At 37.7% G+C, this 132,135-nt stretch overlaps 3 protein-coding genes, 1 pseudogene and 4 gene segments (V, D, J or C); all 8 read left to right on the top strand.

The window, feature by feature from the left end:
* The first annotated feature begins 911 nt into the window (after window positions 1-911).
* On the top strand, window positions 912-1,363 carry LOC146309995 (Ig heavy chain V region XIG14-like). The segment is given in 2 exon segments: window positions 912-954; window positions 1,056-1,363. Coding segments are annotated over 2 exon segments (351 nt in total).
* Window positions 1,364-24,830: 23,467 nt separating this feature from the next.
* On the top strand, window positions 24,831-27,276 carry LOC146309996 (uncharacterized). Its single transcript, XM_084744059.1, has 5 exons — window positions 24,831-25,157; window positions 25,586-25,599; window positions 25,808-25,881; window positions 26,017-26,170; window positions 27,102-27,276. The coding sequence occupies exons 1-5, from the start codon at window positions 24,831-24,833 to the stop codon at window positions 27,274-27,276; spliced, it is 744 nt and encodes a 247-aa protein (XP_084600185.1).
* A 10,277-nt stretch (window positions 27,277-37,553) lies between these two features.
* On the top strand, window positions 37,554-70,947 carry LOC146309997 (uncharacterized). Its single transcript, XM_084745286.1, has 12 exons — window positions 37,554-37,593; window positions 37,681-37,982; window positions 57,323-57,374; window positions 58,548-58,844; window positions 66,528-66,845; window positions 66,992-67,297; window positions 67,394-67,705; window positions 67,820-68,104; window positions 68,279-68,605; window positions 69,221-69,535; window positions 70,163-70,450; window positions 70,625-70,947. Exons 1-12 carry the CDS (start codon window positions 37,554-37,556, stop codon window positions 70,828-70,830), a joined length of 3,048 nt encoding a protein of 1,015 aa, XP_084601412.1. The 3' UTR covers window positions 70,831-70,947.
* Window positions 60,369-62,584, top strand: LOC146309998 (Ig heavy chain C region, secreted form-like). The segment is given in 3 exon segments: window positions 60,369-60,738; window positions 60,834-61,166; window positions 62,148-62,584. Coding segments are annotated over 3 exon segments (1,083 nt in total).
* An 8,137-nt stretch (window positions 70,948-79,084) lies between the features above and the next one.
* On the top strand, window positions 79,085-79,533 carry LOC146309999 (immunoglobulin heavy variable 3-30-3-like). The segment is given in 2 exon segments: window positions 79,085-79,127; window positions 79,229-79,533. Coding segments are annotated over 2 exon segments (348 nt in total).
* A 3,125-nt stretch (window positions 79,534-82,658) lies between these two features.
* Window positions 82,659-83,110, top strand: LOC146310000 (Ig heavy chain V region XIG14 pseudogene; annotated as a pseudogene).
* Window positions 83,111-95,757: 12,647 nt separating this feature from the next.
* On the top strand, window positions 95,758-96,890 carry LOC146310001 (uncharacterized). Its single transcript, XM_084744219.1, has 2 exons — window positions 95,758-96,011; window positions 96,228-96,890. The coding sequence occupies exons 1-2, from the start codon at window positions 95,802-95,804 to the stop codon at window positions 96,888-96,890; spliced, it is 873 nt and encodes a 290-aa protein (XP_084600345.1). The 5' UTR covers window positions 95,758-95,801.
* A 3,024-nt stretch (window positions 96,891-99,914) lies between these two features.
* LOC146310002 (Ig heavy chain V region 914-like) lies at window positions 99,915-100,366 on the top strand. The segment is given in 2 exon segments: window positions 99,915-99,957; window positions 100,059-100,366. Coding segments are annotated over 2 exon segments (351 nt in total).
* The last annotated feature ends 31,769 nt before the right edge of the window (window positions 100,367-132,135 follow it).

A 132,135-nucleotide genomic window follows, 5' to 3' on the forward strand; every position in this document is an offset into this window, starting at 1 on the left:
AACACACAGTCATCTAAGTACATAAAGAAGCTTTACAAAAACCTCAAACAACTCATTTCTACAATAAACAGCAGAGGGCAGCAGGAGATCTTGAATCTAAAATATTATGAAATAAAAACAGTATGACAACAGAGATGTAAATAACATAGATGCAGAAAAACACAACGTGAAAGCACCAGCTGTGGTTGTGGTTTTTAATATTAACATCTGTTAATTTACAAGGCAGGAGAGAAACATTTCCTGTAATATTTTAAACAATGAAAACCATTTTAAACACAAATTAAACACATAATTAAAGACGTGATCACAAGGCATAAAATATAGTCCTCATCCAGGAGGGAGGAATTGGTTGATTCAATGTGCTTTTAGTGTGGCCAAGACAATTTCAGTCCTCATGTATTTAATCTTAAAAGGTTTGGGAAATAGTTTCAGGATATGTGTGGAGGTGCATTTACACATCTGCTGGTTTTCTCTCCACATGTGTGAAATATAAAAAGCTGAATTGAGTATCTCTGACAGTCCATCAAGTAAAACTCCAACCATCACCTACCAGGACATATTTTCTTAGACACTTTAAAAAACACATGACAACAGAACCTGTAATCAAAACTACAGAGGACATTAACACATAAGATGGAGTTATTAAGTACACCAATTGCAAATGGTAAATCCAAAAGTATTGTGCGGCTATTTGCAGCAGCAATTCATTCATGTATCACTGGATTATAAGAGTAATTCAGTGATACAATAACATTATGGTGCAATGACTACTGATCCCTCTTTTATAGTCTGTCAGTGTCCTTCTCTATGCAAAGTGAACTTCCTCACAGTCTGATATAAAGACTTGATATCATGCTGTCAGTTGCAGCAGAAGAAGAGAAGCTCCCATCAGATCACCTTCAATACCAACCATGTTCTCTGTAGCTCTGCTGCTGCTGCTGGCTGCTGGATCCTGTGAGTCTCACTGAGGCAGAGACATTGACAGTCTGATCACAGCACACTGACTGATCACTGTTATTACACTGATTCAATATTCAACATGTTTTCCTCCACAGGTGTTAAGTGTGAACAGTTGACACAGCCAGCCTCTGTGACTGTGCAGCCAGGTCAACGTCTGACCATCACCTGTCAGGTCTCTTATTCTGTTAGCACCTATCGCACACATTGGATCAGACAGCCTGCAGGAAAAGGACTGGAGTGGATTGGAAGTGCAGCTGCTGGATACACCACATACATCAAAGATTCACTGAAGAACAAGTTCAGTATCGACTTAGACTCTTCCAGCAACACAGTGACTCTAAATGGACAGAATGTGCAGCCTGAAGACACTGCTGTGTATTACTGTGCCAGAGACACACAATAAGACAAACCATCAGTAGACCTGAACAAAAACCCCTCAGTGTCTGAACACTTGTAACATGAAGCCACCAGAGGAGGAGCCCTCAGACCACTAATGATTTCAACACCAGCTCACTGTTACAGTAAAGACAGAAACACCCATTTAACAATGAAAAAGTAAAAGGAATATGACACTTTTTATTACAATATACAATTCATAATGTTGAAATCAGGAGGTATTTTTCTCCTGACTCACAAACCTATCGTAAATTAATGACAGAATTGTTTCAAATCAGTTTCTTTTTAAAGAATTTAATTTAACAAGAAATTAAAAACAAAAATGCTCTACTCAATGAAAAATACTTACATTCATGGCATTCGTGTGGTTACTTAATGATGTGACAATGGTTTGACTTATGAACACTTTGTAAAAAAATTCAAATGTGAAATACAATGAACAAATTTTAGGGGATTTTAAAATGTAATGTAACGCTTACTTTGGACCGTCAAAGTCTTCACATGTGGAAATTTGGTAATGCTGTTAATAACCATAGACAGGCAGCATGGCGTGACAATTTGCCCCTTTGCACCCCTTGTGCTGTGGGGCATTTTTGGACATCAGAGGACAACAAACGTTACTAAATTTAAAAAAACACTCATAATTATAATAATAATTAAATTACTTCAAATTTATTTTAGTTGTGAAGATCATAGTATTAAACAACCCCCATTATTTTCAGACCATTTGATGAAAAAACAAGCATATTATGACAGAAAAAGTTTTCGTTTGGGGTCCTTGTGAGGAGGAGTCAATGCAAAACTCAGATGTCTTCCACCTCTACTTATCTGACTGCAGAGAGGTGGACAGAGAACAGTGGACACACAGTTTAACATGATGGACTATAGGACAGGACTGCTGCTTTTAACTATCTGCTGGACAGGTGAAAATATTCTTCTTCATTTGATATATTGCCATTTTTGCTTGCAACATATCACACAGCATGCATTCTTTCTTTGATTTCACAGGTGTTGATGGTCAGACTCTGACAGAATCTGAACCAGTGGTTAAAAGACCTGGAGAATCTCACAGATTGACCTGTACAGCCTCTGGATTCACATTCAGCAGCCACTGGATGGCCTGGATCAGACAGGCTCCTGGAAAAGGACTGCAGTGGATTGCAAGAATTACTCCTAATAGTGTTAGCATCTTCTACTCTCAGTCAGTTCAGGGTCGGTTTACCATCTCCAGAGACAACAGCAGAAAGCAGGTGTATCTGCAGATGAACAGTCTGAAGACTGAAGATTCTGCTGTTTATTATTGTGCTCGAGACTCACAGTGACTGGAGTTGGTTGAACAGCTGTACAAAATCCTACAGGACTCATCTTTACCGTGCTGGTAGTATTATGAAATATTTGTTATCGTATTTAAAATATATACTGTTCCTATATTTAATCTTTTATTTCTACATCTCATTTGTTTTTGAAAAAAATACACAATATGAATTCCTGAAAACTTCTACTTACTTACCTGCTAAACTTACTAAACTTTCAACACATTAAAAAACACAATAAAGATCACTTGTTGTCTGGCTGCTGGTGCAAATACTGAACATGTCTGCAAAACAAGACACGATAATGACTGTAAATGCTGTGGAATCTGTGAGTAAAGAAAAACATGACAACCCAATCCTGCAGCACAAAACACTTTGAGCTCTGCTGCCCACTACCTATCCAAGAGGGATACAACAGAAAATCCTCCTAATGCACTCCTGTCAGAACTTTTACACCTGGTTCTGAGTCGGAACTATATGCAGTATGACTCCAAATGGTTGCTCTAACAGTCTGGAACTGCAGTGGGGGCAGCAACAGCACCCTCTGTGGCTGGATTAGTAGTGGGAAATGGGAAGAAGCGGTTATACATGATCCCTATAGCAACCCATACCATTCAAAGATAGAACTGTATAAACGTTACATCAGTGACATGGACTTTGTATCATATCAAGTTTCTTCAAATTCACCTGTGAATACAGCTCTGATAAAAATCAATTTTTTGGATCTAATCATGAAACTGGAGCCATTCATTCCTCTATTTACCAAAAAGATATGGAACACAACTCAATACTGCATGCTTCTAGCAACCATCCCAGACACCTAAAGGACAATCTTCCAGTTGGTCAGTTTTTGAGGCATACATTCATACAGTAGATGCACCTTCTGACAGTTGGCTTCTTGTTTGCTACCTGCACATATTCAGGGTTTAGTGGCAATTACTGGAATGCTTGGATCAGACAGGCTGCTGGAAAAGGACTGGAGTGGGTTGCTACTATCAGCAGTGGCAGTAGTGAGATCTACTACTCTCAGTCAGTTCAGGGTCGCTTTACCATCTCCAGAGACAACAGCAGACACAGAAAAGAAAACAGTGACTCTAAATGGACAGAATGTGCAGCCTGAAGACACTGCTGTGTATTACTGTGCCAGAGAGACACAATAAGACAAACCATCAGTAGACCTGAACAAAAACCCCTCAGTGTCTGAACACTTGTAACATGAAGCCACCAGAGGAGGAGCCCTCAGACCACTAATGATTTCAACACCAGCTCACTGTTACAGTAAAGACAGAAACAGACACATTGAACAATGAAAAAGTAAAAGGAATATAACACATTTTATTATTATAATATATAACGGTATTAATAATATTAAATTGCAGGAAGCATTTTTCAAAAAGTGTCTTGTCTGTCTGACTCACAATGTTATTGTGAATTAACATTATTTCAGTTCACAGTGTGTTTTAAAAAGCATTGAATCTAACAAGAAATAAAACATTTTATTTGCCCTGACTGGAAAATATGGACATCCATGACATCAGTAGGGTGATATGTTTTCTGAATTTGTTTTTAAGACTTAATTAATATTGTCAACAGTTTTCTTCACTTTTATTCATACTGGTGTTTTATTTCTCTTGATGTCCTGAAAATGGTTTGACTTACAACCACTTTCAGTTCAGGTGTATTGTCAGAGTCTTCTCATGATGCAGACTGCACTTAATAATGAAGCTCAACCAACTTAAATCATGTGTTTGTCAATCTGCTGCACAAATTATACTGAAACATGCAAAAAAGGGAATCTTGGAGGGATTACAGTAGTATTCATTCTCCAGTTTTACCAAACACTCAAATCCACTTCTCTCCTCCCTGTGAGGAGGAGTCAATGCAAAACTCAGATGTCTTCCACCTCTACTTATCTGACTGCAGAGAGGAGGACAGAGAACAGTGGACACACAGTTTAACATGATGGACTATAGGACAGGACTGCTGCTTTTAACAATCTGCTGGACAGGTGAAAATATTCACAGGTCTTTTATTTTTTATTCATGTAACCCGATTATTTTACATGATAATGATGTTTTACCATCTTCACAGGTGTTGATGGTCAGACTCTGACAGGATCTGAACCAGTGGTTAAAAGACCTGGAGAATCTCACAGATTGACCTGTACAGCCTCTGGATTCACATTAAGCAGCTACTGGATGGCCTGGATCAGACAGGCTCCTGGAAAAGGACTGGAGTGGATTGCTTTTATTAGTGGTGATGGCAGTAGCGAGATCTACTACTCTCAGTCAGTTCAGGGTCGGTTTACCATCTCCAGAGACAACAGCAGACAGCAGGTGTATCTGCAGATGAACAGTCTGAAGACTGAAGATTCTGCTGTTTATTATTGTGCTCGAGACTCACAGTGACTGGAGTTGGTTGAGCAGCTGTACAAAATCCTACAGGACTCATCTCTCAGGCTGGTAGAGTCCAAGCATGACATAGTTTTTATAAATTTAAAATAGTATTCATATTTTATATTTTTATTGAAGGTTTTATTTTTTTATATTTTTCATATGTCCTTCCTATTCAATTCTACGTTCATTTTTAAATAACTAATTGATACTTGTGTAATACAGGGGTTTTACACAAAGTCCTACACAAAAAAACTGTTCCTGAGAAATATTATTACTAAACAGTGTGCACATAAAAAAAAACACACAAAGACAAAGACAGCACAACAATCTGACTGCTGAAATGAAACAACTACTAATTAAGATGCAATAATGTTTGTAAATGATGTTGATGATTATTAAAGATGGTTAAGATGAATGAATGATTAATACAGCTGGAAGAAATATTTTCTCATCCTCATGGACCCTGCACTGTCTCACATGATTAATGTCCTCAAGTCAAGTCATTTAATATGATACAACACAGAGACATTTGAGTACCACTGATGTATGACTGGCTTTAAAGTTACATTTCATGAGAAATGTAACTTTATCAACATGTGGTGAGAACAGTGACTGTTTGATTCAATAAAACAGACACGTTTCATTTATTTAGTTTCAGTTATTTGTATCTGAATATAAAGAGAAGTTAACTACATCTCTCTTTGAGCAGAAATAAACATATTTTCATTTATTTGTTACGTTGTTTTAGTTTTTGTCTCATTTTTTATTTTATTGTTGTTGAGTTAGTGTAACACACACTTCTGGGCTTTTTGTAGTTTAAGTTGAGAGAGATCATTTAAAATCAGTAGAGATGGGGACAGGGGGACAGGAATGTCTCTTATAGCAGACAGGATTTCTTTCATTATTTTCCATAAATTAGCTCCACCAGAGCTCAGAGACACTTTTATTGATTGTGATTAACTGTCAGTCCTGAAAATTCTTAGTAGTGACTGAAGATGGAAAGATCCATCTAATTTTACTCAGTTTTATCAGTTTCAACCTGCCAAAATATAAAGAATTAAAATTTAAATAAGTTTGAAGTTCTTTTTAATCTAAAATATATGTTTACATTTTACTGGACTGACAGAATCTGAGAAAGAATTATACTTTTAATTCATCTTTTGTTGTTTTCAATAAAATCATGAAAATAGACCCTGAAAAAGCTCATCATTAACCAACAATAAACATTAAACACATAATCAACAAAAAGTCATCCTGTAATGATCACTTCCTCCCCAAACAGCCAAGTAAAAGAAAAACTCCTTGTTCACATTTCAGATACATTTATGTTTATATTATTTGGCATCTAAACTTTGTCACAATATGAGAGTGAAACATAATGTTGTAGTTGCTTTTATAAAAACACTAGATGGCAGTCAGTGTCCAGTTTGTTTCAATGAAATGAAACATAAAAATGTATGTGCCAGTGTGTTGGGACAGTTTATTATGGCTGTTCTGAATCATACAAGATTCATTCTTTTATACTAACTTCATGAGTTTTAAGACATATTTGCAGTAAATCAAATCACAGCAGCACAGCAGGTTTGCTTAAAGCTGGTTTAAATAAAATGCAAAAGATAATTCAACAATATGCAAATCAAGGTCACTTATAAGGAAGTGAAGTGTGTGTTTGTGAGTGTGTGTGTGTGTCAGTGAGAGGAGAGAAGAGCTCCCATCAGATCACCTTCAATACCAACCATGTTCTCTGTAGCTCTGCTGCTGCTGCTGGCTGCTGGATCCTGTGAGGAGCTTTCAGTGGATTCACACTAAGAAACACATTAGAAACACTGAATATTCACTTGAATGATGGAGATAATGTTGATTTCTGTTTCCACAGGTGTGAACAGTATTGATCTCATCCAGCCAGACTCAATGGTTGTGCAGCCTGGACAGTCTTTGACCATCACCTGTCGGGTCTCTGGTTATTCTGTGACTGATAACAGCTATGCAACAGGTTGGATCAGACAGTGTGAAGGAAAACCGATGGAATGGATTTTTAATATGTGGGGTGGTTGCAGCTTTTATCAAAATGATGCTCTGAAGAACAAGTTCAGTTACAGCAGAGACACTTCAGCTGGAACAGTGACAATAAGAGGACAGAATGTGCAGCCTGAAGACACAGCTGTTTATTACTGTGTACGTCGAGCCACAGTGATACAAACCACCAACAGACCTGCACAAATACTCAACAACCATGTGACTCAACCCCCGACACATGTTACAGTGAGAGATATAAATAAAGAAAGTCAGAGGCTGTTACCTCCCTGATAGTATTTTACTTTAAAAATGAATTTATCTTCAACTTCAGTCTTTGGTTCAGTCTGAGGATGTATTTAAAAACATTTATAATTTTTTCACCTATGTTCTTGTTTGCGGATCACCAGAAAAAATATATATTCCTTTAGTGCAAAGTGACAGATAATAACAAAGTTAACTTAAAATCAGTCCAAACTTTTCAATGTGTTATTGATTATAGATCAACTGTCTTGGGAAAGGTAAAAACATGACATGATGTACATGATGAGCAGCGTGACAAGAAATCTAAAAGTAAACAAGATTGCTGCTCATATTAATCCTCTAAACAGTTTTACAGTCCAACATTTGCATTGACAGTCTTATACACTCTACATTCAGTTTTATATGAAGCAACTGAAAATAACAAACTGTGTATATTGGTAATCATGAAGTGATGTGCTGCTCGATTAGCAAATGGACTTTTTCTACTAGAGAATATAACACAGTAACCTTTAATAACAACAACAAACATTTTATCTGTACAGTTTATAGAGATTTAAGTTTTAGTACCTCGCTCAGTTTACCAAGAGTGAAATACTTGAATACTTTGGGAAACTTTACAGACTTGTCTGCTCTCATGTGTTGTGCTGCTAACGTTAGCTTGATGGACTTTTTATCTGAACTAAAAACAGCACAAACACACACCAAACATAAGATGAAGGAAGTTCACATTTATACATGTTGATAAATAACCACCATACTTTATTTCAATCAGGAGAGACTAAGAGTAAAAGGAAATAGTTTATTGACACGTGTGTGAGATATGAAATATGGACTGGTGAGGTGAAGTGGCTCCAGACTCCTGCTGCCTGGACCTGAAGTCTGGAGGAGAGAGAGGTGGAGGAGGGTTGCATGACTGACTGAATGACAAGTGATGGAGCAGAGACAGAGGCTATTTAAAGTTTGGCAGCAGCAAATTGACTGGCTATCACGACCGTGGCAAAATCTGATTGGATAGTAAAGAGGAAGGTGAACACCCACAATCAGCTGATTAGAGGGAATAGGAGGAGAGAGACGGAGTAAAGGAAAGTTGTGAATGAAGGCAGCGTAACAGAAGGTCTTTCTGATTGAACTTATGCTGAGCTTCATTATTATTATTATTATTCATTGTAAATGACACTGAAACTCTACGTCATATTATGTTGATGACATGTTTCATTTGTGAGGTGAGTGAAAATCTGCCAGTCAGGTGCCAGGATGTAACTACTGCTTCTGTCTGCTGTGTGACTGTGTGATGTTATTCTACTGCTGTGTTCATGTTGATGAACAAGTTACTCAATTTGAAATGTGTCAGAAAACTTTTACATTTGACCAACTGGATGGACATATCATAAAACATTCATTCTAGTTTCACCAGACAAGAAAGACAAGCGACACCCAAGTACAATCCAGTTCTCTCCTCCCTGTGAGGAGGAGTCAATGCAAAACTCAGATGTCTTCCACCTCTACTTATCTGACTGCAGAGAGGAGGACAGAGAGCAGTGGACACACAGTTTAACATGATGGACTATAGGGCAGGACTGCTGCTTTTGACTATCTGCTGGACAGGTGAAAATATTCACTAATCTTCATTTGATATATTTTCATTTTTCTCACCAACATAACAAATAACACTCATATCTTTTGTCTTGACAGGTGTTGATGGTCAGACTCTGACAGAATCTGAACCAGCGGTTAAAAGACCTGGAGAATCTCACAGATTGACCTGTACAGCCTCTGGATTCACATTCAGTGACTACTACATGCACTGGATCAGACAAGCTCCTGGAAAAGGACTGGAGTGGGTGGCCAGGATTGAAAGCAGCAGTGGCAGCAGCAAACTCTACTCTCAGTCAGTTCAGGGTCGGTTTACCATCTCCAGAGACAACAGCAGACAGCAGGTGTATCTGCAGATGAACAGTCTGAAGACTGAAGATTCTGCTGTTTATTATTGACTGTGACTGTGACAGTGACTGGAGTTGGTTGAGCAGCTGTACAAAATCCTACAGGACTCATCTGTAATGGACTGGTAGTATCATGGAATGCTTGTTATAGTATTTATAGTATGTACTTTTTCCGATATTTTATATTCTATTTAATTTTACTATTCATTGTTTTTTATTCTATCTCACGCACCATGTTAAATTTTGAAATAAAAACATACATACACAATATGAATTCCTGAAAACTGATTCTGCATTATTATCACTAAACTTTCAACACATTAAAAAATACAATAAAGATCACTTGTTCATATCTGGTTGCTGTCAGTAAACATCTACAAATACTGAACATGTCTGCAAATTAAGAAATACAGGCAGGCCTAACACAGAATTCTGGACCATGTACATACTCTCAGTGGGACCCTCCCTCATCCATGGCTATTCATTCTAGTATTTTTGTGGACCCTCTCATGTGAGGGTTTTGTATATTTACTCCCGTTTTCACTCCAGTCTGTTACATCTGCCAACAGGCCCCTGCTCACAACAAAACACCTGGCATCAGAACACACAGACTGAATTTTCTTCATGTTTTCTCTGAAACAGATCGTAACTAGAAGAGTGCACTCAGTGGAGTAAAACTCTCCACCAGGCAACAGATGGTGAGGCACCTACTGCAATGCCATCACATCTGTGAGATGCATAATTTTGAATAATTTGCCTTTGTATATTATCTCAGTTTTCTTTAAGATATATACAACAATGTAATGCCATTTTTACAAAGCATGCTAGCTTCACTTAACTTACAAAGAAAAACAATAAACAGGACAATAAATCCAAACTTCTCAATTATACACGGCACATTCAATTATATATTAAAAAATTCAAAAATAACAGCACACATATATATTGGTAATTATGAATAATAATACAGGATACAAGAGAATACAAAATATTAACCTTTAATAACATCACAATAAAGATTTGACATTCTTTGAATGTCTTCACAGCTTAAACATGAAGCCAATTATTAATATGTCACTCAGCTCACAAAGGGTGCTTGATGAACATGACTTGATGAAATGTTATAGATTTGGTTCTTTCATATGTTGTGCTGCTAACGTTAGGTTGATGGACTTTTTATCTGAACTAAAAACAGCACGAAGACATGCTGAATGGTGAGTGAAAATCTTCCAGTCAGTTATACAGGTGCCAGGATGCAAGTACTGCTTCTGTCTGCTGTGACTGTGTGATGTTATTTGGCTGCTCTATTAATGGTGACGAACAAGTTACTCAATTTGAAATGTGTCAGAAAACTTTTACATTTGACCAACTGGATGGACGCATCAAAAAACATTCATTCTAGTTTCACCAGACAAGAAAAACAAGAGACACACAAGTACAATCCAGCTGTTTCCTCCCTGTGAGGAGGAGTCAATGCAAAACTCAGATGTCTTCCACCTCTACTTATCTGACTGCAGAGAGGAGGACAGAGAACAGTGGACACAGTTTAACATGATGGACTATAGGACAGGACTGCTGCTTTTAACTATCTGCTGGACAGGTGAAGGATCTTTAGGGATTTTTATTATATGTTTTCTTAAACTTGTAAATTTTCTTCATGTGATGCTTTTCTTTGTTGTATTAGCAGGTGTTGATGGTCAGACTCTGACAGAATCTGAACCAGTGGTTAAAAGACCTGGAGAATCTCACAGATTGACCTGTACAGCCTCTGGATTCACATTCAGCAGCTATGAGATGAACTGGATCAGACAGGCTCCTGGAAAAGGACTGGAGTGGATTGCCTGGATAGATGATGGTAGTGGCAGTAGCAAATCCTACTCTCAGTCAGTTCAGGGTCGGTTTACCATCTCCAGAGACAACAGCAGACAGCAGTTGCATCTGCAGATGGACAGTCTGAAGACTGAAGATTCTGCTGTTTATTATTGTGCTCGAGACTCACAGTGACTGGAGTTGGTTGAGCAGCTGGACAAAATCCTACAGTGTTTATCTTCACTGGACTGATGGAGCAGAACCTAAATGAACTACCTGTGGACAGTTTCCTGTTTTATTCAGGATAAGCAGAGCCATGAAAAGAAGTTGTATTTGTTTGTCTCTCAGCAAAAGGTGACAGAATCTGACACCCACAGGTTGAATGAGTTCAGACTGTTGAACCAACTCTGAAAACAAGAAAACTACAGCATGTCTTGATGTTTTTGAAAATGTGGTGTCACAGGTGATGCAGTAACTGGAAAATAAGTTTGTCTTTCAAAACTCTAGAGGACAGTCCAGGACTGACTAAGGTTCATATTTTAACTGATTGTGATGAATAACAAGAGGTGACACCCATCCATTTTCTGTAACTGCTTATTCCCGAAGGGTTGTGGGCTGCTGGAGCCTATCCCAGCTGACATTGGGCGAGAGGCAGGGTTCACCCTGGACAAGTCCCCAGTTCATCGCAGGGCTGACACATAGAGACAGATAACCACTCACACTCACATTCACACCGACGGGCAATTTAGAATCACCAATTAACCTAGCATGCATCTCTTTGGACTGTGGGAGGAAGCCAGAGACTAGAGGTGACATCAAGAAGGAAATGAGATGATTTGATTGCTCTTATCTGACATCTACACAACTATTGATGATGCTGTAAATAAATAAACCCCAGTTCCTATTTTCACCTGGTTTAATGATGTAAACTATTGATCTGTGTAAAGACTGATATACATATATTAATTATCTTTATTTGAGACATTTACCAATAGATAGAAACATGTATTTATTCGCAAATTCTAATAAATGGTTAAAGTCTGATCAAGCTGTTTCCTCCCTGTTATGATGGGTCTATGCAAAACTATTAGCTTACTGTAAAATGTAATTAACATGCTCACTTTTGAGGTGACCAGTGTCAACCAACTTAAGTAATGTGTCTTCCAATCTGTGTCACAAATTATACTCAGGCAGGTGAGAAGGACTCTTGGAGGAATGACTCAGCTCAATTCAGTTTTAGTTTATATAAAATGCTCATCACCCAAACAGTCTCTGTACACTTCTATAAGTCAGTAAAAACACTTTTATTTGTGTCACCTACTTATGTCACTTATTTCAGTGTTTTTTATCCAACCCAGTGGTTAAAAGGCAGGTGTGATCACTATGAGAGGTTTCCAGACAACACATTTATGCATTAATAGTGTACAATAATGCAAAGTTTCATGTCACTTTCAACATAAACCATGTTTTCTGTAGCTCTGCTGCTGCTGTTGGCAGCTGGATGTGAGTCTCTCTGGATTTGTCAAAGTCACCAGTTCTTCTTTTGCAGCAGAACTTGATCATTTGTTACAAAACATTTTCTTTTTTTAACAGGTGTGAAGTGTGAACAGTTGACACAGCCAGCCTCTGTGACTGTGCAGCCAGGTCAACGTCTGACCATCACCTGTCAGGTCTCTTATTCTGTTAGTGACTACTTCACAGCTTGGATCAGACAGCCTGCAGGGAAAAGACTGGAGTGGATTGGAAGTGCACATGCTGGATATCCTACATATTAGATTCACTGAAGAACAAGTTCAGTATCGACTCAGACTCTTCCAGCAACACAGTGACTCTAAATGGACAGAATGTGCAGCCTGAAGACACTGCTGTGTATTACTGTGCCAGAGACACACAATAACACAAACCATCAGTAGACCTGAACAAAAACCCCTCAGTGTCTGAACACTTGTAACATGAAGCCACCGGGGGTGGGGGGGGCTGTCCTATTTTTCTTGAATAACTCCCTGTGTGAAGGAGACAGACCGCTTTCCACTCACATGTTTTGGGTCATTCCGCATCCGATTTCAGCACCAGCTCACTGTTACAGTAAACAGTATTTAGATTTTATAAAAGGGTTCCTATTTTAAATTTACAGGTGGCTGTTTTCATCAGTTTGAAACACAGAAACATTACTGAATATTTTCCCACACCCATATAGAAAACTCTATTATATTCTCTTCCCTCTCTCTCACAATCTCAGTTTCACAGATTAACCTGTGCAGTCTCTGGATTTACACTCAGCAGCATTGAGACGATCTGGACCAGATTCCAGGTTCCTGGAAATGGACCAGAGTGGATCTCTTATATCAGTAGTAGACAACAGCAGGCAGCAGGTGAATCTGCAGATGAACAGTCTGAAGACTGTAATACAATGGAATCAACACCAAAACTGCTGCAACAACTTATGAGTATCATGGAGGGTCAGAATTGAGGACTTTTGATTTGATAATTTAATTATTTTAGCAATTCAGAATTAATTGGACAAAGTGTTGTAGCAGTGCTGCAGGAAAACACATGAAATTCACTTTGATGTATTTTTATCAGAGAGATATATTTGAAATATATCAAATGTATGATACAAATATATTAGCTCCTCCCTCACAAACTCCTGATGCAAATCCAGATTTTTCAGAGGTTATACTTGTGTCATCCCACTGACTTGCTGTCATCTTGTTTGTAGTGTGAAGAGTTCACATCTTCAGTTTCAAGATGATGAACAAACTGTCTGTACTGCTGACAGCACTCTGTCTGCCCTGTAAGTAGCTTCATGCTGCCAAACCAATCAAAGGAATCATACATTTAATGTTCTGGCATTTATTTCTCTCTTGTTGTCACTTGTCTCTTTTTCCCTCTGGTTCTTTGGCAGGTTTGAATGGCCAGGCTCTGGAGTCAATTCCCTCCACTTCAGTATTGAAAAAACCTCAAGAAACCGTCAGTCTTTCCTGCAGAGGAACAGGATTTGATTTCAGTCGGTATGGAATGCACTGGATCAGACAGCCAGCAGGAAAAGCACTGGAATGGATAGGGACTATTTGGAGTGATGCAAGTAAAACAAGTTACATAAGCAGTGTGCAAGGACGAATAGAAATAACCAAAGATAACAGCAACAGCATGGTGTATCTGAGGCTGTCCAACTTAAAGCCAGAGGACTCTGCCATTTATTACTGTGCAGGAAACACACAGTCATCTAAGTACATAAAGACACTTTACAAAAACCTCAAACAACTAATTTTTACAATAACCAGCAGAGGGCAGCAGGAGACCTCAAATATATTATGAAAAAAAACAAAAAACAGTATGACATCATACCTGCACACAGAGATGTAAATCATACAGATGCAGAAAAACACACACACAAAAAAGCACCAGCTGTGGTTGTGGTTTTTAATATTAACATCTGTAATTTTACAAGGCAGGAGAGAAACACTTCCTGTAATATGTTAAACAATGAAAACCATTTTAAACACAAATTAAACACATAATTAAAGACGTGATCGCAAGGCTGGATTATCAGAGTAATTCAGTGACACAACAACGTATGGTGCTATGAGAGCTGATCCTTCTTTTATAGCCTGTCAGTGTCCTTCTCTATGCAAAGTGAACTTCCTCACAGTCTGATATAAAGACTTGATATCATGCTGTCAGTTGCAGCAGAAGAAGAGAAGCTCCCATCAGATCACCTTCAATACCAACCATGTTCTCTGTTGCTCTGCTGCTGCTGCTGGCTGCTGGATCCTGTGAGTCTCACTGAGGCAGAGACACTGACAGTCTGATCACAGCACACTGACTGATCACTGTTATTACACTGATTCAATATTCAACATGTTTTCCTCCACAGGTGTCAAGTGTGAACAGTTGACACAGCCAGCCTCTGTGACTGTGCAGCCAGGTCAACGTCTGACCATCACCTGTCAGGTCTCTTATTCTGTCAGCACCTATCGCACACACTGGATCAGACAGCCTGCAGGGAAAAGACTGGAGTGGATTGGAAGTGCAGCTGCTGGATACACCACATACATCAAAGATTAACTGAAGAACAAGTTCAGTATCGACTTAGACTCTTCCAGCAACACAGTGACTCTAAATGGACAGAATGTGCAGCCCGAAGACACTGCTGTGTATTGCTGTGCCACAGAGACACAATATCAGTAGACCTGAACAAAAACCCCTCAGTGTCTGAACACTTGTAACATGAAGCCACCAGAGGAGGAGCCCTCAGACCACTAATGATTTCAACACCAGCTCACTGTTACAGTAAAGATAGAAACAGACACATTTCACAGTGAATAAGTAAAAGGAATATAACAACTTGTATTATTATAATATATAACAGTATTAATAGTATTAAATTCAGGAGGCATTTTTCAAAAAGTGTCTTGTCTGTCTGACTCACAATGTTATTGTGAACTAACGTTATTTCAGTTCACAGTGTGTTTTAAAAAGCATTGAATCTAACAAGAAATAAAACATTTTATTTGCCTTGACTGAAAAATATGGACATTCATGACATCAGTGGGGTGACATGTTTTCTGAATTTGTTTTTAAGACTCAATTAATATTCTGAAAAGTTTTCTTCTCTTTTATTCATACTGGTGTTTTATTCCTCTTGATGTCCTGAAAATGGTTTGACTTACAACCACTTTCAGTTCAGGTGTATTGTCAGAGTCTTCTCATGATGCAGACTGCACTTAATAATGAAGCTCAACCACCTTAAATCATGTGTTTGTCAATCTGCTGCACAAATTATACTGAAACATGCAAAAAGGGAATCTTGGAGGGATTACAGTAGTATTCATTCTCCAGTTTTACCAAACACTCAAATCCAGATATTTCCTCCCTGTGAGGAGGAGTCAATGCAAAACTCAGATGTCTTCCACCTCTACTTATCTGACTGCAGAGAGGAGGACAGAGAACAGTGGACACGCAGTTTAACATGATGGACTATAGGACAGGACTGCTGCTTTTAACTATCTGCTGGACAGGTGAAAATATTCACAGGTCTTTTATTTTTTATTCATGTAACCTGATTATTTTACATGATAATGATGTTTTACCATCTTCACAGGTGTTGATGGTCAGACTCTGACAGAATCTGAACCAGTGGTTAAAAGACCTGGAGAATCTCACAGATTGACCTGTACAGCCTCTGGATTCACATTCAGTAATTATGGGATGCACTGGATCAGACAGGCTCCTGGAAAAGGACTGGAGTGGATTGCTGCTATTAGCAATGGAGGTGGTAGTGACAAATACTACTCTCAGTCAGTTCAGGGTCGGTTTACCATCTCCAGAGACAACAGCAGACAGCAGGTGTATCTGCAGATGAACAGTCTGAAGACTGAAGATTCTGCTGTTTATTATTGTGCTTGAGACTCACAGTGACTGGAGTTGGTTGAGCAGCTGTACAAAATCCTACAGGACTCATCTGTACCAGACTGGTAGTATCATGGAATACTTGCTTTTTTGTTTTATATTCTATCTTATACACCACATTTAGTTTAAAAAAAACATACATACACAATATAAATTCCTGAAAACTGATTCTGCATTATTATCACTAAACTTTCAACACGTTAAAAAATACAATAACGATCACTTGTTCATATCTGGTTGCTGTCAGTAAACATCTACAAATACTGAACATGTCTGCAAATTAAGACACAATAATGTCTGTAAATGATGTGGAATCTTTCAAGAAAAACATGAAAAATTAATCCTGCAGTAAGAAACATTTTCTGGGATACTCAGGCAAAAGTTCTGTCTTTTCTCTTTTCAGATCGAATGTCTCAAATGATACATGATGTGTTATGATGGTGGACTGAAAAGAGGCCCCAAGTTTCTCTGTATGACTTCAAACATCTGAAAACACTGAAACCTTTAAAAGCCTTTTATACAAACCAGCAGCATCAGACTGAAGTTTTCATACTTTTTACATGATCCTGACTGCTGTCACTGTGTTTCTGTTTGCAACAAATACAGAAAGTAAATATAGTGAGTCAGGAAGTTAATCATGAATGTGATGTAGGAGCTGCTGACAGAACATAAATTCTGTGAGGAAAACAGCTCACATCATATTTAAAGTGTGTTTTAATAAACTGAAAACATGTAAAACACAGTAAACATGGTTTATACAGCTACATTCTTAGTTGCCTCTTTTGTTTCCATGTGTGCACATCATCATTGTTACTGTAATGATGATTCTAATGAACATGTTTTCCATTACCAAGGATTCATTGTTATCAGTACTGAATACTGATTACATTACATTAATAGTTTACAGTCAAAGCAAAGTTAACAGTTCAGTGTAATTTCTGTAAATGCAGGGAAGTTTTCAAAATGTTAAAGACTGAGTGTGTAATGAAATTCAAATATCACATGTAAAGCAGAGGTGATTTGCAGGCATGTTTTCACTCTGCAGATATAATAACAGTCAACAGACTCTTCTATTGGCTCCAGTTAGACCAACATTGATGCTTCATATGTTTGATTCTATGCAAACTCACTGACCTTCCTTGTTACTCAGCTATAAAAACTTGCCATCAGGCTGTCAGTGGAGTTCACAGCACGTCACTTTCAACATAAACCATGTTTTCTGTAGCTCTGCTGCTGCTGTTGGCAGCTGGATGTGAGTCTCTCTGGATTTGTCAAAGTCAGCAGTTCTTCTTTTGCAGCAGAACTTGATCATTTGTTACAAAACATTTTCTTTTTTTTAACAGGTGTGAAGTGTGAACAGTTGACACAGCCAGCCTCTGTGACTGTGCAGCCAGGTCAACGTCTGACCATCACCTGTCAGGTCTCTTATTCTGTTAGCAGCTACTACACAGCTTGGATCAGACAGCCTGCAGGGGAAAGACTGGAGTGGATTGGAATGAGAGCTGGATCCACAACATACTACAAAGATTCACTGAAGAACAAGTTCAGTATCGACTTAGACTCTTCCAGCAAGACAGTGACTCTAAATGGACAGAATGTGCAGCCTGAAGACACTGCTGTGTATTACTGTGCCAGAGAGACACAATAAGACAAAAACTACTTCCTCTATTTATCACCACTGAGAACATTCAGTTGTCTCAGTATCATTTTTTACTGTTCATGATTAACTTCAATTCTTGTTAAGTAGGGGAATGTATTTTTTCTTGGAAACAACATGATGTATAAAGATTATTTCCAGTTTCATACAGTGGTGCTGTTTGAATTCTGTGTCAGTTTTCTTTTGTATATTAATGTGATTCTGTTTCTTGTAGTTATAGATTTCATAGATTGAGTGAGACTTTAACTAACCATTGAATGGGACATTTTTTCTGTTACTTTTCTTGTGAGGTTTTTTGCTGTGTTAAAGGTGAGTAGAGTGGTAGAGACACTGCATGTGTTTTAGTGTGTGGTTTAAGTCTCCTCAGCCTGCTGTGAATAAGTAAATTTGAGTGTTGCAGAACAGTTCTGATTTGGTTTTAACTGATAAGTGTGTAGTGGTTCATTAAAAATTTGCCCTCATAATTTATGGCTGTTTCACCCACACACAACACTAGTCACCCTAATAGAGAAGTTTGGCCTCATATAATTGCTTATTTTCTTGGTTTGTTATTTTTATTTTTTTATTTATTTATTTATTCAAGTAGCATTCAAAATACAACCTCAACAAAAAACACAGAAGATTTGCCCCAACAACAAACATGGAGGGATAAAGCTAATCGAAAAGGTGTAGGCTGAAGCTCATGCTTATTATGCCTGTCCTAACAAGGCAACTTGTTGTGTGTGGATTAATAGCACATGTTTTGATATGCAGGGGCGGTTTTTGATATGGACGAAATGGGCCGTTGCCCAGGGCGGCATTGTGGGGGGGCGGCATCATGCCCGGGCATTTTGGGATTGCATGGGTACCAATTGGTTTTCTATTGCCCATTTGCAGGGAGTAAGGGCGCCCTCCATTTGGTGCTGGTGCGCCTGCTGCTTGCCGCACAAAAAAGTTAGTGGTTTTTAACCAGAAACGTGTATCTGTTCTCAGGTCCATGTGTGTATAAAAAAAATAACAACAGACTGAAAGCATGCAGTTTCCCCAGAAGGGATTTATAAAGTACAGATTTTCTTTTCTTTCTGAGCCCCATCCCTCTATCAGTATTACTATACTGCTTGAAAACAGTGGGTGTTCGCCCAGGGCACCAAATAGGCTAGGACCGCCCCTGTTGATATGTACGGCAAGACTTGAGTATTGGTTAATTACTGTCTTGTGTAAAGCATTATCGTTATCATCATAACCTGCCATGTGTATGTAGTTGTTAAAGTTATGTCTGTGATTCAGTCTGTAGACATTGTCTATGGGAGCCTGTTGCGCTGGTTTAATTGTGTGCAGACATTGTGGTGCCGAGCGCTTGCAGCTTGACTGAAAGTAGGTCAAACTGATATTCACCTCCTTCGCCGATAGAGGGCAGTATCATCATAGAAATGCTTTCTCTCCTCCCAGAGGAGAGTTTGTGAATATGCCTTATCTGGTTCTAGGTTAGTTGTTAGCCATGTGTCAATTAGCATTAAAGTCGCTATGGATATGCTGTTGCTTTCATTTATTAGTCACTTGTTTATGGGTTTATTGTAATAAGTATATGCAGCATGTATTTTATTTGTGATTATTTATATTTTCAGAAACACACCTACCTGTACATCCACGATCCGTTTGTAGTTGAGCGTGTGTTGATTGTGTGGCACAAATAAAGGACATTAAGAAAGAAGTGACATTGGATTGTTCTTGTCAGACACCCTTCAGTGGACCTGGAAACCCTTAGTAACCAGACAATGTTAGTACTAGGGTAGCTTCAACAGTGAACCCAGTTTTTACAATTACTCTTCTTCATACCTGATTTATATATTTTTTTATTAGTTTAGTTTTATACATATTTTTAAATGAGGAAAGTGGACTACACATCTTAATTCATCCTCACAACTATTCCACAAGTTAACACCTCTAACAGAAACACATTTCTGCTTAATATTTGTTCTTGTCTTAGTTTTTTTGAAAAAACCTGTTCCCCTCAGATCGTACCGACTCTCTCTGATTTCAAACAGCCTCTGACTGAAACTGCGGCAAAGTAAATTATTGTGTGCTTTGTACATTATCTGTACCATTTGAAATTCAACTAAATCATAACATTTAAGGGTATTTAAATTGACAAACAATAAGTTAGTTGATTGAAAGAAGTTTGATCGATTTATAAGTCTTATAGCTCTTTTTTGTAATTTAAAAGTAGGCTGAGTGTTAGTTTTATATGTGTTACCCCATATCTCTACACAATAGGTCATATATGGAAGTAACAGAGAACAAATGTGTATAATGACTTCTTATTAAGAACATCCTTTGTTTTATAAAGTATAGCAATGGTTTTTGACATTTTAGTTGTCACATTATTGTGGTGTTCTAACAAAGTTTATCATCAATTATCACACCAAGAAATTTGCTCTCATTCACTCTTTCTATTTCAATGCAATTAACCCTGATTTTAACCTGGTTTTAATTTGTCTGGTACCAAAAATTATAAACTTTGTTTTGTTCAGATTCAGAGATAACTTATTAACGTCAAACCAGGTTTTCAGTATATTTCATTCATTTTCAGCTGTAGTCAGAAGCTGTTCTAGGTTTTTACCAGAGCAGTAGAGAGTGGTGTCATCAGCAAATAAAACATATTTTAAGTTTGGAAACATTGCAAATATCATTGATATATAATATAAATAATTTAGGGCCTAACACAGACCCTTGAGGAATCCCACAACTGACCTTCAGTTGATTTGATTTCACATTGTTTAGTTGCACATACTGATATCTGTTATCCAGGTAACTTTTCATCCACCTGTATTCTAACCCTCTTATACCATATATCTCTAGTTTATTCATTAATATACTATGATCAATAGTGTCAAATGCCTTTTTTAAGTCTATAAAAACACCAACAGTGTATTCCTTGTTATCTATCGCAGTAGATATCCCTTCCACAAGTTCCATCACTGCCATTGAGGTAGACCTTTTTGCTCTAAAGCCATATTGGCTATCACTTAAAAGATTGTATTTTTCAATAAATTTATCAAGTCTACGAGCAAATAATTTTTCTAGAATTTTTGAGAACTGCGGAAGTAGTGATATTGGTCGGTAATTGGCAAATTGATGTCTTTCTCCACTTTTATAGATAGGAATAACTTGTCCTGTTTTCATTTTTTGAAGGAAAAATACCAGTTTGAAAGGACAAGTTACAGATGTAAATGGCTGCACTATATATTCTATAATACTTTTTACTAATAACATGTCAATATCAAAACAATCAGTGGACTTTTTATTCTTAAGTGTTTTCACAATATCAAGTATTTCTCTATAATCTACAGCACTAATAAACATGGAGGAGGAGTTTTTAGTAATATGTTGATCTATTTCATTGTTAGTTCTTGGCTCAGGAATTTCTTTTGCTAAGTTATAACCAACATGTACAAAAAAATCATTTAATTTCATTAGCTATTTCTTGAATTTTATTGATGAAAATATCTTTATCTTTTATAACGAATTTTGGATAATCATTTTTTAGAACCCTTTTTGATTCAGCTATTTAATACTCTCCACATTTCTTGTGTGTTGCTCCTGTTCTGTTCCAGTAATGTATGATAACTTTACTAATTTATTTTTATATGTCTTATACTTTATTTCAGCATCTTTTGTCCTGTTTTATAAATCTCTTATATAAAATATTTTTTCTTTTTACGTGCATCCCCTACTCTCTTTGTGATCCATGGCTTATTTAAGCACTGGTGCTTCCTGGTAACTTTCATTAAAGGACAATGCTTCTCATATAACAGGATTAAAGTTGACAGAAATGCATCATATGTATTATTAGGGTCTTCATTAACATAAACCTCACTCCAGTTTTCTTCCCCTAGATCCACCTTAAGGACAACAATGGCTCTTGGTGTCCTATGTCTTATCATTTCAACTGTATAAGTCTTTTGTTTAATTTTTATCCCAAAATAATTTAGAAACATTTATAAGAAGTCCACCTACTATTTCATAGTCAATTTTCTTTGTGAATATATTATCTATCAGTGTAGCTGTGTCAGGGTACCATGGTGGTGCAGTGATTAGCACTGCCGCCTCACAGCAAGAAGGTCCTGAGTTCGATCCCCTGGCTTGCTGGGGCAGGGCCTTTCTGTGCAGAGTTTGCATGTTCCCCCGTGTCTGCGTGGGTTCTCTGGCTTCCTCCCACAGTCCAAAGACATGCATGTTAGATTAATTGATGACCGTAGGTGTGAATGTGAGTGTGAGTGGTTGTCTGTCTCTATGTGTCAGCCCTGCGATGAACTGGCGACTTGTCCAGGGTGAACCCCGCCTCTCACCCAATGTCAGCTGGGATAGGCTCCAGCAGCCCGCAACCCTTACTGAATAAGCGGTTACAGAAATGAATGAATGAATGTAGCTGTGTCAATTGTTATTCTACTTGGTTTTATAATTACAGGGAAAAGCCAGTTGCTATACATTGTGTGGATAAAGTCTGATGTTTTTTGGTGTCCCTTTGGATTTAACAAATCTATATTGAAATCACCACAAATTATTTGCACTTTTTTGTCATTAGAATTGCTAAATAAGGCAGCTAGTTTTTCATTGAATGTGTCAAGGCTTGATCCTATAAATACAACTTATGATTATATTATCAGCTTTTTTAATATGAATTTCAATGGTTAAACATTCCAATAAATTATCTATAGTATTTGACATACATTCAATCTGGCTGCATCTCAAAGCTCTGTCCACATATAAAGCAACCCCCCCTTTTTTATTCACTCCGTTCATTGTAAATAATTCATATCCTTCCAATTCCATGTCACTGACTTTCTCCTTATCAAGCCACATTTCTGATATTGCAATTATATTGAACCTATTAAGTTTATCAAGTCAATTTATCAAGTTAAGTTTATCAAGTGTTCTTTAATTTTAGAGAGATTTTTATAAAGGCTTCTACTATTGAAATGTATAATTGATAATGCATTTTCCATTTTAATATTTATATTGAATTGGTCATCTGTGTAGTACTCACAGGTATTGTTGTTAGTGCTGTTATTATAGAAGTAATTATCTGGGTCAAACTTATTTTCAGGTTCATACATCTTGTGCTCTGCATATTCAAAGGTTTTAAAGTTCATTTTTTCAATGTGTGTGCTGGATAACTGCCCACCTTGACAGTCATTTCCACAGAAATCTTCTTCTTCAAGTCTCTGAATGGAAACATATGATCCTCATCCAAACTTATCATTTGTTCATTTGTTTTTATTATCCATGGAAGTGCTTCCCCACAGACATCGAAGCATTATCCACAATCCATCATCCATAATAACCAGTCTTCACACATTTCTACAGGAAAGAGCAGACTTCTCATTGACAGCCGCAATCATTTCACTTTTTATTTTCTATTGCTCTAAATCTTTGAGTTCTCTTATCATCAAAACTGTTGCTTCCTCGGGTGTACCATTCAGTCATATCATTACTTTGCAGTTTCCTGTCCACATGGCTTGTATCTTGTTTTGTTTTCTCAGGCTACGTGCCTGTCTGGCAATGTCAGCGTTCTTTTTTGTTAGATGTTCATTTAAATACACACCAGTTCCCTTTAGTTTCTTTGCCTGTTTCAGCAGTTCAGTCTTGGTCTTATGGCTCACAAACCGAACAATGATTGGCGGCTTTGTTTTAATATCTTTTCTGGGGAGCGTATGGCAGGCTGCGATATGGTGACTTTGAATACTCACATTCTTGGTTGCGAGGAATTTTATAACTTGTTGCTCAAGTGTTTGTAGCTCCTCTGCTGGGGGATCCTCGCCATCTTTCTCTCCACCTGCCGTAGCTCTAGAAAAGGTTTGGTGTGATGTTTCCAGTCCGTTTATGATTACATCGTCCATTCTTGTGTATTGTTCAAGATCCTCGATCACCGTTCCAAGCTGTCTATTTTCTTGTCTTTCTCCTTTATCAGGTTTTTCAGTTGTCGTATCTCATCCATTAGGTCATGTAGCATACCTTATTGTTTAGCCACTTTGCTAAGTTCATCCGACGTGAAGTTAAGCGATTTCCTGATCTCCTGCAACTCCTCCTCAACTCTAGAGTTTGCTTTCTTTGGTGGCATTTTAATGTCGGTTTAACATAGATTAGTGTAGCACAAAAAAAGCACCAGTCCTATTATGTTTGTCTTTCCATGCAGCGGAACCGTCTGTGTTCCGTGTGTTCATGCCGTGCAGGAATTAGGATTAAGTTTTGATTAGATTTTTTACTAAGAATTGATTTAATCCATGCACTCTAATAAAATCTGTACTTTGGTACAGTAGTCTCTAGTTCCAGGTTATTCTGGGTACCGTGCATTGAGTATCATCAGGTCACACATAAATGACAGTCTTTAATTGTTTGATTGTGATTTTTGATTGTGACTTTTGGTTACATATTACAATTAATATTTATTCATAAATTTTAGTGACAAGTCTCATGCAGCTGTTTCTTCCCTGTGAGGAGGAGTCAATGCAAAAGTCAGATGTCTTCCACCTCTACTTATCTGACTGCAGAGAGGAGGACAGAGAACAGTGGACACACAGTTTAACATGATGGACTACAGGACAGGACTACTGTTTTTAACTATCTGCTGGACAGGTGAAGATATTCACTGATCCTTATTTGACACTTTAATTTTTGCACATGATATGACATGCACTTCTTGTTTGATTTCACAGGTGTTGATGGTCAGACTCTGACAGAATCTGAACCAGTGGTTAAAAGACCTGGAGAATCTCACAGATTGACCTGTACAGCCTCTGGATTCACATTCAGCAACCACTGGATGAACTGGATCAGACAGGCTCCTGGAAAAGGACTGGAGTGGGTTGCCACTGCTGATACTGGAAGTGGCAAATACTACTCTCAGTCAGTTCAGGGTCGGTTTACCATCTCCAGAGACAACAGCAGACAGCAGGTGTATCTGCAGATGAACAGTCTGAAGACTGAAGATTCTGCTGTTTATTATTGTGCTCGATACTCACAGTGACTGGAGTTGGTTGAGCAGCTGTACAAAATCATACAGGACTCATCTTCACCACAATTATCTCACATGATTAATGTCCTCACTTCAAGCAGTGCAAGAAAATTATTTAAAACTGTTACACTGAAAACTTTGAGAGAATCATTAATGTTTGATTGAAATATGGAAATATTTCTAAACAGAGACATGATGATTTTACCAAATATGCATAGCCTGTTTCTTATAACATAGCTTCATTAAAATGACTCCTCAGAGAAAACAGGAGCTGAACAATAAACAGCATTTTGTGTCATTAAATGGTTTTGAATGATGAATCTAAGATTTAATTGTGATATAAAGATCCCTTTCATTTACATTATTTGACAGATAAACATGCAAATATTTTCCTAAACACAAAAATTTGTGTTTTACATTTCATCACACAGGTTTCAGTTGAAAAGTATAAAAACAATCCTGTTGCTTCAAACTGAAATCCTCAAGAACATAAACATATACATCAATGAATCAAGTAATCAATGAATCTTACAATAATAACCAGATCAGATATGGCCATATCGGCCACTCCCTCCTCATGATATCCTGATGCAAATCTTCAGTGTGTGCAGTGTACTTGTGTCCTGCTGACTGCTCTTGTACTTTGTGTGGAGCATCAGAGGTCACATCTCCAGCCTCAGGATGATGAACACACTCACTCTTCTGCTGCTTGCTCTCTCTCTGCCCTGTGAGTTCTCCTGCTTCTTGCTCTTTTATCTTTTATCACACAACATGGACTGATGGTCAGTCAGTGAGAGCAGAAAACTTCACACATGACTGTCTCACTTTCTTCTGTGGTTCCTCTCTCCTTTCATCTCATCAGCTTGTACAGGTCAGAGTATGGAGTCCATTCCTTCCAGTTCAGTGGTGAAAAAGCCTGGAGAGACTCTCAGTCTCTCCTGCAGGGGATCTGACTTCACATTTAGCTGCTGTGTTATGAGCTGGATCAGACAACCTGCAGGAAAAACACTGGAACAGTTTATCTGAGAAGTATGCAAGGACATGTAAAAAATAACCCGAGATGACAGAAACAACATGATGTACCTGAGACTGTCCAACTTAAAGCCAGAGGACTCTGTTGTGTATTACTGTGTCAGATACACACACTGGTTAAAGTGGTTTGTTTACAAAGACCTGCAGGTGGCAGCAGAACACATGAAGTCAGATGACACTAACTAAGGAGAGAATGACAGAGCCTCTAAACACACACACATGCATGAACACTATGAAAGAAACAGTTGATGTTGTGGTTTGTGACTTCTTGTTTCTCAGCAGGTGTTGAGAATATATTTTGACATTCATGCATGAAATAACCAGTATACAAATGAACCAAATGCTGCTGAGCACAATAAATACATGCATCTAATTTGGGTAAAAAATAAACATTATCGTTGAACACCCTGAAATCGCTAACTATGAAATGATAAATCTAATCATGATGTAAAATAATAATCTAAATATATATTTTTTTCAGAGATGTGAGATGTGTTGTGTTTCTGTGTGAGGAGGAGGAGTCAATGCAAAACTCTGATCTCTTCCATCTCTACATATGTGTTGCAGAGTGAAGGAGACTAAATCACTGACATACACACTGTAGACTGGACAGAGACAACTGGCTTTTACAATGATCACACCTGATTATTTGCTTGTTTTTCTCATCCTGTCTATTAACTGGGCAGGTAAGAACAATGAGTGTTTTTCTGACAAACCTCCTGCTACAAAGACAATATGGCTGCATTACAGTAACTAATGAGCTGTTTAACTGTCTGTAGGTACTGAGGGTCAAACACTGACTGAGTCTGAACCAGCAGTTAAAAGACCTGGAGAATCTCACATACTGACCTGAACATATTCAGGGTTTGTTGGTAATATTGCTGGTGTATGGATCAGACAGGCTGCTGGAAAAAGACCGGAGTGGGTTGCCTGGCTTGAATATGATAATAGCAGGAAATCCTACTCTCAGTCAGTTCAGGGTCGGTTTACCATCTCCAGAGACAACAGCAGACAGCAGGTGTATCTGCAGATGAACAGTCTGAAGACTGAAGATTCTGCTGTTTATTATTGTGCTCGAGACTCACAGTGACTGGAGTTGGTTGAGCAGCTGTACAAAATCCTACAGGACTCATCTTCACCACAATTATCTCACATGATTAATGTCCTCATTTCAATCAGTCCAAGAAAATGATTCAAAACCGTTACACTGAATACTGAGAGAATCAATAATGTTGGATTAAGAAAATATTTCTAAACAGAGATATAATGATTTTTACCAAATATGCATATCCTGTTTATTCAGAGTTTCATTAAAATGACTCCTCAGAGAAAACAGGAGCTGAACAATAAACAGCATGTGTATCATTGTATGGTTTTCAAAATTGAATATGAGATTTGATTGTGATATAAACATCTCTTTCATTTACATTATTTGGCAGATAAACCTGCAGGTGTTTTCCTGAGAACTACAGCAATTTGTTTTGCATTTCATCACACAGGTTTCAGTTCCTAAATAATTAATTTCCTCTTGAGTTTCTCTGTATGTCTGTGACTTCAAGCAGGCACAATCTGAATACTGAAACATTTAAAAGTATAAAAACAATCCTTCTGCTTCAAACTAAAGTCCTCAAGAACATAAATATATCAATCAAGAAATCAATGAATCTTACAATAATCACCAGATCAGATATGGCCATATCATTTCATTGCTTTTATTTCACATTGTTTCATTTTTATGATTATTAAAAAGATGTTTGAAAATGTCATGTTGTCTGATGTGATATTGTTTCTGTAACAGGTTGGCATGGCCTACAGGTGTCTCATTTCTGGCTGGATGCACACCCCTTCAATATGATCTGCTGTGTTCACTGGCTGTGCTGTCTGAAGGAGGGACCTGGACAACAACGTCTACTAGTTGCTCCTTTATTGGCATTATATGGTGGTGGTGTCTGTACAAGTAAAATAAAAAAAAAAGAAACTCTGTGTAACATGCAGTCTCTGATTGATTTTACATCAATTTGTTTCACCATCTGATTTCACTTGGTGTTTGTTATTCTCCTGACAGGTGTTGGTGGTCACACTCTGACAGAATTTACATCACTTGTAAAAGTTTCTCTTAAAAAAGAGTTTTGTTTTGCAAAATATCCAAACAATTCTGAAATCAAGAAATTTTACAGCTTTAAATAAATAAAACCTTGCTTAAAATGTAAACTGGCAAAACTTGAAAATATTTGTGTAATAATTACACAAATACAGACAGACATTCTGCTATATGTCTAACCTTTGAGTTAACAGAGATGATCTCTCTTGGTTGTTTGGTTTTTATCATTTCAATATTTTACAATACAAAACTGTAACCCAAATACTGTACAATCCAGTTCTCTCCTCCCCGTGAGGAGGAGTCAATGCAAAACTCAGATGTCTTCCACCTCTACTTATCTGACTGCAGAGAGGAGGACAGAGAACAGTGGACACACAGTTTAACATGATGGACTATAGGACAGGACTGCTGCTTTTAACTATCTGCTGGACAGGTGAAAATATTCACTGATCTTTATTTGCCTTTTTTTTGTTGCTCTCAATGTAATGAATGACATGCATTTCTTCTTTTGGTTTGACAGGTGTTGATACATCTTGGTATGATTGTCCTGATCAACAACTTGCACCAGTGACATCAGGTAAGAACAGAGGTGGTTTGGCTTTTTTCTTTTTTCTTTTGCTGTCATTGTAACAGATGAGATGCATTTCTTCTTTTTGGTTTGTCAGATCTTCAGCTTGATTCAGTTTGGAATCCTTGTGGCAGCTATGGTGCACCGGAGACGACATCAGGTAAGAACAGAAGTGGCTTGATTGTGACATTAACACAACTACTGATGATGGTAAATATTTTCACCTGGTCTAATGTAAACACTGATCTACACATACTGAGTGTCCCTTTCTGGCTGTTTATGGCTCTTATCAACACTTTTTAATGAATATGTATTCACACATTTAAGGAACAGATGTGAGTCTGATCCAGCTGTTTCCTCCCTGTGAGAAAGAGTCAATGCAAAACTCAGATGTCTTCCACCTCTACTTATCTGACTGCAGAGAGGAGGACAGAGAACAGTGGACACACAGTTTAACATGATGGACTATAGGACAGGACTGCTACTTTTAACTATCTGCTGGACAGGTGAAAGTATTCACTGATCCTTATTTGACACTTTAATTTTTGCACATGACATGACATGCACTTCTTGTTTGATTTCACAGGTGTTGATGGTCAGACTCTGACAGAATCTGAACCAGTGGTTAAAAGACCTGGAGAATCTCACAGATTGACCTGTACAGCCTCTGGATTCACATTCAGCAACCACTGGATGCACTGGGCCAGACAGGCTCCTGGAAAAGGACTGGAGTGGTTTGCCACTGCTGATACTGGAAGTGGCAAATACTACTCTCAGTCAGTTCAGGGTCGGTTTACCATCTCCAGAGACAACAGCAGACAGCAGGTGTATCTGCAGATGAACAGTCTGAAGACTGCTGCTTTTAACTATCTGCTGGACAGGTGAAGATATTCATTTGTCTCAATCTGATATAGCTTTTATTTGTGTTGCCTGTTTATTTCAATTTATGTTTTTTACTTTATTGGACAGGAGTTGATGGTCAGACTCTGACAGAATCTGAACCAGTGGCTAAAAGACCTGGAGAATCTCACAGATTGACCTGTACAGCCACTGGATTTTCTATTAGTGGCTACTGGATGGCCTGGATCAGACAGTCTCCTGGAAAAGGACTGGAGTGGATCGCTTATATTTATGATAGTGGCAACATCTACTACTCTCAGTCAGTTCAGGGTCGGTTTACCGTCTCCAGAGACAACAGCAGACAGCAGGTGTATCTGGAGATGAACAGTCTGAAGACTGAAGATTCTGCTGTTTATTATTGTGCTCGAGACTCACAGTGCCTGGAGTTGGCTGACAGGACTGCTGCTTTTAACTATCTGCTGGACAGGTGAAGATATTTAGTGATCTTCATTTGACATAATTAACTGTGTACCAACTATGTACTGTTTTTTGATATCTTAACAGATTGACCTGTACAGCCTCTGGGTTCACATTCAGCAGCTACTGGATGGGCTGGATCAGACAGGCTCCAGGAAAAGGACTGGAGTGGGTTGCCGCTATTTATGATAGTAGCAACATTGCCTCTGATCTCTTCCATCTCTACATATGTGTTGCAGAGTGAAGGACAGAGACTAAATCACTGACATACACACTGTAGACTGGACAGAGACAACTGGCTTTTACAATGATCACACCTGATTATTTGCTTGTTTTTCGCATCCTGTCTATTAACTGGGCAGGTAAGAACAATGAGTGTTTTTCTGACAAACCTCCTGCTACAAAGACAATATGGCTGCATTACAGTAACTAATGAGCTGTTTAACTGTCTGTAGGTACTGAGGGTCAAACACTGACTGAGTCTGAAGCAGCAGTTAAAAGACCTGGAGAATCTCACAGACTGACCTGCACATATTCAGGGTTTGGTGGTAATATTAATGCTGCATGGATCAGACAGACTGCTGGAAAAGGACTGGAGTGGATTGCCTGGATTGAATATGATGATAGCAGGAAATTCTACCCTCAGTCAGTTCAGGGTCGGTTTACCATCTCCAGAGACAACAGCAGACAGCAGGTGTATCTGCAGATGAACAGTCTGAAGACTGAAGATTCTGCTGTTTATTACATTATTATAACATAATAAATCAATGAATTAAGAAATCAATGAATCTTTCAAATCCATATCAGACACTGTGTATCATATTAGCATCTGATACATATTCATTTTTATGATTATTTAAAAACAAAATGTTTGAAAATGTTTTCTGATGTGATATTGTTTCCAACATGGAGGGATCATCTCTTCTGCGGGGCATCTGGCTTCCCATGTAGCTGCTGTGTTATGAACTGGATCAGACAACCTGCAGGGAAATGGCTGGAACAATTTATGCCAGCAGTGTGCAAGGACGTGCAAAAACAGTAGAGATGACAGCAACAGCATGGTGTATCTGAGACTGTCCAACTTAAAGCCAGAGGACTCTGCTGTGTATTACTGTGCCAGATACACACACTGGTTAAAAGAAGCAGAGAGGCTTTACAAAAACTCCACACAACATTTGTTTACAAAGACCTGCAGGTGGCAGCAGAACACATGAAGTCAGATGACACTAACTAAGGAGAGAATGACAGAGCCTCTAAACACACACACATGCATGAACACTATGAAAGAAACAGTTGATGTTGTGGTTTGTGACTTCTTGTTTCTCAGCAGGTGTTGAGAATATATTTGGACATTCATGCATGAAACAACCAGTATACAAATGAACCAAATGCTGCTGAGCAGAATAAATAAATACGTCTAATATTGGAAAAAATAAACATTAGCGTTGAACACCCTGGAGTCACTAACTATGAAATGATAAATATAATCATGATGTAAAATAATGATCTAAAACATATTTTTTCCAGAGATGTGAGATGTGTTGTGTTTCTGTGTGAGGAGGAGGAGTCAATGCAAAACTCTGATCTCTCCCATCTCTACATATGTGTTGCAGAGTGAAGGACAGACTAAATCACTGACACAGCATGGTGTATCTGAGACTGTCCAACTTAAAGCCAGAGGACTCTGCTGTGTATTACTGTGCCAAAGAGACACACACTGGTTAAAAGAAGCAGAGAGGCTTTACAAACATGTTTTCCAAAGACCTGCAGGTGGCAGCAGAAGATCAACATTTGATAACACCAACCAATGAGAACATGATAATGTTACTTAACACACACACATGCATGCACACTGTGACAGCAACAGCTGACTTTGTGGTTTGTGTTTTCCTGTTTTGTACATTTCAGTCAACATAGTGGTTCATAATAATGTCTTTATTGATTTTAAACAGCAGAAGTTGAGAATATATTTGAACATTTATACATGATATATCCAGTATATGGACGATCCACTAAATGTTGCTGAGCAGAATTGATAAATACATCTAATTTGGGTGTAAATAAATATTATGAAATAAAATCATTAAAATTCATAATCATAATTTAATCATAGTAAATCCTCCCAGTTTACAGTGGTTGGTACTGATGGTGAACCAGGACAGTATGTACGGATACATACATGAAGGTACAGGGGAACAAGATGTGAAGTTGTGGAATAAGGAGGGAACAACATGGAAGTTAAATTTTGTTCTTGAATTTAGTCTTGGATTTGTTCTGTAGGTATTTTATAACTACAGCTAACAACAAAACAACAGGTTGGATCAGACAGTGTGAAGGAAAATAAATGGACTGGACTTTTGTCAAAATGATGCTGTGAAGAACAAGTTCAGCTCCAGCAGAGACACTTCTGCTGGGACAGTTAATATTAAAGGACAGAATGTGCAGCCTGAGGACACAGCTGTGTAATAATGTTACTGATATAAACCAGCAACAAACCTGCACAAATATCCAGAAACACATTTAACATCACACTGTGACATGTGACAAAATGTTTTATTTGCTGTAAATTGTTGTCTCATTTGTTGACCTGGAGAAGTCATCCAGTCTTTTATCTCCTCCAGTTGTAACTAAAGTATTTTTGTGTTTTATGTGTGTGTTTTGGAATCAGCAGGTAAAATATCCACTGACTACAGCTCATAAAAATGCTTCTGTAAGGCTTTGAATACACTCAGAAAAGTGAACATTTTACACTGATCCTGCTGCTTGTTCATGTTAGAAATGACTTTAAGATTTGACTGTTTGTTTTTAAAGTGTTACATGATCAGGATCCTGCTTCTTTCTGTGATCTGATGAATCCTGATAGAAACCTGATCACTGCTTGAGAACTTCCTGCAGAACCTTGAATACAATTAAGAGATGAAGCCAAATTAATTAGATTCATGCATCTGAACATGAACTTTGTTTTGAATTTCAATAGTTGTCAGAGGTGCTCTGAGTTTTATTGTTAAAAACAATTTTTGGTCTATTCTACATGAAATTTATTAATAAGAAAAAATGCAGTCAAAAATCTTCAGAGCTCCCCTCAGAGAAAATGCATGAAATTCTGTTCATATTATGTTGATACAAAATTTTGAACTTTGACAAAAAATAACTTATGTAGACAAGATAAGTGTTTGCCCATCTCAAACAAAGGAAAATGTTTTTCATATTTCATTAACTGAAACTAACTTATATAATATACTGATATCAATAAGTTTTATTCATAAATATTAGCAATATTGAATTATAAATTTTGAGGATAGAGTGAACAGAGGACACTCTTCAGTCTGTCCTCTGAGTTTAAATAAAGTCACCAGTCCAACCTGGTTCACTGCGAGGAGGAGTCAATGCAAAACTCAGATGTCTTCCACCTCTACTTATCTGACTGCAGAGAGGAGGACAGAGAACAGTGGACACACAGTTTAACATGATGGACTATAGGACAGGACTGCTGCTTTTAACTATCTGCTGGACAGGTGAAAATAGTTATTGGTCTCAATCTAATATAGCTTTTATTTGTGTTACCTGTTTATTTCAATTTATTTTTTTTACTTTATTGGACAGGTGTTGATGGTCAGACTCTGACAGAATCTGAACCAGTGGTTAAAAGACCTGGAGAATCTCACAGATTGACCTGTACGGCCACTGGATTTTCTATTAGTAGCTACTGGATGAACTGGATCAGACAGGCTCCTGGAAAAAGACTGGAGTGGATTGCTATTATTTATGATAGTGGCAACATCTACTACTCTCAGTCATTTCAGGGTCGGTTTACCATCTCCAGAGACGACAGCAGACAGCAGGTGTATCTGGAGATGAACAGTCTGAAGACTGAAGATTCTGCCGTTTATTACTGTGCTGTAGACTCACAGTGACTGGAGTTGGTTGAGCAGCTGTACAAAATCCTACAGGACTCATCTTCACCACAATTATCTCACATGATTAATGTCCTCACTTCAAGCAGTGCAAGAAAATTATTTAAAAATGTTACACTGAAAACTTTGAGAGAATCATTAATGTTTGATTTAAAAAATATTTCAAAACAGAGATATAAGTATTTTACCAAATAGGCATATCCTGTTTTTTCCATAACAGAGCTTCATTAAAAAGACTCCTTGCAAAAAACAGGAGCTGAACAATAAACAGCATTTGTGTTGTTAAATGGTTTTGAATGATCAATGTGACAGATAGACATGCAGATATTTTCCTGTATGTCTGTGGCTTCAAACAGCCACAATCTGAATACTGAAACCTGTAAAATTATAAAAACAATCCTGCTGCTTCAAACTAAAGTCCTCAAGAACACAAATGTATAAATCAATATATCAACAAATCAGTGAATCTTTCAATTACAACCAGATTAGATACTCTGTGTATCATATTACTATCTGCCATATTATTTCATTTTTATGATTATTTTTTTTTAAAAAGTGAAAATATCATGTTTTCTGGTGTGAACATGTTGGGACAATCAGCTACATTAAAACATGAAGACAAAATAAATGATAGAATAAAAGTAAAGTGTAACAGAGTGAACACATACACAAAGCACATTCGCTTAACCATGCAAACAGGCCATCTGTCAAATTGAAAAAGCACCACAGCAGATGCTGACAGACAGCCTGCAACAGGCCAAACATCACCACGGCGGGTGCTCTCTCTCTCTCTCTCTCTCTCTCTCTCTCTCTCTCTCTCTCTCTCTCTCTCTCTCACCCCAATTTCTCCAACTTTAAGGCTAGGCTGCTTCACTAAGACCACAACCAACCACAAGGCCTACATAACCATGCAGTATGCTGAAGCTGGAAAGGACAAACGCACAGTGGCACACAAAACAATCAGTTCTATCATCACAATTCAGTCACTGCAAAGACTGAAAAAATAGACTCTTACCTTAAGTTAGAATAGACCAAACATGCCTTGGCTCAACTCCTTGTGGTTGCCGTCCTGGTTTCCAGGAAGAAGAGAGGCGATGTCCTGCTTTAATCCAGATTCTGACGAATTATACGTATTATAGAATATTATAATTAAATATTAAACTCATAAAAACACAATAAAGATAAAAAAACAGCCCAGTGATCTTGCTGAAATTAAACTACTACAACCACAAAGTTTCTACAAATTAAGATCTAAAATCTAAAGTGAGTCACATCAAAATATTTATATTTCCAATGAAACACACAAAACTAAATGTAATCATTACAAAAAATAACCTAGAACAGTACAAACTATATGAAGTATTTAGTATTTTGCATCTTGTGCCACAGGTTTCAGGTCCTGAGCAGTGTGGTGGCACATGAGATACGATGCAGAGATGAGACAGAGACAGGATGAGAGCATAGTGCATAAGAGGAGTGGTCTATTTGACAAAGAAAAAGTAATAATGTGGGACCTCATTTTATAGTCTCACCTGTATATATGTGTGTATGTATGTGTATGTGCATGTATGTGTGTGTGTGTGTCCTTGATTGACCCCAGATATGAAGCTCAGCCTAAGTTCATTCAGGAAGACCTTCTACTACGCTGCTTCATTCACAACTTTCCTTTACTGTCTCTCTCCTCCTATTCCCTCTAATCAGCTGTTTGTGGGCTTTCACCTTCGTCTTTACCATCCAATCAGATTTTGCCACGGTCGTGATAGCCAGTCAATTTGCTGCTGCCAAACTTTAAATCGCCTCTGTCTTTGCTCCATCAGTTGATGTTGATCATTCAGTCAGTCGCGCGACCCTCCTTCACCACCTCTCTCTCCTCCAGTCACTGGACCCAGACTTCAGGTCCAGGCAGCAGGAGTCCAGAGCCACTTCACCTCATCTGTCTCTGCTTTGCACCTCTTCACCACCACCAGTGTCTAGACCCCGGGGGTTCTCTTCACTACAGCTTCATCAACCCCATTTATATATGTGCATATTGTTTCACCTCAATGGGGTCTAATCGCCAAAGACTGTTCATGTTTCATATCTCATGCATGTGTCAATAAACCATTTTCTTTTACTCTTAGTCTCTCCTGACTGAAATTTCCTTGATTGATCATTTCTGAGAACCTCGTCCACAGATACTTCATTATTTTGTTGTTCTTATGTGTTGCGTCATAGTCTGTTGAAGTCAATAACCTCGAGGTCACAGAACCTTCATGACACACAGAGACAGTAACACTGTTGTTTTGTAATAGGATATGACAACATACTACAATATATTGATCTGACATTACATTCTGACCACTACCATATATTCCCCCTTTGAGAGACACTAGTCTCTCATAAAATTAGTAAACTGCTCAAACACTAAGTGATTCCATTAATGCATCAATCAATCCATCAATTAATATCTTGATCAATACAAGTGAGGGCAAAAAATTCCCTCCTGACCCCCATTCTCCTCTTTACCAGCTTCATGTTACTGTTTGCATTGATCTACTTTACCTTTACACACATGCAATCAACCATTTTAAACAAACACATCAACATTAACACTCATACATACAGTGACATTACATGTACAAAATATGACTTCAAACATTGTTCCAGTGTACAGCTGTGATGGGATAATGGTAAACTATAGAAACATTATGTTTTCCTCCAGAGTCTTGAAGCCCTTTATTCAAACCAGCAGCATCAAACTGAAGTTTTCATATATTTACATGATCCTGGCTGCTGTCACTGTGTTTCTGTTTACATGTGTTTTTATGTTTGAAGTTAATCATGAATGTGATGTAGAAGCTGCTGACAGTAAATAAATTCTCTCAGGAAAACAATTCACATCAAATTTAAAGTTTGTTTTAACCATTTGAAAATGTGCTGAACCCACTGTTAACATGGTTTATAGAAGGAAACATTCTTGCTCCTTTTGTTTTCATGTGTGCACAACATGATTGTTATTACAATACTGAATTTAATCAGTATGTTTTACATTAACCATGATTCATGTTAATGTTCTTATTAAGAATATTTAAAAAATGATCTTTATCATCATTTACAATTATACAAGAATATACATGATGTTTAAATGTCAGATTGTTGTTGATTCAGGCAGTAATAGTTTACATTAAAAGCAAAGTTAACAGTTGTTTAATTTCTGTAAATGCAGCGACATGTTGAAAATGTTAAAGACTGAGTGTGTAATGAAATTCAAATATCACATGTAAAGCAGAGGTGATTTGCAGGCATGTTTTCACTCTGCAGATATAATAACAGTCAACAGACTCTTCTATTGGCTCCAGTTAGACCAACATTGATGCTTCATATGTTTGATTCTATGCAAACTCACTGACCTTCCTTGTTACTCAGCTATAAAAACTTGCCATCAGGCTGTCAGTGGAGTTCACAGCACGTCACTTTCAACATAAACCATGTTTTCTGTAGCTCTGCTGCTGCTGTTGGCAGCTGGATGTGAGTCTCTCTGGATTTGTCAAAGTCAACAGTTCTTCTTTTGCAGCAGAACTTGATCATTTGTTACATTTTCTTTTTTTTTAACAGGTGTGAAGTGTGAACAGTTGACACAGCCAGCCTCTGTGACTGTGCAGCCAGGTCAACGTCTGACCATCACCTGTCAGGTCTCTTATTCTCTTGGCAGCTACTACACAGCTTGGATCAGACAGCCTGCAGGGAAAAGACTGGAGTGGATTGGAATGGCAGCTGCTGGATACACCACATATTATAAAGATTCACTTAAGAACAAGTTCAGTATCGACTTAGATTCTTCCAGTAAAACAGTGATTCTAAATGGACAGAATGTGCAGCCTGAAGACACTGCTGTGTATTACTGTGCCACAGACACAGTGAGAGACAATAATAGGAGAGTCATACAAAAACTACTTCCTCTATTTACCACCACTGAGAACATTCATGATTAAATGTCAGTCTGACAATTCTGAGTAGCAAATGTTGAAGTCATTTATAATGTACAAAAATATAGAGAATTTCAATGTAAATGTTTCAATTAAAATTTTTAGTTGTTAAGAAAGAGAATGTATTTTTGTGTATTTTTCTTGGAAACAACATGATGTATAAAGTTTATTTCCAGTTTCATACAGTGGTGCTGACTGAATTCTCTGTGTGAGTTATCTTTTGTATATTAATGTGATTCTGTTTCTCGCAGTTATAGACTGTTATGACCCTGTGGGTCATTAGTGATTGTGTATGTGTTTTCCTTTGGTGCAGTGTCTCCTCTCCCCAGTGTGTGTGTGTGTGATTTTCTCTTTCTCTCTCTCCTGAGTGAATTGAGAACAGGTGACGCATGATGATGATGATGATGATTGATGATTGCTGATTGCTGCAGCACGATTGGGCAGGGCGCGGATACCCGGGCCTATTTGAACACCGGCGGCCTGCACTCTGTCTCCTCTCCAGCCTTTCCATCACAACGAACTGCCAGCCTGGTGTTCTGATTTGTTTGGTTAGAGTAAGCTTTGTAGAAGAGTCAAGGTAAAATTGTTTGTACTGGATAAAGTAATTCTTTGGTAGATCACTGAGAGTATGTGTAAATTAAGTCTCGAACTGTTGTAAATATTTAAGTACTTGTAAATAGTAGGGCAGTTGAGTAGGGAGAAGAAGCCTTTTGGTTTAATCCAAACTAAATCATCCTCCATGCAAAGCATGAATTCGGCAGAACCAAAAAAAAAGACCAAATTGACACAGATTTCAGACCATTTGTTTCAGATGGTTCTGTTTCATTGGTGGGAGACAAAGAGCCTGTTCCTATCACTATCCTACAGGATACTGGGGCAAAACAATCACTGATTCGTGGCAATGTTCTCCCTTTCTCTGCTGAGTCTTGTGGCTCAGATGTTTTGGTGTGGGGTGTAAAAATGTGTGTGGTGCGTACGCCTTTGCATTTTGTGCATTTGATCTTCAAATCTGGTGTCGGGCAAATTCAAAATTGCTGCAAGGCCACAGCTACCGATAGCTGGGGTTGATTTGATCCTCGGAAATGATTTGGCTGGCGGAAAAGTTTTCCCTTCGCCTGAGGTAATTGAAAATCCGTGCATGGATGTGTGTGTTTCTGACCCGGTTGAGCCAGAAGCGTTGCCCCTGTTCCCTTGTTTTCTTCCTTTTGGTTTTGATGTGTGCTGTCATGGTGCCCAAAACCTGTAATGGACAGTTATCTGGACCTTTAATCCTTTTAGGTGGTTTCATCAACCTGCCATCACGTGCTCTAGAAAAATGGCTCGCAGATAAATCCGGCCCCAAAGTAAACATTTTGGATTACGTCAGTTCTTTTCGTGGGTGACTGCATCATGTCTGTGATTTGGCTCATACCTTGCTCTCAGTCGCCCAAAACAACATGAAAACAAGATTTGACAAAAAGACCGTTGCATGGACATTTCAGTCTGGCGACCGTGTCTTAGTTTTTCTGCCCGTCATTGGTTCTGCACTGCAGGCAAAGTTTTCCAGTCCATATGGTTGATTGTAAACGGATTATGTAATTCAGACCCCCGACTGTAAGAAAAAAACTTGTGTGTGTCACATCATCATGCTTAAAAGGTATGTTGAACGTGAAAATGATGTGGAATCGTCTCCTGTTACACCTGTTGCTTCTGTTGCTGGGTTGCTGCTATTTATGATAGTAACAGCATATCCTACTCTCAGTCAGTTCAGGGTCGGTTTACCATCTCCAGAGACAACAGCAGACAGCAGGTGTATCTGCAGATGAACAGTCTGAAGACTGAAGATTCTGCTGTTTATTATTGTGCTCGGCACTCACAGTGACTGGAGTTGGTTGAGCCAGTGTTAATTTTGTTGATGAAAAATTTTCGTTATAGTTAACGTCAACGACCTTTTTTTTCTGACTAGAATGAGACGATAACTAAATAAAAATTCATTCACGAGGGCTAAGATGACGAGGTGTATTGACATTGTCGTCAACGAATAAAAATGAGACGGAAATGTCTGCCAGAGACGAGATCCAATCAGAACTAATTTCGTTTGTGGAAGGTAATTACGATTTAGGAAGAGGCGGGAGGATTTGGGAAGAGAACCAATCAGAGCGACGTGGTAAGGAAGTTACGTACACACTTTGAGCTAGTTTGAGACTGACCTGGGAATGTATACAACTTGCTCCCAACTAACATGTTTCACACTGAAGACAACAGATTGTCAACGCCTGGGAGGAAGAGGAGAGAAGATATATGGACAAATTTTACATTTGACGTGAAGGAAAACAAGACACTGTGTAAAAAGTGTAACTCGAGGATTTCCGAATTACTGAATGGAACCCGTTCCATACATCCTGTCAGAGTTTATATTTCCACAACATACAACTCACTGGACGTTATCCCGTTTATTACACGGCTTACGGGTGAAGCAAATACCATTTTTTTTTCTTTTTAATACTTCAGTTAAACTGATTCAGAGAGAGCAGGCCTGATGGCATTATAGCCTATGCACTTTTTCTTTCACGTTTTTATTTTTGCACTAATGGCACTGCTGATTTTACAGTATTGCAACCCTAATCCTTGCAAATAACAAGTTAAATCTGTGTCTGTGTGTGAATTGCAGAGTCATACCTTAACATTCCTTAACACATTCATAGAGGTTTCATTTCATCTAGGTGAACGTAATGACTTTAAGAAATTGAAGGGAAAGTTTACATATTACCCTTTACACACTTTTTTGTTGACTTAATCTACTGTAGTTTTCATTAACTATAATCTTATGATATTTTGTCAACTAAATCTAGACTAAAACAATTTAGATGACTAAATTATGACTAAAACTAAATTACATTTTAGTCAAAAGACTATGACTAAAACTAAATCAATTTTTGCTGTCAAAATTAACACTGGTTTGAACAGCTGTACAAAATCTTCATCCTTACCTGTTACCTGTTTTGTGCATTCAGTTGTGCAGACATAATACAGCAGCAACGAGACCATATTTAAGGACACAAATGTACAAAAGTAAACACACTAGCTGTCTAAAATGGAGAAACTTTTATCAGCCCTAATTGTTGGAGGTGATGTTTGGTTCTCATTCATAGCATTCGTTTCGATGTCTCACTATGGGATACGCCCCCCCGCGTATTCCTCAGAAGCATGTATCTCATCACGCCAATCCTGACTGGCTGGTGATCTTGACGCCTGCGTCAGACAGATCCACCCATCCTTAAGTAGCTTGCGCTACAACGCAGCACCATTCAAACACCTCTTCTCGCTTTGGAGCATATCTCACCTCATCACTGGCTAGCTAGCTTAACTGTCCATAGATTGGAGCTATCCTGTCACTCCGTCGCCGGGCACTAGCTGCCTTCTTTACGCCTCTCGGTCTTCACCATAGACTGGAGCCTCTTCACCTGGCTGTTTGCGGTAAGGTGTTTTTTGTTTTGCTTCAAATTAGCAAACCGGCTAATTTGCCGTTCTTCTGTGTTAGCACTCCAGCTAACGGAGATGGACACTCAACTTCCTCATACCAGAGGAGACGGAGACTCTGGGGGTCGACTCTGTACTTGATGACGATTCGTTAATTCCCTCCACTCAGGCTGCAAAGCTGTGACTGTCATACACGGCGGCAACGGTGCATCTGCCTCCCCTGCCCTCAGCATGGATATGCAGGCCGTGTGCAAATGCGCTGCATCCTGGCTGAATATCCCCTGGCCTAACGGAGACCTTCAGATCACGTTACGATGGGAAGAAATTGCCACAGGCTACGCAAAACAGCAGCTCCCAGTTTTCCCTGAACTGCTGGAGGAGGTATCCCTCTCATGGAAGGATTGCCCGTTCAGCAGAAAAAAACCTTTTCAGGGGGCTTCTTCCCTTGATTGTGAGGGCATGAAGAAGATTGGCCTGCTCTGCATGCCCCCCATGGAGCTGTTAGTTGCAGCCCACCTCCACCCGCAGCTGACAGTAGCGTCCTCCCGGAACCCCACACTGCTGTCAAAAGCAGACCGTTTCCAGTCCGCCATGACTGAGAAAGCTTACAAAGCGGCGGCTTTGGCTGTCAGAGCGCTTAATGTTTCCTCTATGCTTGCGGCATATCAGGCGGAGCTGTACGAGGACATGGCGACTAATTTTGACAGTGCTGTGTGGAAAGAGATTACTGTGATTACGGACATTTGCCTCCACGTGCAGCGCTGTGCAGTCCAAGCTACAGGCAAATCTTTGGGGACGATGGTTCTGCAGGAAAGAGCCCATTGGCTCAACCTGACAAACCTGTCCGAGGGGGAGAGGGAGGACATTTTGGACATGCCAATTGTCCCTGATGGCATCTTCGGCTCCGCTCTTGCTTCAATGCAGCAGAGGTGCGAAGCTAAAAGGAGGACGAGGCTCTCCAGCTCTGCCTTCCCCGCAGGAGCGAGACCCCGCCTCTGCCAGCCCAGCGACAGACCTTCGCCCAGGCTGTTTCGTGACCCCCCCCCCCCCAGTTCAAAATCCTACCTCCGCCATAGATGGAGGCCCAGCCGAGCTGGCCAAGAAAAGCCCCGACACCAGCAGCAGCTCCTCCTGCTCAACAGGCTCAAGCCGCCAGTCAGCAGGCCAGGAAGAAGAAGAGCGCGGCCTGACGACCTACTCTCTCCCCGTCGGTGATAAGATGGCAGGGCATTCGTTTGGCTATGTACTTAGACGACTGGCTCCTTCTCGCACAGTCGGAGCAGGAGGCTATGACGCAGATGAATGCCCTCATAAAACACCTGGTCAACCTGGGTTTTGTTATAAACACAGAAAAGAGTGTGTTATCGCCAGTACAGTATAATCTTCTTATCTCTGGATTCGGTGCTTTTCACAGCCCGCCTTGTCTGCGGAGAGGGTGAAAGCATTCAGAACGTGCCTTGCGCATTTTCGCCTGCACAAATCTTCCTAATCCAATCTACCTTTGTTTGTATTCTCTGGGTTATAAAACTGTCTGATCTTTTTTAATAAGCCAAGTCAGTAGATCCTTAGTAAGCCTCATTTTTCACTGATGTCAGTTTCTTCACACCTTGAAAAAAAAAAACAGTTTCCTTTTTTTTTCTTTGTATAAATTTCAGTACCTATGCTGAAGTTTTTGTTTGTCTTCAGCTTTAAATATCTGCAAACACTGAAACAGTTCAAAGTCTTTAATGTTGAACTCCAAGCTTCCAAAAAGCTGCAGAAAACCAAAACTATTTGCATGATTTTGCTTTTTAGTGAATGTGCAGTAACATAAACAAATAATAAATACAATGAATTTAGCAAAACAAAAGTATCATTGTTATGCTTTTTTCCATTTTGAAAGACAGATTCAGTATCTGAGGACAATTACATCCTGACAGAGAAGCTGTTGAGTATTCAAATTTATTTGACTTAAAATCTAAAAGAGCCTTTGAGAAGTTTGACTTTCCTTCACAACAAGGACGTGATTCATTTGTACACTTTGTATCTGTGTATTATGATGCTGCAAAGACTTTACAATTATGAGATTTTAAAGGACTGTTACCACTAATAAACATTAAAGACATAAACAGACAAAAAGGTAATGAACACTTCCTCACCAACCAGCTCAGGACAGTGAAAAAATCTGATAAAATCACATCCAGGTAAAACAAATCCTATTTGTAGACATTTCAGATATATCCATGCTTATAATCTTTTTAAAGTTTGTCACAATATGAGAGTAAAAATAATGTTGCAGTTGCTTTTATAAAAACACTAGATGGCAGTCAGTGTCCAGTTTGTCTCTCCTCTGTCTCTATAAGGAGACTCTCATATCTGCTGATGTCATTGATCTGAACTGAGTGACACTCAAACTGTGGACTGAACTACAGTTTATACTCACACTGAAGCACATCAGAGCTTTGAAGACGTGAAGACTGTGAATGAAACACACTTAATTATCAATCAAAATGTTTGTATGTGTGTGTTGGTTTCATGGATGATTTAGTTTTTTTGCACTTTTACAGTGACACAGCTAAAATCTACCTGTCTTCATATAACTGAATCCTCTTTTCTGTCTCCTTTCTCCTTGAGGAGATCAGACTGTATCTTCACACTGTGTGTGTCAAGATGTTTTAGTTTTACTAAGAAGATTAACAATATGAAAATATACAATTATCATTTTATATGTTTAAATGTATCACCTCAGTCCTCTGACCAACTGGCTGAATTCATGATCAAAACTGGGTTTGTATAAAGTCAGAAAGAAAATGGTTGAAAAGTAAATAAATGAATTAATATCTTGTAGTTTAGAGCTCATCCCTGTGCTCTGCTGCCCAGTATGTTCACAAGTTCAGTTCTGTTCTGGTCAACATGTGAACATGACTGGACTGCTGTTGCTGTTAATAGATGTATAGCACCATCTCATGGCCTTGATGAAGATACTTGACAATTAAAACATATATAATTAAACTAATTTTAAAGTACACTGCTGAATGAACTCTTATTATAAATTATATGTTAGTTCATTGACAAAACAACTATGACAAAGAATTCAGTGAAATCCAGTTCTCTGGTCCCTTTGAGGAGGAGTCAATGCAAAACTCAGATGTCTTCCACCTCTACTTATCTGACTGCAGAGAGGAGGACAGAGAACAGTGGACACACAGTTTAACATGATGGACTATAGGACAGGACTGCTGCTTTTAACTATCTGCTGGACAGGTGAAAATATTCACTGATCTTAATTTCACATTACTTTTATTTGTTTCACCATCTTATTTGACTTGATGTTTCTTCATCCTCTTGGCAGGTGTTGATGGTCAGACTCTGACAGAATCTGAACCAGTGGCTAAAAGACCTGGAGAATCTCACAGATTGACCTGTACAGCCTCTGGATTCTCATCCAGCAACGCCGAGATGAACTGGGTCAGACAGGCTCCTGGAAAAGGACTGGAGTGGGTTGCATGGATTAGCAGTGGTGGTGGCAGCAAATCCTACTCTCAGTCAGTTCAGGGTCAGTTTACCATCTCCAGAGACGACAGCAGACAGCAGGTGTATCTGCAGATGAACAGTCTGAAGACTGAAGATTCTGCTGTTTATTATTGTGTTCGAGGACCACAGTGACTGGAGTTGGTTGAGCAGCTGTACAAAATCCTAAGCTAAGAGACCAAATCTACCTCAAAAATTATTTTGGTTGTTCTTTTCTCACAGGTCTCTATAATGAGCATGCTGTGGACAGATGATGTGTTCTGTTTTATTCAGGAGATGAAGAGATGTCTTTCTGTCATGAACCATCTTCATCTTGAACCATTTTTTCTCCAGTGTTGAGCAAGCTACTTGGAAAATGTAGTGAGCTCAGCTACAAGTTATTCTATATTACATGAAGCTTCACTACACTGGAGCTGCCCACCAGAGAAATGTAGCAAGCTAAGCTACAATAAAATGACAAAAGTAGCTTAACTACATCAAAGCTATTTTTTTTTAAAGTAAAAACAAAGTATCTATGTATCTGTCTGTCTGTGTTTAGCTGTATATTTATTAGCCCCCTTCTGTACTAGGAGCCATCTAAACAAATATCAAATTATTTATTTAAATTGACCACAACAATTTGGTTTTGTAGAGAAGTTTGTAAAAAAAAAAAAAAAAACATACACACAACACACACACAGTTTTACTCTTTTGCTGCCAAAGGACATGTTGCTAGCTAGCGCCATGTTAGCTGTTGGTGTTTGCTGACTGAGTTGTGATGATTAGCTTAGCTAGCTTAACTTCGGGAAATACCTGAATGTGTGTCCTTAAATTTGTTGGACGTCTTGGATGTTGACAGGAGCTTTCTTTTGGGTTCCACAGTAAACACCGGAACATGTAACTGTTCTGTGAGGACTCGATAAGTAACATGAACTTGTTAAGGTTTGACCATGGAGATTCACGACACGTACACGTCTCTGCCCCCTCCTCTACCACCGTCTCCTGCTGCACACGTTCCATCTTACCCCGCTGCGACAATTCGTGGGCATTTTTTTCTACACAGTCTATGGCGGCCATCAGCAGGAGGGCAGGTACATGACGTCACATGGAAGAGACACATTTAAGGTTTAGAAATGCATGGGGAAATGTAGCTTCTGTGGACGCTACCTATTTGATCACTAAAGTAGCTTCACTACTGAAAAGCCATTTGATGAAGAAAACAGCGATGTTACGCCCATGTCACTGAGAAATGTAGTTAAACTAGTAACACCGCTACTTGTAACACTGCTACTGTCCAACACTGTCACTTACAATATTTATTTTATTGTATCATCATCATAATGGTGAAGATTTCTCCAGGACTGAGAATGTGTGAAATTCCGAGCAGAGAGTTTGGGCTGGGCGTGTCGTGTCAGACAGATTAAAATATAACTTTTAAGTGACAGGTGTGTTACAGTCATTTTCAACTTTTCAGCAGATACATCTTGTCTTTAAGCTGTAGGAGCTACAAACACATTTTTGGGATAATTTTTTAAGCCATGAATTCTTCCCACAGAGGTTAAATGAAATTAACAATATTGATGTTATTTATGATGCATATTTTATATAAACAAACAAAACATTTTTAATCACTAAAAGCAGGAATTGTGGCTTAAATAAATGATTTGATCATAATATTTTCATATGTTCTTCATAATATCCATCAATAACGGTTCATTTTCAGGTGAGAAAGGACAGGATTCAAGATTGAGCTCGTAATTTGAGACTGTCTTGAATTTTTCTGGACATCTGGTCACCTTTAACATGACCAAATGAAAAAATAAATATAACAATCAAATAAATAATTAAAAAAAATCATCAGTGAAGTTTTTCTCTGCTGATTCTTAAACTAGTGTAACAGCATTTGTGTATCATGGTATCCAGCGCACACAGTGGAGTTTTTGTATGGACTTGTATCACAGTGCAGCATATGGCAGCGACCACAGTGAAATATCGTGTGACAAAAACCTCTTTCCACAGAGAAGGGAATACTGTCAGTGATGCTGATACAGAAACACAGAGTTAGGGCTGCTTTCTGCTGCCTGTATTTGTACAGCAAAACTCCTTAGGTGGAGAAGTACAATGTTCTTTTAAGGTTTTATTGTTTTACTGTGAAAAACAAAACTGAAAAATGGTAAATTATCCTGCTGAGGACAAAGACAAAACACTGACCATGCATCGTATCAGTCAAAAGTTTTTGTACAAGTGTGTGTCATGGTGGTGTATGGTGACTAAAACAGTGATATATGGTAATACAAAAACCTGCAGAGGCACAGAGTTACTGTGCTGAGTTACTGATTTACTTTAATTTAACTTTACACCCTCCTCACCCTAATTAATTTTTCTCCCAGAATATCCCTGTTTTTCCCCCACTTGCTTTGTGTTCACAAAATAATAATTTCACATAATGAAAAGCAAACACAAAAAAGACAGATGTGTGACTGCTTATAGTTATATAATGTTAAGCTACTTAAAGTATGTTTAAAATGTGATGGTCATATGTTAAGAATCCAATATTACTGTGTCATGGGCATGTCGCGTCAGCGGGATTAAAATATAATTTTTAAGTGACAGGTGTGTTATAGTCATTTTCAGCTTTTCAACAGATACATTTGTCATTAAGCTGTAGGAGCTACAAACACATTTTTTAGATAATTTTTTAAGCCATGAATTCTTCCTGTAGGTTGAATGAAATTAACAATATTGATGTTACTTATAATACATATTTTATATAAACAAACAAAACATTTTTAATCACTAAAAGCACAAATTATGTCTTAAATAAATGGTTTCATCATAATATTTTCATATGTTCTTCATAATATCCATCACTATAAACCTTTAACATGACCAAATGAAAAAATAAATATAACAATCAAATAAATAAAAAAAAAACCAAACAACAACAACAACAACAAAAATCATCAGTGAAGTTTTTCTCTGCTGATTCTTAAACTAGTGTGTTTAAGCATTTGTGTATCATGGTATGCAGCGCACACAGTGGAGTTTTTGTATGGACTTGTATCACAGTGCAGGGTACTACAACAGCCACAGTGAAATATCGTGTGACAAAAACCTCTTTCCACAGAGAAGGGAATACTGTCAGTATTGCTGATACAGAAACACAGAGGTAGGGCTGCTTTCTGCTGCCTGTATTTGTACAACAAAACTCTTTTTAGGAAACTATATTCAAAGACTGGCAGTAATCTGTTTTTACACAGATGACTGTAATGTTAGGACACTAAGAGTTTGAAAGTGATACATTTTTCATACCATACAGACGATCATACAAATATTCACAAAGTAAAAATATAAATATTAAATAATAACTGGTTTCATTATAGAAATGAAGCAAAAATTGAACAATTTTTCATGATTTCTTAGTCTTTCTGTCAAAAAAGTAGTGAATTACAGTACAAAATGACAGAAACCTGAAAAACCTTGTATGAAACTGAAATTAGGCTGAGAGTCACTGAGCCGTCAAGAAAAAGAGATGGAGATGGTATCCACAAAAACGTTTCCCAAATTTTATTAGACCCTGAAGTAGGACCAACTGAAGATTCTCCAAGTCGACTAACAGTCGTCAGTTCAAACAATCAGTCCAGTCGTCAGATGGTTATGATGTTCTTTTACGCCTTATTACATCTTTTACATCTTTTATGTAGTTTTTGTCTTGTTACATCAGTTTGTCTTGTAACATTTTTACACCATTTTTGTTCTTTTATGCCGTTACATATTTTATCATCTTGTTTCATTGGTTTGTCTTGTTATATTTTTTTATGTCATTCACGTCTTATGTCTTGTTACACTGTATTCCTCCCCTCCTTGTTAGATTATGTTTGTCTTGTTACATCTTTTATACAGTTTTTGTCTTACTATGTGTTTTACACCAATTTGGTCTTATATTGTTTTTATGTCGTCTTTGTCTTGAAATGCCTTTTTACATTGTTTTCGTCTTGCATTAAAACAAAAGCAACAAGCCTGTTTCGAAAATTTAAGACCTAGAAAGCACAAATATTTTTGTTAAAATTTAGGGAATAAAAGTAAAAAGTTGGCAGAAAAAGAAATAGTCAATTAAAATACAGATGCCACAAATTAAGAGTCAGTTAAGCAGTTATCATATTAACACACTTTGCTACCAATGACTTTAAATTTACTCCTATATTATAACACATAATGTTAAATTCTAATACTGTTGGACTTAAATTTGAGATACTATCAAAAGAGAAAGGAAAATGTGTGTACATTTTGGACTTGTGGTTATTAACATCCCTACTGGTTAATATTTATGTAACACAGAGGAAACACTTTTCACCACAACAGGTGTTTCCTCATCCAGCTAACAAACGGAAACTTCAGACTGAAAGCCAAAGGCTCAGACACCCGCACCAATGCTACATGATAATACACAAGACCAAAGCAGGCCAGAAACTGGATTTGTATGTTTTCAATATGTAAATAATTAATAATTTAAAACAGCATCAGTTCAGGGTACACATCCAAACCTTTGTAGAAATCTCAAAATATATAATATATAAAATTATATTTCAAGATTGCAAAATTAAGCACACTGTTCAGAAAATGTGAAATAAAATTTATATATACTACAAACATGAGCAACATGTAGCAACATTAGCTATCATACTTTTATATTCAAGCATATTTTTCCCATTATTTTGATATACATTGTCATTTAAGCATCAAGTTATTTGTGTTATGCCTCTTTGTATGACAAGACGCTGTCTTTATAACAAGAAAGCTTTGTTAACTTTTATAATTTTGTTGTTTCATGATTCCCCCCAAATCTGTGCCATACCTTCCCAGCTTCATAGCCAGTGATGATACATGTTCATCTGATCAATGTAAACTTTAAATGGCAACAGATATGGACTCTCTTGGCTTTTATTATGCATGGAAGGAACTAGAAGAGGTCACTCAGGAGAGTGCAGATCTCCATCAGGCAGTTGTGGTGAAGCACCTACTGCAATGTCACCACAAATGCCAGATGCAACAAGCAGAGATTTTAAACTTCTGCCAACATTAACATGACCTCCAAATATATTGCTCCAAGCTGAAACACAATTTCAAACTGAGGCAGTTGTTGATCACTTGCAGCCCCTAGCAGCCAGTTAAGAGTGAGAAGTCAGCTGTCAATGGTCATATAAGTAGTCAAAGTCAAAAAATAGAATTATGGCCTTGAAGTTGTTTGTCTCCACCAACCAGTCAAGTTGCAGTTTACATCCATGTCTGTCCAGACCCATGCAGACTCGCAATCGTAAAAGCAGTTTAACTTTGTGGCCTACTTACCCATGGTAGAGAGAAAAAAGCAAGGAAAGAGGGCAAAATCTGATCAAGGCAGCAGGCAGGCAAAACACCCCACAGCTGAAACACTTCTGAAACACTGCTGGTGGGACACGAAGCTGTGTAGAGGATGCATCATATTATATTGGTCCTTATTACTTGTTATATACTTATAAACTCAGGGCATGATACTCTGAAGTTAATAGGATAGTCTGGATTATTTCAAGTGGGATTGTATGAGGTACTTATCAATAGTAAGTACTTTATCTTCAGTAGACATGGGAGGTCAGCGTTGTACTCTTGCAGACGGGGTCAGCAGAAAAATGTGTATCAGCCACATATTTAGGCCCACCTACAAAAAATCTATTAATTTTTTTCACTGCTTTACTGTACTGTCAGACAGCCTTTTAGTTTGTAACTACATTTTCTCAACTCTAGTACTTCTGTATTCTGATGGGCCACTCCTGTGCCACAGATCAGCTGTTTGGGTCAGAGAGTTGCAAGATCAGACTGAAATCAAATTTTACTTTTCTAAAGATTTCTAAAGATCATTCATGCATGTTTTTCTGACATGCTCAAACTAAAAAGTGTCCTGCTCACCTTACAGTAAAAACTGACTAAAGCGAAGTGAGAACTGAAAACTTACTTGGAAGACAAATCATCATTAGGTGGTCTGGGACAATCTTTCCAATTTATCTTCGGAAACTTGAAGAGGGTCATTCGGTAAGGCAGGAAAATAAATACCAGCTAGTACAGATGCAGCCACCCAGATGAGCAACATTGACCATTAGCCATTAGTACTTTATTTTAATGTGCTGATGGCTTTTTTCCCCAGTGTTTCTGTCTTGGGCGTGTCTCGGCCTCAGCTAAAGAGGATTTTGAAATTTACATCAAGTCCAGCCAAGAGCACAGCTGTGGGAATGTCACTAAATTCCCTGTGCATCATCTGATTTAGTTGTTAACGTTACTGGTCAACTGTGATTGGATCTAAAAATTGTTTTTGCTAATGGATGTCACTTCTCTTCATATGCACTCCAAGAAAGTCAGTGTGGGAGGCAGAAGAAGAAGCTGTGGCTGTCTGGTGGGAGTTGTCAGACAAATCTTCCGTAACAAAATCTGGCTACATAAAGCGCAAGGCGTTCACCTACAAAACAACATCCAAAAGAAAACACACAGCAGTGTGTAAATTCTGCCGTGGAATGCTGACTGACATAGCTGGGACCACGGCAACACTTACCGAAGCATAAAGAAAGATAAGCTAAGAGTATGTGACGTTAGCAAAAGCTGGCTAGCTCATGTAAGAAATCTGCCTCTGTGCCAAACCACTCATCATTCACTCACTCACTCACTTCAGGACGCTTCAGGATGTTTTCCAGCTATTTGCCACCTAGCTAGGTGCACAAGCTACCTAATTTAGTTGATGTAAGAGTTAGCTAATGCAGTATGAACTTAATGATACATTGAGGGGCCAGGGAAAGACAAACTGTTGCTTGTTCTAAACAATAAAGAGACAGAGCACGTTAAGCTAGGCTAGCTAATGTGCTGTATACTAAGATATTTCATTGACATTATGACATTAGTAAATGCCGGCTGTGACATAAAGTCTTCACATCCAAATCTTCAACCATTTTGTAATTCATAATGATAATAAATGGATTCATATAAGGGTTTGGCGATTGGTCAATTACTTATCGATGGTGGGCTGAACCATCACTGGCTGGGGGGTTCTCTGGCCGATTTTGTGGGGACGATATTTGTCATTTTATTTTGCCAAAGATGATCTGCAGAGCAACAACAACCTCAACGCGCCCTCATCCAGCGGCACATTACACACCCACTCATCTGGATCATGAGTGTTCTGAGCTGGGTGAGGATTGAAAGGAAAACAGCCTGCAGAACCTGACTCTTTGCACTCACTTTTCACGTAGTGAATTAAAGGTTAAATTTGACCAAACCAGAGTTGGTGGCTGTTGGAGGAGTGGATAGACTAACTAAGATGGTTTATGAATGACTGCAACGTTTTGGGGCCTGCATGATAGAAGAGGTTCTATCTTAATTTTATATAAATGTTACCAAAGTATTTACAACTAAAATTAGATGCAGTAATGAAAATAGTATAAACAGTTATGAGTCAGAGGAGTTATGGGTCTTTTAAACTTAATTCATTTTATCTGATGAATAATTTTCTTATTGTTTGTTATTATGATTGTGCCAAATAAAATGTTTCAAGATGTCAGATTTTGTTGTGAATTTTGATTTACAGGGTCAGCTGAGCCTTAGCCTGACTAAGTAGTTATCTTATTTTGTGCCTAAGCCTAAATTGTTTTTTGTGCCTGCACCTAACCACACAATTTTCTGTGTCTGCACCTAACCAAGTAGCTTTTGTGCTTGAGCCTAACTAAATCAATTTTTGTGCTAAAACCTAACCACACATTTTTTTGTACCTAAACCTAACCAAGTAGTTTTTTTGTGCCAAAACCAATCCAAGTGATATTTCTTGCCTAAACCTAACCACACAGATTTTTGTGCCTAAACCGAAGCAAGTATTTTTTGTGCCTAAGCCTAACTATAGGGTTTTTTGTTTTGTTTTTTTGTGCCTAAGCCTGAGTCAGTTTTTTTGTGCCCACATCTGAGCAAGTATTTTTTTGTGCGTTAGCCTAACCAAGTAGTTTTTTGTGCCTGCACCTAACCAAGTACTTTTTTGTGCCCAAACGTAACCAAGTAATTTAAGTGCACAATGAAATTCACAACATTACAGTCTTAGAAGGTTAGGGTTCGGGTTCATTCAAAGCTATGTACATCTGAGAACTGATAGAACACAAGCAAGGATCTAGTCAAGACAGAAAAAACATGAATAAATGTCATGAAGCACAGATTAAGTCTGAAAGGACAAGGGGCTTATAGGCAGTGGTGGACAAAGTACTCAACCGCAGTACTTGAGTCAAAGTATAGATACTACACAAAGCCTATAGAAACACCTGAAGTTGTCAGTCAAATTCACCTGTGGTAATTAGTTGTAGGTAAGGAAGAAATAGCAGTAGGGGGTGGGATCAAAGGAAACAACACGAAGGATGAAGTAGAAATGTCAGGAGGAGAGGCACGACGGAAGAAGGAAAAACTGTGGTGGAAATATGGAGTTTTGCTATTGTAGAGTCAAAGTTTAGGTAAGAAGCAGAAGATTGTAGCTGTGGACTGTTCGGCACATTCGCTGCTGAACTGCTGTGAGTAAAGCAACCGTTTGTGCTCATGTGCCTCAACTAACACCGGGGAGACGCCTGCCAAGGGAGGATGACATGTTCGGGAATCACAGGAGCAGAGGACGACGCAGCTGACTGATAAGGAGTGCTTCATGTTTCCGGAGGACTGTGCCTGGACTCCTGACATGGATTTCTTGACCATTGCTGCCTGGTTTCCATCTTTCGGACTTTCAACTTTCTCTACCGAACCTGAACGCCAAACTGTGGGTGAGGTTTCCTATTACTTTTCCTTTCGTGAATAAAGATTCAACCGGCTGCACCGCACAAGGAAAACACACAGGCCTGCAACTTTTTTTTATTTTGTCTGTGTGTGTGTGTGGGCCCACATTTGTTAACAAGGGTGAATATCTGCACGTGATCGGAAGCTAACCGTTCTAGTAAATAGTAGTAAACAGTAGTAACAAGTAAGCCTGAGTCTGGCCTAATACTGCAGTTTTGCGGTATAATTTGGGTAGAAGAACCCATTAAGTATTGAGTCATTTTCAGTAATTGGGATCTAACGAACCCAAACACCCCATCATTCCAGCCTGGGGTCCCTTAAATCACATAGGTCTAAAATACTGTGGAGTGCTGTGGTGCTACACACGTCACCCACGTCCTCTGTATATGCAAGTATCTCATTCTAAGTTACCAAAAACACAATTCTTATTTTGAGGTGATTATACACAGTGGAAATATACTTATGATTATTATGTTCTCAGGACTGCCAACTTTTCAAAAAACCTTGGAGTGAGATCTGGGGAGCCAACCAAAATTCTGCCGCATTACACAGCAGGTTTAATCATACAATAAAGATGAGTATTCTCAGTCAAATGTTTGTTAAAATATTAGAAAACAGAAATGAACATTAAGGAAGAGCCACAGAGAGAAGATCATTGTGCTCAAGATCTGTGTGCCTTGTACTGGCTTGTGGCCTTTTTTGAGGCCTTGATGATTGCTGAGGAGGGCTCCACGCCCGCCATCTTTATTGTCATTATTGATGACAGGGTGCCATGCTGTTCCTGGTCTTAGTCTTGTTTAGTCCCACCACTGAAAAGACTCGCTCTGCATCTGCATTGGAGTGGGGCAGCACCAGGACCAGCTTTGCAATTGTTGAAAGCCTCTGGAACAGTCTTACTCCTGTCACCTGTGAGGAATGAACCAAGAACACACTGGAAATAAGCTCTCAAGTGTTATTGTTTTTTGTTTTCTTCTTTTTTTTCCTTTGACAGATAAGTATAATTTGATGTATAGTTAATTTTGTCTATTAAGACAAAATCATCTATATGCTGCTTTAAAATTGTAAATACATTTTTAAGGCATCATATATGATGCTTAAAAAATGTATATACAATTCCTGATTTTTTAAATAGGTAAGAATAAAATGCAACAGGTAGGTAACCATGAAACTGTCCTTATAAATAATATATAATAAATAATATACATAGACATAATTTATTAAAAATAAATGCCATGTTAATAAACAATATATGTAAAACATTTGTCTCTTGCATTTGTCATATTAGGGGGCAATCCCACCCATAGGTGCTGATCCTGCGGGTGCTCCGATGCTCTAACTACCCCACCCCACCCCGCCCATTACCAGCAGTATTCATTAAATTGGGGCACCCACCAGCAAAAACAAAGGTTTTCCTGGGGTTCCTAACTTATCAACATATCAAAATAGAAGGTGCTATCCTGTGCTACTGGCTGGGAGGACAAAGTTAAGTTAGCTGCTGCGGCAATATAATAAACATTTAAACCTCAAAATAATGTTCATGAAACGCTCGAAAGGCCTTAAAATGTTTTCACAACACACACACAACAAATTAGCAAATGTTATTTAAAGTTTAAGGGCATAAATACTCAAAAATACATACCTGAAAAGGGGGAAATCAATCACTGATGCTCGGACACTTCCGTACACACGTCCAGGATGATTATGGGGTAAGGTTACTGTCAAAAGATTTGTGTGTGCACACAAAAAATCGTGCACGTATTAAAAATGTGTGCATATTAGTCTATAGTTGTGCATAAATAAAAATGTTGTAAATTCTTGTTAATCATGCATAGATTATGTAGTGTATATTTTCTCTGTAAGAATACAACTCATAAAGTTACAATTTTACTAAATTACAAATACGGATTGCAGTTTTATGGGTGGGTTTTCTTCATTATGGATAAAAATCTGACAACCATGAAATTACTGTCAAAACTGAGCTGTATGTTCGCAAAATCACAGAACGAATCCGTATAATGCATAAATCTAACATAGTGTTTCAGCGGCACAAACTGTGTGCGTCACACTGTCATGTTAACTGCCGTTTGGGGAAGCAGAGGCATTTTTCCCATTTCCCACACACTAAAATAATGATCAAGCAACTACAGACACTTTGAATACTTTTTTTTTTTTTTACCAGTGTAAATCTTTTGGCAGTAACCTTACCCCATAGATGATGCAATGAACTGTCGTGGTATTGCGGGCGTGAGCCAAATGATTTGCACGAGCTCAACCCCCTCACGATCTCTGCGCGCATGACTAATCGATCACGAATGGCTTCACAGATAGATCACAGATAAACTCAGCTGTCATAACCGTTTTTAACCTTAAACATATAAAAAGACTCACACATTTCAGCGTGAGAAATCGGAGGTGCGGCGGGCAAAACTCTACCAATAATTGCCTGTAAATCTTACACACTAAACACCTTTAACACTAAAATATTGGCATGGTTGCGTTAAACTTAAGTGACTCAAATAGCTAGTTAATGCCCTAAAGCAGTTACACCATGGAGAGAACATGTGCAAAGGTTTATTTTTTTTTAAACCTAATGTAAAACAGTGCCATATATCATTAACTTTTATCAAGTTTAATATTCATTTCAGCTGAATCATCTGCTTGAGTGAACTCCATACTGGAGGAGCTGGAGCTGACAGGAGGGTCTGATAAAGAGGAAGTGTTCACTATGTCGGCAAACACGCTCAATTTTATGTAACCCAGACCACAGGGAATTAACATTTCAGGGAAGTGGTTAATAAATAGTACAGTGGGAATTGCTTTGTCATTGAAATGTGTTTGCTTTTCTTGGATTAAACAACATTTCTGGTATTTGTATTGGAAGCAGATTGTTGTGTGTCACTGTGATAGCTATGGCTACTTTGTCTACTGGGGGAAAGGAACACAAGTCACAGTAACCTCTGGTGAGTAATAATTTAATATATTTTGAGTGAAGACAATTCAAAATGTTTCTGGGTTCTGGATTTATGTTGGTTTATACTGCACTTAAACCAAAATATAATTTACAGAAAATCAAAAGATCAGTGTAAATGTGAGGTATGTAATGTAATTTACTGAATAAGTGCAGTTCATTAGATGATACAAACTTTTAACTATTTTTGACCATCACAACAGTTAAAAGAAACTTCTTTTGTCGTAATACTGAAAATGTGATTATTACACTGTTAGATTTAGTATATTTAGACCTCAGTGCCTCAAGAAAAAAATTCTTGGTCACATTTTTAAAATTTTAGGCACAAGTTTTGGTGATATGAACGGCAACAGTATTTTGCAACCTAGCAAAGAATTTGTGAAAAGTTTAAAACTCCTTATGTTTAGTTAAATTGGAACCGGTATATATTTTAGTTCATTTTTTAACTGTCGCTGAAACCAAACTGTGACATGAAGTAAAGGGATATTACAGAAATGAGTTTTTGTAAGAAGGGTGAACTGATTCTCTTAACTGTGACAACTGGGCTTTCGACTACTGGGGAAAAGGCACTACAGTAACAGTGTCATCAGGTAAGATTTGTATTGTTTAAAATTTACAGCAGGGTATGTTTCAGAGTGTAAAGTGTCATTTTTTTAAAGTTATAATGTCACTTCAAAAGTAATTTGTTTTAATGCATTAGTGTGAAAAATCAAACAGCCGCATTCTCAGTCTGATTCAGTGGTGGATTTTTATGGCTGGAGTATTTTGAGACTTTTCAGTGAATTTTATAAATGGTGGAATTAATTAAATTTTGAGGTTGAGTTTATTCGCTCGACATTAGTAGATGTAGTTTTCATACTAAGAGCTAAGTAGATCCAGTACTGTGCTCCTACGAAGCTTTTGACTACTGGGGAAAAGGTACAACAGTAACTGTTACATCAGGTAAGAATACTCTTTAATCATAAGTGCTGAATTTGAACAAATTTAATTTGTTTTTGTAGAAAAAAATCTGACTGCCGTAAACTCATTTAATGGATGTTTATGGACCTTACAGCTTCATTCCTTCGCTGTAATTTAAAGTGTACTAATTAGGGCTGAAGGATTTTGAAGAAAAATATAATTGCAATTATTCTGACTGATATTACAATTGCAATGTGTTCTACAATATTAGAGGAAAGGATCATTTTTATATCATTAGTCTCATTTTCATTGAAAAACACATTAAAACCATTATGGTGTGTTATTTTTTTCGGGGGTTTGTACTAAACACAGATGTTTGAAGTCTAGACAATGATGTGTCGGCCAGGAAACCTGTGCAACACCACAACATTTGATTTAATATGGTATTTTGACACGCATTTTGCCTTTAACAAATATTGTGCATCCTGCGATTTGAAAATTACAGTAGACCATATTGTGATTTTGATACAATTTTGAATAATTGTTCAGCCCTAGTACTAATGATCATTTTCAAGTTATGCAGAAATGAAATGAAATGAAATGTTCCTACTTATATGTAGACTAACAAAAAATGAGTACAAATAATATTGTTGAGGGAGGTTAACCTTTGTACAACGTATTAAGATCCGTGTATGGAGGGCACTTGAAATTTCCACATTCAACATATTCAAAGGTAATACCTTCAGTGCTGTGACTTTTTTGCACTATTGATCACTGTTACTGACTTCTCTCTGTTTTAACTGCTGCTTGGTGAAAAATGTAATTTTAAAATTTTATTTATGTGCTTGTTTTTCTTTTCTCAGCTGCTTCACATGCACCGACTGTGTGGCCTCTGACACAGTGTGACTTTGGGGCTGAAGAAACTATCACTTTTGGCTGTTTTGCCACGGGCTTCTCGCCCTCCTCAGTGACCTACTCATGGACCAAAAATGGGGCTGCCCTGACAGACTTCATCCAGTACCCTCCAGTACAGAAAGGCGACACTTACACGGGAGTCACTCAGATCAAAGTGCTGAGGCAGGAATGGGGGAAGGACACTTTCAAATGTCTTGTGACACACGGAGCTGGAAATGGAGAAGCTACTATTCCAGCACCCATAGGTAACACTTCAGCTATGTCATATATAAATACCTTTTTAGTTGGTGATTCGAAATCTAGCAGGTTTACATGTTAAAGCTGTTAACATATTTTATTATTGTGAAACTTTTAATAATAATTAATAATTATTATTATTATTCACAGTATTAGTACTAATTGATGAATAATATTATACTTAATTGGCTGGCTATTGCCAGTAAATTGAGGTAAAATACAATATCAAACAGAAAACCATTAGTCAGAGAAAGTTTTACATTTTACAGTATTGTTGACGATGTAATACCAAATTACTTCTAGTCACTACTTATGATGATGAGGATAAAAGTAAACTGTAATTGCAGCATGTTTTATACAAGATAATTTGGTGACCTTAAGTTAAACAACTAATTAAGTTACAAAATTATAATAAAATGTAAAATGCTATAATAATTTTACAGTAATTATATTTAGGGGTACAACTCAAAGTGCTTTATGTAAAAAACAAAACAAACAAAAAAGGAAGACAAAAAAGACAATAAAAATAATAATACAGTAATAATAGTCATAAAAGTTATAAATAAGTGTTAGTGTAATATGACTACAAAAAAGTTCATCTCAGTTAAATGGTTTTGCAGGTTTTCTTGTTATTAGAGGCAGACTTTACCACACCTTTGTAAATTTATTCCTAGCTGCTTATGAACTTCACAGTTATTTATTACAATATCGAGTTTATGGAACATGAATTTCTGGGCTTTAATCTTACTATATATACTAATACTATAAACTATGCTACTGATTTATTCAGTTCTGTTAATTAATTGCAGTGAGAGGGGTGAATGAAAATTGCATTTACTAAAAATATTATTAATATATTATATAATATATATGTACAATTATTTAAATCATAATATAAATATATTTAGGCTCTGATAATCTCCAATTTATGAACTCTGAAATTGTGGCAACTGATTGCCTTGACTTATTTGGGTTTACAGTGTCTTACCAAATGAAATAGCTTAACATATCCTTAAATATTTTTAATTCCATAATTATCAGGAAACCAAACAATGAGGTGGAATGAGACAGCTGAAGCTTTTTCATTATACACTCAGCTGCTACTCAGTCTATTTTATTCTCTGCTAAAACACCATATGTCCTCTGCACCTGTGTAAAATCAGATTATTTAAATGCGCTCTGCTTCTTTCCATCTATCTACATAATCCCAATTATGTAGATAGATGGAAACTTTATGTTGACCATTAACATTCTCGCAACAAAATCTGTATGTTTGCTGAGCAGTTAATGTAAATAATGTATATGCAGAAGCGAGCATTAAAGCTCCGTTGTTCAAGTTTGACTCTTTCTGCACACTTTTGTCACAAACTACATAAAGTCTTCATTTTGAGGAGGGTAATCAATATATGTGTGTACAATTTGCACAACATACAGTAGAACTGAGAAGTTGTAACCTCAGTTATATTGTAAATCTACAATCAATCTAGAATGCATGAACACTGTAGCATTCTGTTCATCTCTGCTTCTGCATATATATTTGTGCGTGTATGTGTTTTTCAGCGGGGCCTTGTGTGCAGCCAACACTTAAAGTGTTGGCCTCCTCTAATGAGGAACATGAAGCTTCCTTCACCTGCTTTGCCAAAGATTTTTCACCAAATGACCATCAGATCAAATGGCTGAAAAATGATGCTGACATCACCAACAAACTTGACGAGATCACAACAACTTCTAACAGAATGGAGAATGGAACTAAACTGTACAGCACAGCAGGTTTGCTCACGCTACCATCCAGTGAGTGGTCTCCTAATGACAAGATCACATGTCGGTTCATGGGGAAAAATGAAAAATGTCCAGTATTCATGTATTCAGCTGTGGCCTATGAAGACTGTTTGGGTCCTAAACGTGAGTACATGCCTACTTTTTCTTAAAAAAAAAGTTTGTAAATTGATTTTCAGCTCTTCTTTTGACTAATTGTTTATTAATTCCTTACTCAACAGCTTGTACATGTCCTGATGAAACTGCAAAAATCACAGTCATTGGCCCCACGATGGAGGACATGTTCTTAAACAAAAAAGGTACAGCAGTATGTAAGGTCCAGGTAGTGAAGCCATCTGTCACAAAGATTTTGTGGGAGGACGAGCAAGGAAACGAAATCGTTGGCTCCACACTGACCCCTGTTAAAGACACCGACTCAAATCAGTTCCAAAAAACACTGAGCCTTTCTCTTGACATCACGTATGAAGAATGGAGCCAGGGGATCAGGCGCTACTGCAGTGTTGAACATACCGAGTGGCTTGAGCCACATAAGATACTCTACGAAAGGAGTATTGGTGAGAAAACTACTCAGCAATTGAGCAGTTAGCACATGTGATGTATTACTGTATTTTTTGGACTATAAGTTGCTCCAGAGTATAAGTCGCACCAGTCAAAAAATGCATCATGAAGAAGAAAAAAACATATATAAGTCGCACTGGACTATAAGTCGCATTTTTTTGGGAAATTTATTTTAACCGTTGTCCGTGCTCTGATAGAGAAGCGGTTGCATTGCATGAAGCGGTAACACCAATAAGGTCCTCCCGCAAAGTCATTCATATTCGTTGCCTTGGCAACTACCAGGGCATGGAGACGTACCTGCACTGTTGACAAGCCTCTCCCGGCAGCACGTTGTTCAAGCACCCATCTATGAACTTGTTCCTCCAGCTGTGGCCATCTTGCTTTTAGCCCGCGATTAGCTTTCTTTGTTTTCTTCATTGCAGTAAGAGTAACCTCCGCTTTTCGCCAGTCCCTCACAAGTTTCTCGCTCAGTCCAAACTTTCTTTCTGCTGCTCGATTACCGTTTTCGGCTGCATATTTCACTACTTGCAGCTTGTAATCAGCAGAATATTATTTTCTTTTGGGGGGCATTTGTGTTAAGTCTTTCTCAGTTGTCTTTAAGTTAATGTTTAAATTAATTTTCAGTGGTACAGGAGTAGCAGATACCGGTAGTTGTCACAAGCCTAGAGTGCCCTCTCGCTACTGTAGGTAATGTTTACTCCTTGGTCATGTCGGTCAGTATGAAATAACATTTAAGAACATGTGAAACTATATATTTTAATTTATACAAGTCGCACCTGAGTATAAGTCGCAGGACCAGCCAAACTATGAAAAAAAGTGCAACTTATAGTCCGGAAAATACGGTAATTAACTTAATCATGCCATCAAACTCATTATGAATGTTGTTGTTATGTGTATTTTGTATCAGGTATTTCTTTCAGTACTGTGGGTGTTTTTTTCTGTGTCAGGAGGCCTAACTGTTTGTCTCATGCTTGCAGGAGGACAGCTTCAGCGTCCATCAGTGTTTATGCTTCCTCCAGTAGAACATACTAGAAAAGAAATGGTGACCCTGACTTGCTATGTGAGAGACTTCTACCCTCAGGATGTTTATGTTTCTTGGATTGTTGATGACGTGGAAGCAGACTCAACAGAATACGAGTTCCACACCACAGATCCTGTAGACAACCATGGAACCTATTCTGCTTACAGCCAGTTGCTGCTCAGGCTCGATCAGTGGCAAAGGAAAGATGTGGTTTATAGCTGCGCAGTTCACCACGAGTCTGTGGCTAACACAACCAAAGCTATTGTCAGGCCCATCGGGTACACAACATTCGACAAAAACAACCTGGTCAACGTCAACTTGAACATCCCTGAAACATGCAAGGCCCAGTAGATGTCACTCTGTGTTGCTGTGTCTTCTGCTGTTGTGTTGTTTAATGTTTGTTGCTTGTGATATGATGTTGTGTTTGTCTTTTTATGCAGATTCAAAATCAAAATAAAAAAAAGCACTTTGCAACTCTGTTGTTGTATGTCGCATGTAATTCATGTCTTTATTTAATCAGTGTTTTGAGCTACATGTTCATTGTGAGTGTACTGTCACAGTGCTGTCTTCATGCTATACAAACTGGGTATACATCAGCCTGTTTGTCTATTAACACACACTGACAACAACATTACATCAAAATTTCAACATCACATTGTAGAATACCACCACCACCACCACCCCACTAACATTAGTCCAAAATAACATTTAATACATCATATTTGTTCATTTGTATTCATACATGGTGCATTAACACCATTTGTGTGACTTGTCTTTGTGTATGTGTGTTTCCTCTACTGGGTCGTACACCCCCAATACAAGATAAATGATTTTTAAAGTGATGGTTCACCCCAAAATCAGAAATACATATATATATATATATATATATATATATATATATATATATATACATATATATATATATATATATATATATATAAAATTTATTTTTTTCTCTCTTCATTGTAGTGCTATTTATTATCCATTGAGACTATTTTGGTGGAAGTTGCTGAGTTTCAGAGATATCTGCCTTCCCTCTAATATAATGGTACTCAATGGCACTTGTCTTGTGAAGCTCAAAGGGTAAAAAGACAAAACAAAATAATCATGACCTGTTGTCTCAAGATAATCCACAGACCTTGTTGTGAGCCGTTTCATGTAGGAATGACCTTTTTTCCGAGCTGAAAGAAAGTAGTTCCGGTAGATTCTGCTGCAGAATGAAAATGCTGCTGCTGAGTGTTATCTAGTTCCACTGTATTTGAGGGAGACATTTCCAGGCAGACATCTCTATGGTAGATATCTCTAAAACTCTGCAACTCATACCAAACCTTTCTGGATAGATAAATGGCACTACAGGTAAGATGAAAAAATGTTTTTTTGACTCCAGCTCAGTCAAATGATGAACATACGGATTCACAAGCCAAGTCATGTAAATAATGAGGTCTTTCAATAGCAATACAGGATCATTGCAGAATCAATTTCTGACTTTGTTACATTTATCAACATAATCATTATTTTATAAGAACATGCAAAACTATCAGGCGTCATGGTGCACTCATAACAATTTAATAAGTAATACGACATATACCATGACTGTTTTTTTTAAATTTGTGGTTGTCTAATTAATATATTGATTGATTGACGGACTTATTTACTGATTAAATCGTAACTGATCTGTGAAATTATAAAATATATGGTCAATGTCTCATGAGCTATTGATAAAATCCAACTAACTGATTAATAATCGTGCACTATATTCAGGTTTCCTGGTTCAGATTGCCACCGATGCCATGGATGCAGAAGAAGACAACATGGGAAACACAGCCCTCACCTTCATCCTTCTCTTCCTCATCACTCTGGTGTTCGCCATTGGAACCACTGCTGTTAAGGTAATAATGAGTTTATATGTAATGAGTTGTGCACAGAGGACCAGAAAAAAGACAATGGAGGAAATAGTTTTTGTATTCAAACAACACAGATGAATTGACAGAAAAATCCTCAGAAGTGTGGAATGACAACAGGTTCACACAGAGCAGAGCCACAAGAGAAAAAAGTAACACATCAGTTAAAGTCACTCAGTAAATATCATAATGGATCATTATTTTTGACATCTTGTTGCTGTTTTTTATTTATCACTCTGACCAACAATTAAAATGTTTTCATAATTTTTTCTTTATTCTAATTCTAAAACTAATTGCAACAAAAACTCAACATTTGTGAATTTTAATGCTTTCAGACACTAAAAACCTAAAGTAAAAATGAACTTTCTGAAGCATAAAGACTTTTACAGACTATAGAGAGGTGTTGAATCACCTCTACTGTGGTACTTTGTCTTAACAAAAATTATTTAAAATGTTAGGGGTGTTATAGAGAATTTAATTTTGCAGGTGCTGGTGTTATTGTGCTCTTGATATTGTTCCAAAAATGTTTTTTCTCACAACTTAATTAAACAAAATCTATTAAGTAAGCATGGCACCCTACAACAGAAGCCAGTTAGTTTGTGTCTTATGTTGATCCATTAATATTCAATCATCAGAAAAAATACATAGAAGGTGCAATGCTTCATTGACAGTAATCGAGTTGATCTCACCTTGAAAAGACCTCAAAACTATTTATGTTCCAGTTTTACTTAATATTTTACTTTAACTACAAAAGATGTCCTCACAAAGAGCTTAAAACAACATTCAGGATTTGTGTGTATTGTGATATTTGGTGATGCAGCCACATTAATGGCGATTATTTAACAGAAATCTCAGTTGTATTTTGTGAAAACATTAGCAGTCATTCCTGCAATATTGCCATGATTTGGATATCAATGATTTGGTCAAAAACATTCTGATATTTAAATAAATAAATACATAAATAATAATAATAATAATAATAATAATAATAATAATAATAATAATAATAATAATAATTATTATTATTATTATTATTATCTTATTATTCAACCCAAACTCCGCTACAAATAAAAATTCTGCATTCTAAACCTTAATAAAAATATTTAGTTTAGCAAAATTTACTGTAAGTATGCGTCCTGCAGTAAAATGGTCCCTGAAAATGTTTTACTATAGTTGATGTTTTGGATTAATACTACTGCTGCATTAATATGTATGTTGCATTTAAATACTGTAGATATTTGATTTAGCTAATTCTAACCACTTTATATATTCTACAGCAGTGCATCATGTTCTGTAAGATCATCTTTGCACTATCTGAGAATTTATGGTGTGTTATTGTAAAAACTGTGTATATTGAGATATATTGTGGAATAACCCAAAAATATTGAAGTATTATTTATAAGCCATATTGTCCAGCCCTAACTGCAATATTTTAAGTGTACTGTCTGTACTGTATGTTGGTCATTTACTACATTTATAATCACACGTGTAAGTGGTGACAAATAGGAATTTCATAGTTTTGGTACAGTATTACTAATCCAGATTGTTTCTGTCTTTTTTCTGTCTTTTCAGATTAAATGAAATTCTTCTGACCTTTTTTTTAACTACCAGAGCTTTGTGTCTTTTTGAAAATAAATGTTTAGATGATGATAACCCTTGATGTTGCTCCTTCCACTTATTTCTCTCATCCATTATTTTGAAATTGTTCAAACTGTACATAGTTTTACCAATAAAAGTTCAATATGTAATACTCATAACAGTAGTATTTTAATTTCTTTTTTTATTTTATAATTCTATTTTATTACATATTGTGTAATATGTTATGTTCATCACCTCCCAGGCACCTGGAATCAACAGCCCATGTTCAACTCAATATGTAAATTCAGAGATTTTACAGTCAGTTAGTTCTTGAGTCTATTAATAACAGAGAAACAGAACTAAAACCTTCAGCAATGTCCTGAGATCTTCTGACAAGTCTATTTGATAGCATATGTAAACTGATATGAGATATTTAAATGTGCAGTCTGCTTCTCTTACTGGCCTAACCACACCTCACACCTGGTGTCTGTGATGCACTGTTGCTCTTTGCATTGTTTCACTTCTGTATTCTGGTACTTTTTTGGGACCTGAATGTTACTCAATGCTTCCGCTTGCTGCTGGTGCTGATCACTCTGCCCTGTCATGCTGCAACATCTGGCCAACAGACATCCAGCCCTGTCTCCACCTGAGTTCACCACACAGTTACTGAAAAGTACATCTCTGCCCTCTAGGCTAAATAAAAGACATTACACTTAGAATTGAGACAACACAGTTGGTTACTTGACTAAAGTCTGAAGGTATGTATAACTGAAGAGATAAAATCAGCTCAAACTTTGAACATTTCTGCAGTCAGTGTTTAGAATGAAACAAGTAAAAACAACTATTTTCTGTCTCAGATCCCCGGGTTGTCTCTCCAAACATCACAATACACCCTGTCTGGGATGGAGAAGTTGGGGCCTCACAAGTCAAACTCATCTGCACCCTAAGTGGCTACTTTCCAGACAAACTGAGTGTGATGTGGAAACGAGACAACCAACGTGTAATTTATGCACCAATCGAAAGGAAGCTGCAGAGTTTGGACAGAACAGAGAAAACCTTCAGTCTAAGCAGTGAGATTACACCAAATATGAAACAGTGGGCAGCTGGCTCAAAGTTTACATGCAGGGCCACTCACAATGATGCTGAATTTGTGAAAACAATAAGTATTTGTCAGGGTGAGTATGTACAGCTATTATTTTATAGCGCAGTATGGATATTGTTGCTATATCATGAATTTTTTCAAATTTAAAAGAAAATGCATGTTGGAATAAACTGAGTAGTTTGAATGACATTAACATCTATGACCATTTTCTGTCTGCAGTCCATGCAAGAACCCTTCCTTCCATTCATTTGGAGATTCCCAGATTCAAGACAGTGATGATGGCAAATTCTCAGGTGAAAGCAACGTGTTCAGTCCACACTTTGTTTGATGCCAAGGTGACCTGGCAGATGGATGGAACAGCCCCATATAGTACAAATGTAAACCAAATAAGAAACACAACTCACTTAATAAGCACTCTAACAGTTGACTTGAGTCGCTGGAAACGACTGAAAGTTGTCAAATGTAAAGTTGAACATCCCTGCCTCAAATCCATTGAGGAGACTGAGGCTGAGGAGAAAGTTTCAGGTAAGAGGATTACATGAAAAAAAAAGTCAGGTGTGTTGTGAAAGTGAAGGACATGCAAGAAATAATTCTACTTTGTTGTCTTTCTGTATCATCCAGGACCTGCAGTTACAGCTCCATCAGTGGAGATCAGGAGATCTCTTCCAGATTTACTGAAGGGAAACAGCTCTGTGTTGGAGTGTAGCATCACAGAACTCTCCTCCAGTGATCTGTACGTCACCTTTCAAGCCAACAGTGTTGACATCTCTGACAAACAGTATGTTGATCTTCCTGAAACCCCAGAGCGCCATTCAATCAGTAGACACTTCACTGTCCCTCGAGAGCACTGGACGAAAGACAAACGTTTCACCTGCAAAGTGAATCAAGGCTTCACTGGCAGCTTCAAGTCACAGCCCACTGGAAACATTTTTGGTGAGAGTTTGGACTCTTTTTTCCAAGTGGATTTGATACTGTCAGTACATTTATTTCAATGTAAATTAACTGATACTTGAATTGAACTGATTCTTTAATATGTTGTTTTAATAGTGGATCCATCAGTGGAGCTCCTCCTGGACCCCAGTGAAGAGTCAGACACACAGAGACTCTTATGCTCAGGATGGGGCTTCAACCCACAAATTAAATGGTTTTCTGAGAGTAAGCAAAGATCTTCTTCAACTGTTGACATCAGCATGGGTGCAGATGGACGTGTGGCAGTAACCAGTCAACTTCATATCCCTCGAGAAGAGTGGAAAACAGGGAAGGTCTTCACTTGTGAAGTATCTGACAAGACCCTGAATGAAAATGTCAGGAAGAACATCAGCTTCTGCTCAGGTAAAATTAATATATAATCAATACATTAATATAATTAATTATATTAATGTATTAAATCTTAATAAATACATACAGTCACACTATTTTTGAACCACTCATTATAGCGTTTGACACATTTTTTTTCTATCATTACTTGATAAACATATTTTCTCCCCCAATATGTTCTTTTTTCAGTTACTCCAGCATCATCTCAGATTGTTGGTGTATATGTTCAGGGACCACCACTCCAGGATCTTCACAACAATGGACACGTGACTCTCACCTGTCTCCTGGTCGGCTCTGCTCTTAATGACTTCTCCATCACCTGGACAGTAGATGGGAAAAAAAATTCTTTCAGTGTCCATACGGAGCCACCAGTGACTCACAGCAATAGGACAGAGACTTTGAGGAGTTTCCTCAACGTGTCAGCGGAAGATTGGCATGCATATAAACTAGTGTCTTGCAGGGGAAAGCATCAGTGCTCCAACCAGGGCTACGAGGACCATATAAGCAAAAGCACAGGTAATGTTTTACATAAAACGCATAGATTTGATTCTTTGCGATTGCTTATTGTACAGTGTAGTTTATGAAGGTGAACTTGCATTAGAAACCATTGAAAATGTTCCCCATGATGGTTGTGCTGGTTGTGCACTAAATGATAAGTTTAAAATCGCCACTCAAATGTCCGAACAGCTTTTCATTTTTTTCTTCTTTTATTCTGAAGGTGCATCAGTTCAGTTTGACACTTCCTTTAGTTTGATCAGTTTCACGTCATTAGCTTTTCTTGTCAGCCATTTGCCATCAGCCATTAGTTATGTTAAACATTTAAATTAATAATAAAAAAAATGTAACATAAAAATAAACTATTAAAGTGCCTCTTTTACCTTAAATCATACATTAAACACAAATAAAGTGACCCAGTGCTGCTTGACATCAGATGATATATGAATTTTACTGCATCTTAATATTTATCATATTTTTATATATCATATATGTATTTTAACATTTTATGATCAGAAATGTTTGCTGTAACATTTTAGGCCATATTTATTTATCATATTTATTTAAATTAATCGAATTAAAACTAGCCAAACTATAAACCTTAGAAACTTTTTTCTTCTTTCTGTGTTTCTCAAGAGCTTCATCCGCCAGCGGTGAAGATAATTGAACCAACTGACTCTGAGCTGTCTACATCAGACACCCTCACCCTTCTCTGCCTGGTTTCTGGATTTTCCCCATCTAACCTCTTAGTGCATTGGGAGGAGAATGGCCAGAGAGTCCCATCAAGTCTCTACACCAACAGTCCTGCGTGGAAAGACACGGGGAGTGCCACTTATTCAATGAGCAGCAGACTGAACATATCCAAAACTGCGGACAAAGACGCGTTCTCTTGTGTTGTCGAACATGAGTCGTCTGAAACGCCTTTTGAAAGCACAGTAAAGGATGTGTTTGGTGAGCTGAGAATTAGCATTCAGGAAATTTACAGCTGATGTGTGTTGTTCATTACATCATTCATTACAGTAGAGAGTCCTATGGATCAGTCCTTGTATTCAGCCAAAGACACCTTTGTTGGCTGCTCACATATAGTTGGCAGAGGACCACCGCCTACTTCACTGGATCAAATCAAATTATCTGCCTACAGTCTGTGCAGTCACCCATATGGGGAAGTGACAGATGTATGACTTCTCTTTGTTGTAATATGTCCTTAGTTACTCTCTGATAAAATTTAATGAGGGTTTAATAAAGGGTCTAGTACTGTCAAGTAAAGGACATGTTATTTCTATTTCTATTTTTATTTTTTTTCTAATTCGATACAAAGTATAGCTTGTTGCGTCTTACTATCGGCATGCAGTATTTGGTTGAAGTAGCTCGTGAAAAGTAAGGCTACAGCTGTTATTTCAATGTAGCAGATACATATTTGAACAGTATTTAAGTAAATATGGATATTTGAGCAGCAGATACTCAGTATTAAAGGACTCAGATGGGGACAGCTCTTTGTTGTAGAGTATCTGATTCTTCTCAGGTCTCAGTGTTACTCAATAGCCATCATTAAAATACTTCTCTGTCTGTTTTCTCCAGCCAGTGTGACCTACAGCGAGCCTTCAGCCACCTTGCTCCAGGGCTCTGGTGAACTCGTGTGTCTGGTGTTTGGCTTCAGCCCCGCATCCATCAACATCACTTGGTTTCTTAACAACACCAAGGAACTGTGGGACTACAACACAGCTGAACCCCACAGAGGCCCGAACGGAAAGTTCAGCATCCAAAGCCACCTCCGTCTGTCCACAGTCAACTGGTTACCTGGGGCAGTCGTCACCTGCAGGGTGACGCATGCTAACACCACCCTAGCCCTGAATATATCAAAACCAGGTGCTGGTTTGTCCAATGATCCGCATCTTTCTTGCACATTAATTACCTTCCTATTTCACACATTTGTCGGTCAGTTTGCTAACTACGTGAATAATCTTATTTATATATGTTTTGCAGTCCTTCTGCTGTAACAAAGACAGTTAACTGACAAATCTCATTTTAATTCTTTCACAGACGAGAACTCTAATCCGTTTCATGATACCTTGCAAGCTGATGCAGACCAAGACATAGATGTGGAAATCTGGTACACGGCCTTCACTTTCCTCCTTTTCTTCCTCATCGCCCTCATCTATGGCGTCATTGTTACCGTAATTAAGGTAAGATACAGCTATTGTACAAACCCCAGTTCCAAAAAAGTTAGTACACTGTGTAAAACATAATACTGTTCAACCTGTATTCAACTGAATGCAGTACAAAGACAATATACTTAATGTTCAAAGTTGTTTACTCTACTGTTATTATTTTGTAAATATACATTAATTCTAAATTTGATTCATTTGATTCAAGTTCATCAGTTTGAACATTAAATATCTTGTCTCTGTACTGTATTCAATAGAATATAGGTCAAAAAGGATTTGCAGATCATTTCATACTGCTCTTATTTACATTTGACAGCATCCCGGCCTTTTTGGAAATGGGGTTTGTAGTTTTAAGTGCTTTTCCAGTACAGTATTTCATATCACTTGTATGGTTTTAATATCTCTACTATGTCTAATATTGTCACTACTCTAGAATGTTAATATTTTTGGGTAGTTTGAATTTAAATATGAGATCCTGATATATTTCTAATGTTTTCTCCTTTTAGAGAAAATGATGGTGATCACACGACAGATCTCATTATATGATGGATGATATATTAGATGATTTTTGATGACATGCAGCCTAATTACATTGAAAGTGTACTAATGTAGTTTCTTTATTTTTTACATTGCTGTTATTATAATTAATGGAATTAGTTTATACGATATTAATTTCTTTGTATGGTTCAGTTACATATTTGGTGTGGCATGTATGTAACGCATGTGTGTATGTGTGAAACAAGACGACAATAAATGAATGAATTGATAAAATGGATTGAGCTTTTGAGATTAAAATGCCAATGTAATGAACAAACTCTGTCACTGGTCTTCCATTTAGAAAAATACTCCAATTTGAAAAACAAGTTGCAAGTTGCAAGTTTGTTGTGATTTATCAAAGTGTTTACAATAAAACAAATGATGATATATAAAACTGTTTATTATCTGCAGCACTACAGCATACTATGTCCCAGTAGCATCAGACATGTACACAGTTCTGGTCTTTTGAATAAACTGAGCTTGAATCAACTCAGTAGTGATGAGTGTACAAATACTCAAATTATTATAATTAAGTAGAAAAGTCTTTACTTGTGCTTATTTATGCACTACACTATGTAATATACTCAGTTATTTTTAAGATCAAGAGTACTGAGTACAATTTTCATCTGCATTTTTTTTTTAGCCAATCGGGTTATCTGATTGCAACTAGGCCAGTGAAAACAAGAACATATGCACAGGTCTAGAATAAGGATGTTCATGATTAATCATTAATGGATTCAAGAATTTTATTTTATAAAAAAACTGTATTAATCAATATTTTATCAATGGTCTAGAAAGTGGAAGTAATAGAACCTTATTTGACTTTGTTTTGTCTGGTGAAGCCATTTGTTGAATAAGGAAACTTAAATTTAAAACAACCAATAAATGACCAAACAAAGATGTCTGTTTTTAAACCATCTGTTTTTTGTGTTATAAATTGTTAATTACTAATTAGTGGAGAAACAAAAACTCCTTTGATTGAATGCTGCTGATGATAATGCATTAAACACCAATAGTTAAAAAGTATGTATACACTTCTACTTAAGTATTTTTCTGACACTAGTACTTTTATTTTCAATTGAGTCGTTTTTTATTATTGTAACATTATTTGTACTTGATTACAGATTGTCAGGACTCTGTGCAGCACTGCTCACGAAAAAGTCCAAGTGAAGACTTACAGGCGCAGCAACAAAGCTGTAAATATTAATGGACATCTCAAGTACTGTTAAATCGTGCGCCTCAACACGCAGTGAATGACAACCAAAATATTACACCACTACAGACTGTCTCTGAGCACAAGCTGTAGTCTAAATGAGAGACTGAACTCCAAAAAAGTTTTACTCTTTTTGTCCAACTCCAGATTATTCAACTCCAGAAAATGCCTGTGCATTACTCAGATTGTCCACAAGAGTGAGACAAAGCTCTACACACAGCAGTGGTGATTTGTTTTCTATGAGATGTGTAGTAAATTGAAGATGCTGACAGGTCTGAACTGAACTTACTAAAAGGTACTGTAACCCCCATAAATGTAACAGATACTCTAAACCCTACTTTTGCTAAGCGCTTGCAAAATGCACCTGTAGGGAGCAGCAATATGGAGGAGAAAGAGGGAGGGAAAGTGCAGCACACAGAAGAAAAACCAAAGGAGTCCAGCGACACGACGAGCAAAAGAGTAAAGGGAAAACTTGTTGTTATTTGTTGAAGTTCAGTGTTAAAGTTGTCCAGAAGATGCTTAACTTGTTCCAGGACACCATGGCAGGATGAAGGAGGATCATTATTAGATATGTTTTGGATGACAATCCTCTGGTGAGTGTTTTTTTTTTTTTGGTGCTAGCTTGAAAAACAATGTGGATAAAAAAAAAAAACAATCGGAGAAACGTGTCGTGTGTGACTACTGTATAAAAAATGTGTTGTGTGAATTTTCTGAGAAGAGATATGAGATGTTACTGCTAGCAGAAACTATTGCCCTGTGAATTTTGTTTTCAAGTTGTGGGTGTATTTTATGGTTTCCAAGAGAAGAAGAAGAAGAGAAGTTACCAGATCTCCACTTGGATTTACAGATAAGCTTAAGCAAAACATACAAAAAAGGAGCCCAAAACTGAACTAAAACTACATAGTTGACTGAAAAAAACAAAACCTACTGACTTGACTGAACTGAACTAAACTTTGAACTACCCGGATAATAACAAAAGAACTGAGGGGTGGACAATTTAATTATTATTTTTTTATTTATTTATTTATTTCAAGATTTGTGGGAAATCAAATTCTTTATTTATTTTTATTTTTTTAAGAGTCTATATTTTTTTTATTACTGTTGGATAAGCCAAGGTGATATATGTGAGAAGTAAACAGTTATATTTGGCTATGGAATAAATCCATTCTACTTGGTTTCACTAAACAGTCTTTGGTTTACTTACTATCCTTCTTGAAGGGCCCATACTTAAGATATTGGTCTATTAGACTCTTAGCCTGTTTCATTGCAAATACTGGTTACACAAGAATAAACATTAAACACATAAATCAACAAAAAGTCTTCCTGTAATGATCCTTTCCTTCCCAAACAGCCAAGTAAAAGAAAAACTCCTTGTTAACATTTCAGATACATTCATGTTTATATTATTCGGTACCTAAAGTTTGTCTCAATATGAGAGTGAAAAATAATGTTGCAGTTGCTTTTATAAAAACACTAGATGTCAGTCAGTGTCCAGTTTGTCTCTCCTCTGTCTCTATAAGGAGACTCTCATATCTGCTGATCTCATTGATCTGAACTGAGTGACACTCAAACTGTGGACTGAACTACAGTTTATACTCACACTGAAGCACATCAGGACTTTGAGGACAGATGTTCCATCAGACGGTGGACAGTTAACAATGAAATATATATAATTAATAAATATGTCTAAAATCTGTCAGTGTGTTGGGACAGTTTATCATGACTGTTCTGAATCAAACAGATTCAAAATGTGAATGACACTGAAACTCTACATCATATTATGTTGATGACATGTTTCATTTGTGAGGTGAGTGAAAATCTGCCAGTCAGGTGCCAGGATGTAACTACTGCTTCTGTCTGCTGTGTGACTGTGTGATGTTATTCTACTGCTGTGTTCATGTTGATGAACAAGTTACTCAATTTGAAATGTATCAGAAAAGTTTTACATTTGACCAACTGTATGAATGCGTCATAAAACATTCATTCTAGTTTCACCAGACAAGAAAGACAAGAAACACACAAGTACAATCCAGTTTTCTCCTCACTGTGAGGAGGAGTCAATGCAAAACTCAGATGTCTTCCACCTCTACTTATCTGACTGCAGAGAGGAGGACAGAGAACAGTGGACACACAGTTTAACATGATGGACTATATGACAGGACTGCTGCTTTTAACTATCTGCTGGACAGGTGAAAATATTCACTGATCTTTATTTGACATATTTTTTCTGTACTTCTAATGTAACACATGACAACCATATGTTTTGTGTCTTGACAGGTGTTGATGGTCAGACTCTGACAGAATCTGAACCAGTGGTTAAAAGACCTGGAGAATCTCACAGATTGACCTGTACAGCCTCTGGATTCTCACTCAGCAGCTACAATATGGTCTGGGTTCGACAGGCTCCTGGAAAAGGACTGGAGTGGATTGCCTGGATTGAATATGATAATGACAGGAAATTCTACTCTCAGTCAGTTCAGGGTCGGTTTACCATCACCAAAGATAACAGCAGACGGCAGGTGTATCTGCAGATGAACAGTCTGAAGACTGAAGATTCTGCTGTTTATTATTGTGCTCGGCAGCCACACAGTGACTGGAGTTGGTTGAGCAGCTGTACAAAATCCTACAGGACTCATCTCTCAGGCTGGTAGAGCCCAAGTGTGAAGTACCTTTATTTGAATTTCTATTAAACTGTGTATATTTTATTTTTATATTGTATTGATTTTACTGTATTTTATTATATTATATATATTGTTTTATATGATTTAATTCCAGAAATTAATATCAACATATAAATAAATATCACTTGTTGATAAAAGGGCCAAAGACAACACAACATCTGTTTGCTGAAATTAAACTACAACAAATACTAAAACATTTCAAGAGACAGTAATGTCTGATGTGGAATCTAAAGGGAGCCTCAGTATGAAGGTGAAAAATATTGTTGCAGTTTCCTGTATAAACTCAGTAGAGGGCAGTGAGTGTCAAGTTTTTTTCAAACCTGTTCCTATAAGGAGACGCTCAGATCTGGTCTTGTTCTCATTGATCTTAACTGACTGACTTTCAAGTCCACACTCAGATGTTGTCTTTTGCATTTTGTCACATCTCCTGAGCAGCTGTTTTTCTCCAGAGACTCCAAGTTTCTCTGTTTGTCTTCTAAATGACTTCTATCCAAACTTAGAATCAGATTTAAGTTCTCAGACTTTTGTGATCCTGGTCCTGCAGTCACTGTTTTTCTGTTTGTCATAAATATAGTAAGAAAAAACAGTAAGTGAGCAAATAAATGAATGAATAAATGCTCCAAATCCTAAAAAGCTGTGCTTGAATGATAGAGGAGGTGCTGACAGTAAATGAATTCTCTCAGGAAAAGAGCTTGCATCATATTTAAAGTGTTTTAATTATTTGAAAACATGTGAAACACTGTAAAAATTATAGAAAGTAACATTTTTGATGGTTACTGCTTTTTTCCCCAATAAATATTGAATATAATGATGTTTTCTATTAGATTCATGTTGATATTTACATTAAGAATAGCTACAATTATCCTTATCATAGTTTGTGATTACACAAAAAAATCTGTAATGTTTAAAGGTGAGTAGAGTGGTAGAGACACTGTGTTTTAGTGTGTGGTTTAAGTCTCCTCAGTTCACTGTAATTAAGTAATTTTGAGTGTTGCAGAACAGTTTTGATTTAGTTTGAACTGATAAGTGTGTACTGGTGGTTTATTAACAATTTGCCCACATAATTTATGTCTGTTTCACCCACACACAACACTAGTCACCCTGATAGAGAAGTTTGGCCTCATATTGATTTACGTTTATTTTCTTGGTTTATTATTTTAAGTTTTGATTATATTTTTGAATTGGTTTATTGGATTATTCCATGCACTGTAATAAAATCTATACTTTGGTACAGTAGTCTCTAGTTCCTGGTTATTCTGGGTACTGTGCATTGAGTATCATCAGGTCACACATAAATGTCAGTCTTTAACTGTTTGATTGTGATTTTTGATTGTGACTTTTGGTTACATATTACAATTAATATTAATTAATAATATAACAAATCCAAGTCTGACCCAGCTGTTTCCTCCCTGTGAGGAGGAGTCAATGCAAAACTCAAATGTCTTCCACCTCTACTTATCTGACTGCAGAGAGGAGGACAGAGAACAGTGGACACACAGTTTAACATGATGGACTATAGGACAGAACTGCTGCTTTTAACTATCTGCCGGACAGGCAGATATTTACTGGTCTTGTTTTGCAGTTGTAACATCAGTTTTCAACTTAATTCACATAATATTCTTTTCTGTCTTGACAGGTGTTGATGGTCAGACTCTGACAGAATCTGAACCAGTGGTTAAAAAACCTGGAGAATCTCACAGATTGACCTGTACAGCCTCTGGATTCACATTCAGCAGCCACTATATGAACTGGATCAGACAGGCTCCTGGAAAAGGACTGGAGTGGATCGCTTATATCAAATATGATAGTAGCAGCAAACACTACTCTCAGTCAGTTCAGGGTCGGTTTACCATCTCCAGAGACAACAGCAGACAGCAGGTGTATCTGCAGATGAACAGTCTGAAGACTGAAGATTCTGCTGTTTATTATTGTACAGTGTATTGTAGTGTATACAAGAGGAAGAAACTCTGTACAAAAACTCAACACATCAAAACAAGTCAGAGGGGTTGTTCTCCACATTTAACATTCACCAAAATATTTTTACAACATAACACACTCAGAAGTATTAGATTAGATTGTATTGTAGGTTTTATTCATTTGTTTTCACAGCCTGTTCAACACAGAAACAGATAAACATACTTTTTTTTTTTTTTTTTTTTTTTATTGGTGATGAAACGCGTGGGAAAAGTGATAAATACATACATGACAAACAAGTACACAGACAAATACAGATAACATAGAACATATAGATACAGAGGACAAAGAAGTAATTGTTAAGTCTAGGGGTAACGATTAACTGTACTGTGTGTGTGTGTGTGTGTGTGTGTGTGTGTGTGTGTGTGTGCGTGTGTGCGTGTGTGTGTGTGTGTGAGAGAGAGAGAGAGAGAGTGGACCAGTGTTCCGTGAAATGACGCAGACATGGAGTATATGTGGGAACATAAAGAAATCAAACATTCAAATTGAATCATTGATGTATCCATACAATCATAACTAGCTAATATTATAATACTAATGATGATGATAATAATGATATTAGTAATAATAATAATGATAATAATAATAATAATATTCTTGATAGCTGCAATATATGATCGAGAAAAAAAAAAAAAAAGAAAAAAAAAAGATAAGTAAAATAAATAATAATAATACTAAGTATAAACAGATAAACATACTAAACACAGCAACATACTGTTACAGTGTATTCTGGACCCAAGTGCAGCACATTGAACAACTGGGATGATACGTAATGATCTTTAATGAAGCTCAGGCAAAACAGGAGTGTGGGCAGATGAACACAGGTATCAGTTCTTAGGGCTAGGAGCCCACACACAGTCACTGTGCTGAGCAGGCTGCTGATGCAGGAGAGCAGACCAGGGACAGGCAGCAGGAAAGTCAGGGCCAGGTGGAGGAGTCGGAGCTGAGAGAGCTGACAGGACAGATAGACCAGCCAACAATGGACGAACAACAGAGAAGTGATGACAGACTGACTCACCAAGCAGCCACAGGGACAGGCAGGCAAAACAAGGAACAAAGAGACAGATTTCACGGTCAGGGACAGAGGGCTGTGGTGAATATCTGGGAACCAGACAAGGCATGAGAGTCAGAGACAGGCAGGGTATGAGTGCTGGAAAGTCTTGCATGGACACAACAGAACAATCTGACCTCAAGTGAGTGTGCTGGAGAGGCTTTATACTGGGCTGACTGGAGACGAGCTGCAGCTGAGCTTGCAGGTGAGTGGAGTTGGGCTGATGAGGTGGGAGTGACTGGCAGGTAGAGTGGAGAATTATTGAGACAGAGGGACAGGAGGGAAACTGGGCCTGCAGAACTGTGAAACATACAGGTAAAGACAAGACATAGGGTCACTATAAAAACATCCACATATCTGAGTGCACAACATGTCAGTGAGGGAGTTTGTTTAGTGCTGAAAAGGCAGAATGGACAAAACTACTGAAATGAGCTTTTTTTCCCATTTTAAAGTCCTTTATCAGCCTCCAGATGGTTTCATGGTGAAGTGATGATTGAGGAGGTGATCAGTGTCATGTGTTACTGTGAGGGTTTGGTGTGTGATGGTTCTGTTATTCATGTCTGAGAGTTTGTGTGTGACAGTGATCTGAGCTCACAGATAACATGGTCCCACTGATAAAAAGTCTTTTTGCAGCTCAGGTGTTCCCACATATGTAGTTGAGACTGTAGACATTAAATATTCTGTTGAATATGAGTTTTTTTTTAATTCTTGTGAAGGATACCAATACCTACAGGACAGTTGATCCTTCTTTTATAGTCTGTCAGTGTCCTTCTCTATGCAAAGTGAACTTCCTCACAGTCTGATATAAAGACTTGATATCATGCTGTCAGTTGCAGCAGAAGAAGAGAAGCTCCCATCAGATCACCTTCAATACCAACCATGTTCTCTGTAGCTCTGCTGCTGCTGCTGGCTGCTGGATCCTGTGAGTCTCACTGAGGCAGAGACACTGACAGTCTGATCACAGCACACTGAATGATCACTGTTATTACACTGATTCAATATTCAACATGTTTTCCTACACAGGTGTCAAGTGTGAACAGTTGACACAGCCAGCCTCTGTGACTGTGCAGCCAGGTCAACGTCTGACCATCACCTGTCAGCTCTCTTATTCTGTCAGCACCTATCGCACACATTGGATCAGACAGCCTGCAGGGAAAAGACTGGAGTGGATTGGAATGAGAGCTGGATCCACAACATACTACAAAGATTCACTGAAGAACAAGTTCAGCATCAACTCAGACTCTTCCAGCAACACAGTGACTCTAAATGGACAGAATGTGCAGCCTGAAGACACTGCTGTGTATTACTGTGCCAGAGAGACACAATAAGACAAACCATCAGTAGACCTGAACAAAAACCCCTCAGTGTCTGAACACTTGTAACATGAACACCTTTTATTATTATAATATATAACAGTATTAATAATATTAAATTGCAGGAAGCATTTTTCAAAAAGTGTCTTGTCTGTCTGACTCATAATGTTATTGTGAACTAACATTATTTCAGTTCACAGTGTGTTTTAAAAAGCATTGAATCTAACAAGAAATAAAACAGTTTATTTCCCTTGACTGAAAAACATGGACATTCATGACATCAGTGGGTTGATATGTTTTCTGAATTTGTTTTTAAGATTTAATTAATATTCTCAACAGTTTTCTTCACTTTTATTCATACTGGTGTTTTATTTCTCTTGATGTCCTGAAAATGGTTTGACTTACAACCACTTTCAGTTCAGGTGTATTGTCAGAGTCTTCTCATGATGCAGACTGCACTTAATAATGAAGCTCAACCAACTTAAATCATGTGTTTGTCAATCTGCTGCACAAATTATACTGAAACATGCAAAAAAGGGACTCTTGGAGGGATTACAGTAGTATTCATTCTCCAGTTTTACCAAACACTCAAATCCAGATATTTCCTCTCTGTGAGGAGGAGTCAATGCAAAACTCAGATGTCTTCCACCTCTACTTATCTGACTGCAGAGAGGAGGACAGAGAACAGTGGACACACAGTTTAACATGATGGGCTATAGGACAGGACTGCTGCTTTTAACTATCTGCTGGACAGGTGAAGATATTCACTGATCTTTATTTGACACATTTTCATTTTTCTCAGCAAATGATATGCATATCATTTGTCTTGACAGGTGTTGATGGTCAGACTCTGACAGAATCTGAACCAGTGGTTAAAAGACCTGGAGAATCTCACAGATTGACCTGTACAGCCTCTGGATTCACATTCAGCAGCTTTGAGATGAACTGGATCAGACAGGCTCCTGGAAAAGGGCTGGAGTGGGTTGCCTGGATTAGCAGTGGTGGTGGCAGCAAATCCTACTCTCAGTCAGTTCAGGGTCGGTTTACCATCTCCAGAGACAACAGCAGACAGCAGGTGTATCTGCAGATGAACAGTCTGAAGACTGAAGATTCTGCTGTTTATTATTGTGCTCGAGACTCACAGTGACTGGAGTTGGTTGAGCAGCTGTACAAAATCCTAACACTTGTAACATGAAGCCACCAGAGGAGGAGCCCTCAGACCACTAATAATTTCAACACCAGCTCACTGTTACAGTAAAGACAGAAATATACTTTAGATTTAAAAAAAGTTCTTAATTTAATTTAGCAACAATGGTTTCCATCAGTTTCATCAATACTTTGGCATTGTATGTTTTCAGTGATAACAGTAATAATAATAATAATAATAATAATAATAATAATAATAATAATAATAATAATAATAAAAATAATAATAATAATAACAATAATAATTATGATGGTGAAAACTATCTTTAACTGCTCATCATCTGACAAGGCTTGAAGCCTCTGAGAGTGGCTGCTGGATCCTGTGAGGAGCTTTCAGTGGATTCACACTAAGAAACACATTAGAAACACTGAATATTCACTTGAATGATGGAGATAATGTTGATTTCTGTTTCCACAGGTGTGAACAGTATTGATCTCATCCAGCCAGACTCAATGGTTGTGCAGCCTGGACAGTCTTTGACCATCACCTGTCAGCTCTCTGGTTATTCTGTGACTGATGACAGCTATGGAACAGGTTGGATCAGACAGTGTGAAGGAAAACTGATGGAGTGGATTTTTAATGTGTGGGGTGGTGGCAGCTTTTATCAAAGTTGTTAGGCTCACACTTGATAGGCCCATGCTTGCAAGTTACTAGTTATGTAACACAAACACACACACGCACACACACACACACACACACACACACACACACACACACACACACACAGATAGAGCACTGATGACATCATCACAACATTCTGTTTTGATGGCACACATTCCCCACAAACACACACACACACACACACACACACACACACACACACACACACAGAAAGAACACTGATGACATCATCACAACATTCTGTTTTGATGGTGCACACACACACACACACACACACACACACACACACACACACACACACAGAGATAGAGCACTGATGACATCATCACAACATTCTGTTTTGATGCCACACATTCCCCACAAACACACACACACACACAGATAGAGCACTGATGACATCATCACAACATTCTGTTTTGATGGTGCACACACACAGACACACACACACACACACACACACATACACACACACACACACACACACACACAGATAGAAAAAGACCCAAAAAGACTATTATTTTTATATTATTTTAGCCTACATGTCAACTGTGGCCTGTCAGACCTGATCCGCGTGCACACGCCTCAAGCTCTCGCTCAAGTGTCACGGCTGCAACAAAGAAATTTTGCTCCTCTTCTATGTCGAAGTCCTCTGACATTTTCTTCTTTGTTGAAAGTTTGCAGTCAAAGTGCACGTTGAAAGTCAACTGTGCACGTAACAAGTCACTATTTCTGAGAAAACCTCTGCTGTCTGAGTCACTTCCAGGTAGCATGTAAACACAGGTGTGAAGGTATCGCCAGATCTTGTATATCTGGTGTCGCGCCACTTGAGAGTCAACTCACAAAGAAGAGTCAAAAGTTTCTGACAACAGCAAACATGGCAACGCTGGAGGAGGATGTAATAATGAACCTCTTGAAAAAGAGGCAAAAATGGAGGCAGCGTTGTAGACAGGTGGTTTGTGTGCCATTAAATACATAGTGATATGTGGATGGAGAGTTTTTTCACTGCCTATTTGACAAGGAATGTCATTGGGTTTTATTCTACTGGATTTTAAAACTTCTTTGTTGTGTCCTGTTCTCATGTCTCACTTGAACTACTGGCTACAGTACTACACTGCTCCTACAACTGCTGGTGGTACTGCTTTATTTGAACTGTGAGCTTTCAGAAAACGTGCAGATGTATGGATGAAATGAACACAGAGTACAGACAGAAGGCTCCATCCTTTTGCATATATGCATATCTAACATGGAGAATAAATGGGCCTTTAGGTGCAGAAGAAGAGAAGCTCCCATCAGATCACCTTCAATACCAACCATGTTCTCTGTAGCTCTGCTGCTGCTGCTGGCTGCTGGATCCTGTGAGTCTCACTGAGGCAGAGACACTGACAGTCTGATCACAGCACACTGACTGATCACTGTTATTACACTGATTCAATATTCAACATGTTTTCCTCCACAGGTGTCAAGTGTGAACAGTTGACACAGCCAGCCTCTGTGACTGTGCAGCCAGGTCAACGTCTGACCATCACCTGTCAGGTCTCTTATTCTGTTAGCAGCTACTACACAGCTTGGATCAGACAGCCTGCAGGGAAAAGACTGGAGTGGATCATCAGGGGAGGTGTTGGATGGACCACATACATCAAAGATTCACTAAAGAACAAGTTCAGTATCACCTTTGACTCTTCTAGTAAAACAATGACTCTAAATGGACAGAACGTGCAGCCTGAAGACACTGCTGTGTATTACTGTGCCAGAGAGACACAATAAGACAAACCATCAGTAGACCTGAACAGAAACCCCTCAGTGTCTGAACACTTGTAACATGAAGCCACCAGAGGAGGAGCCCTCAGACCACTAATGATTTCAACACCAGCTCACTGTTACAGTAAAGACAGAAACAGACACATTTAAAAATGAAAACGTAAAAGGAATATAACACATTTTATTCCTATAATATACAACAACATTAATAATATGAAAACAGGAGGCATTTTTCAAAAAGTGTCTTCTCTGTCTGACTCATAGTATTATTGTAAATTAGTGACAGCATTATTTCAGCACACTGTGTTTTAAAAAGAACTGAACCAAACAAGAAATAAAATACAACATAATTTGAATTCAATTTATTTGAATTTATTTATAGCTTTCATAGTATCAGTCTGGTTATAGGTTTTTCTTGAATGTATGTGTAATGCTTAGTTAATATTCACAATAGTTTTCTTCATGTTTATTCTTGCTGGTGTTTTCTTTCCCCTGATGTACTTTGACTTATTAACACCTGATGAGAATGTAATGTAATGTAAAGGTCAGTTCAGGGGTATTGTATAATTTGTAAATGATTGTCACAGTTTTCACATGAGACAGACTGTGTTTAATAATGAAGGTCAATTAACTTAATTAATGAGTTTGTCAACCTGTTGCACAAATAAACTGAAACATGCAAAGAGGGAGTCTTGGAGGAATGACAGTAAATATTCATGGTCCATTTTCACTAAACAGTGAAATCCACTTCCATACTGTGAGGAGGAGTCAATGCAAAACTCAGATGTCTTCCACCTCTACTTATCTGACTGCAAAGAGGAGGACAGAGAACAGTGGACACACAGTTTAACATGATGGACTATAGGACAGGACTGCTGCTTTTAACTATCTGCTGGACAGGTGAAAATATTCACTGATCTTCATTTGAAATATTTTCTTTTTTTTTCAGCAACATAATGAATGACACACATATCTTTTGTCTTGACAGGTGTTGATGGTCAGACTCTGACAGAATCTGAACCAGTGGTTAAAAGACCTGGAGAATCTCACAGATTGACCTGTACAGCCTCTGGATTCACAATCAGCAGCCACTATATGAACTGGATCAGACAGGCTCCTGGAAAAGGACTGGAGTGGATTGCCGCTATTTATGATAGTAGCTACATCTTCTACTCTCAGTCAGTTCAGGGTCGGTTTACCATCTCCAGAGACGACAGCAGACAGCAGGTGTATCTGCAGATGAACAGTCTGAAGACTGAAGATTCTGCTGTTTATTATTGTGCTCGAGAGCCACAGTGACACAGGAAGATCAAACTCTGTACAAAAACTTATTTAACAAATTAAACCAAGACTACTTTCTGCACATTCCATAAATTCCACTTTTATGCATCATTATAAACGCACTCAGTGAAACAAAGTTTCAAACTGCTAAAAAAGTTTTATTGCAGTTCTGGAGTTGAAGTTGATTAGTTAAAATACTCTGTGACTTGTTAAATATTTGTAAAAAAAAAAATGAATTTAGTAACTGTATAAATTAACCTTAAGTTATTGATTTAAATAATAAATAGTTTATTTTCCATGTCAAAATAAATGTTCATGACTCATCTTGAATCTGTGACTTGTGACACATGTGTACCTACATACATGTTCCTATATGTACCTGTGCCTCTATGTACTGTATGTTTACAGTGTAATACCTTGTTTCCACAGATTCAGAATTTTACAACATTTTGTCTTCTTTTTTAAAAACTCTACATACTCACAACACAAACAGCAGTTAAAGTAAATCCATCTTCTATCTTCCTTTTAAACCTGCAGAGGGAGGTCTATGCAAACTCATCCTCCTTTATAAACACACCAACACACACTGTCACATCATTTGAAGAGAACAACTGACACAGTTTTATAAATCTTAAAAAGACTTTGATGAGAAATCACTGAACTGTAAAGTTCACTGTAGAATGGGAAATATGGTTGTCTGGTGTTTATTATTTGTAGCTTCTATTCACGGTAAGAAAATCAATTATGTGATTACATGTTAAGAAAAACTTGTTTTTAAAAATTTTTAACACTTTCAAGTTTGATGGATGGTGATCACTATTTCTTTAACAGGAGTTTGGAGTGAGATCAAACTGGACCAGTCTCCCTCTGAGGTGAAAAGACCTGGAGAGACAGTCAAGATGTCATGTATCACATCTGGTTACACCATGACAAGCTACAGTATGAACTGGATCAGACAGAGAGCAGGGAGAGCTCTGGAGTGGATTGGGTGGATAAACACAGAAACAAACACTCCAACCTATGCCAGCTCCTTTAAAACCGTTTCAGTTTTACTCAAGACGTGTCCAGCAGCACTCAATACCTGGAGGTCAAGAGCCTGACAGCAGAAGATTCTGCTGTTTACTTCTGTGCTCGATTACACAGTGAGTGAAGACAGTGGAGCAGCTGCACAAAAACCTCCACACACAACAAACAGCAATGAGATCTGAATGACATCTGGGTTTCCTCAACATCTGCAAAAGCACATTGACATGTCCACATTAGATTTCTATGAATGTTACTATAAAGACATTTATTCTTTTTATTTCATCACCCAGTAGATAAACAGAGTTCCTTCAACTGTCAGAGCATTATTAAATACTACATTTCCAATGTCACATTCCCAAGTAGGCTAAAAAACAACTCTGATCAAAAATATATTATAAACCTGGGTGGATGACTTAATATGATGAGATGACAGTTTTTAAGAACAAAATAAGTTTTTTATCATTTTCATCTCAGTTTTCCATAAATGGACATCGGTGGTCAAATAAGAATATTGTAGATTATTCCCAGTATTCTTACAGGAAGTCATGAGAAACCATGATGCCAAGAAAAAAAGGCTGAAAATGTGGCCATGGTGTTAACACTCTTAGACATTTGAGCCAAGCGAGCACCCCTATATCTCAGTTTGTATGGTCTGTGCACCATGTATTGAGGCTGTCAGTCCTCTGCAGTGGCTGTCAGTTTAATTCCCACCTGCAGCCCATTTGCTGCATGTCATCCCCTCTCTCTCTACTCCCTTTCCTGCCATATGTTCAGCTGTCACTATTACTATGGAGGCAAAAAGCCCAAAAAATAATATTAAAAGAAGACATTTAAGTCAAATAAAATTTAAACAGTTAGACAAACTTTAAATAGACTTACTTGGACTAATGAATATTGATTCTCCAGTTTAACCAAATACAAAACTGCAACCCAAATACTGTACAGTCCAGTTCACTCCTCCCTGTGAGGAGGAGTCAATGCAAAACTCAGATGTCTTCACCTCTACTTATCTGACTGCAGAGAGGAGGACAGAGAACAGTGGACACACAGTTTAACATGATGGACTATAGGACAGGACTGCTGCTTTTAACTATCTGCTGGACAGGTGAAAATATTCACTGATCTTGTTTTGCAGTTGTAACATCAGTTTTCAACTTAATTCACATAATATTCTTTTCTGTCTTGACAGGTGTCGATGGTCAGACTCTGACAGAATCTGAACCAGTGGTTAAAAGACCTGGAGAATCTCACAGATTGACCTGTACAGCCTCTGGATTCACATTCAGCAGCTACCCTATGGTCTGGACCAGACAGGCTCCTGGAAAAGGACTGGAGTGGATCGCTTATATAGGCACATCTAGTTCTCCTATCTCTTACTCTCAGTCAGTTCGAGGTAGATTCACCATCTCCAGAGACGACTCCAGCAGTAAACTCTATCTACAGATGGACAGTCTGAAGACTGAGGACACAGCTGTGTATTACTGTGCCAGAAGAGACACAGTGAGAGACAATAACAGGAGAATTGTAGAAAAACTACTTCCTCTATTTACCAGAACCACTGGGATCAGTCAGAGTTGTATGAAATGTCTTCTGGCTGTCAGTGTGATAAACTCTGTCTCACTGTCTTATGGAGATCTAAAGCTCATGGTTCAAGGCATGTCTAAATATACCTTTGCTATCTTTGCTATGGGTGCACAGGGTGAGATATGGGTCTGTTTTTTCGGCCTAAAATGTAATAAACACATCAAAAAGTCAGCTCTCATCACCTTTAAGAAGCAGGTGCAACCAGAGGACAAACATTAGCAGCATGATGATGGAATTATCAGGAGAAAACTTAGAGAAAAGATTTTCATGCAAGGAGACAGATGTCCTTATGCACAGCTTATCTAACGTTAATATCCAACCAACATCAGGCTGTGACAGAAGCACACACACCCTTTTCTCTCCAGCTCAGGCCAGTCCCATGGTCTGATATAATGTCTTGTTCATTTTGTATGTCATTCATCATAATAGTTTAATCCTTGTTTTTCTGGGTCCCAATAAACACAAAGACATAAACACTATAGTTGCTGCAGTTGTCATGGTGACTGATCTGTTTAAGATGATCCTGTCATGTGTGCACTTTGCACTTCTATTGAAAGTTATTAGTCTTTGTAATGTCAATAATTCATTATTCATCATTAGAGAAAATAATTTTAGACAGACAGACACACACACACACACACACACACACACACACACACACACACACACACACACACACACACACACACACACACACTTTCACTCTCTCTCATAAGAAAAGTCACTGCAAAAATTTCATTTTGTGAAACAGGATTATAAACATGTTTAAAACACTTAAATATAAAAGAGAAAGTATTACAAAGTAAGAATACGTCACTTTTTCAGATATACAATTTAGTGGAACCTGTTCTTTAAAGATAACAATCATTAAACTACAACAGCACTTTCATTTGGTGAATTATTTTGCAAAATATCTAAACTGCATTTACAATCTGAAGACTAATGTTGAGCTTTGGTTTGTGTTCACTGAAATGAGAGCTACTGTCTTTCTGCAGTCCTGCCTGCAGGGACTGCATAGACTAGATACACTAAATCTGCTACAAAAGATCTTTTCTTTCATGTAGATAATTTTTTATATAACAAATTTATTTAATCAATAAATGCATTGCATTTAACAGAAACTGAGGGGTTTTAAGCTCATTTGCAACGTCACATAGAAATTTAAGTCATCTCATGTTATTAGTTTCTCTTCACTGAGATAAAATAAACAGCAGTAGATCTGCTCTGTATATTTGACAGCTAGGACAGTAATTTGAATGCCTTTCTTTCCCCACTAATATAACTTCATTCTAACATAAATCCACTAGTTTTTTTCTCTGTTTGTCTGTGGCTTCAAAGATCTGCAAACACTGCAACCATTAAGTCCTTACAGCTCCAAACATAAAACAAGCTGCAGAAAATTCATATTATTTACACAATTTTGGTTTTATATTCATTTTTAAAAGTCTGCACTGTGAGTTTTCTTCTATTATAAACACATTCATCAGAATAAATGTGCTTGTGGTGTTAATACTGATAGACATTTTCATATTAAAAAAATGTTGGACAAACATGAAAACAGATGATGTGGAGGGTTGACTCATCCAGTCCATTAAATACATCCAGTTCACTTGTTTCTGTGAGGAGGAGTCAATGCAAAACTCAGATGTCTTCCACCTCTACTTATCTGACTGCAGAGAGGAGGACAGAGAACAGTGGACACACAGTTTAACATGATGGACTATAGGACAGGACTGCTGCTTTTAACTATCTGCTGGACAGGTGAAGATATTCACTGATCTTTATTTGAAATATTTTCATTCGAGCTGCCAAACTAACACATGACATGCATTTCTTTTTGGATTTCACAGGTGTTGATGGTCAGACTCTGACAGAATCTGAACCAGTGGTTAAAAGACCTGGAGAATCTCACAGATTGACCTGTACAGCCTCTGGATTCTCATTCAGCAGCTACTATATGGCCTGGATCAGACAGGCTCCTGGAAAAGGACTGGAGTGGATTGCGTGGATTCAGACTAACGGTGGTGAGATCTACTACTCTCAGTCAGTTCAGGGTCGGTTTACCATCTCCAGAGACAACAGCAGACAGCAGGTGTATCTGCAGATGAACAGTCTGAAGATTGAAGATTCTGCTGTTTATTATTGTGCTCGAGACTCACAGTGACTGGAGTTGGTTGAGCAGCTGTACAAAATCCTACCATACTTCTGTCAGGCAGGTAGAGCCAAAGCATGAAGTATTTTTTCTCAGTATCGACTTTATATTCTATATTTTAAACATTACATATAGTTTTTTTTTTAATAATGGCCACACAATGTCATGAAAAGTTTTATCACTAAATATTAAATACATAAAAACAACATTAAAAAAAAAGAAACAGTTGTTGATCAAAGGGGCCAAAGAATCAAAACAATCTGGTGTCAGAAATTAAACTTTCACAAACAGTAAACATTTCTACAAATAAAGACACAATCATGTCTGTACTTGATGTGGAATCTAAAGTGAGTCTTAACATGAGAGTGAAATCTGTCCTCATGGAGTCAAAGCAGAGACATCAGCAGAGACTGGAGAGACACCTCAACACCACCAACAACAAAGATATGTGGCAAGTGATCCAGAACATCACAGGCTACAAAAACAGGAGCGTCTCCATCATGTGAGGCCACGCTGTCCAGATGTGAAAAGAACCCTGCTGAGAGTGAACATGAGTAAAGCCTCAGGGCCTGATAACATCCCTGGTTGTGTACTAACAACATGTGTCAACTACCTAGTAGATGTCATCACTGACATCTTTTACATGTCAGTGTCACAGGAGAGAGTTTCCACCTGCTTCAAGACAGCCACCACGTCCTACCTAAAACAGTCTGCAGTGTCTCGTCTAAATCACTACTGTGCTTTGACACTCATCCCCATTCTAATGAAGAACTTTGACAAACTGCTTTTCTAACACACAAAGAAAAACATCCTCTTCTGCTCCCATAGCTCCGTTGGTAGAGCGTTCGCCCCATGTACTGAGGCTGTTGCTCCTCTGCAGCGCCTGTGACCCATTTACTGCATGTCATTCTCCCTCTCTCTACTCCCTTTCCTGTCTTATCTTCAGCTGTCCCTGTCCAAAATAAAGGCAAAAACCCAAAAAATAATCTTTAAAAAAAAAAAAGAAAAGAAAAACATCCTTACCAGTCTGGACCCTCAACAGTCTGCATCCAGAACCAACAGATCCACACAGGATGTCATAACCAGTGGACTACTACTACTACTACTACTACTACTACTACTACTACTACTACTACTACTACTACTATTACTACTATTACTTCTACTATTACTTCTACTACTACTACTACTTCTACTACTACTACTCCTATACATTGGTTTTAAAGAAAATGTTGTGTATTATATTTTTAACAATAAAGGTGAACTGTTGTGAAATAAAGGTCAGCATGATCAACAAAGTCTTGTTTGTTTATTACAGATTATATGCATTCAAGTTAATTTCATTTTCTCCCCTGATTATCTGTGCACCCTCTGCTGTGGCTCTACACCCCCCAGTGGGAACCACTGATTGTCTGTGTGTGTGTGTGTGTGTGTGTGTGTGTGTGTGTGTGTGTATGTGTGTCTCCTGTGAGTCTCACTGAGGCAGAGACACTGACAGTCTGATCACAGCACAGTAAGACAGTGACTCTAAATGGACAGAATGTGCAGCCTGAAGACACTGCTGTGTACTACTGTGCCAGAGAGACACAATAAGACAAACCATCAGCAGACCTGTTACAGTAAAGACAGAAACAGACACATTTAACAATGAAAAAGTAAAATGAATATCATGGTTCATTAGAATAAACAATTATGATAAAGGCATTTAAGCACCTTCTCTGTCTGACTCTCAATCTTCATGTGAATTAATGACAGCATTATTTCAGCTCACAAGAGTTTTCAAAAGCTCTTTACAACAAGAAATGAAACATAACTTCTTCAGTGTCTCTTCATTTTACATTTGTAATCTTTGAATAAAGTATAATAAAGATATAAGCATTTAATAAAAATAAAATGAGCCTAATTTTCCTTTGTCTCATAAGGAAGTGAACATGTGCCTGTGTTTATTAATTAGAAATTGTTCTACTCTGAATATTTTTTTACTGACATGTTGACTATTTTTAAATTGTACCATTATGTTAGATGTCTCACAGGCAGCCTTTGGTTTTAGTTCATGTAATATGAAAATAACTGAATCAATACTAAGATGAGTAACAACAAAATGTGGTATAATATGACATATGAACACAGAAAATCAACATTAAAACATGATGAACAACATTTGTTGATTCTTACTTGTTTTTTCCTCTTAAGATTTAAGATATTTTAAGGGTAATGTAAAATTAATAAACTGTTGTAAAATATATAACTTGTTGCAGACTGTGTCTAACAATGAAGGACAAACAACTTAAATTGTTTGTCAGCTTGTTGCACAAATTAAGAGACTCTTGGTGGAACAACTCATGTACAGTAAATATTCATTCTCTAATTTCACCAAACAATAACTGAGATCCAAGTCAAATCCACTTCTATACTGTGAGGAGGAGTCAATGCAAAACTCAGATGTCTTCCACCTCTACTTATCTGACTGCAGAGAGGAGGACAGAGAACAGTGGACACACAGTTTAACATGATGGACTATAGGACAGGACTGCTGCTTTTAACTATCTGCTGGACAGGTGAAAATATTCACTGATCTTTTTTTGACATATTTTTCTGTACTTCTAATGTAACACATGACAACCATATGTTTTGTGTCTTGACAGGTGTTGATGGTCAGACTCTGACAGAATCTGAACCAGTGGTTAAAAGACCTGGAGAATCTCACAGATTGACCTGTACAGCCTCTGGATTCACATTCAGCAGCTACAATATGGTCTGGATCAGACAGGCTCCTGGAAAAGGACTGGAGTGGATTGCCTGGATTGAAAATGATAATGACAGGAAATACTACTCTCAGTCAGTTCAGGGTCGGTTTACCATCTCCAGAGACATATATATATATATATTTATATATATAAAACTTGCCATCAGGCTGTCAGTGGAGTTCACAGCACGTCACTTTCAACATAAACCATGTTTTCTGTAGCTCTGCTGCTGCTGTTGGCAGCTGGATGTGAGTCTCTCTGGATTTGTCAAAGTCAACAGTTCTTCTTTTGCAGCAGAACTTGATCATTTGTTGCAAAACATTTTCTTCTTTTAACAGGTGTGAAGTGTGAACAGTTGACACAGCCAGCCTTTGTCTACAAAGACCTGCAGGTGGCAGCAGAACACATGAAGTCAGATGACACTAAGGAGAGAATGACAGAGCCTCTAAACACACACACATGCATGAACACTATGAAAGAAACAGTTAATATTGTGGTTTGTGACTTCCTGTTTCTCAGTGTTACATTTAACATGTGCTTTTCTACAACAACAATGATTAATAATGTTCCCATTATTGATTTTTAACAGCAGGTGTTGAGAATATATTTGGACACTCATTCATGATATAATCAGGATATGGATGAATCATCAAATACTGCTGAGAAGAATAAATAAACACATCAAATAAAAAAAACAAAAAACATTAGTGTTGAATACCTTGAAATCACCATGACTATACAAATGAAAATTGTAATCATGATGTAAAACGATGATTTAACACATATTGTTTCCAGAGATGTGAGATGTGTTGTGTTTCTGTGTGAGGAGGAGGAGTCAATGCAAAACTCTGATCTCTTCCATCTCTACATATGTGTTGCAGAGTGAAGGACAGAGACGAAATCACTGACATACACACTGTAGACTGGACAGAGACAACTGGCTTTTACAATGATCACACCTGATTATTTGCTTGTTTTTCTCATCCTGTCTATTAACTGGGCAGGTAAGAACAATGAGTGTTTTTCTGACAAACCTCCTGCTACAAAGACAATATGGCTGCATTACAGTAACTAATGATCTGTTTAACTGTCTGTACGTACTGAGGGTCAAACACTGACTGAGTCTGAACCAGCAGTTAAAAGACCTGGAGAATCTCACAGACTGACCTGCACATATTCAGGGTTCAGTAGTGATATTCATGCTGCATGGATCAGACAGGCTGCTGGGAAAGGACTGGAGTGGGTTGCCTGGATTCGGAGTGACAGTGGAGAGATCTACTACTCTCAGTCATTTCGGGGTCAGTTTACCATCTCCAGAGACAACAGCAGACAGCAGGTGTATCTGCAGATGAACAGTCTGAAGACTGAAGATTCTGCTGTTTATTATTGTGCTCGACACTCACAGTGACTGGAGTTGGTTGAGCAGCTGTACAAAATCCTACAGGACTCATCTTTAGTAAGCCAATAGATGGATCAAGTTATGTTTTTAGTCTTTTTTTTAAACAAACAATTATTAAAACCCTGAGAAAGATCATCATTAGAAAATAGTGTTTGCTATTTATATTTTAATTTGTACAGTGTTTCTCTTTTTATATTTCTTCTTGTTTATATTCCAACTTTTAGGATTTCCTTCTGTCTCTGTGGCTCCTATTTTGCAGCATGTCGGTTCTTTGAAAACTAATGTCACACTGAATGAAACACATTTCATCATCGATAAATATGTATTTGTCAGAGTGTTGGGACAGTTTATCATGACTTGCAGTAATGTCTCTATTTTTAAGACAACAGCCTCACTGTAATTACAACATTAACTTATCAAGAGTTAAGGCATAAACATACATTAAATCAAATCATAGTGATGCTACAAGTGAGTATTTTCTTCATGATTTTACATCACTCACAGAATACCAGAGAACTAAACACAAATTACTTGAATTTAATTTGAAAAGAGAAAAATATTTGATCTGACAGTGAACTTGACTAATCAGAACATAAATAGAAAGCTGAAATGTCCACAATCCAAAATATATTCAGAACATTTATTAACTTATATAAAACTCCAGATCATTCATATTATTGTAAATATTTTACACAAATTGAAACATGTCAGACAAATGTCAAAGCAGCTGACTTAGAGGACTCTGAATTCCCCAGTTAAATATCTCCAGTCCAGCTGTTTCCTCCCTGTGAGGAGGAGTCAATGCAAAACTCAGATGTCTTCCACCTCTACTTATCTGACTGCAGAGAGGAGGACAGAGAACAGTGGACACACAGTTTAACATGATGGACTATAGGACAGGACTGCTGCTTTTAACTATCTGCTGGACAGGTGAAGATATTCACTGATCTTTATTTGACATATTTTCATTTTTGTTGCCAACATAATGCATGACATCTTCTGTGTCTTGACAGGTGTTGATGGTCAGACTCTGACAGAATCTGAACCAGTGGTTAAAAGACCTGGAGAATCTCACAGATTGACCTGTACAGCCTCTGGATTCACATTCAGTGACTACAGCATGCACTGGATCAGACAGGCTCCTGGAAAAGGACTGGAGTGGATCGCTTATATCAGATCTGACAGTAGCCTCATCTACTACTCTCAGTCAGTTCAGGGTCGGTTTACCATCTCCAGAGACAACAGCAGACAGCAGGTGTATCTGCAGATGAACAGTCTGAAGACTGAAGATTCTGCTGTTTATTATTGTGCTCGACACTCACAGTGACTGGAGTTGGTTGAGCAGCTGTACAAAATCCTACAGGACTCATACTTCAGGCTGGTTGACTTCAACCATTAGATCAACCATTTGCTGTTTTATAATCTATTCTACTCTACTTTTACAGTTTTTCTAAGTCACTTAGGTACATTTCTCAGATCAGAATTGAAATTCTCAAAACTACTTGTTCAATCTTTATATCATTGTGTCACTTGTGCACATCAAAAAAGCAGTTTCTCATTTCTTTGAACAAGTTGCAAATGCTTTGGTACATCCATGCAAATGATTATGGACAATTCTCTGCTGTTTCCTACATTATCAATTGCTTATGTCATGTTGATCAAAATGTATTATAATAGGTCTCTATTGAATAGTCTCACCCCTCACAACATTTAGACATTAGTTCATCACATAAGTCTTTACATGCAAAACGGTTGAACAATTTGTCATAATATGTCAAGCATGTTTCTATACATTTCCATTAGACCTGAATTGGTAAATTGCTCCCAGGGAATCTTGACTTTGTCTAACAAAGGGAAATGTGTGAAGCATTAGATCAACCAATGATCAACCAGTTTTCTGAAATAGCTCAAAGGTGCATCTCATGAACCATCAACTGGCAAGTATATATATAGCTGGAGCACAACACAATGTTACAATGTCTGACAATGAAAGGACAAGGAATTGGACGGGGTCAACAGCCAGAGAGAAGAAGAAGAAGAAGAGGAGTGAGGCTGCGTGGTGGAGGAGTTGGGAGGCAAAACACAGGAAGAGGCAGAAGAGGCCGAGGACAAATGTGCATTTTTGATGAGATAAGAGCCACACTTGTAGACCATGATCTCAATCATGGGCTTATAATGGCCGAGGCTGGTCGAAGGGTGCAGCCAAATGTTGGGAGAACAACTGTGTCCTCAATCATTCAGACTTTTCGTCGACAGAACAGGTATGTAATCTAACAATAGGCACTGTACAGTAATACTGTATACTTTCTGTAATGGATCATACAATATTACAGTATTCCACTTGGATTTTACAATATACAGTAAGTTTACTTTATACAGTGACATTTTATCTTACTTAATTTTGTGTTTTGCATTACTATATTTTTTCCTCATAGGACTGCAAGACAACTTCACAGGGGTGGCAGAGGGCCCCTTTTCACACCTGAACAGGAGGAGGCTATTTGCACCATGGTTGTAGAAAACAATGCCATAAGACTAAGGGAGATAAATAGTGCCATTATAGAGGACAACAACATCTTTGAAAACATCCAAACAGTCAGCATCTCAACCACTGACAGGGTGCTGAAAAGACACCAAATGAATATGAAGCAGCTGTACACTGTTCCATTTGAAAGAAACGGTGAAAGAGTGAAGGAGCTGCGCTACCAGTATGTACAGGTAAAACATGTATGAGCATGCAGTAACCGTCCCTCACAGTAAACAGTACAACATCGTATAGTGATATACAGTACAGTAAGTGTGACCTTTACACAGTTGCTATGGCTGTAGAAAAGAAGATGCAATATGTGCTGTATACATTTGATGTAACTGTATCTTGTCCAAAATGAAAATGCATGTAATCCATAAAACTCATTTTGTGTCTTCTGGATATAGCGTATAATGGAACTGCAAGCAAGTGACCCACTGCACAACTTCATCTACATGGATGAGGCTGGCTTCAACCTAACGAAACATAGAAGGCGTGGTCGAAATATCATCGGCCACAGAGCTACAGTTGATGTGCCAGGCCAACGGGGCGGGAACATAACCATGGGTGCTGCTGTCTCTGAGAATGGTGTGCTAACGCATATTCCCATTATTGGGCCATACAATACAGAGCGTCTTGTCACCTTTTTAGACGCTCTCTACAGGGATCTCATCCCTGAACAAGAGAGGGGTCAGATAGGAGATGACTTGCCAAAGTACGTGATAGTTTGGGACAATGTCAGTTTCCATCGCTCCAACATCATCAGGCAATGGTTTGCAACCCACAACAGAATGCTGATGGAGTTCCTCTCACCCTACTCCCCATTCCTTAACCCCATTGAGGAATTTTTCTCAGCATGGAGATGGAAAGTATATGATCGGCAGCCACATACACAGATGACCCTTCTGGCTGCCATGGATGCAGCATGTGATGACATCACAGCAGATGCCTGCAGAGGCTGGATAAGACACTCTAAAAGATTCTTTCCATGCTGCATCGCAAGAGAAGATATTTGTTATGATGTGGATGAGAATTTGTGGCCCAACAGACAGGAATGTCAGGAGGTGTAGGAAGACTGCAATGTAATTCCTGCAGCATTGCATATACAGTTTTCCCTAAGGAGACTGTCCTATGTTCGCATTTCTACTGTTATTTTTTTTGTTTTTTTCTTTGTGCTATGGAGTGCTGTCTTTTCCTTTCTGTATCACAATGACATGGTCTGTCAACAAATTACAGTACAAACAGTAAAAACGTAAATGTGAATCTTGTCCAGTCTCTTGCAATCAATCTCCCACATACATTAAGGTGTAACTTACAATTTACAATAATTGTCATCAAAACTTTAGCCATAGTTTACATCAGAACATCCCTCCAGAGTACACTGTTATGTTGACAACATGACTAAGCAATTTGACTGTCTTATCTGTACACAATGACTTGTCATTCTGATGGCACTGACATGTTCATTGACACAGATATTTACTTTTGAGAGATGAACTAAAGATTTTGAGCAAGAGACTGGCTTTTGCAGGTAATCCATGGTGTTTTGCTATTTGTACGAATTGTTTTGAGAAATGCACTTACTGTTTTGCCAATGTCGAGGATGATTCGAGAAATGTACCAAAGCGACTGAGAAAAATTGTAATAACCATTAAACACTAAAAGTGTATCTGTAATGATCACTTCCTCACAAAACAGCAAAGGACAAAACAATCATCTGAAATCACTTTCCAGATGTGATAAATACCAACACTACATGTTCACATTTCAGACACATTTACATTTAATTGCCACCTAAAGTTGGTCACAATATGAGTGAAAAATAATGCATTTCCTTTTAAAAAACACTAGATGGCAGCCTTTGTCCAGTTTGTCTCTCATCTGTCTCTATAAGGACTTGGAGGAAAAACTGTCTTCCTTTCTCATGTTTCCTGTCTGAGCAGTGATCCGCCTCACTGAATTGACACATCAGATTTTAAATGAAAGTGTACAGCACACATTCTTACTCTGTCTCACAAATAAACATTTTGTAAAAAAAAATCAACTGTCAAATATGTTGGAAATCATTTGTAAAAGGTAGGCCAGGCAACACTGTTTTCTTCTTAAATCTTAAAAAGAGTCAACATGCTCAGTCCAGGAGTTTGTCAGTTCACCTGGTTACTTCTGACTTCACTTCAGATGTGCTCATTCACATTTATTGCAGGAGACAACAGAGTTGCTCTGATGTCAACACAATTATTGGCAGGAGGGGAACTCAGAGTGTGTCTCAAACTTTTGGACTTATTTTCACTCCCAGGGGTGCCGCCAGAAGGGGGGGAGTTAGGACGATTCTAAGGGCCCGGGCCTGACAGGGGGCCCTTTGAGGGCTATCAATATTATTTTAATAGAATTATCTATCTAATCTATCAGGGGGCCCAGGATGGCGGTGCCCCTGTTCACTGTTGTGTCTCAACTCCTCTGCAGCAGTGACCCAAGAAGAAATCGTGGCTCTGTGGATCAGCCAGATGAGAGCTCCACTCAGCTCTCAGTTCTTCTGCTTCAAACTGAATCTCTGTGCTTTGAAATGTAGTTTCTAACCTCTGTCCCTGTTTGTATTTTCAGGTATCTGATCTTTTACACACAGCTGATGTCTGTCAGTCCATGCTCACTTGCACTTGTCTTGTTAAACTGTTGTATGCAGACATGAAGCACATGCTGCTCGTCTGGTTGGAGGAGCTGAGGACGGAGAAAACAAAACTAAACTCAGATGAGACTAAACAATCAACCATCTTTAGGTTTTCTACCTACTGCAGCTTTAAGGTTCTAGTTTTATATTAAAAACTTCATTAAAATATTCACTTTAGGGGTATGATTATAACTATAATATAACTATTGTCTAACTTTTTACATTATATAGACTGTGCTTAATAATGAAGGGTGACCAACTAAACTAATGTATTTGTCAACCTGTTGCACAAATCATGCTGAGAAATGACTCATGTATAGTAAACATTCATTCTCCAGTTTCACCAAACAGTAACTGAGATCCAAGTCAAATCCACTTCCACACTGTGAGGAGGAGTCAATGCAAAACTCAGATGTCTTCCACCTCTACTTATCTGACTGCAGAGAGGAGGACAGAGAACAGTGGACACACAGTTTAACATGATGGACTATAGGACAGGACTGCTGCTTTTAACTATCTGCTGGACAGGTGAAAATATTCACTGATCTTGTTTTGCAGTTATAACCTCAGTTTTCAACTTAATTCACATAATATTCTTTTGTGTCTTGACAGGTGTTGATGGTCAGACTCTGACAGAATCTGAACCAGTGGTTAAAAGACCTGGAGAATCTCACAGATTGACCTGTACAACATCTGGATTCACATTCAGTGACTATGGGATGGACTGGATCAGACAGGCTCCTGGAAAAGGACTGCAGTGGATTGCTTATATGTACACTAGTAGCAGCATCTCCTACTCTCAGTCAGTTCAGGGTCGGTTTACCATCTCCAGAGACGACAGCAGACAGCAGGTGTATCTGCAGATGAACAGTCTGAAGACTGAAGATTCTGCTGTTTATTATTGTGCTCGAGACTCACAGTGACATAAGAGGAAGAAACTCTGTACAAAAACTCAACATGTCAAAACAAGTCAAAACTTTTCTTTCTGCTTTTCACATTAACATAAATTAACATTCAACATCATGAACACACTCAGAAAACCAAAGTTTCAATAAAACTGCTTCATTGCTGTTCTCCAACATGTAGCTGAGACTGGAAACAATAAATATTCTGTCTGTGTGAAAAAAATATGTTTTCATTTGCTTTTGTTAACCAATGTTGGAAAGTCTGTGAATTATAAAACTCAGTCAAAAAAAACAACAAAAAAACAAAAAACATTTTCTTCCAGGTGAGGCAAAATAAATGTTCACATCACAGTTCTAAGCTATGACTGCTTGTGACAGAACAGTTGATCCTTCTTTTATAGTCTGTCAGTGTCCTTCTCTATGCAAAGTGAACTTCCTCACAGTCTGATATAAAGACCTGATATCATGCTGTCAGTTGCAGCAGAAGAAGAGAAGCTCCCATCAGATCACCTTCAATACCAACCATGTTCTCTGTAGCTCTGCTGCTGCTGCTGGCTGCTGGATCCTGTGAGTCTCACTGAGGCAGAGACACTGACAGTCTGATCACAGCACACTGACTGATCACTGTTATTACACTGATTCAATATTCAACATGTTTTCCTCCACAGGTGTCAAGTGTGAACAGTTGACACAGCCAGCCTCTGTGACTGTGCAGCCAGGTCAACGTCTGACCATCACCTGTCAGGTCTCTTATTCTGTTAGCAGCTACGTCACATCTTGGATCAGACAGCCTGCAGGGAAAAGACTGGAGTGGATCATCAGCGGAGGTGTTGGATGGACCACATACACCAAAGATTCACTGAAGAACAAGTTCAGCATCAACTCAGACTCTTCCAGCAACACAGTGACTCTAAATGGACAGAATGTGCAGCCTGAAGACACTGCTGTGTATTACTGTGCCAGAGAGACACAATAAGACAAACCATCAGTAGACCTGAACAAAAACCCCTCAGTGTCTGAACACTTGTAACATGAAGCCACCAGAGGAGGAGCCCTCAGACCACTAATGATTTCAACACCAGCTCACTGTTACAGTAAAGACAGAAACAGACACATTGAACAATGAAAAAGTCAAAGGAATATAACACATTTTATTATAATATACAAAAATATTTATAATATTGAATACAGGGGACATTTTTCTTCTCTGTCTGACTCACAATGTTATTGCAAATTAATGATGGAATTGTCACAGCATTGAATCTAAAAAGAAATGAAACACAACAGAAATTCATACTCAGTGGAAAATATGCACATTGATGGCATTCATGGGGTTATTTTGTGATATGAAAATGGTTTGGCTTATGAACACTTTGAGAAAATATCAACTGTAACACAATGAACATTTTTTAGGTGTTTATTTGTATTTGAATGTAATTTAATGCTCATTTTGAGAGTATCATAAAATCGATAGCCTATTGTCTTCACATGTTGAAATTTGGTAATGCTGTTGATACTCAGATATTTTATTAAAATGAAATTAAAACTGACAGCCAAATAAATCCATTGACTTGGAGGAATGACTCCTGAGCACTGACTCTCCCATTTCACAAAACACTAAATTAAAGTCAAATTTAGTCTAATTCTCTCCTCCCTGTGAGGAGGAGTCAATGCAAAACTCAGATGTCTTCCACCTCTACTTATCTGACTGCAGAGAGGACAGAGAACAGTGGACACACAGTTTAACATGATGGACTATAGGACAGGACTGCTGCTTTTAACTATCTGCTGGACAGGTGAAGATATTCACTGATCTTGCTTTGCAGTTCTAACAACAGTTTTCAACTTAATTCACTTAATAGTTCTTCTGTGTCTTGACAGGTGTTAATGGTCAGACTCTGACAGAATCTGAACCAGTGGTTAAAAGACCTGGAGAATCTCACAGATTGACCTGTACAGCCTCTGGATTCACATTGAGCAGCTACTGGATGGTCTGGAACAGACAGGCTCCTGGAAAAGGACTGGAGTGGATCGCGTTTGTACACACAGGCAGCACATCTACCTCTTACTCCCAGTCAGTCCGAGGTAGATTCACCATCTCCAGAGACGACTCCAGCAGTAAACTCTATCTACAGATGAACAGTCTGAAGACTGAGGACACAGCAGTGTATTACTGTGCCAGAGGAGACACAGTGAGAGACAATAATAGGACAGTCAGTCAAAAACTACTTCCTCTATTTACCACCACTGAAAACTTTCTTCAGTATCACCTCTTCAGGTTCAAGATTCAGCTTTATTGTCATTATACAATACATGATTTCACAATTCAGTGCTAGACATGAAGAAACATACATTAACATATATTTAAAAAATTAATTAGAATGAAAACAAATAATAAATTACAACATAAAACTAAATTATGTTTATAAGGAAGATATACAGTTGCACATGAAAACAGGTCAAAAAGGATTTGTTAATCATTGCATTCTGTTTTTAGTTACGTTATTACATTTATTGACTTTTATGTTTGGGGCGGCAGTAACTCAGTCTGTAAGGACTTGGCTTGGGAAAAGTACAGAGTGGACTAGTTTCTGGAGAGATGCCACTTTACCTCCTGGGCACCAAACCCCCAGCTGCTCTGGCTCACCTGTTCCTGGGCAGCATCCATCACTCTACCAGCTCTCCACAAAATGCATGTGCATGTGTGTATACAAGGCTACGTGTGTGTAATATAACTAATGAAGTGATAAAAAATGATTTTATACCAAGGGGCATTAATAAAGTAGGTTCTTCTTTTTCTTCTTTGTCTTTACACAATGTCACAACTTCTGTGGAACTGGGGTTGTATTGGAAGATGTTGCAGGGTTTGAAATTCAGAATGAGTGTAGAAAAAAACAATTGAATAATTGAAAAAATGATCAGAAAGGTCAAAACTTTTGTACATCTGTTTTATTTTGCTTTACATGACATGTCACTGTTTTAAATATGTTTATATACTGTAAATACACACTACATACTCTTCTATTCATTGCACTGCAGAGTGATTTATTTTCTTTAATCTAAACCAACTTAATCTGAACTATGTCAGGTCTGTTCATTTTGTGAAGAGGTCCAATATCCAGTTGCAGGCTGTGGTTCTCAAACCCAGAGAGTTCAGATCATCAGTCAGTTTCATGGGGGAGATTATGTTCAATCCTGACCTGAAGTCAGTAGACATCATTCTGGTGAAGGTGTTGTTCTCCTCAAGGTGAGTGAAGACTGAGTCCAGGTCAGTGGAAATGACATCCTGTGAGGATCTGTTGGTACTGACTGCAGACTGGTGAGGGTCCAGGCTGACTGGGATGTTGAACCAGTTTCTCAAAGCACTTCATCAGAAAGGGGGTGAGAGCAAAAGGACAGTAGTCGTTCAGACTTATAGGCACTGAAGATTTTGTAGATACAGGGACTATATTTCAACTGTGATGAAGCAATACTAATATTGATCATGATGAATGTTTATTTCTGATGAGTGATTGACTAAATGTTTATCTAGTGTTTGAGTGTTGATTTGTTTAGCAACTGATCAGACAAAGACTGTAGATTATTTGTATGATTATAAATGTTCTCATGTCCTGTCCATCATACTCAAAGTGACTAACAGATACCAAGATGAATTATGGTTTAACTAATCTGAGTAAACATTGGACATTGTCAAATATCTGAACTAAGATTAACATGTTTGTATAATTTGGATTCTTGTGTTTGTGTTTTTAATAGTGACAGACTTTTGACCCAAATTGACTAAAGAAAACTCAAGAACATAAACATGTATATCAATGAATCAAGAATTCAATGAATCTTATAATTAACATAACTAGATCAGATATGGCCATAACACTTAATTCATATTAGTTCATATTATGTGTGATAATGTTTCTAACATGTTGAGACAATCAGCTACATGAAAACATGAAGACAAAATAAATGATATAATTAAAGTGTAACAGAGCATCTGTACATGAGCCGCTCCCTCCTCGTGATATCCTGATGCAAATCTTCAGTATAAACAGGTTCTGGATGAAACACCAACCAAATACATCTAATTTGGATAAAATTAAACATTACTGTTGAACACCTTGAAATTGTTATAACTATAAAAATGATAATTCTATTCATGTTGTAAAATTATTATCTGAAATGTAATTTTCCAGATTATATATACTGAATATTCAGGGTTCAGTAGTGATATTGATGCTGCATAGATCAGACAGGCTGCTGGAAAAGGACTGGAGTGGATTGCATGGATTCAGAGTGACAGTAGCAGCACCTACTACTCTCAGTCAGTTCAGGGTCGGTTTACCATCTCCAGAGACAACAGCAGACAGCAGGTGTATCTGCAGATGAACAGTCTGAAGACTAAAGATTCTGCTGTTTATTATTGTGCTCGAGACTCACAGTGACACAGGAGGAAGAAACTCTGTACAAAAACTCACCAAATTAAACCAAGACTACTTAAGACTACATTATTCACTGGATCAGACAGAGAGCAGGGAGAGCTCTGGAGTGGATTGGGTGGATAAACACAAACACAAACACTCCAACCTATGCCAGCTCCTTTCAAAACCGTTTCAGTTTTACTCAAGACGTGTCCAGCAGCACTCAGTACCTGGAGGTCAAGAGCCTGACAGCAGAAGATTCTGCTGTTTACTTCTGTGCTCGATTACACAGTGAGTGAAGACAGTGGAGCAGCTGCACAAAAACCTCCACACACAACAAACAGCAATGAGATCTGAATGACATCTGGGTTTCCTCAACATCTGCAAAAGCACATTGACATGTCCACATTAGATTTCTATGAATGTTACTGTAAACATGTTTATTCTTTTTGTTTCATCACCCAGCACCAGCCTATATAAGTTAAGATATTATCATGGTTCTGACCTCACTGGTCATGACCTCACAGATGATGTCACACTTCTTAGGAATTATTGTGTTCTGTGACCTCACAGATGATGTCACAGTTAAAATATCGTCATCATCACAGCGTTCTGTTTTGATGGCACACATACATTACACACACACACACACACACACAAAGAGATAGAGCGCTGATGACATCATCACAACATTCTGTTTTGATGCCACACATACATTACACACACACACACACACACACATACACACACACACACAGATAGAGCACTGATGACATCATCACAACATTCTGTTTTGATGCCACACACACACACACACACACACACACAGATAGAGCACTGATGACATCATCACAACACTTTGTTTTGATGGCACACATACATTACACACACACACACACACACACATACACACACACACACACAGATAGAGCACTGATGACATCATCACAACATTCTGTTTTGATGGCACACATACATTACACACACACACACACACACACACACACACACACACACAGATAGAGCACTGATGACATCATCACAACATTCTGTTTTGATGGCACACATACATTACACACACACACACAAACACACATACACACACACACACACACACACAGATAGAGCACTGATGACATCATCACAACATTCTCTTTTGATGCCACACACACACACACACACACACACACACACACACACACACACACACACACACACACACACACAGAGAGAGAGAGAACACTGATGACATCATCACAGCATTCTGTTTTGATGGCACACAACATGGCATTTATTTCAGTGATCACTTTGAAAAAATTGCGGCCAAAGACCAGTTTGTTTATTCTTCATTGTTCTTCGACACGTCGACATGGAGAAAAGGGAGAAGGTAAATAACAGATGGGCCAACAATGAATGACCGATGATACATGCATCTTCTAGAGATGGATCGTATGGATGTGTCATCCTGGAGGAGCTGGACTACCTGTGCAACCTGAATGGGCTGCTGGTACTGCCTCATGCTACCAGTAGTGACAAGGACACTAGGAAAATGTAAAACTGAGAAAAATCATTCAGGAAGGATAAGGAGAGAGAAATGGTCTGAGGCACCATCTGCAAAAACATTCTCTTTTTGGGGTTTGTCTTGTCTTTGCTTCTCCTGTCTACCTGTTGTCACTTTCATTTGCACCAAAGCAGGTGAACCTGATTCACAATCACTTACACTTCATGACAGGACAGATCAATATCCCAGAAGTGTAACTGACTTGGTGTCATGCTGTGACAATTAAAGAGACAGTTCACCCAAAAATGAAATTTCACTCCATATCTACTCACCCCTGCTGATGTGAGGATGGGTGAAGATCTCCAGTTCACAAAACATTGTAGACAGGTGGTTTTGTGCCATTAAATACATAGTGATATGTGGATGGAGAGTTTTTTCACTGCCTATTTGACAAGGAATGTCATTTGGTTTTATTTCTACTGGATTTTAAAAACTTCTTTGTTGTGTCCTGTTCTCATGTCTCACTTCAACTACTGGCTACAGTACTACACTGCTCCTACAACTACTGGTGGTACTGCTTTATTTGAACTGTGAGCTTTCAGAAAACGTGCAGATGTATGGATGAAATGAACACAGAGTACAGACAGAAGCCTCCATCCTTTTCCATATGCATATCTAACATGGAGAATAAATGGGCCTTTAGGGATTGTGCCATGATGCAGCAGTGGCGTATTTATTTTATGCTCATCTCATCTATCAGACTAAATTCTGTCATTAAGTTGAATTCTCCTCTCTTTGTTGGTAAGTTTTGGTTGGCTCTTATTAGAGGACAGAGTACGAACTATTTGCCTGATCAGGTTTTGCCTCCACAGCCCTTTGTTAAGGATGAATATAATGAATAAATTTGTGTGTCTGTGTCACACATCATGTTTGCACTACACAGCTGTGAACCTGTTCTGAACATCAGTTATCCTTTTTGTATGCAAGTATCCAAAACTGGAGTCATGAGTTGGTCCACAGTGTTTCTATGAGAGAGGAGAATAAAGGTAAAGATATTAAAATAATTCCCTTTGTACTTAATTTCATAGCTCTGTCAGAAGTTTGTATCCTGATAATTACTGCCAGGATTCAGTGTTATTTCATCTGATCATTTTTGTACAGGTCATATTTTGGACCTGTACAAAGGCCTTCAGTTCGGTTTAATAGTGAAACAATCTGGAGCCTGGTTTCTTCTGCAGGGGATCTGATTTCACATTTAGCGATGTAACAATCTGGATCAGACAACCTGAACAAAAGCAACAAAAAGCAGTGGAATGGGTAGAAGACTGCTGCTCTGGTGCCAGCAGTGTTAAAGGACGTGGAGCAACAACATGGTGTATGTGAGAATTTGTGCTTCATTTTCATCCATGTTTACCATCACCTCCCACACCATGTTTTAAATAATATATACAGGTTCTTTCATATGAGTCAAAATAAATGTTCACATCACAGTTCTAAGCTATGACTGCTTGTGACAGGACAGTTGATCCTTCTTTTATAGTCTGTCAGTGTCCTTCTCTATGCAAAGTGAACTTCCTCACAGTCTGATATAAAGACTTGATATCATGCTGTCAGTTGCAGCAGAAGAAGAGAAGCTCCCATCAGATCACCTTCAATACCAACCATGTTCTCTGTAGCTCTGCTGCTGCTGCTGGCTGCTGGATCCTGTGAGTCTCACTGAGGCAGAGACACTGACAGTCTGATCACAGCACACTGACTGATCACTGTTATTACACTGATTCAATATTCAACATGTTTTCCTCCACAGGTGTCAAGTGTGAACAGTTGACACAGCCAGCCTCTGTGACCGTGCAGCCAGGTCAACGTCTGACCATCACCTGTCAGGTCTCTTATTCTGTTAGCGGCTACAACACAGCTTGGATCAGACAGCCTGGATCAGACAGCCTTTTCCAGGGAAAAGACTGGAGTGGATCATCAGGGGATGTGCTGGATGCACCACATATTACAAAGATTCACTGAAGAACAAATTCAGTATCAACTTTGACTCTTCTAGTAAAACAGTGACTCTAAATGGACAGAATGTGCAGCCTGAAGACACTGCTGTGTATTACTGTGCCAGAGACACACAATAAGACAAACCATCAGTAGACCTGAACAAAAACCCCTCAGTGTCTGAACACTTGTAACATGAAGCCACCAGAGGAGGAGCCCTCAGACCACTAATGATTTCAACACCAGCTCACTGTTACAGTGTCATAAGAGACAGTCTTTATTTTTTGATAAAAATGTTCTTAGTTTAAGAGGCAACAGTTTGAACCTTTGTACATTAGAATCAGTGAAACAAAATAAATTATCATACATTCCATTATTTTTAAATAATTATAAGTAAATGTCAGTAAAGTGCCAAAAAAAAAACCCACATCATTTCTCCACCTCTCCAAGATAGTTTTTCTTTTTTTGACTAAATTAATATTTTGTGTCACAATAATAAGAGCATAATCTTAGGTTGTTGTTTTTTTTGTTGTTGTTTTTTTTTGAGAAACTCATGACATTAGCTAATTTAAAAAACTTATGTCTTTAATGAAAGTGGTTGATTTTTCACTTGTATGCTGTGTTTTTGTGTCTTGTACTGTTTGGCATTTTTGCTGTGAATCAACATTATGCATAATAGTATTAGATAAAAAATCTAAAATTCAGAGCATAAAATCCAGCTTCTAAAAATAACTTAAATTTACACAAATTTTATGTAAACATGCATGATTCATATTCATTTGTCTCGAGTCACAGCTCTCACAGTAAATTATGCTTTAATACTGATGTCTTATGAAAGAAGAGCCAACAACACTTGTTCTGTTTAAGGTCATTTAATCTTGATAAGACACTAATGACCATGTTTTATAAATCCTTTATCCAGTCAGTTCTGTATTCTGTCATGATTTGCTGTGTGAAAAGCCAAAATGCTGTGAGACAGATCATGAAGCACTGCAGTGAGGTGATAGGAATCACACAGGCTGGTCTGATCAAACTATTCAGTAGACAAGTACTGCAGAAAGTCCATGTCAGACTTGGTGATGTTGATCAGACACTACATGCAGAGTTCCATATTCTTCCTTCAGGTACCTTTTTTAAGGTACCAAGGATTAAAGCAGCTGTTAACTTGTTACTCGTGTGTGTTATCTTATTAATGTTTGACTCTAATGGACTTACTCTGGTCCACAACCCAGTCTGAGGTCTATGTCTCCTAACGTTTGCATTGTCCTTGGTGTTTGACTATTGTCTTTTTTTTAATTTTTGTCTTGTACAGTTCATTGTGATGTATTTGCACTTTGTTTTTCAAGTGATATTTTGTGCTGTTTATTTACTGTTAACTGTTAACTTTTCTGTATGTAGTCTATTGATGTGTTGCTTTTGGCCTACAAAACAACAACTTGCCCACTGGAATTACAATGAAGATGAAGTTGAAGTCTTAAAAAACAACAGTCCAATCAGGTTCAGTCCTTCTTATTTTCATTTTTTGTTGCCAACATAATGCATGACACACATATCTTCTGTCTTGACAGGTGTTGACGGTCAGACTCTGACAGAATCTGAACCAGTGGTTAAAAGACCTGGAGAATCTCACAGATTGACCTGTACAGCCTCTGGATTCACATTCAGCAGCTACTGGATGAACTGGATCAGACAGGCTCCTGGAAAAGGACTGGAGTGGATTGCATATATAAGCACATATAGTACTCCTATCTCTTACTCCCAGTCAGTCCGAGGTAGATTCACCATCTCCAGAGACGACTCCAGCAGTAAAGTCTATCTACACATGAACAGTCTGAAGACTGAGGACACTGCTGTGTATTACTGTGCCAGAAAAGACACAGTGAGAGACAATAATAGGAGAGTCATACAAAAACTACTTCCTCTATTTTCTAAATGGGAACACTCAGTTGTCTCAGTATCACTTTTTACTGATCATGATGAACTGTCAGTCTGAAAATCTGGAGTAGTGAATATTGATGTCTTTTCTTCATCACCTAAATGGTGAATTCATTTGCAGCCTACAGAAATATAAATAGTTGGAATTTAACTTCTTGATAAGTAAAACTAAGTATGTTTGTGTGTTTTCCTTGGAAATAACATATGATGTAAAAATATTATTTCCATTTTCATACAGTGGTGCCGATTGTGATTCTCTGTATCATATGTCCATATGTCACACGCCACATGAGTACATGCATCTGTTAAAGAAATTTAGGAGGAGTTATATGAAATCAAAATAAGAATTTAAGTAAATACATTTCTCTCTTAATGTAACTAGAATCACCATGAAGAAAGAACAGAAGTGATTGGATTGGTCTTATCACAGTGGTATACATTAAAAAAATCTTAATGATGCTCACATCCATCCATCCATCCATCCATCCATCCATCCATCCATCCATCCATCCATCCATCCATCAGCATTACATCAACTTGAGAACAAGTTGAGTCACTGATGATCTCCAGTTTAATACTTGATCTAAATGGGAGCAATAATCAGCCTTGGGGCAGTTGGTTGGTTGGTTGGTTGGTTGGTTGATCGGTCGGTTGGTTGGTTTTTAAAGGCACCTATTCTAGGAATTATTCTGTTCTGTGACCTCACTGATGATGTCACAGTTAAGGTATTGTAGGCTACTCTTTTGATCTCAACATGATGGCAGTGGTTTGTATTTAACAAAAAGACTTTGGAAAGATAATATGAAGAAGTTGGAGACGCACCGACTCCCTTAGGTGGGATGCTGCAGACCCACAAACAGACACACACTCACACATACACACAGAAAGAGAGAGAGAGAGAGAGAGAGAGAGAGAGAGAGAGAGAGAGAGAGAGAGAGAGAGAGAGAGAGAACACTGATGACATCATCACAACATTCTGTTTTGATGGCACACAATCCCCACAAACACACACAAACACACACACACACACAGATAGAGCACTGATGACATCATCACAACCAGTGGTGGACAGTAAGGAAGTACATTTACTTGAGTACTGTACTTAAGTATCTGTACTTTACTTGAGTATTTGTTTTTTTGGAAACTTCTGACTTTCACTCCACAGTAGACCTGAACAAAAACCCCTCAGTGTCTGAACACTTGTAACATGAAGCCACCAGAGGAGGAGCCCTCAGACCACTAATGATTTCAACACCAGCTCACTGTTACAGTAAAGACAGAAACAGACACATTTAACAATGAAAAAATAAAAGGAATATAACACCTTTTATTCCCATAATATACAACAACATTAATGATATTGAAAAGAGGAGGCATTTTTCAAAAAGTGTCTTCTCTGTCTGACTCATAGTATTATTGTAAATTAATGACAGCATTATTTCAGCACACTGTGTTTTAAAAAGAACTGAACCAAACAAGAAGTAAAACACAACATAATTTGAATTCAATTTATTTGAATTGATTTATAGCTTTCATAGTATCTGTCTGGTTATAGGTTTTTCTTGAATGTATGTGTAATGCTTAATTAATATTCACAATAGTTTTCTTCATGTTTATTCTTGCTGGTGTTTTCTTCCCCCTGATGTACTTTGACTTATCAACACCTGATGAGAATGTAATGTAATGTAAAGGTCAGTTCAGGGGTATTGTATAATTTATAAACGAGTGTCAGTTTTCACATGAGACAGACTGTGTTAAATAATTAAGGTCAATTAACTTAATTAATGAGTTTGTCAACCTGTTGCACAAATTAACTGAAACATACAAAGAGGGAGTCTTGGAGGAATGACAGTAAATATTCATGGTCCATTTTCACTAAACAGTGAAATCCACTTCCATACTGTGAGGAGGAGTCAATGCAAAACTCAGATGTCTTCCACCTCTACTTATCTGACTGCAAAGAGGAGGACAGAGAACAGTGGACACACAGTTTAACATGATGGACTATAGGACAGGACTGCTGCTTTTAACTATCTGCTGGACAGGTGAGGTGAAGATATTCACTGATCTTTATTTGACATATTATCATTTGTATTGCCAACATAATGCATGACATGGATATGTTTTGTGTCTTGACAGGTGTTGATGGTCAGACTCTGACAGAATCTGAACCAGTGGTTAAAAGACCTGGAGAATCTCACAGATTGACCTGTACAGCCTCTGGATTTTCTATTAGTGGCTGGTGGATGGCCTGGAACAGACAGGCTCCTGGAAAAGGACCAGAGTGGCTCGCTCTGATCAGATCTGACAGTGGTGAGATCTACTACTCTCAGTCAGTTCAGGGTCGGTTTACCATCTCCAGAGACAACAGCAGACAGCAGGTGTATCTGCAGATGAACAGTCTGAAGACTGAAGATTCTGCTGTTTATTATTGTGCTCGAGAGCCACAGTGACTGGAGTTGGTTGAGCAGCTGTACAAAATCCTACAGGACTCATTTTAAATGTGCTGGTAATATCATTAAAAGTTGTTATAATGTATGACTTTTTTACAAATAATAACCCCAACTCAGCATCATCAAGATATCAGTACATGCTTCTAATCATTAGCATACATTTTTCTCACAAAACCACAATTTATTCTTTATTTCCCATCACATTTATTTTTCGAAAAAAAAAAAAATATATATACAATATAAATTCCTGAAATGCTCAATTGCTCAATTTTCAGCACATAAAAAGAAACACAATAAAGACCACTTGTTCATATGTGGTTGATGAAAATAAACTACTACAAAAAATGAACATGTCTGCAAATTAAGACACAATAATGTCTGTAAATGATGTGGAATCTGTAATTAAAGAACCATGAAACACTAATCCTGCAGTGAGAAACAATTTCTGGGATCCTTGGGCAAAAGCTCTGTCTTTTCTCTTTTCTGTCTCAATCAGTCCAACTTTATTTGTAAGGCATTTCAAAACAACCACAGTGGACCAAAGTGCTGTACAGAAATAAAATACAAGAATAAATTAAAAGACAGAAAACAGTTATATAATTTAAAGCAATAAAAATAGAACAATAAACAAATAAAAACAAATATATATCAATAAATATAAATAAAAAAAACAATGAAATAAAAATAATAATACAACATCTCACATGGTGTTAAAGGCCAAGGAGAAAAGATGGTTTTTACGATGGGATTTAAAAACAGACAGAGAGGAGGCCTGTCTGATGTGGAGAGGCAGATCATTCTAAAGTTTAGGAGCTGCTACAGCAAAGTCACGTCTGAACTTGTGCTTAGTTTTCAGTACACTTAGAAGCAGCTGATCAGCTGACCTGAGCGAGCAGAGGGGTATATAAGGCTGCAGCAGCTCGGAGAGGTAGGGCGGGGCGAGATCATTGAGGGATTTAAAAGTAAATAAAATAATTTTAAAACTGATCCTAAAATGTATGGGTGAAATGTGCTCGTGTTTACGTGTGCCAGTTAAAAGATGTGCAGCAGCATTTTGCACCATCTGAAGACGGGCGACCGAGGACCCGCTAACCCCCACATAAAGTGCATTACAGTAATCCAGCCTAGTGGTCACAAAGGCGTGGATTACTGTTTCAAAGTGCTGTCTTGAAAGAATAGGTTTAATTTTAGCGAGCTGCCTGAACTGGAAGAAGCTCAATTTAACGACCGAACTGATCTGACAGTCGAGCTTGAGATCAGCATCCATTTTAACCCCAAGATTTGTGATGGTTGGCTTAATGAACTGGGCCAGGGAACCCAGATCTACAAGGGGGGCCCATTGGTGCCACCAAAAACCATCACCTCTGTCTTTTTCTCATTAAAATTTAAAAAGTTTATAGCCATCCAGGCCTTTATGTCATCAAGACACCTGAGTAGTGGTTTGACAGAATAGGAATCTTTCTTTTTGAGAGGGACATAAATCTGACTGTCATCCGCATAACAGTGGAAGGAGATACCATGATTCCTCAGTATGGAACCAAGTGGAAGCAAGTAGAGAGAGAAGAGAAGAGGCCCTAAAACTGAGCCCTGTGGGACCCCACATGAGAGACGAGCAGATGAGGACACAGAGTCACCAAGGCTGACACAAAAAGTTTGATCAGTCAATACCCACCCACTGTCACCCGCTGTTTCAAACCAGAGATTAAAAGTTCATGGTCCACTGTGTCAAATACAGCAGTTAAATCTAAAAGCGATTACAGTTGTGAAGTGATATTTGATTAAAAGTACGTCCCAAGTTTCTCTGTATGACTTCAAAAATTCATTTTGTCATTTGATGTTGAAACTGGTTTGACTTAAGAACACTGGAAAAAATATCAAATGTTTTTGTTTTTTTATTAAAATGTAATGTAACACTTTGGGGATATTGTGAAATTTATGTCTTCACACTTTGTTACCACACCAATTTGGTAATGTTGTTTATACTCACAGACATTTCATGAAAATGAAATTAAAACATGACTCCTGAATCTCCCATCTCACTAAACATTAAAATGAAAGAGTTTAATCTTATTGTCTCATCTATGTGAGGAGGAGTCAATGCAAAACTCAGATGTCTTCCACCTCTACTTATCTGACTGCAGAGAGGAGGACAGAGAACAGTGGACACACAGTTTAACATGATGGACTATAGGACAGGACTGCTGCTTTTAACTATCTGCTGGACAGGTGAAAATATTCACTGATCTTTATTTGACATATTTTTTTCTGTACTTCTAATGTAACACATGATCTGCATATCTTTTGTGTCTTGACAGGTGTTGATGGTCAGACTCTGACAGAATCTGAACCAGTGGTTAAAAGACCTGGAGAATCTCACAGATTGACCTGTACAGCCTCTGGATTCACATTCAGCAGCTATGGGATGAACTGGATCAGACAGGCTCCTGGAAAAGGACTGCAGTGGGTTGCCTGGATTGAATATAATAACAACAGGAAATTCTACTCTCAGTCAGTTCAGGGTCGGTTTACCATCTCCAGAGACAACAGCAGACAGCAGGTGTATCTGCAGATGAACAGTCTGAAGACTGAAGATTCTGCTGTTTATTATTGTGCTCGAGACTCACAGTGACTGGAGTTGGTTGAGCAGCTGTACAAAATCCTATATCACTCGTCTGCCGGGCATGTAGAGCGCAAGCATTATGCATTTTTTTCTCAGTACTGACTTATCTATTTTTTCATTTATATTCTACACTTTAAACATTACATATAGTAATCTTTTATTATTGACACACAATGTCACGAAAGTGTTATCACTAAATATTAAAAGCATAAAAAAACAGTTGTTGATCAAAGAAAGACAGCAACTTCCACAAATATAAAACATTTCTACAAATAAAGACACAATCATGTCTGTACTTGATGTGGAATCTAAAGTGAGTCTTAACATGAGAGTGAAATCTGTCTTCATGGAGTCGAAGCAGAGACATCAGCAGAGACTGGAGAGACACCTCAACACCAGTATATATTTTAATCTATATTTAATTTTTTGGATCTATTTTTTATTCATGTTGTACTCTACATTTTACACTTAGCCCACTTATCCCTATTTTAATCTGGAGGACCAGAGTTTTGTAATGTAAAGTCTAATTGATGATTGAATGATAACAATAATGAACTGTAACGTCATTATTTTTAAACCATGTGTGTTAACCTCCTTTTTTCCCTTTTTTTAAACAAAAACTGACCAAATTTAGCTAATTAACACACTTTAGGGAAATGTAGTACTTCCAAAATATTGCAAATATTCACCCCTTATACTTAAATTTATTTGATTCCTGTGTTCAGGATTTCTGGGCTGGATCTCAAACATAGCTCAGTGATGTTCTGGAGCCATGGTCCCCCCAAAACTATATAAGCCCCACAAACCTCCCCCTCCCCTCACCCTCCCTAACAGTCAGTTACAAATGTACCTTCAGTGACTCTCTCAGTCTAAATCAGCCCAGCAGTTCACTTCAGCTCACTTCACTTCTAACAACCCGACACAGAAGAAAAAAAAATCCATCCTGTCACCGTCCTCTGGCTCTGGTGGCTCAAACATGTCTGGACACAAAGGCAGACTTCAGCTGAACATTGTGGGGCCAAAAAATGTCGGCCTATATAATGTTAAGGTGTGATGTGGTGAGGGACAGAGATTAATATTTTCCTGAGATTACACATTTTCTATTGGGAGCAGAGGCACGCTATCCTGATGTATGTGGTTTCCAAACCTGATCACTTTAGTGTTTCATCTGGTGGTATTGATCATTGTAATCGAGGCAGAAGAACATCATTTCAACACTAATCAACATTATAATGAACATAATATAAACTGTGAGCTGCCTGCAGCTTGACCTTCACTGCAGCTACATGCCAGGATATTTTTCAATTCTTCATATTTAAACAAACAAAATTCATGGACTCAAATCATTTGATGTTTTCAACATCATGATATTGATCTGAAACAGATTCCACATTCTGTTCACATTCAGAGGCTGCTGCTGAGCGCAGCAGAGGAAACACACTGTGAGCACTTCACTGTTCAACATAACAGGCTTAATAAAGTTAATGATCACTCAAAGTTAAAATGCAAAACTCCAAAAAAGCTCCCAGTCACTTGGTGTGAGGATTCGATTGGATTATTCAGGAGATTTTGGTGTCTTTCTTCAGGGAGAGACTACCACACATAAAAATTAAATATTAAGAATAATACATGTAGCACATGTTATGACTTTATTTTCCTTTTCCTGTCAAATGCCAATTCAATTTATATTTTAAGTCTATGACTATTCCAGTTCCTCCCTGTGAGGAGGAGTCAATGCAAAACTCAGATGTCTTCCACCTCTACTTATCTGACTGCAGAGAGGAGGACAGAGAACAGTGGACACACAGTTTAACATGATGGACTATAGGACAGGACTGCTGCTTTTAACTATCTGCTGGACAGGTGAAAATATTCACTGATCTCAGTTTTACAGAGTTTGTATTTGTGTCATCAGCATATTTCACATGATGTTTCTTCATCCTCTTGTCAGGTGTTGATGGTCAGACTCTGACAGAATCTGAACCAGTGGTTAAAAGACCTGGAGAATCTCACAGATTGACCTGTACAGCCTCTGGATTCACATTCAGTAACTACTACATGGCCTGGATCAGACAGGCTCCTGGAAAAGGACTGGAGTGGATTGCTACTATCAGTGATGGCAGTAGCTACATCTACTACTCTCAGTCAGTTCAGGGTCGGTTTACCATCTCCAGAGACAACAGCAGACAGCAGGTGTATCTGCAGATGAACAGTCTGAAGACTGAAGATTCTGCTGTTTATTATTGTGCTCGAGAGCCACAGTGACTGGAGTTGGTTGAACAGCTGTACAAAATCCTACAGGACTCATCTTTACTGGGCTGATAATATTTTTTATGTCATATATTTTATTCTCTATTTTCCATCACATTAATTTTTGAATACAAAAACATTATAAATTATATAAAAACTATGTCTGTGTTTTTATCACTCAATTTTCTGCACATTAAAAGATACCATAAAGATCACTTGTTCATGTGCTGAAAATGAACAAATACAAATAATGAACATGTTTGTAAATTCAGACACAATAATGTCTGTAAATGACATGAAATCCTGCTCCAGGATTTTTGACAAAATTCACTGATTTTTCAACATCTACAGAATATTCAGTTCTATGATTATGTTAACATGGAATATATCAAAGAACAGAGAATATCTTCTATTTTCAGACACAAAGAACATTTCGTTCCAGCTTTATTCATTCTTTTTTATAAACTCTTGAATTATGAGCTCTCGAGACTCACAGTGACTGGAGTTGGTTGAGCAGCTGGACAAAATCCTACAGGACTCATCTCTCAGGCTGGTAGAGCAAAAATATAATGTTGATGTTACGACTGGGTACAAAAAAAAACAAAACAATAAAGATCACTTGTTGATTAAAAGACCAAAGCACAACAACATGGTTACTGAAATTAAACTAATGAGCTTCTACTTACATAAAACATTTCTACAAATTAAGAAACAATAATGTTTGCAAATGATGTGGAAACTAAAGTGAGAAAATGATTGTTGCAGTTTCTTGTCTACAACTACTAGAGGACAGTCAGTGTCAAGTTTGTCTCTCCTCTGACCCTCACAGATCTGCTGTTCTCATGGATCTTAACTGACTGACACTCACATGTAGTTTTTTGCATTTTGTCACACAGGCTTCAGTTCCTGAGCAGCTGTTTTCCTCCAGAGGCTCCAAGTTTCTCTGTATGTCTTCAAACATCTGCAAATACTGAAACCATCAAAAGTCTTTTATACAAACCAGCAGCATCAGACTGAAGTTTTCATACTATTTACATGATCCTGACTGCTGTCACTGTGTTTCTGTTTGCAACAAATACAGTCAGTAAGTACAGTCAGTCAGCAAATGAATGAATAAATAAATGCACCAAATACAAAAAAACTGTTAAATACATGTTAAAAACACAGTAAACATGGCTTATAGAACGATACATTTTTGGTGGTTGCTCTCTTTGTTTCCATGTGTTCACAATATGATTGTTATTTTAATAATGATTTAAATTAATTTGTGTTTTTATTATGCAGGATTCATTGTTGTCAGTACTCAATACTGATTACATCACAGTAATAATTAGTAGTCAAGGCAAAGTTTACATAAAGTTCCATGTCTGCAAATGCAGGAATGTTTTGAAAAATGTTAAAGACTGAGTGTGTAATGAAATTCAAATATCACATGTAAAGCAGAGGTGATTTGCAGGCATGTTTTCACTCTGCAGATATAATAACAGTCAACAGACTCTTCTATTGGCTCCAGTTAGACCAACATTGATGCTTCATATGTTTGATTCTATGCAAACTCACTGACCTTCCTTGTTACTCAGCTATAAAAACTTGCCATCAGGCTGTCAGTGGAGTTCACAGCACGTCACTTTCAACATAAACCATGTTTTCTGTAGCTCTGCTGCTGCTGTTGGCAGCTGGATGTGAGTCTCTCTGGATTTGTCAAAGTCAACAGTTCTTCTTTTGCAGCAGAACTTGATCATTTGTTACAAAACATTTTCTTTTTTTTAACAGGTGTGAAGTGTGAACAGTTGACACAGCCAGCCTCTGTGACTGTGCAGTCAGGTCAACGTCTGTTAGCAGCTACTACACAGCTTGGATCAGACAGCCTGCAGGGAAAAGACTGGAGTGGATTGGATCAAAATATACTGGGGCTTCATACATATTTTCATTTTTCTCTCCAACATAACAAGTGACACACTTCATTAAAGCAACTCCTCAGAGAAAACAGGAGCTGAACAATAAATAGCATTTTGTGTCATTAAATGGTTTTGAATGATGAATATAAGATTTAATTGTGATATAAAGATCCCTTTCATTTACATTATTTGACAGATAAACATGCAAATATTTTCCTAAACACAACAGTTTGTGTTTTGCATTTCATCACACAGGTCATCAGCAGTTAAGTAGTTAATTTCCTCTTGATGCTCCAAGTTTCTCTGTATGTCTGTGGCTTCAAACAGCCACAATCTGAATACTGAAACATTTAAAAGTATAGCTCCAGGCTTCACCCTGACTCAAAGTACCCCACCCACGTTCAAAAATTAAATCCTGTTTCTTATTTATATTTACATCCTTTTCAAGAACCCACTGATTCTTCAAAAATGTTTTAAAACATTCAATATTCAGTTGCTGTTTCTTTATAGCTCTAAATGTAAATGTTTTTGCCATCATAATGATGAGGTTATTGAGGTCGCTCCCATCCTCCTCATCCCTCAAATCTCCAAACAATACCATCAAGGGACAACAATAAAAAAATGTTCTATATGCAGAAATCCATTCTTCATTTTTTTTTTCCAAAATAATGCTACTTCTTTCTTTCCTCTTCCTCTTCACAAAATCGACACAAGCCACATTGTTGTATGCCCCATTTTTTAAGCATTTGTCTAGTGGGCAAATACTTATAGATTAGTTTTAGCTGTAACATTTTTATGGTGACATCCAAGGTAGTTGTGTAAATGCATGTTTTCCCCGAGGGATCCATTTGTCCAACAGGGCCTCCCATTTTGCCTGAATTGCTTCTGGTGCAGCAGATATTTTTTTACATGCATGTAAGACCAATATATTCTTTTGTTAATTTTTGTACTCATCCATGTCATATCAATAATAAAGGGTCAGCATGCTATTTGTTTTGTATATAATAGTTTCTTTTTCCAGTTTTGTGGTATGGCTGCACAGAGTTGATTATATGTGAAGGGGTCACAGACGTCTCCATATGCTACTGTAAAGACACCATGAGGCATAATTTCACCCCTACTGTTCAAAAGATCATTTATAAATAATATTCCTTGTTCAAACATTGATTCAATAAACAAAGGTTGTTCCTTAATTAATATATTCCTATTACACCATAACACAGGAAAATTCTGGCTGATGATGTTGATACTGAAACAAGTTAACTACAACTTCTTCTAAAAAAACTGATAAATATGGAAAGGACTTTCTCTTTAATGCAGCAAACTGAGAAGTAGTTAACTGCAGGTGAGGATTATTTATTACTTTACACCTTGGTTAATTATATATTACCTTTATCCAATTTATTAACAAGTCTCCAAAGTTAAAGTATTCCAGACATTTAAAAATAAAATCCAAGCGAATTTGATCAAATGCCTTTCCAAAATCAGCAAAGAATATAAAGCAGGGATTTTTACAAGATCATAATATTCAATTATTTCAATTATTTGTCTAATATTGTCACTGATTGATCTACCTTGTAAAAAGCCACAATGATCTGGATGAATAATATTTTGCAGTACTTTTCTCAGTCTATTTGTGAGACATTTAGATAATATATTAGCATCATTACATTGTAAAATAATTGGTCTCCAATTTTTAGTGTAGTTGGATTCTTATACTTTCCACATGTATGTTGTTTCAACAATGGTGAGATTAAATATATTAGAGATTAATATAGATTCTTGGAAGAATGACTCATGTACAGTAAATATTCATTCTCCAATTTCACTGAACAGAGATCCAAGTCAAATCCACTTCTACACTGTGAGGAGGAGTCAATGCAAAACTCAGATGTCTTTCACCTCTACTTATCCGACTGCAGAGAGGAGGACAGAGAACAGTGGACACACAGTTTAACATGATGGACTATAGGACAGGACTGCTGCTTTTAACTATCTGCTGGACAGGTGAAAATATTCACTGATCTTTATTTGACATATTTTTATTTTTCTCAGCAACATAAAGAATGACACACATATCTTTTGTCTTGACAGGTGTTGATTGTCAGACTCTGACAGAATCTGAACCAGTGGTTAAAAGACCTGGAGAATCTCACAGATTGACCTGTACAGCCTCTGGATTTACATTCAGCAGCTACTGGATGCACTGGATCAGACAGGCTCCTGGAAAAGGACTGGAGTGGATTGCCGCTGATGGTGGTGGTAGCAGCCAATACTACTCTCAGTCAGTTCAGGGTCGGTTTACCATCTCCAGAGACAACAGCAGACAGCAGGTGTATCTGCAGATGAACAGTCTGAAGACTGAAGATTCTGCTGTTTATTATTGTGCTCGAGACTCACAGTGACTGGAGTTGGTTGAGCAGCTGTACAAAATCCTACAGGACTCATCTCTCAGGCTGGTAGAGTTCAAGTATGAAGTACCTTTATTTGAATATCTATTAAACTGTGTATATTTTTTATATTGTATTGTATTTATTGTATTTTATAATATATACTGTTTTACATTATTTAATCCCAGAAATTAATATCAATATATAAATAAATATCACTTGTTGATAAAAGGGCCAAAGACAACACAACATCTGTTTGTTGAAATTAAACTACAACAAATACTAAAACATTTCAAGAGACAGTAATGTCTGATGTGGAATCTAAAGGGAGCCTCAGTATGAAGGTGAAAAATAATGTTGCAGTTTCCTGTATAAACTCAGTAGAGGGCAGTGAGTGTCAAGCTTTTTTCAAACCTGTTCCTATAAGGAGACGCTCAGATCTGGTCTTGTTCTCATTGATCTTAACTGACTGACTTTCAAGTCCACACTCAGATGTAGTCTTTTGCATTTTGTCACATCTCCTGAGCAGCTGTTTTTCTCCAGAGACTCCAAGTTTCTCTGTTTGTCTTCTGAATGACTTCTATCCAAACTTAGAATCAGATTTAAGTTCTCAGACTTTTGTGATCCTGGTCCTGCAGTCACTGTTTTTCTGTTTGTCTTCAATATAGTAAATAAAAACAGTAAGTGAGCAAATAAATGAATCAATAAATGCTACAAATCCTAAAAAGCTGTACTTGTATGATAGAGGAGGTGCTGACAGTAGATGAATTCTCTCAGGAAAAGAGCTTGCATCATATTTAAAGTGTGTTTTAATTATTTGAAAACATATGAAACAAACTGGAAACATTATAGAAAGTAACATTCTTGATGGTTGCTGCTTTTTCTTTCCAATAAATATTGAATATAATGATGTTTTCTATTAGATTCATGTTGATATTCACATTAATAGCTACAATTATTCTTATTATGGTTTGTGATTAAACAAAAAATTATGTAATGTTTGATATCAAACTGTTGTCAATACACAATAAGTCATTAATATCACATGTAAAGCAGAGGTGATTTGCAGGCATGTTTTCACTCTGCAGATATAATAACAGTCAACAGACTCTTCTATTGGCTCCAGTTAGACCAACATTGATGCTTCATATGTTTGATTCTATGCAAACTCACTGACCTTCCTTGTTACTCAGCTATAAAAACTTGCCATCAGGCTGTCAGTGGAGTTCACAGCACGTCACTTTCAACATAAACCATGTTTTCTGTAGCTCTGCTGCTGCTGTTGGCAGCTGGATGTGAGTCTCTCTGGATTTGTCAAAGTCAACAGTTCTTCTTTTGCAGCAGAACTTGATCATTTGTTACAAAACATTTTCTTTTTTTTAACAGGTGTGAAGTGTGAACAGTTGACACAGCCAGCCTCTGTGACTGTGCAGTCAGGTCAACGTCTGTTAGCAGCTACTACACAGCTTGGATCAGACAGCCTGCAGGGAAAAGACTGGAGTGGATTGGATCAAAATATACTGGGGCTTCATACATATTTTCATTTTTCTCTCCAACATAACAAGTGACACACTTCATTAAAGCAACTCCTCAGAGAAAACAGGAGCTGAACAATAAATAGCATTTTGTGTCATTAAATGGTTTTGAATGATGAATATAAGATTTAATTGTGATATAAAGATCCCTTTCATTTACATTATTTGACAGATAAACATGCAAATATTTTCCTAAACACAACAGTTTGTGTTTTGCATTTCATCACACAGGTCATCAGCAGTTAAGTAGTTAATTTCCTCTTGATGCTCCAAGTTTCTCTGTATGTCTGTGGCTTCAAACAGCCACAATCTGAATACTGAAACATTTAAAAGTATAGCTCCAGGCTTCACCCTGACTCAAAGTACCCCACCCACGTTCAAAAATTAAATCCTGTTTCTTATTTATATTTACATCCTTTTCAAGAACCCACTGATTCTTCAAAAATGTTTTAAAACATTCAATATTCAGTTGCTGTTTCTTTATAGCTCTAAATGTAAATGTTTTTGCCATCATAATGATGAGGTTATTGAGGTCGCTCCCATCCTCCTCATCCCTCAAATCTCCAAACAATACCATCAAGGGACAACAATAAAAAAATGTTCTATATGCAGAAATCCATTCTTCATTTTTTTTTTCCAAAATAATGCTACTTCTTTCTTTCCTCTTCCTCTTCACAAAATCGACACAAGCCACATTGTTGTATGCCCCATTTTTTAAGCATTTGTCTAGTGGGCAAATACTTATAGATTAGTTTTAGCTGTAACATTTTTATGGTGACATCCAAGGTAGTTGTGTAAATGCATGTTTTCCCCGAGGGATCCATTTGTCCAACAGGGCCTCCCATTTTGCCTGAATTGCTTCTGGTGCAGCAGATATTTTTTTACATGCATGTAAGACCAATATATTCTTTTGTTAATTTTTGTACTCATCCATGTCATATCAATAATAAAGGGTCAGCATGCTATTTGTTTTGTATATAATAGTTTCTTTTTCCAGTTTTGTGGTATGGCTGCACAGAGTTGATTATATGTGAAGGGGTCACAGACGTCTCCATATGCTACTGTAAAGACACCATGAGGCATAATTTCACCCCTACTGTTCAAAAGATCATTTATAAATAATATTCCTTGTTCAAACATTGATTCAATAAACAAAGGTTGTTCCTTAATTAATATATTCCTATTACACCATAACACAGGAAAATTCTGGCTGATGATGTTGATACTGAAACAAGTTAACTACAACTTCTTCTAAAAAAACTGATAAATATGGAAAGGACTTTCTCTTTAATGCAGCAAACTGAGAAGTAGTTAACTGCAGGTGAGGATTATTTATTACTTTACACCTTGGTTAATTATATATTACCTTTATCCAATTTATTAACAAGTCTCCAAAGTTAAAGTATTCCAGACATTTAAAAATAAAATCCAAGCGAATTTGATCAAATGCCTTTCCAAAATCAGCAAAGAATATAAAGCAGGGATTTTTACAAGATCATAATATTCAATTATTTCAATTATTTGTCTAATATTGTCACTGATTGATCTACCTTGTAAAAAGCCACAATGATCTGGATGAATAATATTTTGCAGTACTTTTCTCAGTCTATTTGTGAGACATTTAGATAATATATTAGCATCATTACATTGTAAAATAATTGGTCTCCAATTTTTAGTGTAGTTGGATTCTTATACTTTCCACATGTATGTTGTTTCAACAATGGTGAGATTAAATATATTAGAGATTAATATAGATTCTTGGAAGAATGACTCATGTACAGTAAATATTCATTCTCCAATTTCACTGAACAGAGATCCAAGTCAAATCCACTTCTACACTGTGAGGAGGAGTCAATGCAAAACTCAGATGTCTTTCACCTCTACTTATCCGACTGCAGAGAGGAGGACAGAGAACAGTGGACACACAGTTTAACATGATGGACTATAGGACAGGACTGCTGCTTTTAACTATCTGCTGGACAGGTGAAAATATTCACTGATCTTTATTTGACATATTTTTATTTTTCTCAGCAACATAAAGAATGACACACATATCTTTTGTCTTGACAGGTGTTGATTGTCAGACTCTGACAGAATCTGAACCAGTGGTTAAAAGACCTGGAGAATCTCACAGATTGACCTGTACAGCCTCTGGATTTACATTCAGCAGCTACTGGATGCACTGGATCAGACAGGCTCCTGGAAAAGGACTGGAGTGGATTGCCGCTGATGGTGGTGGTAGCAGCCAATACTACTCTCAGTCAGTTCAGGGTCGGTTTACCATCTCCAGAGACAACAGCAGACAGCAGGTGTATCTGCAGATGAACAGTCTGAAGACTGAAGATTCTGCTGTTTATTATTGTGCTCGAGACTCACAGTGACTGGAGTTGGTTGAGCAGCTGTACAAAATCCTACAGGACTCATCTCTCAGGCTGGTAGAGTTCAAGTATGAAGTACCTTTATTTGAATATCTATTAAACTGTGTATATTTTTTATATTGTATTGTATTTATTGTATTTTATAATATATACTGTTTTACATTATTTAATCCCAGAAATTAATATCAATATATAAATAAATATCACTTGTTGATAAAAGGGCCAAAGACAACACAACATCTGTTTGTTGAAATTAAACTACAACAAATACTAAAACATTTCAAGAGACAGTAATGTCTGATGTGGAATCTAAAGGGAGCCTCAGTATGAAGGTGAAAAATAATGTTGCAGTTTCCTGTATAAACTCAGTAGAGGGCAGTGAGTGTCAAGCTTTTTTCAAACCTGTTCCTATAAGGAGACGCTCAGATCTGGTCTTGTTCTCATTGATCTTAACTGACTGACTTTCAAGTCCACACTCAGATGTAGTCTTTTGCATTTTGTCACATCTCCTGAGCAGCTGTTTTTCTCCAGAGACTCCAAGTTTCTCTGTTTGTCTTCTGAATGACTTCTATCCAAACTTAGAATCAGATTTAAGTTCTCAGACTTTTGTGATCCTGGTCCTGCAGTCACTGTTTTTCTGTTTGTCTTCAATATAGTAAATAAAAACAGTAAGTGAGCAAATAAATGAATCAATAAATGCTACAAATCCTAAAAAGCTGTACTTGTATGATAGAGGAGGTGCTGACAGTAGATGAATTCTCTCAGGAAAAGAGCTTGCATCATATTTAAAGTGTGTTTTAATTATTTGAAAACATATGAAACAAACTGGAAACATTATAGAAAGTAACATTCTTGATGGTTGCTGCTTTTTCTTTCCAATAAATATTGAATATAATGATGTTTTCTATTAGATTCATGTTGATATTCACATTAATAGCTACAATTATTCTTATTATGGTTTGTGATTAAACAAAAAATTATGTAATGTTTGATATCAAACTGTTGTCAATACACAATAAGTCATTAATATCACATGTAAAGCAGAGGTGATTTGCAGGCATGTTTTCACTCTGCAGATATAATAACAGTCAACAGACTCTTCTATTGGCTCCAGTTAGACCAACATTGATGCTTCATATGTTTGATTCTATGCAAACTCACTGACCTTCCTTGTTACTCAGCTATAAAAACTTGCCATCAGGCTGTCAGTGGAGTTCACAGCACGTCACTTTCAACATAAACCATGTTTTCTGTAGCTCTGCTGCTGCTGTTGGCAGCTGGATGTGAGTCTCTCTGGATTTGTCAAAGTCAAAAGTTCTTCTTTTGCAGCAGAACTTAAACTTTCTTTTTTTTAACAGGTGTGAAGTGTGAACAGTTGACACAGCCAGCCTCTGTCTACAAAGACCTGCAGGTGGCAGCAGAACACATGAAGTCAGATGAACTAAGGAGAGAATGACAGAGCCTCTAAACACACACACATGCATGAACACTATGAAAGAAACAGTTGATGTTGTGGTTTGTGACTTCTTGTTTCTCAGCAGGTGTTGAGAATATATTTGGACATTCATGCATGATACAACCAGTATACAAATGAACCAAATGCTGCTGAGCAGAATAAAGAAATATGTCTAATTTAGGAAAAAAAAATAAACATTAGCGTTGAACACACTGAAATCGCTAACTGAAATGATAAATCTAATCATGATGTAAAACAATGATTTAAAACATACTATTTCCAGAGATGTGAGATGTGTTGTGTTTCTGTGTGAGGAGGAGGAGTCAATGCAAAACTCTGATCTCTTCCATCTCTACATATGTGTTGCAGAGTGAAGGACAGAGACTAAATCACTGACATACACACTGTAGACTGGACAGAGACAACTGGCTTTTACAATGATCACACCTGATTATTTGCTTGTTTTTCTCATCCTGTCTATTAACTGGGCAGGTAAGAACAATGAGTGTTTTTCTGACAAACCTGCTACAAAGACAATATGGCTGCATTACAGTAACTAATGAGCTGTTTAACTGTCTGTAGGTACTGAGGGTCAAACACTGACTGAGTCTGAACCAGCAGTTAAAAGACCTGGAGAATCTCACAGACTGACCTGCACATATTCAGGGTTTGGTGGAAATATTCATGCTGCATGGATCAGACAGGCTGCTGGAAAAAGACTGGAGTGGATTGCTTTTATCAGCAGTGACAGTAGCAACATCTACTACTCTCAGTCAGTTCAGGGTCGGTTTACCATCTCCAGAGACAACAGCAGACAGCAGGTGTATCTGCAGATGAACAGTCTGAAGACTGAAGATTCTGCTGTTTATTATTGTGCTCGAGACTCACAGTGACACAGGAGGAAGAAACTCTGTACAGAAACTCACCATGTCAGAACAAGTCAAAACTTTATTTTCTGCTTTTCACATTAACAGAAATTGATATTCACCATCATAAACACACTCAGAAAAAGATACTCTCAATAAAACTGCTTCATTCAGATGAGTTTTTCTTGGAAGCTACACATGAACAGTATTTCCTGTTTCATACAGTGGTACTGATCAAATTCTCTGGATCTGTGTGGTGAAACTTGTCCACATGTCTCTAAAAGTAGATTCATAAAGATCATGAATCTAATAGAGAAATGTAGATTTCAACATGACATGAAAGATAGATGAATGTAATTATAAGTTATAAGTTATGAGGATGTATTACACTGTGCCAGATGTTACAGAAAATGTCATTACAAAGTCCAATCAATGAGTCCAGTCAGACCACAGCAGCCTCCCCGTCCTCTGATGTCCACACTGTGACAAAGAGGACAAGTGGAACAAGTTGGAGGTCTAACTGTTTCTTTGAAGATGCTTCTCTTCCCTCTTTTTGTTTGTTTGTTTGTTGTTTAAAAATAAATTGTCATCATACAAATTGTACTTGTACAACATTTGGTTGATGCAGCAGCAACATTAAAAAAATACAAATGTAATGAATAAATAATACAAGTTATGTAAAAGTAAAATAAAAATCAAAGTAAAAGTAAACTAAAGAAGAGAAACTAAAGACAGAATTTTGATGTAAAGTGACAATGGTGTGATTATTAACAGCAGACTCAGTAAGTAAACAGTAAACACCACATTAATATATATGATTATCAAATGATACTTATTTGTCTGTAAAAAATATAGAGTATACAGTGATGTCATGAGACAGTGGTAAATGGACAATATTATTAGACCAAAAGTTCAATTAAAGAAACATTAAAAGAGATAGATATTTCACACAAAATAAATGTCTAACAATCCTAAAAACAGCTGATTTGGAGAATTCACCCTTTAAATTCTCCAGTTTGATTAAATATCTCCAGCAGCTGTTTCCTCCCTGTGAGGAGGAGTCAATGCAAAACTCAGATGTCTTCCACCTCTACTTATCTGACTGCAGAGAGGAGGACAGAGAACAGTGGACACACAGTTTAACATGATGGACTATAGGACAGGACTGCTGCTTTTAACTACCTGCTGGACAGGTGAAAATATTCACTGATCTTTATTTGCATTTGTAACATCAGTTTTCAACTAAATTCACATAATATTCTTCTGTGTCTTGACAGGTGTTGATGGTCAGACTCTGACAGAATCTGAACCAGTGGTTAAAAGACCTGGAGAATCTCACAGATTGACCTGTACAGCCTCTGGATTCACATTCAGAAGCTACCCCATGGCCTGGATCAGACAGGCTCCTGGAAAAGGACTGGAGTGGATCGCTTATATAGACACAGCTAGTACTCCTATCTATTACTCTCAGTCAGTCCGAGGTAGATTCACCATCTCCAGAGACGACTCCAGCAGTAAAGTCTATCTACAGATGGACAGTCTGAAGACTGAGGACACAGCAGTGTATTACTGTGCCAGAAGAGACACAGTGAGAGACAATAATAGGAGAGTCATACAAAAACTACTTCCTCTATTTACCACCACTAGAAACATTTATTTTCTTTAGTTTCACCTCTTCAAGTTCAAGATTCAGCTTTATTGTCATTATAGGATTGCAGGATTACACAGTTCAGTGCAGCTGTAGCCTCCTCCACTACACACAGAGAAAATGTATGAGAAAACTCTAATATTTTAAATTTAAAATAAAGTCAAATAATAAAATATAAATTTAGACTAAATTGTATCTTCATTGTAAAAATTTATAGAGATAGACTGACTAAAATAAAGAAATTACACAGGATACACAGTCTTTCTTTTGTAAAATCGTTAATCAAAATATCAACAATAGTAGAGTGTTTTTTCTCTACTGTTGATCGACTCATTAATCCACCATCTACAATCCCAGCAGAGATGCTCTCTACCAAAAAAATGCTTAAAAATACTTGAAAAAACAGCTTCAGTGTAATAATTACCTAATTGCTATTTTTTCGGTCTCACCAGAAACAGAAACTTATAAAAGTAATCAAGGATCTACATATAAATACTGACTCAAATAAACTGTCTGTTCTTGTTCTTTTAGATCTCAGTCTCAGATCTTTTGACACTGTCGACCATTTTATCTTAGTGGATAGATTAAAAACTGGATGGGACTATCTGGCCCAGTTCTGAACTGGTTTAGAACCAATTTACAAGATAGGCAGTTATTTGTGTCAATTGGTGACTTTGTGTCCAAAAAAGTGTGTGTTATGCGTGGAGGACCCCAAGGTTCAATTGTGGGCCATTACTGTTCAATATCTATATGCTCCCTCTTACACAGGTCATACAAAAATACAATATAAACTGTCATAATTATGCAGACGACTCACAGCTGTATTTATCTCTAGCCCCTGATAATCTTGATCCCATACACTCCCTAATCCATTGCATTGCTGATATTAATCTATGATGTCCAAGTACCTTTTACAACTAAACGACAAATAAAAATACTCATCTTTGGTGCAAAGGTTCACAGACAGAAAGTTGCAGCTCATCTCAGCTCTCTGACCCTGGAAAGCAAAGGTCAGGCTAGAAGTCTGGATGTAGTCATAGATTGTGATTTGAATTTTAGAAGCCATATAAAGAATCTGTCAAGATCAGCTTTCTATCACATTAAAAATATCTCAAATCAAAGGAACTTTCTGTCTAAAATAGACTCTGAAAAATTGATTCATGCCTTCATAACTAGTAGATTAGATTAGTGCAATGGTCTTTTCACTGGCCTCCCAAAATCATCTCTGCTGCAGCTACAGTTGATCCAAAATGCTGCTGCATGTGTGCTCACCAGAACAAAAAAGTACAAACACATTACACCTGTTCTTAAATCTGTCCACTGGCCCCCAGTCAAAACTAGAACTGACTTCAAAATTCTGTTGTTGGTATATAAAACCTTGAACAGCCTTGCACCTCAGTATATTAAAGACATGCTAACTACGTATAAACCAGCAAGAACTCTCAGGTCTACTGACAGTGGTCTTTTAACCATTCCTCACACAAACACCAAAGCAGGGGAGGCAGCCTTTTGTTTCTATGTCCAAAGTAAATGGAACACCCCCCCTCAGGACCTAAGAGAGGCTCCTACACTGAGCACTTTTAAAACCAGATTAAAAACCTTATTTTTCAAAACAGCCTATGGCTAAGTTCTTCATGCGTGTGTGTGTGTGAATGTGTGTTTTTACTTATTGTTAACGTGTACATGTGATTGTACATGTGTTTTTCTTTGACACATGCATATGTGTGTATGTGTCTTGTATATTCTTGTTAATTTTGTATATTTTTGTACTTTTTGCACTGGCATTTATTAATGCACATACTTATTTTGCATTGGTTTGATTGTTATTTTTTTGCTTAATGTAAAGCACATTGTGTTGCCTTGTGTATGAAATGTGCTATATAAATAAAGTTTGAGTTGAGCTGAGTATTTACAAGGAATATATACAGTTTAAACACACGTATGTATTGTACGTACACAGTATTTAATGTTCTACACATTGTACTGTACAGTGATTTATTTACTTCTAGTACTTTTATTATCTAGTTTATACTTTCTCATATTCATTCAAACACTGAAATAATGTTATATCAAACATGAGCAGGGACTATCATCATACATTGTTTAATTTACCAAGTAATAGTTTGTTAGAAAAGAAAAATTTAAAAGTCATTGTAGTAAAATCATTTTGTCACCATTCAGAGTGGAAGTAGATTCAGAAACACAAACAAGTTGTTGTCTCTCAGCAAAAAGTGACAGAATCCAACACCCACAGGTTGAATGAGTTCAGACTGTTGAACCAACTCTGTAAACAAGAAAACAATGTGTTGTCTTGGTGTTTTTGAAAATGTGGTCACAGGTGACAGAAAATTGCAGTTTGTGTTTCAAACCTCTAGAGGGCAGTCTTGGACTGACTGAGTTTCATACTTGCACTGATGATGATGAAGAATGATGATAGAAGTAACATCAAGACAGAACAGAGGTGGTTTGATTGGTTTTATATAACATGAACACAAATACTGATAATGGTAAATATTTCTACCTGGTCTAATGATGTAAACAACTGATCCATGTAAACACTGATCTACATGTAATGAATGTCTCTAGTTGTGTGATTGTGACTTTTATCAACACTTTATAATGAATATGTATTCACACATTTAAGGAACAGATGTGAGTCTGATCCAGCTGTTTCCTCCCTGTGAGGAGGAGTCAATGCAAAACTCAGATGTCTTCCACCTCTACTTATCTGACTGCAGAGAGGAGGACAGAGAACAGTGGACACACAGTTTAACATGATGGACTATAGGACAGGACTGCTGCTTTTAACTATCTGCTGGACAGGTGAAAATATTCACTGATCTTTATTTGACATATTTTCATTTTTCTCAGCAACATAACAAATAACACATATCTTTTGTCTTGACAGGTGTTGATGGTCAGACTCTGACAGAATCTGAACCAGTGGTTAAAAGACCTGGAGAATCTCACAGATTGACCTGTACAGCCTCTGGATTCACATTCAGCAGCTACTGGATGAACTGGATCAGACAGGCTCCTGGAAAAGGACTGGAGTGGATTGCTATAATCAAATATGACAGTAGCAGCATCTACTACTCTCAGTCAGTTCAGGGTCGGTTTACCATCTCCAGAGACAACAGCAGACAGCAGGTGTATCTGCAGATGAACAGTCTGAAGACTGAAGATTCTGCTGTTTATTATTGTGCTCGATACCCACAGTGACACAGAAGGAAGAAACTTTGTACAAAAACTCAGCATGTCAAAACCAGTCAAAACCTAACTTTCTGCTTTTCACATTATAAAATATTAACATTCACCATCATGAAGACACTCAGACTAACATTATCTCAATAAAACTGCTTCATTCAGATGAGTTTTATTGCTGCTCTGCTGTTCTCCAACATGAGG

Source organism: Lutjanus erythropterus, chromosome 19, assembly GCF_056507025.1.
Source record: "Lutjanus erythropterus isolate fLutEry1 chromosome 19, fLutEry1.hap2, whole genome shotgun sequence".
NCBI lineage: Eukaryota > Metazoa > Chordata > Actinopteri > Lutjaniformes > Lutjanidae > Lutjanus > Lutjanus erythropterus.

Coding starts and splice junctions, on each gene's coding strand:
- LOC146309996 (XM_084744059.1), top strand. CDS start 24,831: ATGCACTTCTTGTTTGATTTCACAGGTGTTGATGGTCAGACTCTGACA. Junction 25,882..26,016: donor GCTTGCTCTCTCTCTGCCCT/GTGAGTTCTCCT, acceptor TCATCTCATCAG/CTTGTACAGGTCAGAGTATG. Junction 26,171..27,101: donor GCAGGAAAAACACTGGAACA/GTTTATCTGAGA, acceptor TGCTGGAAAAAG/ACCGGAGTGGGTTGCCTGGC.
- LOC146310001 (XM_084744219.1), top strand. CDS start 95,802: ATGGTTGTAGAAAACAATGCCATAAGACTAAGGGAGATAAATAGTGCC. Junction 96,012..96,227: donor TGCGCTACCAGTATGTACAG/GTAAAACATGTA, acceptor TTCTGGATATAG/CGTATAATGGAACTGCAAGC.
- LOC146309997 (XM_084745286.1), top strand. CDS start 37,554: ATGTTTTCTGTAGCTCTGCTGCTGCTGTTGGCAGCTGGAT. Junction 58,845..66,527: donor TACTATTCCAGCACCCATAG/GTAACACTTCAG, acceptor TTTCTGTCTCAG/ATCCCCGGGTTGTCTCTCCA. Junction 69,536..70,162: donor CACAGTAAAGGATGTGTTTG/GTGAGCTGAGAA, acceptor TGTTTTCTCCAG/CCAGTGTGACCTACAGCGAG.